General features: G+C 41.9%; 16 protein-coding genes across 18 annotated transcripts; 7 read left to right on the forward strand and 9 right to left on the reverse strand.

Annotated features, from left to right (window-relative positions):
• Window positions 1-359: 359 nt before the first annotated feature.
• coro1ca (coronin, actin binding protein, 1Ca) lies at window positions 360-30284 on the reverse strand. 2 transcript variants are annotated; one of them, XM_079160595.1, is made up of 12 exons: window positions 30160-30248; window positions 22657-22677; window positions 17649-17845; window positions 5968-6090; window positions 4630-4759; window positions 4287-4468; window positions 3801-3920; window positions 3323-3427; window positions 3094-3239; window positions 2809-2866; window positions 2433-2666; window positions 360-1389 (listed from the first exon to the last, which is right to left on the reverse strand). In XM_079160595.1, exons 2-12 carry the CDS (start codon window positions 22670-22672, stop codon window positions 1270-1272), a joined length of 1431 nt encoding a protein of 476 aa, XP_079016721.1. In that variant the 5' UTR covers window positions 22673-22677; window positions 30160-30248; the 3' UTR covers window positions 360-1269. The 2 variants fall into 2 exon arrangements, with proteins under 2 accessions (XP_079016721.1, XP_079016722.1); XM_079160596.1 differs by lacking the exon at window positions 22657-22677 and having other exon boundaries at window positions 30160-30284.
• Window positions 30285-36674: 6390 nt separating this feature from the next.
• On the reverse strand, window positions 36675-52387 carry ssh1a (slingshot protein phosphatase 1a). The gene is made up of 14 exons (XM_079160592.1): window positions 52354-52387; window positions 46964-47064; window positions 44578-44642; window positions 43674-43795; window positions 43303-43371; window positions 43063-43128; window positions 42577-42771; window positions 42350-42443; window positions 41316-41444; window positions 41101-41147; window positions 40845-40991; window positions 40205-40405; window positions 39382-40084; window positions 36675-39268 (listed from the first exon to the last, which is right to left on the reverse strand). The coding sequence occupies exons 2-14, from the start codon at window positions 47043-47045 to the stop codon at window positions 38162-38164; spliced, it is 3027 nt and encodes a 1008-aa protein (XP_079016718.1). The 5' UTR covers window positions 47046-47064; window positions 52354-52387; the 3' UTR covers window positions 36675-38161.
• A 4606-nt stretch (window positions 52388-56993) lies between these two features.
• Window positions 56994-62500, forward strand: LOC306696880 (D-amino-acid oxidase-like). The gene is made up of 11 exons (XM_079160599.1): window positions 56994-57073; window positions 58059-58254; window positions 58343-58457; window positions 58788-58864; window positions 59307-59372; window positions 59933-59987; window positions 60152-60256; window positions 60333-60412; window positions 60662-60779; window positions 61012-61110; window positions 61191-62500. The coding sequence occupies exons 2-11, from the start codon at window positions 58061-58063 to the stop codon at window positions 61314-61316; spliced, it is 1035 nt and encodes a 344-aa protein (XP_079016725.1). The 5' UTR covers window positions 56994-57073; window positions 58059-58060; the 3' UTR covers window positions 61317-62500.
• A 568-nt stretch (window positions 62501-63068) lies between these two features.
• On the reverse strand, window positions 63069-68651 carry svopa (SV2 related protein a; the record flags this gene model as incomplete). The annotated part of the gene is made up of 16 exons (XM_079160715.1): window positions 68614-68651; window positions 67363-67529; window positions 66864-66949; window positions 66667-66765; window positions 66185-66256; window positions 65898-66022; window positions 65743-65806; window positions 65484-65609; window positions 65252-65380; window positions 65085-65158; window positions 64846-64922; window positions 64338-64442; window positions 63778-63889; window positions 63614-63695; window positions 63374-63463; window positions 63069-63281 (listed from the first exon to the last, which is right to left on the reverse strand). Exons 1-16 carry the CDS (start codon window positions 68646-68648, stop codon window positions 63069-63071), a joined length of 1656 nt encoding a protein of 551 aa, XP_079016841.1. The 5' UTR covers window positions 68649-68651.
• Window positions 68652-69373: 722 nt separating this feature from the next.
• On the forward strand, window positions 69374-74962 carry usp30 (ubiquitin specific peptidase 30). Its single transcript, XM_079160594.1, has 13 exons — window positions 69374-69446; window positions 71089-71198; window positions 71276-71449; window positions 71544-71647; window positions 71762-71860; window positions 72141-72186; window positions 72271-72365; window positions 72473-72532; window positions 72610-72696; window positions 72899-72979; window positions 73210-73432; window positions 73521-73620; window positions 73776-74962. The coding sequence occupies exons 1-13, from the start codon at window positions 69376-69378 to the stop codon at window positions 74026-74028; spliced, it is 1503 nt and encodes a 500-aa protein (XP_079016720.1). The 5' UTR covers window positions 69374-69375; the 3' UTR covers window positions 74029-74962.
• Window positions 74963-75321: 359 nt separating this feature from the next.
• Window positions 75322-77656, reverse strand: alkbh2 (alkB homolog 2, alpha-ketoglutarate dependent dioxygenase). The gene is made up of 4 exons (XM_079160603.1): window positions 77530-77656; window positions 76099-76400; window positions 75819-76017; window positions 75322-75737 (listed from the first exon to the last, which is right to left on the reverse strand). Exons 2-4 carry the CDS (start codon window positions 76343-76345, stop codon window positions 75428-75430), a joined length of 756 nt encoding a protein of 251 aa, XP_079016729.1. The 5' UTR covers window positions 76346-76400; window positions 77530-77656; the 3' UTR covers window positions 75322-75427.
• On the forward strand, window positions 77165-79638 carry unga (uracil DNA glycosylase a; the record flags this gene model as incomplete). The annotated part of the gene is made up of 7 exons (XM_079160602.1): window positions 77165-77263; window positions 77568-77768; window positions 77852-77947; window positions 78609-78706; window positions 78796-78884; window positions 78993-79171; window positions 79251-79638. 7 exons carry the CDS (start codon window positions 77165-77167, stop codon window positions 79389-79391), a joined length of 903 nt encoding a protein of 300 aa, XP_079016728.1. The 3' UTR covers window positions 79392-79638.
• An 814-nt stretch (window positions 79639-80452) lies between these two features.
• LOC306696886 (peroxisomal membrane protein 2-like) lies at window positions 80453-82671 on the forward strand. Its single transcript, XM_079160605.1, has 5 exons — window positions 80453-80628; window positions 81043-81165; window positions 81338-81500; window positions 81761-81880; window positions 81986-82671. Exons 1-5 carry the CDS (start codon window positions 80519-80521, stop codon window positions 82052-82054), a joined length of 585 nt encoding a protein of 194 aa, XP_079016731.1. The 5' UTR covers window positions 80453-80518; the 3' UTR covers window positions 82055-82671.
• Window positions 82403-83422, reverse strand: LOC306696892 (polyubiquitin-like). Its single transcript, XM_079160612.1, has 2 exons — window positions 83343-83422; window positions 82403-83231 (listed from the first exon to the last, which is right to left on the reverse strand). Exon 2 carries the CDS (start codon window positions 83217-83219, stop codon window positions 82746-82748), a length of 474 nt encoding a protein of 157 aa, XP_079016738.1. The 5' UTR covers window positions 83220-83231; window positions 83343-83422; the 3' UTR covers window positions 82403-82745.
• A 2924-nt stretch (window positions 83423-86346) lies between these two features.
• Window positions 86347-87461, forward strand: LOC306696893 (peroxisomal membrane protein 2-like). The gene is made up of 4 exons (XM_079160613.1): window positions 86347-86443; window positions 86616-86778; window positions 86958-87077; window positions 87183-87461. Exons 2-4 carry the CDS (start codon window positions 86659-86661, stop codon window positions 87249-87251), a joined length of 309 nt encoding a protein of 102 aa, XP_079016739.1. The 5' UTR covers window positions 86347-86443; window positions 86616-86658; the 3' UTR covers window positions 87252-87461.
• A 187-nt stretch (window positions 87462-87648) lies between these two features.
• Window positions 87649-88600, reverse strand: LOC306696890 (polyubiquitin-like). The gene is made up of 2 exons (XM_079160610.1): window positions 88541-88600; window positions 87649-88426 (listed from the first exon to the last, which is right to left on the reverse strand). The coding sequence occupies exon 2, from the start codon at window positions 88412-88414 to the stop codon at window positions 87941-87943; it is 474 nt and encodes a 157-aa protein (XP_079016736.1). The 5' UTR covers window positions 88415-88426; window positions 88541-88600; the 3' UTR covers window positions 87649-87940.
• Window positions 88601-88732: 132 nt separating this feature from the next.
• On the forward strand, window positions 88733-90803 carry LOC306696980 (peroxisomal membrane protein 2-like; the record flags this gene model as incomplete). Its single annotated transcript, XM_079160717.1, has 5 exons — window positions 88733-88782; window positions 89864-89986; window positions 90159-90321; window positions 90505-90624; window positions 90726-90803. 5 exons carry the CDS (start codon window positions 88733-88735, stop codon window positions 90792-90794), a joined length of 525 nt encoding a protein of 174 aa, XP_079016843.1. The 3' UTR covers window positions 90795-90803.
• Window positions 90804-91185: 382 nt separating this feature from the next.
• On the reverse strand, window positions 91186-92212 carry LOC306696888 (polyubiquitin-like). The gene is made up of 2 exons (XM_079160608.1): window positions 92093-92212; window positions 91186-91981 (listed from the first exon to the last, which is right to left on the reverse strand). The coding sequence occupies exon 2, from the start codon at window positions 91967-91969 to the stop codon at window positions 91484-91486; it is 486 nt and encodes a 161-aa protein (XP_079016734.1). The 5' UTR covers window positions 91970-91981; window positions 92093-92212; the 3' UTR covers window positions 91186-91483.
• A 288-nt stretch (window positions 92213-92500) lies between these two features.
• gatc (glutamyl-tRNA amidotransferase subunit C) lies at window positions 92501-94526 on the reverse strand. 2 transcript variants are annotated; one of them, XM_079160606.1, is made up of 6 exons: window positions 94430-94526; window positions 94183-94336; window positions 94039-94089; window positions 93558-93727; window positions 93292-93395; window positions 92501-92863 (listed from the first exon to the last, which is right to left on the reverse strand). In XM_079160606.1, the coding sequence occupies exons 1-6, from the start codon at window positions 94444-94446 to the stop codon at window positions 92802-92804; spliced, it is 558 nt and encodes a 185-aa protein (XP_079016732.1). In that variant the 5' UTR covers window positions 94447-94526; the 3' UTR covers window positions 92501-92801. The 2 variants fall into 2 exon arrangements, with proteins under 2 accessions (XP_079016732.1, XP_079016733.1); XM_079160607.1 differs by having other exon boundaries at window positions 94183-94514.
• Window positions 94527-100310: 5784 nt separating this feature from the next.
• On the reverse strand, window positions 100311-125676 carry sgsm1a (small G protein signaling modulator 1a; the record flags this gene model as incomplete). Its single annotated transcript, XM_079160718.1, has 26 exons — window positions 100311-100803; window positions 101504-101671; window positions 102039-102135; window positions 102268-102377; window positions 102499-102581; window positions 103644-103768; window positions 103877-105109; window positions 105280-105345; window positions 105772-105954; window positions 106041-106169; window positions 106705-106850; window positions 107008-107072; window positions 107551-107680; window positions 108473-108608; window positions 109073-109236; window positions 109386-109453; window positions 110041-110165; window positions 110524-110661; window positions 111230-111375; window positions 112614-112681; window positions 112770-112922; window positions 113213-113375; window positions 118714-118789; window positions 124833-124876; window positions 124998-125109; window positions 125650-125676. 26 exons carry the CDS (start codon window positions 125674-125676, stop codon window positions 100715-100717), a joined length of 4044 nt encoding a protein of 1347 aa, XP_079016844.1. The 3' UTR covers window positions 100311-100714.
• Window positions 125677-130037: 4361 nt separating this feature from the next.
• Window positions 130038-136353, forward strand: slc6a4b (solute carrier family 6 member 4b; the record flags this gene model as incomplete). Its single annotated transcript, XM_079160719.1, is given in 14 exon segments — window positions 130038-130052; window positions 130056-130299; window positions 131206-131340; window positions 131465-131684; window positions 131832-131970; window positions 132078-132212; window positions 133129-133232; window positions 134334-134461; window positions 134558-134670; window positions 134845-134976; window positions 135139-135238; window positions 135373-135473; window positions 135997-136164; window positions 136273-136353. Coding segments are annotated over 14 exon segments (1815 nt in total).
• Window positions 136354-138642: the final 2289 nt, after the last annotated feature.

Here is a 138642-nt window from a genome sequence, read left to right on the forward strand (position 1 = left end):
AAGTTCCACCACGAACAGTTTCTGTAGCAATCTCCAGTTTTATCACCAGAAGGTTTTAAATAGTCACGTTATGTGATTGATGAGTCATTTCATGTCAATTCCCGTTTCGTTTGTACAGAAGATACAGATCTGAGATGGCATACAACACGAAGGAACAGCGACAGAAAAATAATCCCACTACGCTCGACTAGACACCGAGGACGGTGACCGAACCGCTCACAGAAACAAAGCAGATGTTTTTCATGGGCAGGACATAGATGTCACAATAACAATCAACCGGTGTGACCGTGTCACTACAGTAGAGTGTTCACAGAAAGAAGAACTTTATAGAAGTATCTCCCCTCCCCCCACCCCCCCGACACCAGAAACTGCCAATGAGATTTGTGGAATGTGTTTGTCACTTTCTCCAATAAGCACACAGTGCATGTTGTTAATGAAGCGAGACGGAGAGGAATGCTTGTTTACGTGGACTATTGTCCACAGTCAGAATGGCGGGAAGCGACAGGAATGAGAAGAAATGGCAAAAAGCAGGAGTTAATTTGTGCAGCTTCAACACAGACAGCAAGGATGGTCATTTATGTAATGTCTGGGTGTAGACTGTGGCAGCTAAATGGGTCCCGTTTACGCCTCATTACAGAGTTTGAGATCTTCCTAGTGTAACCATTAATCTTATTCAAATTATTTTAGTTTCATAGTTAATCATTGATGACGTCCATACAGAACCAGTCTACTGCACCGGGTGTCCCTGTTGGCATTTTGACTCGTCCCACAAAGAGAGAGAGAGAGAAATACTGATAAGGAGGTGTAAACAAAATGTCAAATTTGGCAACATAATTTTTGGGGTATAGTAACATGAAACACTGAGACCTACTTAAAAAAAATGTTTGGGAATGCAATGGCAAATGCTGACTATTGATATTGGAATTTTCTTGGTGATATTTCTAAAATGCAAAGGAATACGTAAAACCCTTTTTATACAAGAAGACAAAATAAAATAAAAAAAGACTGCCACACAATAAAAGGAATAGAGTCCTTTGTCACCGAAAAGCAAAGAGCATTTTGTACTAAATTTGCCGCACGTCGTTATTCCACCTGTGTTAAACTGAGGGTCGGGGGCTGGCTAAGAAAAAGTTCAACTGGAATGTTGCTAGGGATCGTTGCTAGGCAGGCTTCAGACGAAACACTGTCATCGAGATAGGCAGTGACTGATCCCGCCCACCCCCCGGCCAATGGAACGTCCTGAATTGTAGCGGGTTGGGTAAAGGGTCCCTAAATGGCAATTTTGGACATTTGCTCTTCAAGTTTGATGATTCGCTTCTCCTGACTGCTGACCAGGTCCTTGAGAGATTTGATTTCTTTCAAGATCTCCTCCAGCTTGGCCTCAGATTTCTGCGGGAGAAACAAGACACGAGTGAGACTTTTTCGTTGCGTTTGTAGTCGTTTCTATCACAACTACAGTCACAACAGTGCACAGAGACACTTCCTGTCTAAAAGCCGCCGGCTACAGTCTCGGACTGTAGATGCCATGTGGCACGGCTGGCACTCTGAGGGTTAACATGCTTTGCCAGCGCTGGAGCCCAGTGGGCTATGATTACAGAGCACACTTGCTGAGAGACACATGGGCTGGGTCCCAGGCGGGCGGCTGTGTTGTGGGTGAGGTGCGGCAGGACGCCCAGCAGTAGGCGTCCAGAGCAGGAACAGTTTGTGGGTCAGAGAGTGGGTTGAACAACATCTACAAAAAACCACCTCATGAAGACAGCCAGCAATCTGCCCTGCTTCGAACACATACAATTTGTCCGCTTAACATTGTGAGTATATATATATATATATATATATATATATATATATATATATATATATATATATACACACACACACACACACAGTAAAAAAACACTACAATGTATGTAAAAACACAAATGTTCACTTAGACTTATTATGCAGTCTAGCGATGAAAAAATAAGTCGATCAATAAAAAAAAAAAAGCAGCATCAATTACATCAATTAATCATTTAAACACTCCCTAGTCCCAGTTTCTCACTAATAGGGGTTTTGCGTCTTTTCTTTGACAGTAAACTGAACATCTTTGGGTTTTATTGGTTGGTTGGACAAAACAAACTGTATCAAGATGTCAACTTGACCTTTGAGGAACATTTTAATTAGTATTTTAATTATATTCAGACATTTTATAGACCAAACGATAATTTGAGAGAAAATAGTTGGCAGATTTTTATGACTATTCAAATCATTTTTAGTTGCAGCTCTAATCCAGTTCACAGTTAACGTCCTCTTCCGATAGTGTGATCCATATCAGAAGAAAAGCTGTTGTTTCATATTGCCCAGCTCTACCGAGTGGAAGATTGACTATCTGATGTAATCCTACGATACATTTATTAGACACTCTGCAGATCTTGGAAAAAGCAAATACTCACAATCGATGGAGTCGGGGAGGCAGACTTGTTGGCAGGGCTCGAGTTCTCTGTGTTCTTGGTGTCCAAAATGTTCTTTTTGACCACCTTGAATTCACGGTTCTTGCCCTGGACGTAGCCGTTCTTGAGGGAGACGAGGATTGGGTCTCCGTTCTTGCCATCAAACCAATCCTCAGCCTCCAGGGCATGGTCGGGTCCAGATGTGTCTGGGTACAAGTCGTCCTGGAACAGGTCCGACTGACGAGGAAAGAGAAAGTCAAATGCTGTGAGGAAAACTCTAAAACCAGCACATTATAAAAACAAGGCCTCGTCTGCCGGTGATTCAACATGCAGATTAGAGGTCTGGCAACAAAAGTGGCCATTTAGGACTTGGACTCACCTTTCTCGGTACAGTCATCACGATAGGCTCACACTTCCTTTCATGCAGTTTATAGAACCTGGCAACATATAAATTAAAAACAATTACCAGCAATTCAATGGATTACCAAACAACAAAAGGCACCGGACGGTGTTTTAGTACAGTTTGCTGTGGACTGCCTTCATGATTATGTCACGATCATGTCCTGCCTCCTAGTGGTGGAGTTAGAAACTCCATATTAGATCTGGTTGACTAAAAACAAAGCTGGTGTTAAGAGATAGTTATTAGCCATCCATCGCAGCTTACCTCGCAATTTCACACTTATTGACATCAAGGCCCCTCTTGGGCATGTAGCCCATGCCCCGCTGGGGCTCCTTGGTGGCAAAGGTGCTCAGGAAGTGAACATACGGAGCCTCGTCTGTGATTTCAAAGTAGCGGATGCTGCTGTCCCCCTGTGAAGAAATAAAGAAGTCTTTTAGTTTTGCATTCAGCGACGTGGAAACTTAACAATAGAGCGCTCACAAAGAAAACTAACCTTCCCACAGAGGTAAACGACGTTGGTGTCTGGGTCATAGAAGGGCAAGAGCACTCCGTTGCTGGTGTCCATCTCATTAACAGTCATGGGCTCCTCCATGTTGTCCTGAGAAAAGCACGACAAATTATACATTTGGTCTGTTGAGGAGACTAACAATACAGAAATGTAGGGCAGAATAAATGGCCTTCAAAAAAACAGGTTTTACTTTTAATAGCTGAGAATAATGTAGCAGATTTCATTGTTAAAAAATGGTGAATGTGGTGTTTATTTGTAAAACTTGTGCGTACCATTTCATTTATACGGTTGACTTAAATGAAAAGCCTGCTCTCTGAACAGTCTAAAGACTGTTAAATCCAGTACTGCAAGTCCTTAAGACAACTCTAAGACCTACAGAACATGATTATAATAACAGTTTGAGACGTGGAGCCCATAATCACTGAACTGATGAAGAGCAGCCAGCATACATGGAGCAGCTTACCGGGTTCCAGAGGGCGAGCTGCCTCTCACTCATGCGACTGAAACCTGTGGTGAGGACGTTGCCGTTAGACAGGAAAATGGCTCTCATGGGTCGAGCGCCCTCGTGTGCCTTCTCCTTCTCCTGTGAAGAGTAGTTTACAGGTCAGCGTAACACGTGTGCGCTCAAGTCACCATCTCCTGAGCAGTTTATCATCATGTCCACTTTAACAAAGCATTTTATTCAGATTAAACTTAATTGCTTTCACTTGTTTGCTATACAGCAATGAACCTATACATTACCCTAATACTATATAATACCCTAACCCTATATAGTGATCATTTGGTGTCACACTTAAAGGAACAAGGTTGCTGAACGCAGGCCTTCCAGCCGAAGCAGTCTCCCTACTTGCAACCCCAGCTTACTGCACCGTGATTTACATTAACCTCTCATATACAATACAACAAAGACAAAATGTCACAACAAATACATCTTTTGAAAACTGCTTACAGCAATCATCATCTCCTTGCGGGGATCGATGACACGGATGGCCTTGTCCTTGCAGGCGGTGCAGATGAGGCTACCGTTGCGGTTCCAGGTCACGTTGTAGATGACATCTGGGTGCATGTCATCCAGGGTGATCATAGCCTCTCCTGTGCCCACGTTCCAGATGACGATCTGGTTGTCACAACCTGACGACAGAGTGGTATGAAAAGGTGAGCAGGAAAGCAGCACATCCAAGTCAAACACAAGATTTATTGCCACTAAGATGCTACGTTACAACGCACAGACTTCTGTTCGAGTCGAATTCCAGCTTGTTTTGTAGATTTAGGGATACAGAGACGGCTCTTACCCGCACTAAGAAGGACGTTGCGTGCCGTTGGGTGCCATGTGATGATGCCGACGCGCTTGGAGTGGCCCTCCAGCACCACCACTGGCTCAGCCATTGAAGTCACAAGGCCATTCTCAGGAATCTGCCAGACCTGCGGGGTCATAGACAGGACAGAGTTCAGGAACACAACAGACAGTGAAGCCGGAGGGACTCCTATTTTTACCCCCGTATCTAAACTCTAAAAGATGTTATTGTGACTCCGTCAACCCCGCCCTACCAATTGTATTACTGTGCACGGGGACGCCACAAAGATGTAGTTACCAAAAGGAACCTGAGGGGGGCAGCAGTGACTAAGAGTTCAACATGATATTTAGATCTAGTGAAAGATGGGACTTAAAGTCAAATACAGAACAAGAATGGTCCTTCTACTAAAAATGGTAAACAAAAGTCTGCTTTACCACTCACCCAACAGGATTCCTGATGATAAATTAATTAACTTAGAGATTTACTGCTGACACATGAAGTGGTATGACAAAACAAATATATAGTTATTGAAGCATCCCTTTGTCTCATTGTTTAGCAATACCTCTGTAGCATTTATTCAACCACCGTTCTTAGCATGTTCATTTAATGATATAAAGGGCTCTGTATGTGCACACGTTTTAAACAGCAGAACTGGTTAACATGCAGTGAGTTGTGCTGATGTACACTATGCACTTCATGTGATGAGACGATTAAAATCCATTCTTTTTTGTAAAAATATATATTTATAGTTGATGTAGCCACGTCCACATCATGGTGCGTGTCAGTCTGCAGTGAGAGCGCCTACTTCCACCTGATCCAAACATCAACAAGAGCCCGTTTAGGCTGCGAGTTTTCCCTTCAAAGATCACATGCTATGAAAAGAGGAACCATTGATAGCTTCTCTGTTCATTTCATGGCTTCTGCACACATGAACTAAATATGGCCTTGATTCAGAGAGGGTTTAACAGGAAGTTAGGACTTTCAGGTGAGGAAGTAGTAGCAGCAAACACAAACAGGCAGCACACTGATCTCACTTCACTGCCCAAATAAGGACATATGGAGGAAAGTACAACTGCAGTCTCAAAAAAGTCGGTGACCTCAGCTCAATAAACAGCTAAATCATTCTCCAGCTCTGATTACTGCAACACATATTTGAGTCTAATCTAATCCAGAGGGTGAGGTCTGCACCCATCCCTGAGTTACAACAGCCTGGCCTTTTGCAATAAAAGCACGTAGTCGCTCGACACTTATCAGCTCAATAAGGTGTGCGTGTGTGTTGCATTTACCCCAATTAACAGGTCTGGGTTCAGGTGGAACGGGTGTGGCAAACCTTACCATCACTGAGCAGTCCTCGGAGCCGCTGGCGATGACGTGATCATTGTGGGGGCACCAGTCAATGTCTAACACCGGGCCTGTGTGACCACACACTGTGGGGTAGGATTTGTCAATGCGTCCCGTCTGTAAAGACAAAAGGTAAACAACACAGAGTAATGAGATTAGCTTTACTCTGATCCTGCTCAGAGAACATTGTCCGTGCTGGAGGAGCGAGCATGTTTTGAAACGGGTCAATTACAGTATAATCCTAAATCACACACACACACACACACACACACACACACACACACACACACACACACACACACACACACACACACACACACACACACACACACACACACACACACACACACACACACACACACACACACACACACACACACACACACACACACACACACACAGGAATGATGTGCGAGTGACGCAGCCTGAGCCGATAATCAGAACTGAGGGAGACACTTCATGTCTGTTAAGGTACGATTCATTTCTCCTTCCATTGAATTTAATACAATCTAGTATTTGAGGATTTGGAAGTCACTTTGAAAGAGTGATGACACGACTGTACTCAAAGAAATCATAACCATCCTCATGAACCTACACAGTTTGATTCTTTTGAAGACAGAACAACTTACACTGGAAATGAGTTTCGGATTTGATTACACAACACGGCACTTTTTGAAGAAGACTAACTGTGTTGACAAATGTTTTTAAGATGCGAGGGGAAATCCCAGTCACACAAAAACGTCTGCCAAGTGCTGTAGACTAGTATTTATTAAACATTTGTAGTCCTTTGACATGGCCCAATAAACCTAACTGCCTGAAGCCAGAATCTTGGTCCGTCACTCCATCTCTCACCCAAAAAAAGGCTTCTTCTTTTTTTAGTGCTGCTTAGAAGCAAACAGATTAGATTTAGCTCCTATTGGACCACCCACAGTAATGAAGGAAAGTTATTCGTCATTATACAGTAGACGTGCCAACAGATGCTGAGTTTTCCGCAGCATCTCCTTACTTTTAAATGGTAGCCCTGTATCAAACACTTAACGGTTCCCTTTACATAACCCGCTGATACAACTAATGGACTGCATGGCTACAAATGCATTCCTGATGCCCACCGACACACGAATAAACATACACACAGACAACCTTCAGTTATACTGGACATCCTCAGCTGGATTTGACCTCTGAACCAGACTAGCCAGCAGACCCAGGTGCTCTCTCTACACTGTGAGGTGATTTGTGTGGTGGACGTGTGAGACACGCCCGAGTCTGTGCTGAACTCAAGTACCGCCGCAGAGCTGAAGAGATGATGTCACTCACTGTGGAAAGAGTCCTGCTGCTGCAACCCTATTTAAAGCATGATGGCTTCCCCAACATAAAAAAAGAGACTCATTCACTGCCCAGAGCTATTCTGACATATTGGGAATTTCCAAAATGATGGCTTGAGAAGAGTGACTAAATCTAAGAATTGTATATTCAATAATGAGTAAGAGGTACAACCAAAACTACATCAAAGTTAAAAGTTTGGGGTCACATGTTATATGGATGTTTCTTCATGTTTTGAACAAAAGGGAACATCTTTTTGTGAATAGGACTTTCTACAACCTAAGAGCATGAAAGACAGTAAAACAAATAATAAAGTCGGCCTCTCAGCCATCCGACAGGGGCAAGCATGCATGCACGGAGTATGCTCAAGGGATTTACACTGGCGGTGCACTCCAAACACATTTGGAGATCACACAGCAAAATGGCATGTCTTTGACATGAGTTATTACAGAGTGTATTGACTGTCCAGATGGCCCTTTTTTAACACTAATCCACTGTTACCTGCATCTGCATGTTATGCAATTGTTTGGGTTTCTTTAGTGGCCTCTTGGAGCAATTCTTTGAAACTATGGTTTTAAAAAAAAGGTACCTCTGAGTCGTGTCGTCTCCCACTGCAACTTAGCTCCTCTAACTGGTGTGGACATCAAACTAACAGATTTGAGAGCACCAGTGAGTAAACTAGTATCTACCTGCAGCACCGTATTCAAAAACTAGAGAGTGCACACTTCAGCCAGTGAGACCGGGACACAAAAGGCTCACACAGGAGAAGTATGCCTTCAGTGCTTTCTAACAGAAAGGGTTTATTTTAACCCAAATCTCAATCTTTAGCTAAACCTAAACCCAAGGAGATGACTGGCAGAAAGCCTTCTCCCATGTGCACAAAAGGCTACTGGTGTGAGTCTCAAAGTCCCAAAGAGAACAAACTCACCCTAAATTGTACATTATGGCCTTTGAAGCCAAATGACGGAACTGCCAGAGAGATGAAAACAGAAAGCAGTAAATAATGGCCATTTAGCCTCTTAGTGCAACTCCCTCTCTTAGTGTCTGCAGCACACTACGATATGCTCAGAATTTCAAAAGAGCAGGAAATAAAGTAACATATCGAGTGATTTTGGTACAAAACAGAGAGAGGAACACAAACCCAGAGACCAGCAGAGGATGGTGGTCTGGGCCTTGGAGGGACAGTCCAGTCCGGGATACGAGTGTCATGTTGCTCTTACACATGTCCCTGCCTCTGCTACAGCAGATACAGCAGCCTGGATGAGAGGGTACTTCAAGCCTGCTGCTGTTACAGTGCACATCCAAAGTGGTTTCGGCTGATATCACCAAGTAACACGATTCATATCTCAGTGGTTCGTTCATATTCAGTGAAACATGCGTGCACGTTTCATGGGTCAGTAGAGTCCTAAACATGGACATAAGCGACTCCAATATATGAAAATATTTGGCCTGTAACCATGCAGTCACCTGACTGACAGAGAGTTGGGCCGTGACACATGCTCCACCTCCCAGGTTTAGCGATCAAAGTCCAGTGTGTGTGAGAATGAACTCCGTGTGTGTAAATCACAAGATCGTGTCTAAACCTCACCCTGACTGTTGAACACACCCTGAAATCTACCCTGAAGCGGAGTGTAGAGAAAGCAGACTTTGACACTGCTGTCAATAGGGATCTATGAGCCACCATCCGGTATCAGATAACGTTACCATTACATTTGAGACCGGTGACCTCCCCTCTGCAGCTGGCTCTGCTTCACTTTCATTTGGTAGACGTGATATCTGTGCATATTCATTTCATCTCACGCCGTAGAGATGTATATTACAGCCGAGCTTACTGGACTTTTCCTGCACATGATGTCCTGAGGACAGTAGGGAACAGGATGTAGAGCAGGAAGGACACAGACTGATGACCAGCACAAACAAATCTGACAAAGAGCGAACTGAAGGCCCGTGCAATCACAGCGATCAAAGTTACTACTTTGCTTTTTTTAAATAACTCTGCAGTAATTACTCTACACTATTTCCACAACATTAAGAGATCCAGAGTGCTGTGGATCATGTTCAGTACAGTTCTGTTCTCCTCCAGCGGGCCTCAGAGCGCCATCTGGTGGGCTTAGGAGGCACAAATGGTTAGATGAATTAAAAATCATAGTTTTGGTAATTTAAGAGGCTAGTTGTTTTTATATCTAAATATGTTTAAGGATTCACACAGATAAAACGGTCAAATTATAATATATCATTTCAATGACCAGATACATTTGCGTATCACCAGGCCAATCATGACACATCATCAGTTGTACACTCTTAACGCTCACGTTCCCTTGAATGCAGCGACACAAGAAGTGTCGAGGACGGGTTTTTGAAATGATATGTGATATGTGAGCATCAATGCTTCTCCTCATTTAATTAGGAAGATGGTCCTCAAGTTTTTTTTTCCTTTTCTTTCACCAAATTACAAAAAAGGTTGAGAACTGCACTCCCTGCACACCCCAAAAAAAAAACCCGCATACATTGTGAGACCATTTGAATAATGTAAAATAGTCCCCACCGATTCCACATCAATTGGTGCAGTACTATATGTTACATTACACAGATGGGTGGATGTTACACTATTCACAAACACTAAGCTCATAAAACAGGATGGTTTATGTTCACTTGGCTCCGATCATGCTGTAAACTAGCAAACAACAGTGTTGTGTAATGCTGCTTATGTTTAAGAGAAGGAGGGCGTAGACTGTGACCGGGCCACGTTTGTAGATTATCACCATTTATTACGAATGTACCGTAAAACTCATTTATCTGAACCTCAGAACTGAGTGCGTGAACTATAACTGATGAAGGGTTAGTTTAACGTTTGAATTTTCTTGCTTGTACATGCAATTAGAAGAATGTTAAAAAAAAAAACATTCATGATCAGCATAAATTCATGTTTTATGTCCGTGCTTGAAGAAACTTGGTTGCCACAGATTAAGACCACCTACGGGAGCGATCAGTGTTTCGACATCAACACTCGGAGAGACTTCTGAGCACATCCCACATGTGAACTCCAGTTCAGACACGCTGCAAAGATTCCTACACCACCTCATATATTAAGCTCAGTTTTCCATCAACACTTTTAAGTCACCTGCATAAACTTTAAAAAAAAACAACTAAAAAAAGAATCCTATACTTAAATATATAGTTTATAAATAATTAGCTTCTATGGTTGACTTGCAGCAATTAACCATGAAGCCCCAGCAACACTCGAGCTACGCTCTGGAGCTCGACCTCCTGATCAACCCGAGCAGCTCGACCAGAGAGCGTTCCTAACATTCCACACCTCGGCCCCAGGCAGCATGGGCATGACTAATGAGAGCAAGAGGGCCGCTAGGGTGTCAAATGTAGCACCCTCTGAGGTGTTAATGGTGTTCGATATACACAATTTGGAATTCCAGAGTATGAAGAGCGAACACAAGTGGATCTTGCTTCGAGTCTGCGTAAACATCCGATAACGTGATACGCAGAATGCATCGAGTCCGATCATTGAAATTGTTCATACCGCCAACAACCCAAAGCTGCACACAAGGTAGCTTGGGACACATACCGCATTGCAGTGAGGGAGCTATACCTGTGGCAACTTGTTGCATTCTCCCTTCGGTCTCTCTGGGAGAGCAGAACTTCGGGCACATTTGCAAGTCTGTATTCGTCTTCAAATGAGGCATTTGTACGAAAACATCCACCAGAGTGTCACGGACCAAAAACACAATGAGAGATCTCTCAGGAGAGGCAGCGAGACGAGATGATGAATCTGACATTCATTAATCAGAAGGGGATAGACGTCTTGTGGCTCGGTCACACAAAACACACGGACATAAACTGCTGGTGGCCAAATGGGAGCTCAATGAAATTAAATGGACAACTTTTAGAATGAACAGAAACGTCTCGAGTCTTTGGTCCTCTCAAAAATCCGACGATAGTTTGGAGCTCTAAAATATTTTCGTTACACCATTCCATTGTACTGGACGATGGTCTGGTAAACAGACATCTCAATTAGGGATTTAGTTTCAAGTTTTATATGCAACTGCCTACTTAAACTAAAAGAAATGATAAAATATAGACGGCACAAGAGATGCGTCAAACTGAAACTTAATTTGATATTACCGACTTATTTTATGTAATGTCGTTCTATGTAACTCAGCGTTTTACTGTTGATGCGAGAGGAACTACAGTTGAGAAGTGATGACCAGGGATTAACTTGTGACTTGTGCTGAATGCATGTTGAACGTGTTCAGCAGAGCGTGTCATAAGAGGTCTATTAGTGTCAGGTCATGACACCCGACAGTAATCCTTCCTACTGCTAAAGAGAGTCTTTTTAAGAGAAAGGAACTTCAACTAATTTAAGAGTTTATACTAGCATTGTTCTCAATATCTTGATGGTATTGAATAGCAGTCACATCCATCCATCATCAGAAGTGACGACCATGACTGTCAACAAGATGTTTGTGTGTTTCCCAGTTGGAGCAATTTGAACCTCAAGCAGAATTCAGGGTCATCTTGTCCGACAGATTTTTGGCAGCAAACGGTTATTTGACAGCGAACGCAGAAACAGCTACTGCTCGCCGCGCATCTAATTAGAGTGCTGAGAAACATACATTGGTTAAACTAACAGCAAGAGGAAACTGACAAAAAGGCAACTTTAGGTGGTATTAACACTGAGACTAGGAACCTGCTGGCTACAGCGAGGCCAGCAGGCGACCAGCAAGAGGGAGGGGGTGCAGGTTATTAAGGTTTGAATCAACTCTGATTCTCTTTAAAAGAGTCAGTTTATCAAATCCTGGTGTCAATTAGTCACATTATTTGACTAAAAAAAGAAACCAAACTAGTTCAGATGATGAGATTCAATCTGCTTCAAATGTTCATTTTACTTCCTGCTCTGATTAGTCGACATTCCTCCAGTTTCGTAGTCAGACTTCATGTTTGCAATATTTATCCAGACCTTAACTGTTCTATAAACACTGACAGTAACATCACACTTTTACAACACTGCTAAAAAACTAAAATGGGCCCAAAAGAAAATCATCTCCAAGGTAACCAGCCTACGGGTACAGGGAGCGCGTTTAAAGACTCACAACGGAGAAAATGATTTAGTCCAGAAAACCCACCCACACCACCAGAAAAGGGGCTAAACTCAGCAGTGGAATACCTCACATGTCCATAACTACACTACAGACATCTGTATCCTTCCAAAGGAATGTCTGACGCCTAGAAAACAAACAGTCGCATAGCAACAAGCACGGCTGCAGAGAATGAGACTGAACCACACGGCGACAGATACAAAGCTCAACATTGAAAACACGAAAAATGGACGAACGACATCCCTCAAGGCGGTAGAGGACATTCTTTTCATTCAAACAAGAGGCCTGCACACTTCCTCTCCTTGCAGCTCAACATGTGATTCACACATGCACACACTGAAGGGTCTGCATGCTGTCCACTGCTGCTCACTGCTCCATGGAAATTTCCACTTTTACAAGCCTGTGTGTGTGTATGTATGATAGGACAGGAACAATGCAGTGCAGCACACTACAGACTGAAACCTCAGCTATATATAGCTAGAGAGATAAAGTAGAAATACCTATACAGATATGTACTACAGATACACTGGAGTACTGCGTGTCTCTGGTACATGGCTAGTCATAATATTAATTCCAGATAGCATCTAAGACAAGTCCACCGTTTACTACTACTACTACTACTACTACTACTACTATACCGGTTGCTCTGCTGCCAGCTAGGAAGTATTTGGAGCAGCTGACATTTTAAAACGCATCCATTAGTATTCAGTTGCTCCTACAACAGAAGATAATTTACTGGCTAGAGGTTGATGATGACTGATGACACAGGATCAGTGTTTCCAGTACGTCTGGTGATTAGTTCCACGCAAGTCATTTTTAAAATCCAAGACAGAACCTCTAATGACTATCAGGGGAGGGTCATTAACTTCTGTCTCCTCTTTGATGCGACTGCACTGAGTAGACATCCTCCATGGAGGACGGCCATTTGTCCACAGCGTCTCCACATCTTCCTACCGTCTCCCCGGTGCATGCTGTGATACAGCTCAGCACCTGTGGCCCCAAAAATAATCAACTGGAACAACATATGAATGAAAAGATATTTTTTATGAGAACATATAAAAAGGCAGCCATCCCCAAAAGATGCTTTGTGCCAGATTGGTGCATTTGTGTGCAGCGGCAGTTAGTTTGTGAATTAATTGCTCTTGTGCAGTAGACTTTAAATGCATTAAATGACTGAAAATGGCTTTGTACATAACATCTGCCATCATTAAAAACATAGCTAGCATAGCTTTGTCCTAAGGTTTGCAGCTAAAAGCATGTCTGCTTTGTCTTAAAAAGCTACCGGGGCTCACAGCTCTGCATTAATGGATTATAAATGGTATTCAGTATTCCTGCAGTCATACCGATTATCACACTAAAACAATTATTCTAATAATGGCACTCGCATACAGTGAGTGACTCTGTGACAGAGACAACATCTGACTTCAACCCAGTTCTCTAATCTTGGCCGCTCTTCATATTTCGGCCTATCCCAGAATTCACATGTGTGCCGACACTGCACGAAGCAGCCAATGGCAACGCAGGGAGGAAATGGTCTTGGAAGGCTGTCAGGCAGGGAGCAGTGAATGACCATATATGGTAAAATCTGCAGTCAGCAGGACTGAGCGGCAGAGGCAGAGGCAACTGAGCAGTATAGAAACTGACCAAAGTATGGAGAAGGACCCTGGATAGCATGAACACGCAGCGTATTTTTTTGTGAGCAGAGACAAGAGCACAGCTTAGTTAGCAGCCAAACTGGTGCATGTTAGACAACAGAAATAATGCGTCATGGTGCACACACCCAGGGATTACCAGCAGCAAAGGTTGAGCACTGGATGAATGGAGCATTGAGGGATTGAATCTAAATCAAAACACACACACACACACACACACACACACACACACACGACATCTGATCATCCTGTTGTGAACAGAGGCAGCATTTGAAGCACTAACGTGAGACATGCCTTCAGCGTTGAGCAATGCTCTCTGTGGTGTTACGGCTGCAGTTTAGGTCAATCTTAAAAAAAGAAACGGACAAAAGAGGAAACGAAAGATGCTAACAACGGACAAAATGACTAACCCACCGTCTGCATGGAAAATAGAGATACCGATGGCTAGAACGGCACAGACGGCGTGGAATTTTAAACAATGGCATGCTTAGATACAGCAAATAAGGGATATGAACCACAGCAACTGTAATGATTTACTGAAACTTCCCTCCTCACGTGGCCAGCAGACAAAGAGGAATTATCAGGAATGTTTCACTGAACACTTGCTAGCTGCTGCTTTCACTCCCACAGCTTCCTTCATATGGAAATCAGGGAATAAATTAGCAGGCATCCTGCTAAGAAAGAGAAAGGAGGAGATTGAAAGCATGAGGCAAGGGAATGACATGTGTTGAGCCGGACATCTGATGCCCTCTCTATAAAATCCCCGTGTTCCGACAGGAGGAAGCAACAATACTCGTGGCTGTGCTGAGTCACGGCGGCCTGCCACAGCAACCTCTCCCTACCGAGTCACACAAAGACATGGCTCCATTGGTTGACGACTCAAAATGAGGCTCAGACCTCAGGTCAGGTCACAAGAGCCACAACATCAACCTCTGAACTCCAAGAGATGCTCTGCGGGTAGGTTTGTCAGAATATAGGCTGAGGGAGTACAATGATTTTTTTTGGGGGGAGGGGGGGGGCTGGGCTCATCATTTCAATAATTCAACCTCCTGACGTTATTGCGTCACTTCAACAAAGACGGTGCACAGTTGCATATGGCTTAATTGTGAAGGGGGAAGGAGCATCATCACACTGCTTCCTCCCCCCCCCCCCCCCAGCACCAAGTGTGGTGGTGACAAAGAGCTGCGCTGGGAGAAAGCGTGGGACAAAGGCCCCGAGCAGCTGGCTGCCCACAGAGACCGGGAGCAACGCAGTCTGGGCAGATGGGTTAGCCGGACAGATGCACCCTCACATGAGGGAGGGTGGGGTGTTTCAGGGAATGGGTGCCCTTGAAACTAAAATGAAATGAGACCCGGGTGATTCAAACTGCACGTGTACTTCAAATCAGACAGAGTTTCATCCGCAAAGCAGAGCCGTGTGTCTGACGAAAGCTACCAAAGTAAGACATTCGTACAGTCGGCGCAACAACAAAAGCATACCGATACACAGATAAATTAGTTTAACCATAATACTCCTTGTTTATTTATCAGAAGTTATCTTTGGTGCTCAGAGCAACGCTGTTTTGCTGATCCGCTGCAGTGGTCGAGTCAAAGAACAAGACTCGACCCACTTTTGAGACCTGCTTTGCCAGCTGAGAATACCACGGTGATAAATGCCAAAAATAGATGTTAAGAAAAATAATAAATTAAAAAAAAGGGAATGCTTGTTGTTCCCATGTCCCAACAACTGACTTTCTCTTTATATGTTAGGCTATAAAGCTGGTTTGATAGCAATACATACTGGTCACACAGTCCAAAGATTGACATACAGATCATACTATTATTCTTAAATAAAATGGTATTCCCCTTTCAGCTCCAGTGTCTCAATGCAGGGCCTGTTGAAGTGAGGAAAACACAATATCTGAAGGATCAGTCGGTGCCACAGCTGCCAGATTGTATGTGGTGAGATCTAAAAAAAAAAAAAATCAAGAGACGTTTTTTAATCTCTCACTTGAGGAAATTGCCTGAGGTTTGCGCTGCACATAAAAACATCAGTCTCACACAACTTTTAGTGAAAGTAGACTTTGTTCAGTAGATGCACCATTACTGTACCGGGACGTGACATGCAGAGGGCAGATCATTCAAAACAGAGAGGAGGGCGGGAGGAGTGTGAAACTGGTCGAGCCTGTGCCCCCCCCCCCCCCCGCCCCCCCCCCCCCCCCCGCCCCCCGCCCCCCAGTACAAGCTTTGTATTGACTGACGTGCTGAGAGGTGTAAGCTGTGTGATGACAGGCCTAAGGATCCGGTCCCCTATGCCAGAGCCTTCTCAGATGACATGGCAGTCCACTGGTGCACACTAATTACAGGCCCAGGTTAGATCCGTCAACAATATCGCAGTACTTATGTCACTCACTATGTCAGGATCTGCCACTCGGCCATTGCTCGGAGCTGCCAAACAGAAAACAACAACAACCGGCAGTTCACCACTATGGCACCCAAGGGCTCTCTGGGGGACATGCCGGAGTCCCCCGTTGGATTCAGTCGGCTCTCAATTGCACCTTAATTAGACTAACTATGACAGCAGGGTTAAAACAAAAGCGTGCGATGCATTCACCCAACTAACTTGTTTACAGCTAAACACGCTTCAAATGCCGTGTTGCCCAACCCAAAAGTAAATCAAGATGGAGTTGAGCGACTCCTTATATGGAGGCAAGGATCAGGAGACTGTTCGCTCCGGGGCTTTTGAGAAGTTTCTGTTGTACACATGAGGGTGTGTGTGAAACATTAATCCCAAGGTACACTGACACTAACAGTCAACAGTCCTGCTTCTAAGAGGTGAAGCATTCAATACTAATTATTATTTACTGTACATAAAGCATGTGGAATGGGCCATTACTCTCAGTAAATAAAGAGAGAAATCAAGATCTCTTTCACTCTGCCGTTTAAGTTTTTTTTATGTTTACATTCACTTCAGTCCAAATATGATCCCAGAGAGAACGGCTTTCCTTCCCATTACATCATCACTGACGTGAAGGCAATTCCATTTCACCCCCAATCTAAAAATATCCAGACATAATTTTATCCACTTAAATCATCTGTAACAAAAACATGGCATGCATAACTGCACTCCCTTTAAAAAGGTTAGCGTTACACTGTTTTAATGCGTCATTTTCCCAGAATAAAGATGAGACATGACCAAATTAAACCAGTTCTTTCAAAATGCAAAAAGTTTTTAGGGTGTTGGTAAAAAACAAATAAACATAAAAACACGCCAATATGCAGAGATTGTAGGTGAAGAGCGTAATCTCAAAAAGTTATTCAACATAAATGTTCATTTCACCCTACAAACATTAGGTTTCATATAGAGGAGTCACCATACTGACAATTGTATCACTTAGAAAAACACAAGAGTAATACAAACTGCCTAAAAACACTGTTTAACAAATGGACTGTTAGGTACTCACCGTGTGCTACTGATGTAGCATAAAGAAGTCGTATATGCAAACATGCTCACACATATGGTTTATCTCCATCTAGCGGTCTTAGAGGCCCGACAATGCAGTGCTGACCCAATGTGGCATTAAATACTCGTACATGGTGCAATAGAAGCTTACCTTTTGAAGAGGAAGAACGAGGAAAGCGCCTCCGCCACTGGCCTCGATAATTAAGGCAACAAACTTGGGGTTGACTGCACAGAAGGAGCTGTCCCATGTGACCCGTGACACCCGGATATCATCGTAGCATTGGTCAGTTTTTAGCGCCTGGCCAAAGACGTGACGGAATTTGCTCTGCCGTACAACTCGTTTCATATCTGTGCAAAGAGCAGAGAGGATGATTTAACATATGCTCGTCATCGGTTTAAGATAACAGGTATCTAAAGGAACAGCAATATGAACAAATATATACATATAGACTACTTGAAAGACTTGAGAACACAGACATCCCATCCACAAACTGCAGCAAAGCTTTTAGATCCTATGAGAGTCTTTTTCCACGACACATGTTCGACTCTCTCACCGAGGGGGTTTTGTAACAAACCATGGCTACTTGCTACATTGCGGTGCAGACAGCTTGAAAGAAGAGTATTAGCAACACATGTTGTAGCTCGTGAATATGAATTTGACATCCGATCCACTAAAAGCGGGATGATGATGTGTGAGTATGATGTTCAGGTTCATCCTAACACTCTTTAAGGAAAGTCTTGCTACTCCGATAGACATTTCTACATGTTGCTTCACTACTCTAAATTCCTCTGTTGGGTAAGAATAGGGGAATACGATGATCCCCAAACACTCACTTTTATCTAATATCCCCCGTGTGGGTTCTCCTCACCCCTGTGATCACACAGCATGCATGTAGAGTTCCTTCAATCATAAATTAAAAGAAGCAATACACCACAGTTCACCAACATTTTTTATTATCGTTATGCCGGTGACACAATGCCACGGCGAGACACAGGACCCGAGGACGCTTCATAATAGGGTGCCTTTAAAGAATAGATGCCACCGTGTCCAGAAGTTAACCTGGAACTGACACGTCTCGACAACGGATTTGTGGATCTACTCCATAATGCCGCAGATTAACAGACTGCTGGAGACCAGGTGATGTAGCAGGACGGGCCCGCTGCCCTGCCGAGGTGGACCGAGAGGAAGAGTCGGCATTAGAACCCTCCAGTGACAGAACTACACGGACCAGGGACAGTGGCAGCAGAATGTTCGGTGAAGCTTCGGCTGAGGACGTCACACTGCCAGAAGCTTCAGTGGGGAGACATTCTGGATACAGGCCGGTTACGCCAGCACCGTCTGGGTGGTCCAGGGCTTCATCTGGATCTGTCGGGTGGAGTGACATTCCACCCATGACGAACATGGATGGCCGTGGACGTGTTGAATCCCACAGCACGGGATGGTGGCGTTCATAGCTCAGATCTTCCTGGCCTCTGCGGCCGCCGTGTCAGAAACACCATCTTCCAAACTATCACAGCGAGCCTACAATATCTTCCTTGAGGTTGGTAACTTTTGTTAAAGCGTGCGAGCAACAGGTCATGTTGATAGCATAAAAACAGTTGTGATGTTATCTGTATTCCCTGTTGGCTAGGTTTGCTCCAATGCTAGCATATGAATAATTAACAAAACAAACATGCTTGATGATATTTCAGAGGACTCTTGTGCCAAATATTAAACATCTGAAATACTCAAATGCTTTATATGTGGCACACTTACAAAGAGCTACTTCCAAAGAAAAATAGGACATACCCAATACAAACAGAAACATGCTTGGTAGCTGGTTCAGCTAAAACCTTCCCCAAGACAAGAATCTGCTGGCAGACAAGAGAGCTTTGGAAAACAAGCCCATTCAAAAGCTGCAAGTCTTCGTGCTGTGCTTAAAATAACAGACCACTTCCAAAGATAATGGAAAGCTGGCCAGTTTCAGATAAACTAAGGTCAAAACAGAGGTTCAATCCAACCTACAACCTGAAGAAAGATGAAAGCTCTTAAGTGGTCTTTGTTTTGTGAAGCTCCTCAAATCCTTTTTTTTTTTTTTTTTTTTTGGACACAGCACATGGTAACAGTTTGCCAGCCTGAATCACCAACATGATAAAAGCACAGCACAGGATGTGGGATATATTTTGGACGTGGTTTTCCATTGTGTGTTTGTGTGAGAGAGAGCGAGAGCGAGAGCGAGAGAGAAAAGCTTGTATGGCAAGTTTCTGACAGGACAAGGATAACAACACAACCAGGAAGTTCTTCCTGTAGAGATGTGGGAGTGTCCCAACAGGCTTTCTGTAAAACACGTCAGTCGTTACAACCGTTTATTTTTGATGTCTCCAAACACAGACAGTGAGCTAAAAAGGACTATTTTCTTTTTCCAGTTGAGGACACTCGAGCGTTCGGCTAAATCTTCTCTAAATTGAGGATTTTCCAGTTCTCTTTGAGTTACGTAAGATTCTCTAAATCCTCTAAACGTATCTGGATCAGAAGGGCATTCGTCTAGGAAACTGAATTTGATTACTCCGTGAGAGCTTGATGCACACCAAGAGCAACGGACTGACATCCAACTATACACGGTCTCCAGACATTTTGGGAGATACATTATAGTTAAAAAATCTTTTTTTGAAAGGCAAGAAATTGATTCTCTCACAAAAGTTAACTTAGTTATTCCCTAATTTTACAGCATGTCATCGGCATTCGTCACTGCTGAGAAAACCTGACATGATCAGTTACGATTCAAGTCAAAAATGGGAACAGAAAAGTTGCTCTTCCTTACAGTACAGTAGTAGTCTGGGGCAACATTCAACAAGGAGGAGTGAAGCTTGTTTGCTTAGCTTCGGAGCTACAGATTTGTCATAATCGTGGTGGAATAGAAGCTCCGTGTGAACAGACACCTAAATCACAGACCTGTCGAGTGGCAGATTTAGCAACACGCTCCAGTGTCAAATTCCAGCAGAAACAGCTGCTGCTTTAGAAGATGTCTAGGTTTTTACTCTGTTGATTGGCCATGACCGTTGTATTTAAAACAGTAATATAATATGTGCATGGTCATTTTTATGCAACTGTTGTTATTAGCATTTATTAGCATCTGCTATTAACAATCCAGCCCGCAATAGTCATACAATCAAACTGCCGTCATGAGTTATTGTTGTTGATGCATCACTGAATGCAAATTCTTGATAAAGTCATAGCCTCAGGGCCCACGGTACTTTAATGTGGCCCTGCCCGTCACACTTCTTCTCATGATTTAGTTAAGCAATTATGGGAATAAAATAAACTCTTTAAAGAAAAGATATTGGAGGAAATATTACATGAGATTGGAAGAAAGTTTAATCTCTCCTACATGTTGTCCACTGCTGTGGTCGGCGCTCGAGCTAGTCCCTACTGGTTGACTAATGGTACCAGATGTTCTCCTGGGTGGAGTTATTGCACTTTCCTAAAAAAGGAGTGAAAAAGGTGGGAGCAAAGCAATAACTGATGAGGCCATTGCCAATTTAATGGTCAGAAGAAAGAAAGGTAATCTAGTATGATCATTTCTCCTCTCAAGTATGTTGTGACTGCATTATTGTTTGAGCTTAACAATTATTGAGAAGTCATAACTCCATGAGACTAAAATGTGGCAATGGCCCAGTCTATATGATTAATATGGTAATTGCCTAGTGTGCCCATCATCAATACTGACCTCTGGGTATCCACCACGGGTTTGATCCCCTTAATATTAATGATAATATATCAGTTTGCATTACTGAAGAAATGTCCAATGACTGCTCTCTCAGGCATCCTGCTGCTTTCTATGCTTTTCTGCAACCGGTCACGGTGAATTAAACTTCCAGCAACAAGAGACACAGCTGTGTCAGAGATTTACATTTTTTTTCTTTAAATAGAGCAAAAATGAACTTCATGCCATGGGGCAATAGCCTGGCTGTTTGGTTGGCTGCAATCTGTCTCCAAGACATGTTTAGCAACATCAGGGGAATCCCACCACAGGAAAAGAAACAATACGAGAGGAAGAAATACAAACTCATGTCTTAAAAGATTGCTTATAATGTCAAATTTCAAACAACTGTTAAACTTAATTCCTCACTTTGCAGAACCAGACCAAAGCTTAGGTTTCTCTAAAGAGTTCAGTCTGGAAAACATCCATTGGCAACGGACTGTGCTTGGCAGCTGGAAGCTCGACCAATTGGCAAACTATGGGAAGATGATGATGAGAACAAGCAGAGCTTTATTTGGAGTTTTTACAGAGCACGGACACGGTGCCTCTCAACTACTGAACCTTGTGGAGAAATACTTAAGCGTTCTAGATATAAAACCATGACTGCATGGCCCATTTCTTATCGAAATGAAAACAGATTTTTTGGCACACTATTGAAATATTTCAAAACAGCCACCATGTAGGTAAAACCCAATGGTAATATATCAAGTCTGGTGCAGTGCAGCTTCATGATGATGTTGCTAAGGTGAGTTCCTGTTTGTTGGATAAAGGCTGACCCAATCATATAGTCTTATCTCATCTTATTGATGACACACCCAACCCACATGAAAGCTATGGAGCTTTGAAAACAGAACAAGCTGTGAAACTATCCGGCTGCTCTTGGCTCTGTTCATTTGCAGCAGAATAGTACATTGTTTTATGCAGGAGAGCTTTATAAGATGTGCCATTTTAGCGCCACAATAGTGTGACTAGCCTTGACTAAACAATCAGTGCATTCTTGAGGTTAGTCTGGGCCTCCACAAAGATCCCCAGTCACACTATGATTTAGCTCTACAAACAGCAGGAACTGCTCAACTTCATATGTTACCGTTACAATCAACCACAAACCAGGACTAGTTCTGTCCCAATAGGCCCAAGATGATCACTAAATGTGAGTTATGATACGGTCACAGATAAAAAAAAAAAAAAAAAAAGCATTAATAAGTCCTGTGCAAGATCGCCAAAACTGACAGTTTGGATATAAAACCTTTATAAAAAGAGAAGGTTGGGCTATTTCGGTGTACACGCTGTAGGTCAGAGCACACTGGGTTGGGTCGCAGCTGACTATGCAACACTGGGTCTCTGTGAGTAAGCCTTGTTGTGTATCCTGACGATCCTTTTCAGGAAGAAATCACCATTTCTGAGTCACTGGATGCTCACCGTGGTTAGCAGCCATTCCAACTGATACATGTGGTAAGACAGAAAAGGAAAAAAAAAAAAAAAAAGCATTAAAATTCAATTTGCAGGGTAATCATATATTTGTATACAGTTGGGGGATTTACCATATTTCAAATAATACATTTATGTCAGGAGCACAGGGCTGGGAGATGTAGCCTAAAATATAAAATTTCGGGTTTTTCACGACGAACAGCGCTATTTGTTGTGTGGGAGTGTGTGTGCTGTCCCGGGTGCTGAAAGCTAGCGGAGTACATCGAAAGACAGTCTCAACAAAGACAGGTATTTCATTTTTTCGTTTTTAGGCCGACATATGAGCAAATTAGTTTTTACAGGTTATCGCTGTAATTTATTTGATGCGATTATTGCACATTTTGTAGCCGTCGTCGTTTCAATAAAAAAGGAAAAGTCCTTGAAGTCCGATGTTTGTCCTCATCTCATCAGACACCAACTACAGTGAGCCGTCCTGTACCCTTCGGTGAAGCAAGAAGAGAAGCACACAGTGACCAGAGAGGCTATTCATTCTGCTAAACACTAGCAGAGGCCTTATCCAAACGGCAAACTTCCTGTTAGACTCCTGTGGCTACCACAGAAAGACCAGGAACTAATAGTGACACAGTCATTCTCAACACTAATTACATATATATACACTGACCACTAGAAGACCGTTTCCCTCATCCAGTGGACCACACAGTAATGAATAACTTAAAATATTATCTTTCAAAATAAAAAACGACAAACTCGTAGAAAAATTAAAGTCAACTCTGAATCCTGTAAATCAATTATTCAATATTCAGCTTTTACGACCCCGCCCCCTTTCCAAACATTAACGTCATAATGACCCCGGCTGACATTTGCGTGCAACAATGTCAACAGGGGCCGTGTTGAGGCAGTAAAATGCCGGCACCGGCCCGACAGCCTCGGACAGAGACACACCTTAGGGGAATGCTACACTACTCAGTGTCACTCTCCTGAGATTTACAGCTCACTGGTCCAGCCGTAATTCAAGCAAAAAAAAAAACCCGCAACAATCTGTTGGGCCAATCAGATGAAAAGGAGAGCGATGTACCTTATTGCCTCCTGAGCCAGCAGAGCTGACCCTGATGTGCGGAGACAAGAGGAGGACCCCGCAGCCTGAGGAAATGACCAACAGGAAGAGGCACCAGTGTGACACACTTTTCAGCATCCTTCTCTGCATTCCTGAACTCCATTTATATCTGACAATTCTGTTCAGGCAGTGCGGGTCTTATGAACGATTGAGTGCTATACTTCACTTTCATTGGTTATTCAGACCGAACTTAGATACTAAGACTACAAACACAATTTATGTGGTTGTCCTTCTCCTTGTAACGTGTGTCAGTAGAATGAAATAATAGACAATCCTACAGTTAGGAGACAGTGAGGAGGATATGGTGCGAAAAGGAAGAATTTAGAGCATTCATGCTCGCCGTTGAGCTCACCGTGTTCGGCCATGAAATGGTCTTCCTCTTATCTCTACCTCACAGTCACAGTACAGACGGCTGCCTTCCCTTACACCAATTTGAAATCGCTTTGCTCCGACATGAGAATGCAAAACAGCGACAAAAATAATAATCTCAGTGAGGGCTCATGTTTGGTCAGTGTGCCAGAATGCATTACTGGAAGAACAAACACCTTTTCACTCACTTTACCCAGGATACAGCTCAGTAAGTGAACACTGAACTGAACCGAAAGCTATTAGTGTCATCTATAATGGTTATTTGTATAGAAACACACAATTACAATGAATAGAAAATGAAAGATTGTATATTTTCTTGGCATTGGTAGTTTTAATACTGTGTTATAAGTGGCTTAGAGCTACTGTTAGGTAGTTAAAGGTCATTATTCCCATACTAATATACATTTTATATTGCTGTGATAACATCTCCTTCAAACAACTATTTATTCAAGTTTCTCGCAAAAAAACCCACTATATTTTACAATTTACAACACATCATGACACCCGTTATAAGCTGGACTGTGCTTGGGAGCTACTCTGAGCAGCATGCATGGGAACGAATGACAATACAATAAGTGTCTGATTAAGTTACTTGTTCCAAAGATTTTAAAGTATTTCCTCCTACTCTACCTTGTGCCAGAAACCAGGATTATGAAAATGAAAGATAATGGCTGATTCTGAGTGAACCATGTTGGTCAATACAAACTGTACAGATATATATATATATATATATATATATATATATATATATATATATATATATATATATATATATATCTTTTCCCCAACTTGTTTGTGGGGTTGAAAACGGCCCTTGATGCACTGTGTTTTATAGTGCACTTGGTGAGTGAGATGTGACATAACGTGAAAATCCCAGCCACAAATCAGGATGAGCTGATGTAGGAAAGAGAGGGGCAGGAGAATTAGAGCAAGAGCAGCATTATGACGAAGCCTTAAGAGTCTCCACAGCACAGTTATTTTAGAAAACTACTGTATACGGTGTATGTGGACAAAAGTATTTCCAATTACATTCCATACGTTTCTATCATCAAACGTGCCATGTGGACATATTTCTGAGCTGATTCCTCCTGAGGTTGTTGCCCTGAATGCGTTTTGCTGTATGTAGTGTTGACAGAAAATAAACCTGTTTCTAACAACAGGTTGGACTTGCCAGTAAAGACCCACGAGTCCTCCCACCGCCTTAAAGGTTAAGCCACAGGCAATGACACTTACAACCTGAAATTAAGTGAAAAACAAACAAAAAAAGCTTTATGAACCTTGGTAATTGACTAAAACCACAGATTTTCAGAGTTACTGTTCAACTAATTGATCATTTCACACTAGAAAATATAAAAAACAACATAGCAGCTGTTGCTTGTGCAATACCACTTGAAACTACAACATGAAGCCTGTTTTGAAGAGTATTCTGTGCTCGTCTGTTGTTCATTTGTCAAGTTCATCACAACATTTGTCTCATCTTGAGCCATTAATTAGTCCAAAGCCGAGGTCACTGGCACGCAGAAAGCCCTCAGCAAATCAAACCAGGGCTCAACCATGTTCCTCAACAAGTCTTATCTGCTACATGTTCAGTTTTGCAATGCCTTTGTTGGTTGGTGCTTTTCATCATTGTTGTTAATGCCGACCTCCCCGCTATGTGGCTTCTAGCGTCATCTTGGTAGCCACAGAACGGGTCACTGCAAGGCAGGCGCCAACAAAGGGAAGGCTAATATGCCGACAACACAGGGTGGATACTGCCTGTGAGTACATCTACAGTATTTAAAGTTTAACAGCGAGTAATAGTCAGTTCTTTCCCACACTTTGCTACCCATGCCACCACTACACACACACACACTCTCTCACACCAGTGATGTCGCCTCACTGCTCCCCATACACTGGCTGCCTTTTGCCTTTTGTCACCAAGACCGCATGAGACGCCACCTAAATCCCCTTCCTGTAACCAAGGCCACGGACCACCATTGTAATCAGATTCCAGCTACATTCCACTGCTCTTTGCAACAATGAGATAAGGTGCTGCCTTTTCACCTTTCTCCCACCCCGAGTGACCACGCAGCCTGTGCTCTGCTCAGTTCGAGTACAACTGGAACAAATTACGCACCAGTGTTTCAAGGAATGTTCCTGTATTCTTTATAGGAAATGAGATTTGCAGACACGGGAGCAATGTGGCTCAAAGTCCAACACAACGCTAGATAACACATAGACAGAACCAATTACCAGGTCCAATCAAACTTCTCTGACGAGGTAACGGTTACATACATGTACTAATAGCATAGCGTGTCAGACATTTACAGATGAAAGGATTTCAACACCAGAAGTCAAATGATGAGGTTTTGCAAACTTCTCATTCCAAAAAAGGGAAAAGACGACTCCTTAGATTTTAGACATAGCCAACACAAGTGTGATGCTAAGCATACTTTAGATTTTACCTCACTTCCTGCTGCATTTCTGTGCTGCGAGACTTAAAAAAGGTCTGTAACATGAGACGGGCATTTAGATTGCCTCTCAACGGCTCTCAACATGGCGACGCCTGAGCCGGGGGCCCGTAGCTAACGGTGCTAACAACGGCAACAGTACAAACTATGGCAAACATGCCGACAGAGCTAACAGTGTTTAGCTGAGGGGGAACCGGAAGGGGGGGGTCTACGCTTCCGTGCAGAATAGCCAGTGGGGCACGCTCACATGCACTAAAAACATGCGTAAAGAGACTCACTCCTAAACTTCTTATCCTAAAAGTCAAGGTTTAAAAAAAAAGACCACTTTTAAGTCCAATAAAATGACTCACAGGAAACACTCTAGTTTGGTGAGTGTTTGTGTGTAGGATTACTTTAGTATCTACAACCTGAACATTTACGCTACCTAAGCTTTCACTTCTTTCCTATCAGGTGATCAACACAACAAGAAGACAAACGCAGAACTCCTAAATAGTACAGCTTGAGAGTACATAGCATGTCCCTTCTTCCTCTTCCTGATCATCCTCTTCCCCCTCCCCCAGTGAGCAATGCACAAAACCACTGCTCCATTTCAACAGATGTTGTCAGCTGTGGTGGGAAAGACCAGTGGAAGAAATGGTATTAGTCCGTGTGTGTGTGTGTGTTTATGTGCAATTGCTAAACTGCAAAGCCTTACAAAGCTGGAGGAGGCTTGTCGAGGACATGGCATCAGCAATTCCTCTTTGATTCCAAGCAAACTTATTTCTAAAAACTCTATAACATAGATACAAGAGGGGAAGAAATCGTACTTTACCCTGTGTGTAAAACAAACACACAAACATCTGACAAGCCCAGATAGACAACTATTTAGACTTCTATTTGAATACTTAATCATGGCTTATTAAAGAGTGATCGTATTCTTAAACATTTCTAGTTCATACAACATCTACTGTCCGAGGGCCATGCGTTTGTTTTTAACCAAATATGAATCAGCGCCATGTGATCCGCTTCATCTTCACTCTGGTCCAAACAAATACACACACACTACTGTGCTGAGCAGGTGGTTAGATAATGAGATGTTTCCTCTCACCTGTACTCAGAAATAACTACCGGTCATCTCGTGTGGAAAAAAGAAACTGCAGCAAGGTAAACCCATGATGTAAATCAATAATCACTCCAAGAGTTTCTGGCAGAAAGTCCTGTTTAAAGAGTGGACTGAGATAACATCTTGGACAGACAGGACTGGACACAAACGGAGGTATTTCTGACACGTTGAAGGAATGCACCGTTTGAGTCCAACCGAGACGAAGATGCCAAACTGTTGACCAAATATTTAACTTTTTTTCCACCCGATTATTTCAGTCGCGCGACACAAGATCTAATTGTAACGGGGGAGATATCAAGCTGCTGCTGAACTAGTTCTATCTGAAGTACACATTCCTTAAAAGGAAGCACAAGCCTGAACCTGTACTTCTCAACTATGTCAGTACAATGATGAACAAGGACTGGACTTAGCCCGACCTCCAACAACACCGACGAAACAGATGTAATGAATACGTTGGATACTAAACTGTATGATCTTTCCTGACCTGAAAACAATTCAAAATGGTTAAAACTGCACTTGTGATTTCACCACAGCCCACATCAGCGCTCCTTGATGCAGCTGATCACGTCTTGTGCTTATTTCCCTCTGCTTCCTGACCCACTTCCTCTCTAGCTCTGGTAAAGACAGCCAGGCTACACACCAAAAAAGACCTTGTACTTGCAGCACAACCAGCAGAGGCTGGAATGGTTAACATGCCCAAACACAGCTGTAGCACTGTTGACTGTTCACCCTGGGGGTCACCCTCGGCAGCCTTCACCTGCTCCGCATCCCACACAGAGTCTTTTTGCGAGGGAAACTCCTGCAACCCCAAAGCTGATTACACACGAGATCCAAGTAACCTGGTTCAAAACCGGGGCCCAAACATAATAACCATGTTGCTCTTTAGGCACACTAGCACACAGTCGTTACTAATCAAACTACCGTATTGTCATGAACGAGCAAATGAGCCGATGGTGGCGTGCAGAAGGGGGGGGGGGGGGTCACACAGAGGACTGTTTGGGTCATCACTCTCTCCAGGTTCTAACTGATCAAATGTGAGGGTATGCCGCCTGTATGATTATACGATTGTTGGGATGATGGCTGAACAAATCCTTACAATAATCTTTTATTTCACTTATAATAGACTATAAGGTGAATCAATCAATAATTTAAATAATCTTAAGTGGCTGCCCTACTTATGACACATTACATTTCCCTGTCAAAACAATGTGCAAACCCTATCTGATCACATCATATTTGGTCCAGTTGTGGAAACTAGAGCAGACTAATCAGGCAATACTGGAGAACAAGCAACACTGCTAGCAGGCTACATAATGTACCATCTTTACTTTAACACTAAACAAACCCCTCGTTGTGCTGCACGAGGACTCAAATTAAAAACACCTGTCAACATAACACTGATGGACTCAGCAATACACTCAGTTATGGATACATCTGCCCGCATTGACTTTAACGGTTCACGTTGATTATAACAGGTTGAGGCAGAGATTCTCCATATTTTCATACTCCACAATTCTGCACGTGCTATTGCCCAACATGCAAAGCTGGTGGAGGACACGCTGATTATTCACTTGGGTTACATTTATAGTTGCTAGCATGAAAGCAGCGACCGCACGAGCCTTCCCCCCCCCCCCCCATTCATGCTATACACCAGTGTGTTAGTGGGTCAAATCTGAACCCGGCGTCTGCATGAATATGCATATTGGATTTAAACTGTAAAGTTCAGGTTGACAAAACATAATCGTCTCTATGGATTGAAGAGTTAATTCTTGGACATTTGAATGGGTTAAGGCTATTGTTCCATTAACAGAGCCAATATTACCAGTCAGGGTGCCAGGGGCCAGGGCGCGGTTGTGTGCTGCACCTTCTTGTATGTGGATCTATTATCGTGTGCGTGTGTGTGTGTGTGTGTGTGTGGATCTATCATTGCTGCACCTTCGTGGACGTGGATCTGTCGTGTCTGTGGATCTGTCGTTGCTGCACCTTCGTGTCTGTGGATCTATCGTGTCTGTGGATCTGTCGTTGCTGCACCTTCGTGTCTGTGGATCTATCGTTCCGGGGATAAGTTTTCCTGCCGCACCACGGTTAGCCACCCCACCCTGCATAATAACGTGCAACAGCACATTTCATGTCGCGAGTTATCCACCAAAACCCACCACCACAACAAAAACAACTGTTTGAAACCATCAATCGCTTTGGTTATTGGTTAGAAACTTTTTTGGCAATGTCACAGTTAACCGCCGTGGAAGGCTAGTGCTAGGTGAAAAAAAAAAAAAAAACACACAGTTCCACAGACTATCCCCAATTCATTTTAGCTCGCGCATGCACTTTCGGCTGTAGCTTGAAAAACGAAGACCGATTGCAACCAATTTAAGGAGGGGGTGAGGGTGGGTGGGGGGGGTGGGGGGGTCAACAACCAAACAGAGTCTAATAAACAATCCACACAATCTGTAACCTACCTTCTGAGAGGAAAATGAAAGTATTCCTGAAAGCCGAATGATATCACAGTCCTCCGCGTATCCCACTTGAGTCCTCCCTCTGCCGGAGCCGCTGCTGTGCTGACACCGCTCTGTGTGCTCTTTGCCCACTCCGACGCTAGTCCCGCCCCCTCGTTTGGCTTGTCGAGGCTTGTGTGGAGCAGTGGCCTTTGACGGACAGCTCCAACATCCAATCAGAGCGACTTTTTTGGATAACAGGGGAGCAGAACTCACGCCTCCTTTCTTCAGGTTCCCAGATACCGAAAATCACCGTCAATTGTGTGTTTATGGCGGCTCCATGGCTATTTAATCTCATGTGATACTGTTGTGACACTCCTATTATCTTATTTTTGTCTATTTACCATCTTTTTTTTATCATTTTACCTATTATTATTGTATTATGATTATTATAAAGTAATTCCTTGATCCTCTTAGATTTGTTTTTATGAACGCTGCTGCTTATTACCATTAATACAAACTATAATATCCAGTTTGTGACACGCAGTGAAACAATAGAACATGCTTGTACAAGATTACTGTTCTAGATGTAATTTCATAACATAAAATGTATTCCAATTCTCCTGAAGAACACAATGTACCACAAGTATAAAACAGCACCACAAGATGGCGTTATTTTACACATTCAGAGTGATGCAGAGCTTTGACATCCCACCTTTTTTGTCTTCGCCCTCTTCCTGCCTTGTACATAATAATAAACTATATTTGTACAGCATTTTTGAAACGAGGTTACAAAGGGCTGATCCAAGTGTTTGTGGTGAAGCTGGCAGCCCAAATAATAATGGTTGATGGATCAGTAGAACAGACTTCATAGGTAAATTGTGTGTCTGATTAATTTACCTGCTATCCTGTTATCTCATATGTTCTATTCATTTGATATATATATATATATATATATATATATATATATATATATATATATATTGCCGCAACACACATTGTACTCTTACCTCTTCTCACTGATGGTTTCCTCTCGATTGCCTTGTCTGGGGATTTCTGAGCTGAGTCGAAAGCCGCCTTCATCTGTGCCACCTTCACAGACTGGCCCTGCTCATCAGACTTGACTTCAGCTGTCTTTGGCCAGTCCTGGTGCTGAAGCTTTTCATGAAGTTGAATGTTCTCCTTTATAAGTTCTGAAACAGGCCTAGGTTTGGGAGTGCTTTGGGATGTATCTGTCATTGAGACGCTGTCATCGTCCCCTTTGCCAAGTTGTTCATCAGCTTGGTCTGGCGCCATATTTTCTGTGTTAAGTGTCACGCTCTGATCCTGCTTCATGACCTGGTGGCTTTCCTCGGAGATAACTGTGCCGGCTGCAACCAAAACTGAGCCAGCATCCACAGCTGGTGCAGCAATGTCCACAGTAGAGTCCTTCACCTTCTTCCTCCCCACCAATTGAGCAACGGAGCATGTAGAGCCAGATGACTGCTGACCAGTTTTGGGCTCACTGTCACACTTTATTTGTAGAGGTGGTCTCACGGTTGTGGTGCCTTTCTTCTCGCCAGCAAGTAAATAGCATGAATCTGCAATTTGTCCGTCACTGTTTGTGGGTGGAGGTTTCACATCAGACACTGATAAAGATGCAGAGTCCTCAGCGATCACATCGCTCACTTCACATGACATTCTCTCATGAGAAACAGCTGATTGTAAGTTGTCTGAAGAGAGGTTGTTCAAGGGGCCCATGTTCAGCTTTATCTCCATATCCTCAGTGACTGAAGCATCTGTTGAGCTGATGTTCTCCCCTGCACTCTGACAATCAGCTTTGGAACAATGGGATTTTGTGAGTGAGCTCGCACTTGTAGTATTCCAACTCTCTCCGTGCTGCAAACAATCTGAGGTCATACTGTCAGAAGCAGCTGTGTGTCTCATGTCTACGTCCTTAATGTGATGATCTTTGGTTGCACAGTTTCCTTGAGGCGTTTTTTCATTCAACCCCTTTGTGCCACATGTTGACAAAGGTGTATTTACACCTGACTGGTCGATTTTAGCGGCGGATAGCTCTGTTGCTGCACAGTCAAGGATCCTCTTTGCAGTAATGGTGCCCTTGACGTTTGTGTCAACCTCTTCTATAATCAAAAGAGCTGGGGTTGTCTCCTTCCTATCTCTCTTCAGTAACTTCTCCAAAATAGAACTGGGTTCAGAGGCTGGATTTGACGCTGAACATGAGTCTATCTTTTCATTTTTGGTTGTTTCAGTTGTGTCCACTGGTAGATAAGGCCTCACTGACTCCCTTTGATCATCGGGGTCAGTGACCTTTGGCTTTTTTGAAGAGTAGTCATTCCAAACTGGCTTCACCTCACATATTTCCTCTCTTGTTTCATTCTCTGTTCTCTCCTTCGGAGGTCTACGGTGAATGGTATCACTCACGTCTAATAGAGACTCTCTCTGTAGACTGTTTTTCAAAGGATGTTGGGGTTGAGCTGTAGGCGGTTCCTTCCTCTCACTGAAGTGGCCCACTGTTCCTGTACAGAGTTTAATATCTTCAACTTCAGCCATGATGGTGCCACGCTGATCTTGTTGAACAGACAGTAACAACTCACTTCCTGCGTGAGCTCCACACCTGCTCATCTCCACCATCATCACTGAGTCCTCTGCTGCGTTTTCAAGTGAGGATGCATCCTCTGAGGTAACAGCAGGGCCAGACTTCTTATATGAAACTCCAGCTGAGAAGTTTTCATCCTGGATCTCCTCATGTTGGAAGCTTCCCTCATCCTGATACTCCATTTTGATCCTTGGGGGTGTATAAAGCTCCTCCTCTGTCTTCTCCTCCGCACTCTTGATTTGATTGAACAGCTCGTGTGCTCCAGCTCTTTCCTCAATCTTCGCACTGCTCTTTTGGTTCTCGTCCGTCTTCTGTGGAACCAGTGGAGCGGTCCTGCCTCCTTCTCCTCCTCCATCTCCTCCTCCTCCCTCCTTTCCTGCAGCCCCTCCCTGTCTCACCTCCCTTGCAGCAAAAGGACTAACCCACAAATTAATGTGCTTCTCACTAGAAGGTGTTGTTGGCTCCTGGCCGGGGCTCCCGTCCAGATCCTGAGCGTCTGGCTCCGCTGAATTTTCACTGGTGTTGCCGGCCTGCTCCTCACAGGCGCTTCCTCCCTCCATGACATCACCTGTATGTCTGCCTGCTGCTACAGAGTCAGGGCTCGGCCTCGTCTCCTCCGACCCTTCATCGAGGGCCTGTTCTCCTCCTTGTAGTTTATCCTGGTTCTGTCCCATACTTGTCTGTGGAGAAAGACATGGTGTTAACCAAAAGACCAATCCTCCTAAATCATGCCCCGTGTTGGGAACGCCAGCACAGAAGTGAAGTTTCTACTCATATTTCCTCTTTGTATAATACACTAAAAAAAGCTGCTGAAACAGAAGAGTAAGAGGAATGAGCTGCCACCTGGAATTAACATCACTGTCTACACATTAGAAAGGGTTCCAGTCTTGGGAAGAGACCATGTAGAAAACAACTCGTAGTCTATTTTTCATGGAAGTGTTGAATTAGATCATCTTATGACTTTAGCTGATAGTATATCCTCTGTTGGGTAATTCATGCACTTGCGATGTCCACAGTGGCTCAAGTCAGTCACAAGATTTTGCAGCAATCTCTCTTGTGAATTTGATTCCTTTGCTTTGGACTGGTAAGTGATTCAGCAGTGTCAATATTTAAGATATAAAGGCTTCGTCGCTCGTCGTTCGTCTGTGATGGAGGCTTTGTGATTATCCGCATCACAGCAGATAGGGACAACAGGAACACTGAGTCGGAGCAATTGATTAATCATTCTTAGTTAGTATTGAAGGTTCACAGAGTCTTATGACAGTCCGTCAGTAAATCTTTACAACACATGGTGCTTTGTAAAAGTCAGCTTGTTATGTCACACTTTTTGTTGACAGAAAGTTCTGCTGATTTGGCTTCAATTAACTGAAGTCAGTCAGTCCAGTTTTTTTCTTTATGTCCCCGCATGTACGAGGTAAACATGTTAACATTTCAAAAACTGTGTTCACGCAAGTATTCCATTCACTGTGCTGATGACTGCAGGTATTGCTCTTGTATTAGTAGAAGCAGTAGGAGGTGGAATGAGAGCAGCTGTAAAGCCAAACACAAGGCCAAACCTAAATCACCATGTTGGAGCACCCAACTTTTCCATGAGATTGTCTCATTGTGTAATTGTTTAAATACGCTTTTTACCCACTAAACTGCAGCAGTAAGCAGAGAAACTGGTGCTGCACAATGAACAATGATCTGAACCATGAGTCTGTTTCCTGTCTGCGGCCTCATGCTCTGTGTGACAACATATGACTGCTGTTGTCTTATCATCTGACAGGCCTGCACACTGGCCAGACACATGGCTAAAGGAGCTAACGTTATCACCCTACAATGGTGGCACAGCTGTGTGAGAAGACACAAACATGTTGTTTTTCATGGCGGTGATATCGAGAGAGCAGAAATACTAAATAATACAAGTTACAGAACTCATCAGCTAAATTCAGTTGAATTTGCAATCATTGAATATTAACCACATACTCCTTCCCTTAAAACAGTCCATCCTTGTGAACAACTGCTCTGTTATCCTGCCTCAACCCCCTTGAATGCCCAGAGCGGATCAGTTGATAACCATGTGCAACATACTCAGACATAAAGGAATTTAAAACAAACAAAGTAAGAAGTTATCGCAAGTTTCAGTATCTTGAAAAGAGACAACTTATAATTTCTTCCGAGCTTCGATTAGTCCAACAAGCTGGACACGGGCCTCATCACAGGTCACTACTCTTACAATAAAGATTCATATGATATTGATCTCATCATGTGTTGCGGCCGCCACTTACCAGTTAGACGTCGTAGCCGAGTTGTTTGCTCTCTCTCAGGACCGACAGAGTGCTCTTTGTTGGTTGTTTGGAGATGTTCAGTCCTCCCTCATATGCACAAGCAATGGGAGCCTTATATGACATCCATGTGACATCACAGCACATTTGACTAATACAATCAGGGGAAACTCAAACTTGTAGCTTTACTTTTCGCTGCCTTGAGAAACCTTGAAGAAGTTGTCTTTAATATCTCAATCTCGTTGTTTTGCTTGTGGGATTCAGGTACATGGAGAATGTGTTTTAAGTTTGATCCTGAGTTGAGATTTTAATACATAGGTGTTAACTGTTTTACCTTGTAGCCAAGTAGAAGACAGGAGAATGAAACGTGGTGATTTAGTCAATGACCAGTGCAGATTCTGACACCATGAGACAATATAAGGAATGTCCTATTCTTTTGTTTCCTGTGTCTCTTACCCAACACTGTTTGCATGCTGGTGTCGAGGTCTGCACAGTTCATGTTGCTCCACTCCAGCAACCTAATAAAGATAAGTAGGAGATGGTAAAAAGATGCTTGCTTCTCGGATACATGGTGGGTAATGATAGCCAACACGGGTACGTCCAGGAGTGAAGGAAATTAGCTGAATAATAGCTCAGACTTTACTATTTTGTTGTTCTTGGTCTCTATAGTGACGTCCAAAACAGGATACGTCCTCAGATAATAAAACAAAAGTGGAGGTACGTCAGCCAAGAATTCCCCAGCAGCAGGGAAAGAGGGGCCGGCACAGAGACTGTGGACTGAAGGCTGCTGTGTTGACAGACAAGCAGCCTGCAGTCCTCGTGTTTGAAAAGTGTTACAGGTCACTCTCAGACGCGTCTAGACAAAAGGTCTTCTGTCTCTAATTTAAGATCCTCGTTAATTAAAAACAGACTCCGAAGGCCTTTTTTGGCACACTATTAATGAGTTTTACGAAGCCTTTTATTTAGTCCATCTGTCATTTAAATGTTTTACAAGTTTACAGTAGCCACACATATTAGTTTTCCATTTCACATTTTTGGAAATATTAGGTTTCTGGCAAGTTTACAAAAAAACAGGAGCGTAAATGCAGCCTCCGTTCACACAAACAATATAAAGTAACATCTTTGCTGCCTCGATGCCCCACAGCATGCTTTACTTTACACAGGGCCTTCCATTCATTATACAGACACGCACGTCCCTTAGGACTGGAGAAGAGAGTGTGTAACTTAAGTAATTCACTGAAGTCATGCAAACAGTGACGGGAAGTCAAATGTTATATAAGTAGGCTGTTAGAATATGACTCTCCTGCCAAAGCATACAGATGAGGGCACGATGATGTAATTTCAGGACACACACACACACACACACACACACACACACACACACACACACACACACACACACACACACACACACACACACACACACACACACACACACACACACACACACACACACACACACACACACACACACACACGAGGTCGAGTCACTGTACAGATATTTAGTTATGCTCGGGATAGTTTTCCCATTCAGGAAGGTCTTAAACAAAACATCCATAACATGCAGGGCGATACAGTATATACTTTTCTTTCATTCATGTCATATAACCTATACAATTGGTTTTGAATGAATGGTGTTAATGAGAAAAGAAAACACAGATGCATAGTTTATTAATGTAAAAGAAATGTTTATTTCCATAATTAACAAATACAGTACATTATTTTGACCAACATAAAAAGTGCAATATGCATTCAAACTACAGCATTGTACAGTACAAAAGTTACTGCATACTTAAATATAAAAAGAAAAAGGTTACAAAACTGAAGTAACCGATCGTGATCGTCGAGTCCGGGTCACAAAAGCTTTCAGACTCACTGATGATCTGAGCATAAAAACTTAACAGCTATGAGCCCGACGACTACACCGAGTCTCTTTCAATTCTCCCAGAAGGTGCAAAAAGATGTGTGTGTGTGTGTATGTGTGTGTGTGTGAGTGTGAGAGTGTGAGATATGTGTATGGTTCACATATTTTGTTACAGCTTCAATGGTGTTTTCAATTTGTCGAGACAGCCAAAGAACTTTGGTCTTACACATTTCAAAAAGCACAAATGAGTTGAACATGTTGGCAATCCTCAAGGGTGAGCGAATTTAAGGTAACGGAAGTTTTGGATGTAAAATGTTTCATGTTCCTATTTTGTCAGAAATATTCAGATAACTTTAGCCTCACATACATAATGTGATTTGACTGCTATACATCTTCAGTTTCTGTCACACTGGGCGATTTCAAGCCATGCAACACGACTCCTCACTCTGCTCTCCCAACAACATTGTAGGGAATGATGAGGTCAATAACATTACTCTGATGTTATTTTGGAAGATAGCTTGCTTGTGTCCACTCGATATAAAAAAAAAAAAGCAGTGCAAAGGAACAACAAACTCAGAAATGTTTGTTGAAAACAGTGAGCGTGACTCTGGCAAAACAAAGTCACAACCTTCTCTCTTCACTTTGATCCCATTCACTCACAGACTCACATAGTCACACAGTAATGCATTATCTCACACCTCACAACTGATTTACTCACTTTAATTCGACATCAGCGAATGAACTGAGTTTAAACTCTAGCCCGAGAAAGAGCTCCATGAATGCAACATGAGGTAACCATTCATCTTGAAACCCTCGAGCATCTAAAACATTAAGTGTGCGGTAAACAACTCTACATTTATTAACACTTTGCTTTCTGTCAACGTAGGCTACCACTTTGTATGAGACAGGTAAAAATAATCTTAGTGCCAATGGATACCATCATTTGGTAAATATCCGGTACTAACAGCTGTGAAGGTAAAGGTTATAGAGCGTCTTGTACCGTCTCCTCCTGCAGTCCAACACACAGCTCTGTGCCTCTGGTCTCATAGGTAAGGCACTTGTTTGTCCATGAATCAAACAAAGTTAGAGGTGAACTGATGGCTTTACACACTTTGTCAGATACAGCAATATGATTTTCATCACTGTGAACAGCAGTTTGAGAAACAATGTGGCAAAGGAGAGTGTACACTATAACAACAGTTGGCATTGTTTTCATTAGTTTCCTTTGACTATCCAGCAACACGGGGGGGACCGACGAGGGGATGGGTGGAGTGTATACATCCTCTGTTTGATATGTCAGCTTCTGGGCTCACCTGGTAGTGCTCTCTCTGGAGTGTGCAGGTCCTTAAAGGGCCGGGTCGCAGCAGAGGTGGCGGGGGATTCCCACTCCAGGCCCGGCTCTGGGGACAGCGAGAGGAGCAGCAGTGTCCCTGCGTCTGAGGAACAGGCCGAACACAGGTCCTCCGAGGAGAAGTTGAGGCTGCCCAACTTGGCCAGCGAGTTGGACCGCTTCAGCCTCGAGGGCACAGTCAGGCCTGCCAGACGCATGCGGGTCTCGATCTCCTGCGCCCTCTGACGCACGAGGCCGGGTTTCCCCCTCACGCTGCGCAGACTGTCACTGCTGGAGCTGCGTGTCAGTGTGGAGCCGTGAGGCGAAGAGGTGGGCGTGAGCAGCCCAGACCCCACCACCCCCAACAAGGCTTCATTGGTCAGTGGCACAACCAGTGGCTCCAACCACACTTGGCGTGGTGTAGAAGATTTAGGGAAGTCTCCGGTGAAGCTGGAGCACTTCTCTTCCTCCTCTGTGTGAAAAGGGCTGTTTTCGGAACTTTGGCATGCGTGCAAAGGCTTCACGGAGACCAAGCCCTCCTGGGACAAACCTGAAAGTCGCTCTAGTCTCTCTGCACGCCGGCGGACCAGTCCGGATATCTGCAGCTGCAGCAGGGGTTCTTGTTGTTGGCCGACGCAGCAAGCCACGGCGAGCTTCTCTTCCTCCGAGTCCATTCTCATCAGCTCAGGGAGAGCCACTGAGGCGGCAGCTGCGGATGTAATTTTCTGACTCGTAGTCTTGACTTCCAATAAACCACCATCGTTCTTCTGCTCCGGGAAGTGCAGCGAGTCTCCTGGCTGCTCCTCTCTGTCAGGTAGGGCTGTGGGCGAGAAATCAGCACAGTTGGCACAGTCACACAGAGGGCCACAGGGGCCCAGCAGTACCACTGGAGATGTGGGGCCTTCAGAAGAGGTTTGGGGCAGTGGGAACGAAGCACTTGGAACTTCAGGAGGACTGGGGTTAAGGCAAAGCTTGGAAACCAGGGGTGGAATGTCTTCTTTCAGTTTGGACTTAGAATCCCAGCAGGACAGCGTAGAAGCATCAACTGGAGGAGGAAGGGGGGAAGCTTTTTCCTAAATAACGACAGGAAGAAAAATTAATGTCTAAGGGAATTGTTTGTTTTTTTCTGGATCAGAAACAGCATTTTCCTTCTAAGATGTAGGTTAATCGTATAAATCAAACTTACATTGAGGTTACGTGGAGTGCTCAAATGGTTGTTATTGTTGGAGTTTTCATTGAGGGTTGCCAGGTCCATCCCGTTACCCTCTGTATCCCCTTCTACCTCCACATCTTGCTTTTCCTCTCCTCCGCCTCCTTCCCCACCCCCGCCATCATCTGGTTGCATGAGCACCTCCATCTCTGCCTCCTCCTTTTGCACCTCCTCCTCATCCTCCTCCTCCACTGTGCTGAACTCCAGCCTCAAACGCAGCTCCTCCAGGGGCTCAGGCCCCCGAGAGCTCGCCTGGGCAGCGGCCCCCTCTGCTGAAGGTCCACATTGGGGGAGCGGCGGGCCTTCACGCCCGTCACAGGCCTCATCATCCAGCAGAGCGTCGCGCTCCACATCGTCGATTTCTATAAAGACCTTTTCCATCCCGACAAGGGGAGGGCCACGCACAGGCGTCGACGGTTCGCTGTCCAGTGCCGAGTCAGACAGTCGGCGGAAATAGTAGTTGTTGTAGGCGGGGTCGACCTCCAGTGCAACAGCCCTGCGCGGAGAGGGACATGCAGCCCCCTTATCAGACAGCGCCTCCTCACAGCAGGGAGACATGCCGGGCTCTGGAGTCAGGTGGCCGCCCTCCTCTCCTCCACAACACTGAGCCGAGCCCTGCTGCCCCTCTGCCATCTCACAGTCTGCGTCTGGATGCCAAAGCTTGTTGTGACGCTGTTTACTGGAAATATACAAATAATTAAAAATAGGTCCACTGAAAGAAGACAACTAGAAATCAACACTGTACATATGTACATGTACACTTGCACACACGTACACACACATATATAAAGGGCTGTACCTAGCATCCAAGATGCCCTCGTACTCGGCCAGCTGCCTCATGAAGCCTGCGTTGGGTCGTGTGATGCTCCTCTTTTGCTTGACAAAGTTGTAAGCCTTCTCTAGCGACCAGCCGAACTCCTTCATGGCGTACGCGATGACCGTGGAGGCAGACCGACTGACACCCATCTTGCAGTGAACGAGACACTTGGAGCGGTTCTTTCTGTGGTGGAGAATTTAAAAAAAATATATTAAAAAAATAAAATAAATCTCAACTCAAGGTCCATGAAATAGCTCTAGGAATTCGGACCTTGAGTGTCAAACTACTGCTTCCAAGGTCTAGAATCAACTTTCATGCTCAATAAAAACAGTTAAAACATTATCCATAATATATTAGCTTGACAATAAATTTAAAAAAAAAGGTACAAATATAAAAAATACAATAAATTTAAGTAAATGAAATATGAGGAAATATTTGAGTCACTCAATCTGTCGGATAAATCACAATTCTTTTTGCAAATAGAGGTAGAAAAGTAATCTGATCCCTCAAATACAGTAAATGTGTGAACAGACATTCGGATCATTTGACCATTGAAGATGAGATATCTTTATCAACTGATACATATATGAGCAACATGTTTTCTGTTCCACTCAGGACTCACTTTGCTTTAACAATGAAGTTGTACGTCTCATTCCAGTGAGCCAGCAGGTCAGTGGCGTCTTCATCGTAGACGCGGATGTTGTGATAGCTGAATGTGCCTGGAAAGAAGTTGTCTATCTCCCTGGTAACGTTGAGGATGTAGCTCACCCTGGGGAGGAAAGACCATGTTAACTCATCAACAACATTCTTTCTCGCTCAAATCATCATGAAAATGTGTTTTTTCTGCTTATCTTAGCTCCAATATATAAAATAAATACCCTGACTCTTGCAGCTCCTCCAAATTAGATGCATTCCATTCCGATCCCTACAAACAAATGAAGGAAAGAGCTGTTGGACCGAGTACGTTTTCAAACCTTTGTAAGTTTGTCCAAAAACAATCGACCTTTGGGAGGGAAAGGGAATCTTTTTTACAGGAAAGAACAGATGTCACAGATACTCTGGTGAATGTAAGAGACGGTATCAGTTGTCCCACCAGGTAGACGTGGTCAAAGATTAGCGTGGCTTTGTCCATCTGGCCCAGGATCAGCAGCATCTCATTGTCGATGAACTCTTTGTACTCCTGCAGGTTACAGTTCATGTGTTGTTCCAACTCTGTACGGATCTGAGAAGAGAGTTTTACAGTACATGTTGATTCATGTGTTGTTGTAACTTCATCATAATCCCGAGGATAACGTTACTTTAAATGATGTCCCTAAAAACTTTACATGTGTTTATGTTATGTAATTGAAGGATGGATGGAATATCAATGAAACACATCAGTTTGGGTGGGTAATCATTTTAAAGTATTTAAATATATCATAACCAATTTAAAATTAGGCAGGGGAAGATATCAAAATGTCATGTCATGATTATCCTTGCCAAAATAATTGGGATCTAAATATGCTTCAAATTCCTAAAATTGCACAAAAACATACTAGAATAACTTCTCCTTACATTTTGTTTTGATTGCAGACAAATAGGACGGACATTTCATGGTAATGAACTACCTTTCAGGGATTAGTGTAAAACAAACAATCTGAAATAAGGTAATCATAAATCACAAGGTCCCCCTACATCAATAAAGGATAAATAAAAATCATGATAATTCCAGTATTTTATAATCAGGCTCTATCTTTCACTTCTTTACCATGATAGCAAGCCAGACTTGTCTTTTAAAGTCACTCATGTGAGAATATTCATAACTATCCCACTAACGGAAATTCACTACAATCAACCTATTTTTCATCCCGATCCGATTCCCAGTCGGTAGAATCCTAGATCGTATAGTGTAAGTCATTCTAAAACTAGTCTTCCCTCCAGAGTAACTTCCATAAAAGTCACTTCCCAGGGTTGAATACTAGTAAGAGAACTGAGTTGTGTACTGAGTTGTGTCTCGATCTTTAGAGAGCAAAATGTAAACAAAGCAGTGGTTTATTTTAGTGTGCGTGTGTACTACTACTACTACTACTACTACTACTACTACTACTACAACTACTACTACTACTACTACTACTACTGTATATTTACCTGTTTGCAGGTGACATTCTCGAGGTCCTGGCACGTCATGAGGCTTCTGAGTTTGGCTTTAATAAGGCACCCTGTCCTCTCTCTCTCTGAAGGCCTACCGAAGATTAAGTCACATTGAAAGCTCAGCACTCACACAATTCCGGTTGTGTGCAATGTCAACAACAGGTGTAGGTGCGATTGACCAAGTCCTAACATAAAGAACACAATTGAAGTTTTTGTCAACTGACTTGTCCACAAACATGGTGGGCGAGTCAGGCCGTGTGGTCTCCAAGTCCTTCATGGCGTTCCACTCGTTGATGGAGCTCTGGTCTGAAGCGATGCAGCTCTCATAGTAGCCCATCCAGGTGAGAGCCATGCCTCCAGGGAAGTAGTTATACCTGCGCGACACCTCGCATGCTTTGTGCAGCACCTGCAGGGCTGACCTAGATTGATTTTGGAAAGATAAAAGGTCATCCGTCTAGATGATTAAAGTCAAAGTCAAATTTTGCGATGCATTTTTAAAATAATCACATTACTAGCAGTCTTAATAATGTTAAAGCTTCTCTGCAGATGCGTCTTCATGTCAGCAGGGGGCAGAATAAATCAGCGCCGCCTCAAGCTGCCTCACTGCAGCAGAGCGGCACATGTGTACATCGGGAGATTTATTGTGGCGTGTCATGAAGCCGAATTTCTTTCGACAGCCGCTGTGGCGCCAGAGGTTGTTTATTACTCACCACATAGCCTGCACTGACACGGGTTTGAAGACATGAGTCCGACTCGCCGTGTTCACAGTAAAGCCCCTGAGGAGGAAAACGCAAACAGATGGTCATTCCCCCGAGCACAGTGTAGCTCTGAGTGTGCCATGCTCATACAAAGTGTCAGGTGTAGCTGCAGCGTTGGCTAAAGAGGGGAAACATCACTGGGTTAAATGCTGCAGCCGTACAGCAGGGGTCACACTGTCAGAGACAACTCACCCGTCTCCATCCAGATGGATCTTTGTGTCACTCCACAGAGGTAGCGCCATGCCGATCGAACAGCTTTTGCTGGCAGAGGAGAGAGTATATAAATCATGTCTGATTTACTGGAAACAAGCAAATATTTTCTCACTTTGCTCACTGGGAAAAGGAAACACAAACTACTGTAATATTGTCTGACTCTACAGTGCATGTATAACAGCTCCAGTTTGAGGCAGAGAGCTGTGGGTGTTTGATCACATTCATAAATGTAGATTTGTTCCTACATCATGTCTACTAGAAACACAAAGCAGATGAAGATACCAGTTCAGAAATGGAGCTCTGGTAGCGTTTAACAGACGACCCCACACAGAAAAAGGGTTTGCTCTAACCAGTCTTTGGTGGTAAAGTCGATTCCCAGTAGGATGTTCTCCTCTGTGTCTTGTCGCCCACTGGTGTACACCACCACCATGTACCGCACGTGCTCTGACCATGCACTCTCCAGCCGCACCGCCTGGACAGGGTACAGAGGTTTTACTTTAGATTCAAAGCCAGAACTTTTTTGGAGCAAAATACAATCAATTACTGTGGTTAGTCTGAAATGCTTTAACTTAAGCATCAACTCAATTTAAAAACAAGACCGTCACACTTAAAAACGTGTGGGTGGAGCCGTACATGTTCAAATAAAGTTTTTTTGCTTTTCATGCCTCGTTTGCACAGGAGTTAAAACTTTGATTGTACGCAAACAGCAAAAGCCCTAGAGAGGCAAAATGTTAAAACGCACTGACCCTTCTGCTAAAATCTGCGCCGAACAAAGTGTCTCAGCTGGATGTGCAAAGAAAAATGGAGTACAAATTGGATGTAATTGGGTAACTGAGTCCCCAGGAGACGGAGAACACAGAACTGGTTGAACATAAAATGAAATAAGTCAGCTTCACACTAACGCACGCACACACACACACACACACACACACACACACACACACACACACACACACACACACACACACACACACACACACACACACACACACACACACACACACACACACACACACACACACACACACACACACACACACACACCATGGAAAGATTTGGTAATGCTCTCATGAGTGTGTTCAAACCTCCTCTCATGACCTAATAATTACACTGAACAAATAAGCATCTCAAGTGCACAATTAAATGCATTCTGAAGGGTTTCCTGTGCCAGGTTTGTTAGTCACTTTCCTATATGCGTGTGTGTGTGTGTGTGTGTGTGTGTGTGCATGTTTTGATGCTACTGTTGTCGCTCACCAGTTTGATTCTGTCCTCCGAGCGAAGAATGTTTATCATCACCTGCAAGTGTTGAGGTAAGTCGCCTGTTGAAGAAGGTCAGAAAGAGAAATGAATCTCGACGAGCAGAGGCTGCTTGATGTCAGTGATTATAAATCTGCCTCGTCATACATACTGATACAACACTGATATTCATGAAAACATAGTGCATGCAAATCATTTTAGGCATTGCATTGTTAAGTGAAGGTATGTGAAGTTAGACTGCTGCCGAGTGTTTAACACTATAAAGCCATTATCCTGGGGACAATAACGTATTACATGTTTTTTTATCACATGTCATGTTTCCAATGAAGAGTCATGATTTAACAATAGATTTTCCATCTTCGCATGAGCAAATCTATTAGCACAAAACCACAAGTCAAGAGCTTGTCTTTGTTCATTTGACATCGCTCAGTGCTCCCTGTGACAGGTCTGCATGCGAGACGTGTCGATGAAGCTGGATAATGAAACAGGGTGTGGAGCTCGGCCAACAGCAATGCAAAGCAGCAGCTGATGCAGAGCCAACTATGTTGAAATATGTCACAACCGGTAGACAAATCAGTTGATCCTGACTGGTTTGAATAGACAGCCAATGGCAGTAAAACAGAGTGCCTGACCGTGCTCGGTCACGTAGTCATCGCATCTCATATCACAGATCTCTTCAGTAAAATCACAGTTAAAGCATGTTTAAAGGGACATTACTGTACAGGAGCCTCTACATGCCTTTGATCACTTCCTCTCATATCTGAGTCATTGTCTGAACATAGAAATCTGTTTCTGTTTTGTTTGGATAAAGGTTTGGAACGTATCTACATTTAATGTCCGATATACAAATAAATCTTTCTGAAGTCTAATAGTGAGCACCAACTTGTTTTACATTTAGCCCGATGATTATTGACCTTTAAATAGATTACCGTGACAATAAGTAAGTAAATAGATTAAAACATATCTATAATTAGAGCATATGCACATAGAAACAGTAACAAGGGAACTGCAATTGTCCAGAATTGTGCTTTAAGATTAAAGTTACTGTGAGGAACATAACTTATTATGAAACAGTCTCATTGTAATGCTGATGCATCTATATGACCTACATAAGTAAACAAGACATCAGCAAGAAAATAGGCTATTTCTCTAAAGGTAATCTTAATGCTCGTCATCGGTGCTACCGGGTTGCAGGTTCACCAGAAGCTCCTTCAGCTCAGACTCCAGCAGCGACCAGCACACTGCAAACAGACCCAGACGTGGCTTTGCTGCCGCTGGAGGGAAGGAAGGCCCGGGAGAACCAGAGCCAAGACTGCACAGGGCCGACTGTCTGGCCCCATGTGCAGTAAAATGAGAGGTTTTCTAAAAAGGGACTCTGGTGCTCTGAAACACGGCCACTTTTGTCTACATGGACAGCCAAAAACAACACAAAACTAAAAGTTCCTCACAGTAGCTATAAATATAAAAAACATTCAAAGACTCTGCATCATAATGGTCAACGTGTTGCCACTCATAAAGCAACTACTGTGGTACAATCAATTAAAAGCAGCAGATAGTTGCAAAACAAACCACTAAAGGGTGTTTTTGATTGATCCAATTGGATGCTGCAGGATTCGAGAGCACACAGAAACAAAAATATATCTGCAGACAATTATGTATTATGCGTCCAGTTCGACTGACATTCAGGTTTGAGATAAGCTACATCTACTACCTGTAACAGTTTCGTCTGGATTAGTGGGCTGACTTGAATGTAAAAGAAGACGGATATTTCAGATACATCCACAGATTCAGTCTCCTCTTTACAACGAAGGGTCACAGCTCTGGTCAGCAACGTATCAAAGATCCGTAGTGTCCCGTTTATTCCCACATAACTGGCACCGATGGTAGGATACCAGTTCACAGAGCAGGAACACCTTTAACAATCACTTTGCAAAAGTCACCTCACTATCCGCTTCTTTTCTGAGGGGCAGAGTTGCTGGGAAACCATTTCCCCAACCAAATGTTTTTTGTTTAAATGTGGACAAAGCTGCCAACCACGGCCATGACATGCCAAATCACTTGGCAGCATCTTGGCTGTTGGCCGATGCGGACTTCCCATCATGCCAGTAGACTTTCAGGTAAGGCTGATGTCTTCAAAGCAATACATGTGTCTTTCAATAGTGACAGCCTTTGATTGATGACACAGACCAGTTCATTGTGCAGTCCAACTTGTCATGTGACCTTAACCTTCAACCAATAAAATGGTGCAGTCTATCACCAGGTTAAAGTCGATGCAGTAGTCGGCTCCCAACCAGCCATCCCAGTAAAATCAAGACCCTCATAGAAAGGACACTGTAAGTAACTTTCTCCACAGTAAACACCAAACTCAACTCGTTTTTCTCACCTGCATGTTTGGTGTGAGGATGTGCTTTCTGGCCCTGGGGACTGCTCCCCTGCTGCAGGAAGAGAGCAGCACCCTTCACCATGAAGAAGCTCTCACTCAGGCTGCAAAACAAACGGGAGAGAGGAGTTACAGGCACTGAAACATAGACGCTATACATCAGACACCACGCCGCAGAGCGACAGCTCAGCACAATCGTTCCAGCGTGTTCATTGGACGGCGAGGCTGAGTAGTGGGACACGAGACAAATGAGATATTCAGTTTTAACAGGACCGCTCAATTCAGCAGACGCAGCCAGCGAGTTGAGCATAAATCATGGCGGCGGCCTGCTGCCGGTGAATTACCTCAACAGCTCAGTGGAAAAGCCCAGCTGCCACGTTACAGAAGCAGACCTCAGGTCTGCAGCAGCCGTGAATCAAGCTTTGATCCTGAATGCTTATCTGTCTTTTTTTTTCTGCTGCAAAGGGCTGCACTCAGATTTGACTCGTCAGGCCTCTGCTGGCTTGCTGTACACAGAGCTAAATAATTGACCCAACTGCAGTTGTTTGTGATGATAAACTTTCACGATTGTTGAAGAACGGCAATTACCAGTTCACACCTGCCTGTAAAAACCCTGAGTCTTTCAGGTTAGGCTATCGGAGCTGTCAACAGATGACATAAGCAGGGAACTGCAATAAAAAGAAGTGAGGCGAGTGAGAAAATTCCATTTCAATGAAAAACAATGTGAGCACATTCATCTACCTGGCAGCAGGGTGGAGCACATGCACCGTGTAGTTAGTGTGTGTGTGTGTGTGTGTGTGTGTGTGTGTGTGTGTGTGTGTGTGTGTGTGTGTGTGTGTGTGTGTGTGTGTGTGTGTGTGTGTGTGTGTGTGTGTGTGTGTGTGTGTGTGTGTGTGTGTGTGTGTGCAGTCTGGCAAACCAGGACATCATTAGCAAAGCACGGGACTGAGGAGTGACAGGAACAAAACAAGAAAGATAGACCAATCTCTAAATACAGCTGTTATGAAATCAATGTAATGATATAGTGTCAGGATTACTAGTTAGTGTCAGCTTTAAAGAGCTATACTATAATCTAATATTGTATTTACTGATGATAGCGTAAGATTGATAAGTCAGAAAAGCCTGTTTTGCATCCCACTAATACCAAGTGGGAAAATACTGGTATCATCTTCAAAAGCATAACCTACATAAGTGCATATCCTGGAAAAAATGTTAAACTTGTTATATGGACACATCCCCTGCATTGACCAAAGTCCTAAACCTTTCACCAGCACATGTTTATATGCAGCTCTGAAGCGGTTCCCTCACTCGGCTCTCTCTGATAAGACTTTCAAAAGCCACATCCAGAAGCAGGCCGGGGCCAAACAGATGATTTCGTGGGAACAATGGACTTCGTTTTTGTGCACCTCGCAATAAATTCCCTCCGCCCCCAGCAACACCACAGAAAAAAAGTTCCACAGTGACAAAGCACGGGGGTGGACATGTCTCAACGAGAGCTTTTGTCTCACTTTGGTGGATTTCTGTTTCAGCCTCTGTTCCCTGTTTTGAGATTTATGAGTCTGTCAGGAGGGTCCACTGTCAGGGAGTGATGGATAATATGAGGCAGGACGAGGGCTACAGCCTCATTACTCCGTACAAATCCCTGCTGCTCATTTTCTACTATTTCAACTAGTAACCCAAGTCCTCAGGTTAACCTGCGATACCAGAAAAAAAACGTTTAAACGGTGCACTCTCACGTCTTTACGTGTAAGTGAAGAGCTATCCTATACTTTACTGGCTGTACTCAGACGTCCTAATTAAAACAGCCTCAGCTCTGCTGTCTCTTGCCCAGCGGCATCCTGCTATCAGCGCTCTCCACAAACACTACGGCTAAAAATACATCTGGTATCAAAGCAAACAAAGACTATGACACAAAAAAAAGCTTCCAGATCGCCTCAAAGATTCCACACGATTATAACCTACGGTGTCTGTGCCTCCTTCACGGACAGAAAGACAGAGAGGAACAGTTATGAAGAAGAACAGACCAATACAGGGATTCAGAGCTGCTATCTTAACATTCTAACTTATTGGACATGTTCAGTGACTGATTCAGCTGAAGGGCAAAATATTTTAAATTCCAATCTGTTAAAAACCATCAACAACAGTAAGTCTTGAACCATCAGAGAAGGGACTTGTTCCCACGGGTTCAAAGCCCCATTTCAGCAGATAAATGAACTCACATGCGCTTTATTTCACTCTGGGTCAACACAGCGTTTTCCACAAAATACGGGAGCATCTTCATCACGGCCTCCTGAATGGGTTCTACAACCAGGTGCATCCTGTTGACCGGTAGGAAACCCACGCCTCTCCTCCGGGAGCTACTTCCTCTTCATCTGCCTCCAGAAACGGTGAAGGGGCAAAGCAAGGTTTCAGGTTTTTGGCCCGTCGCATCTGAGTGACAGACTGACAGGCTGCACTCATCTGTGCCGCTCAGTGAAGAAGAGCCGTCTGTTCGGATGCCACTCCTCCTGTTTCCTTCTCCTCCCTCATCTGAGAGTCTCCGTGTGTTTGGGTGCGATTCAGACTCCTGCCTGGAGGAACGCACTGCAGTCTCCACCCGCTGCTCCGGGCACACATAACTGTGCCTTCAGTCTGTTTTTATCCGTCACTCTTTTACAGTTCACTGTAGATTACACATTCACACCGCAAGAAAGAAGACCAAGAGTGACTGGCATGATGAGCTCTCGTACACTTTACTTAATAGACACAAAAGGCAACCACATGCTTTCTTTTGCTTTTCAACACATGAGCAAAAAAAAAAAAAAGACTCTTTAGCCGAAGCAAAACATGTCACTTCCAGTAGTTTGTGTTGCTGTCCAACAAAAAAAAAAAGTCTCTCCAAAAGCAAGACCAGTTATTCAATTGGAGGAAGACAAAAAAACAGATGGAGCAATTTTGGCCGAAACGTCCTCAGGAGATGTCTCCATGTGCATGCCACTTTAAGGGTCAACAGAATCCAAGGTAGTGCCTCCAGGGAGCGTAACACACGGGCCAAGCATTGGTGGAAAGGGCAGTGAGAACTGGCAATCTCCCAAACTCCCAAATCTCATTATACCCAGGCTTATAAGGGAGGGCTTATCTTTTCGCTCACCTTAAAGTGGCCAGCACTGACTGTCACTCTCTCGAGATGCACCACAAACAACAATGTGTTGGACTATTAGAGACTATTAGGAAGGCTGGTATCCTTTATGTCTAATGCATCTGCAACAGCAACTTTCCTTCTCACTAAGCATTCAAACCTCCACACACACACACACACACACACACAATGAGGTGGCATGACTCGGTTAATCTGGGAGGATTTGCTGACAGACGTTGACAATAGCTCTGCGACACAGATAAGAAGATAGCTCTCCTATTGTTCTCGACGACAGGACAACGTCTATAACACCTGGTCGCCAGCAGACGCTGCGCTCTACGAGCTGATGTGCGTTCAGTCGTGTTCCAGGTGGGAAAACGTATCCACCTCAGTGTGTCAGGTGCATGTAGATGGGAACCTCCTCTGCACATGAGGTCAAGCGTTAGAAGCAGCGGGCAGGAATGATGGCGCTTCACAGAGTTACACGACCAGATGAACACTCTAAGCCACGGCTCTGAACCACCGGGTGCATTTGTATGTGAGGGAGGTGCGCTGGATAACAACCGAGGACTCGCTACAAAAAGGCTCCTCGGAGGCAGTAACCACACTAGTTTATTTATGGTCTCAGAGTGGTTTGCACACACCTCCTGTTGGAGCTGCCAGTTGCATAATGCTGCCATTCTCTCACTTACATCACGGAGCGAGAGAGGGAGGAAACAGACGAACCTCCTCGGGTGTCAGTGGAGACACGGAAGGGCCCCGAGCAGGAAGCAAATGACGTCATTGTGTCCCCGAGGAAAGACCAACCTACAATAAAGACCCAGAGACGACGCTTCTGCTGCAGCTTCTCCTATCCACACATACTGTACACTCAAATCCAGAGGCAGTATTTTGACTCATTATGGCAATAAATCACTACCAGTCTTGACAAGCGTGCTCTTTGAGTGAGAAAGTGTTGCGGTGAGTTTAAATGTGTCACGCTAATAATTCTACGTGTTACCCTACATGCTGAATCCCTCCATCTACTCACAAACACACACATGTTTCACCGATTGGACATATTGCCCAACTCTGCTGTGTACACGATGGAAAGATTAAATCATTCCTTGGTTCAGAGCCACCGACACCTGCACGATGTTGATGTTGGCCTCCATGAACCCCTTCGGCTTGTCATCGTTATCAAGGCCAGTTGGGAACAGCAAGTGCAAACACTCCTACTTGGCAGTCGAGCGGCTGTCCGTCAACAGATGGAGCTATTTATCTTTTGAACGAGATCAGCACACCCTGATCTAAAGAGTCAACTAACAAGACAACTTAATCTGCCAGAATATGATAAAACATGAATTTACTGGCAATTTCATTGCATAACGTGGCTTACCAGTCCCTCAAGCAATGCTGAGGCAAGACGGGACTCGCGTCATGCATAGATCATTCTCACACACACACATGCATTGCTTGGGGACAAAGGCTGTTGCATAACTGAAAAGAAATTCAACTCTTGGAATGACGCATTTTCCCTTTTCATCCACTTCACAATTATTCAAGTGACTTTTTGGCCAATAAAGCAACAACAAAAGCAAACCACAAACTGGATATTCACAGACATACTTTGTCATCATTGTCAAGTCGATATTATATGAGGCACCGAAAGACATGGAGGCTCTTACAAAAGCTAGTGTCTCTTCAGTTAACAACTTCACTGCAGTGGGCTCACAATAGCTCTAGTGGGTGTCACTGGCTTAATCTAAGTACATGCATTATGAACGCTTATTGGAAGATAACAATAAGAAAGAAACCTTTAAGTCTGCAAAAAACTAAAACAACACAACTCAAAAACATTGCTTCGTGATCATCATAGGATTACAAAGCCAAAATGGTCTGTTCTTTCTTTTTGAAAAAGATGTCATAACACTGAAACTGCCCCAGAGAGAGAGACAGAAAACTGACAAAACCGTACATACTAGGGCTTTAACTGTTTACATCATCAATTTGTTTCTACCAAAATGTCTGCCACCAAAGTCTAAATATGACATAATGCAACATTTCATCTTTTGTTCAACACAGACAGACAGACAGACAGACAGGTGTTTTACTACACTGATGCTTAGTTGTCCTCCTCTGTTGATGCCAGCTAGTCTGCCGCCACTCAGGATTTCACCAAGTGACTCAAAGACAGATGCAGTCAATCAGTCAACAACACCTGCGTATAAAGTCTGACTTGCTTAGCCGCGTACCATGCAACAGAAGGGCCAAACTAAACGGAGAGTAAACTTACCTCTGATTTATTCGCCGTTCATCTTCACTCCCAAAATCCTGCAATACAGATAAGGGAAAGGATAAATACCACATCCAACCTATTTTGGCATTATTAACAAACAGTTCAAGATCGACATTTAAACAGAAGCTTTGATAAATGAAATTGACATGATAACCCACAACTGAAATGCTAAACATACTACTCGTATAATCACAATGACACTAAATAACAATGATGCTATACGCGTTATGGCAGATACCAACACTCTTGTTATTAAATGATCAGAGAAAGCTGTGGAATTGTGTTATATCAGTGACATATTACCCACCCTCAGACAAGTGAACAGCCCTATGTAGTGAAAATAGGCTCACTAATGTTTATCAAACAGTGAGTGTAGCACAGAAGACTACAGTTTGACTTCAGCATCAAAGAGAGCAGAGGAGTCTGGCAGTACACTCCCGTACTTCTGTTCTCATACTGCAAGCAAATACCAGTGAAGTCACTGCAAATGCAGGTGTGTGTGTGTGTGTGTGTGTGTGTGTGTGTGTGTGTGTGTGTGTGTGTGTGTGTGTGTGTTGTAGGCATTTAACAGCATCCACGCCACCTGGAGGAGCTTGCAAAACGCAGAGGGAGCAGACATGACTTGAAAAGGTCCTCAACTTAAGAAATGAGCTAATACGGCTGCACAGAGGAAAGCACAGTCTACGACAAATTACATGCCGAGCATATAACGGGGGCAAGGCAGCTGACCAGCCTGCACACACTTGGGCAAACAAAGTCAAAAGCATTGCTTGCCAGAACCGGTGATTGTTGAAAAGACTAACCAAGACTGTTTTAGTGAGTTATATTTTTGTTGAAGTGTGTTGATCCAACAGCTGATCTCCCCATTGAAACTAGAACCTTTCGAATATATATCGGCAATCATCAGCCCAGATCAAAATTAACATATTTAAATAACCTCATGCATTCACTGCCTCAGACAGTAAAGCCCCCCCCCCCCCCCCCCCCCCCCCAACCGCTCCACCCCCAGGAGTAGATGACATCATAGCTGCAGCAGCTTCCTGCCAGCTTCATCCATCACACCTCACCACGCTGCTGGACAGCAAGATGCTGAGGTACGGTACAGAGAACCCAGTCAAACCTACAGACTCCTTTAAAACGAGCAATCTATTTGCAATAAGTAACAGCTAGCTATGTATGACATTTACCATGTTGAGTGGCTGTTGTTTTTAACATTCTGTGAAAAATAAAGTTGTCATCTCCAGCTCAAACACAGACGGTTGTAAATAAACCCAGCTATGTCATGTCTGGCTCGGTCATGCAGCGCAGAGCAAGGGGCTGGTGGTTAGCGCCCTCCTCTGGCAGTGAAGAGAACATACGTGTACTTGAAAGTAAGGAAGTTATATTTGAATGATGATAGTTTAGAGGAAGGACAATCCCTTTTTCTTGCTGTGAGTTCCCAGAAGACTAATAGCTCGAGCTGTGACTCTCTACTGTGATAGAGAAGTAGAAGAAAACCTTAAAGTTTAGTCTTTTTCCCCTATATGTCTGTTTACCAGACTGTAAATCTCATTTACTGGACACACCAACAGGACCGCACAGTGGAGATTGCCATACATATTCAGTGTAGTTGACTGCTAAAGAGAGTATAGCTCAATCAAGCCAGATTTAAATACACATATAGACTGAAATATAACAATCCCAGATGTAATATGAGTGTGAATGTAGCTGTGTGTGGACTGCAGCAGCTCGGAGAGTGGCCTGTCACCGTGGTGCTGATGGTGTGCCACACAGACTGTGATATAACGTTAAATACAGCAACGTTGAAGAGAATGTCAGCCACTCACATCACCAACGGCTAACTTCAGCTACAGCTTATATCATTCATAAGGCACTTGTCACACTCAGCTAGCTAGCTCTTTACAATTAACGTCACATTTAACAGGTGTGAGGATTTAAAAAAACATTTTTTATCGTATTTTTTAAATGTCAAGTCCACCCTCCGTATTGGCAAAGTGGTGAACGAAAATATGTGATAATCAGGAGCTAACGAAGACGTTTTCTTGCTACCGTTAGCGAGAGACCGAGCTAGCTCAGCACGTTAAACTAACGGTGCTAATGTAGCTTCAGTCAGCGGGCCTTCCTCAGACATCATCTCACACATCCTCAGACTCTCCACCAACACCACACCGGTGCATCGCTCTCGTTCACCCAGGACCAGACTGACCTCCCCAGCGGTAGTGGTTGCTGTGCTGGCGGTGGATGCGGCGCTCGGTGTCGGGGACCGCTGCAGAGTAACCAACGCCATGGCTGGAAGCTGTGGATGCACCGGCCGGCCGCTGGGCCTGGTGAGCTGCTAGCTGCGGAGCTAACGAGACATACAGCTAATGGACGGACGGATGGATGGAGCGAGAGGAGCCGTATCCTACAGGCTGGGCTGTCTGGGCAGGAAGTGCTGCCTTCAAGGCCCTGACCATCCTCAAGGCACTTTAAACTATATAGTAATAAAATGATAATACTCAACAAAACAACAATGCAAGTCCATTCCAAAAGACTTAAAGACAATTTAGACAAGATATAAAATGAACACAAAAAAATGAAAAAGTACCCCCAAATTTGATTTAACAGAAGGCAGTGACAAACAGAAAAGTAATACTAATTATAACAGTAATAATTCAATTTAATTTAATAATAATTAATAATGATGATGCTGATTATTATTGTTATTATAACTCTAAAGTGTAACTGTTGCATGTGTCCCCCAGGAAATCTGTGTTTTCTCTCTGGGTGCTGTATGTGATAGCAATCAAACTTGTACTTGTACTTGTAGTACTGGAGGCAGTGATAGTAAAGTCATATATCATTGGAGGCAGTCCTATAAGCACTAGCATTGTAAGTGTACTGATATAGAGGTTAATTGTCCATTATAACATGCATCATTCATGTTACTGACTCCGTGTTGTGCTACTTTAAAGCTTGTGTGATAAGCTTTAATGACGGACTTATGAGAGGAGCCAGCATGAACATTGGACAGCACTAGATCAAGATCAAGGATTCATTAATGATATCAGTAAGACCTGTGTGGTTGTGGTTTGTAAGCGTTTCATATATGTGGGGAAAATGAGGAATGATCGTTGTGGCCCTTTTCATGGCCATATTGATAAGTCTTAACATAATAAGACAGGTAATATTATTAATAATTACTGTTATCACTTACTGTTTTTTCCTTGTCTGACCAAGTAACTAAGTATATGCTTTAAACCAGTGGTTCTCAATCTTTTTTCAGTGATGTAACCCCTGTGAAATATTTTTTTCAGCCAAGTACCCATTAACCAGCGCAAAGCATTTTTGGTTGAAAAAAAGATCATCAGTGTCTGATTTATTAAACTGTCAACACTGAAGATTGCATTGTTTATTTTAGGAGTCGGCAACCTTCACTATCCAAAGAGCCATTTTGCTCGATTTTCCACCAAATAAAATTCGTCTGGTGCCGCAAAAGCTATTTGATGTCACAGTTTATAAAGTTTTATATATAGTTATATTATATATACAAAAACTATAGTTTGTTGTATTTATGAAATTATAGAACAAGAATAAAGACACTTGTTGACATTTTATTGCTATTTTACCTGTTACAACAATATCAAACTCTGATGAAGAGGAGAGTTTGCTGCAGCAGTTGAGGAATCGCTCTTTTTCGCTCATCTCCAGTTTGATACTTTCCAGCAAATGCTGTGTGCTTGTTCTGGAAGCGTCTTTCAACATTACATTTGTTGTTTGCAAATTTCTCGCCACATATCAAGCATACAGGTAAGCCAGCATCGTTCGCAGTGAAAGCAAATGAATACTCCACACAGAGTTAAACTCTCTATTTTCCTCAGTGACTTTTCTGTTTGGGATTTATCCATTGATAGTTTACCGAGTACCGGGGTCTGCAGATCATGATTATCTTCCGTTCGGGAAAATTGATGGCGTCTTTAGATGCAAGTTGCGGATCGCGTAACGCGGCCGTTTTTTAATATATTACTATTTTGCTCGACAGAGTTCGAATCCAGGTTGATGCGATCTTTCCATAAATATATTTTCTTCAATGTATTTCTTCATACGTGGCTGTGATGTAGTGCTCACTTATACAATCGTAATCCCCGCAATATATATGAGATGTGGCTTTTAGATCTCCAGCAATATGTTTGTGAATGTGTGACGAATCTGGCAACAGATGCAGAAAACAGTTGCTGCTGTTACGCGAACACAACACACGCACGGAAGGGAAACCAGTAGGACCGGCACCCACTGCATGCCCAGTGTACGTGAATAGTCACGTGATATTTATTAAATAACTATTTTTCAAGGATTTTTGAATGGATACTAATTTTAAATCTATTTAAAAAAAATCTCATGTACCCCCTGGAGTGCCTTCACGTACCCCCAGGGGTACGCGTACCCCCATTTGAGAACCACTGCTTTAAACAATGTGCATGGCCCACATGAGAACTCACGGAAAACAACATGTGAACACATGCATGTCCTCGAACAAATAGTATAAAAGAGGCACTGAGACGTGACTTTATGGCTGAGCTTTGAAATTGCAATATAATCGATATACTAGGTGCCGATAAGCTGCTGGCCCCGCCCCCCGCTCACGTGACAGCGGGCACACAGGGTGAGTGAAGTCCTGAGTTGTTACTTTGACCAACTTCAACAACTCCTGCAGTGGTGACCGAGGACTTGACTGAAGGTAAAGCAACACGTTTTGGAAATCATACAGCTTCGGTTTTGAGTGGATCATCTGTAATATCTGCATTCGACATGTTTATATTATGCAACATTTAAACAACTCTCTTTCCACGTCAGCGATTTGCTCTGAAATGCTGCTTCGTTATATAAATATTTATCCGACATGTTGTTCGCTCAGTTACATAATATTCTACTGTCCTATTATTAGCTGTATAGTTTTTTAAGTTTTACTCAGTTGAAGTCCTAACTCTGTTACCTAATAGAGTTGTCTAACAGATTGTAACAGTGGGAAATATGTTTCATCATATATATTGTATTGTATTATAATGCAATACAACTCAATAGCGATCAAGATTGTCTTCCTAGAAGATGTTGGCCTGTTAAATCCTATATCCTATATCCTATAGCAGACAGTGGTTTAATGTTGAAAGACGCTTCCAGAACAAGCACACAGCATTTGCTGGAAAGTATCACACTGGAGATGAGCGAAAAAGAGCGATTCCTCAACTGCTGCAGCAAACTCTCCTCTTCATCAGAGTTTGATATTGTTGTAACAGGTAAAATAGCAATAAAATGTCAACAAGTGTCTTTATTCTTGTTCTATAATTTCATAAATACAACAAACTATAGTTTTTGTATATATAATATAACTATATATATAACTTTATAAACTGTGACATCAAATAGCTTTTGCGGCTCCAGACAAATTTTATTTGGTGGAAAATAGAACAAAATGGCTCTTTGGATAGTGAAGGTTGCCGACCCCTGAACTAAACAATGCAATCTTCAGTGTTGACAGTTTAATAAAATCAGACACTGATGATCTTTTTTTCAACCAAAAATGCTTTGCACTGGTTAATGGGTACTTGGCTGAAAAAATATTTCACAGGGGTTACATCACTGAAAAAAGGTTGAGAACCACTGTCCTATAGGATGCATATGAGTGAGTCTCATATATAAATGTGTTGTGTCTCATGTTAATCCAGACATGAGGGTGGCAGTGATTGGAGCTGGAGTCATCGGCCTGTCAACAGCGCAGAGCATCTACGAGCAGTATCACTCCATCATTCGTCCTCTGACCATTGAGGTGTATGCGGACACTTTCACTCCACTGACCACTAGTGATGGAGCTGCTGGCTTCTGGCAGCCGTATCTCTACGATATGGGCAACGTCCAGGAGACGTGAGTGTATTCTCCTTATCTCTCTTTTGATTCTCCACTATATCTGTAAAATAAATGGCCAACATTTTTTTTTGTCCTCACTTTTTAGAAAATGGAATAAAGAGACATTTGACTACTTGCTAAGCTGCCTCAGTTCACCAGAGTCCATACAAATGGGTATATTCCTTCAGTCTGGCTACAACCTCTGCACTGAACCAACCCCGGTGAGTAATGCATTGTTCTTGAAGTCAATCTGGCCTCAAAGATAAGATATGACCTTGTTTCAGAAGCCTTACTAAGAGGAAAGACATTGTGCAATTAGATAAAATGTAACCTCATATAACTAGCTCATAAATGTATTACATGCCGGTGCAATATCTACCATGAACACAGTTCATTCGTGTTCAGCCTGACTTTGGTCAGTCACACAAAGACGGATGCCTGCAGTGATTGGAAAACAATAAGAGAGAGGCCTCCGCAAGGATTGGGATTCTCCATTGTGACAGCAAACTAATACAGCCAGGACACGTTTAGGACATCGTTTTTGTTTGCAGGATCCCTCATTTAAAGATATTGTCCTGGGCTTCAGACAGCTCACAGAACGAGAGCTGAAGCTGTTCCCCGGATACAAGTAGGTTTCCTGCTGAAACTGCCTTGAAAACAAAATGCCTTGAAAACAAAACACTGAACATAAAGCAGGGCTGCATAGAGTTAGTTATCTGTTTCCATGTCATGCCAAACATTTTACCCTTCCCACATGTGATTGCAATACACTGGCGTATAACAAACATCAAGAGAACAAACAGCAAGACACCTTTTAATGACACGTACACAAAACCAAAAGGAAAATTCTTAACATTTTGTATACACCTGCAACATTTCAGGAAATAAATGCTTAAAAGAAAGAAAGAAACTGTTAAATGCTCATTTATTTTCAGTCCAAGCACATCAGTGATGTTTAGAAAATGTCTTTGTGTTTATCATACTAAACACAATATTGCATGGTTCCCAATAAAAGATAACATTGTTTATGGATAGATGATCTGACTCTGACTTTCTTCTAATATGTCCAGTCATGGGTGGTTCAACACTGCTCTCATGGTGGAAGGTAAATCATACTTACCTTGGCTGATGGATTGGTGAGTCAAGACCTGAGTTGACCTTATAGGCGTAGCTGTAGCTGTTTGAAACACAATTTACTACGCAGTAATAAGATAAAAAGCAGCACCTTATCGCTTGTTCTACTTCCCCTCACGGGTCAATGAAATGATACTTAAGTGTTCAACACGTCGTCTCTGTCCATCTAAAACTGTTAACTATTTAGTGTGCTAACCATTTTGTAGGGTTGTCTAATATGTATACTAGTAAACTAAAATGATCCCACAGTGCAAAGTAAAAAGCAGTGTACAATCAGTGGTCACTGAGAGAAAACTACTTCCATGTATTGTGCAGGCCGTGGAACTAAAGCAGATTTAGACAGCTGCAGCATGTGAATGTGAATGTTTCTATCTAACAAACTGCCCTCAACACACAATTCCCTATATGCTGTGTAGATGTAAATGGCCACCAGATGTTGTTGAGAATAACTGGTTCAGTTTAATCTTGTCTAGTTTTAGTTTTACAGGAGAGTAAAAAGTGTATTTTTCAGGAGTCGTTTTCAAGTGCTCATAATAAACATCTGGTTTTGTGTTATTCTCAGGTTGCAAAGAAGGGGTGTGACATTTCATCAGAGGAAAATAGAGTCCTTCAAGGAGGTTAGTGAAGGTTTTTCAATATTATAGTTGCATAGTTTATTCTATATTAATTAAAATGTTAGGATTGCTTTTTATCTGTTATATCATAATCGCCAGGCTGTTCTCCAAACAGATGTTATTTCTTGTCGTATTTGTTATCTCTTATCGTGCCTCCCTGTATTTAGCTGGCAGACACTGGGGCAGACGTGGTAATAAACTGCACTGGGGTGAGATCAGGTGAACTTCAGCCGGACCCTGAGCTGAAACCAGGACGTGGTCAGATAGTAAAGGTGAGAATGATTATATAACCAGCTATGAAAGCACCATGGGAACAGTGTTTTTACCTGGTTATTCTTTGTTTTTCAGGTGGATGCTCCGTGGCTGAAGCATTGGATTCTTACCCACGATTTTAAAGGAATCTACAATTCACCATACATCATTCCAGGGTAGATCTGGTGACACATACCACTCACAATTCAGATACACATAATTTAGGAGCAAACGTCTCCTGTAAAGTTTGTAGTGACGGACAGCAGTGCTGTGGATTTACAGTATCATACACATATTGCATCTTGCCAGCAAAGGTTGAAGGGGCTATGCTGTATTGACCACAGTGTTGTTTTCTGTCAGTAGATTTTGAATGAGATTACAGTGTTTTTTGTAGTCAGGAAGACAAAGTTTTTCTGTGTCTGCAGGAGTCGCCTCGTGACAGTCGGAGGGATTTTCCAGATAGGAAACTGGAGTGAGCAGAACAACTACACTGACCATAAAGCAATCTGGGAACGCGCTTGCCAGCTGGAGCCTAGTCTCAGGGTGAGATTAAGTATTTGTCTAAGAGCCCATATAAAGACTGTTTGTGTCAACTGTAATAAATGATTTACAATGAGTCTTCTGCAGTGCTTAAGTATTTAACATTTTGCATTTGATGTTTTTTAGAATACTTATAGTGTAATTCTGTCCTCAAGCATGTTGGTGACAACAACTTGAGTCTTCAGCAAAGTTTCAGGCTAGAGAAAGATTCATGTCTTGTTGTTGCTAACTTCAGCATGCCAAGAAAGTAGAGGACTGGTCCGGCCTCAGACCTGTTCGCAACAAAGTCCGACTGGAGAGGGAGACCATACAGTCTGGTGCAACTACAGTAGAGGTAAACTTTAACAGCCCAGCAGTACTTTAAAAAGGATTTTTCAGTCATTCAACTTCTAAAATATCGTGGCTCTCATTCAGGTGATACACAACTACGGCCATGGAGGTTTTGGTCTCACCATTCACCGAGGCTGCGCCCAGGAGGCAGCGAGGCTCTTCGGTCAGATCGTGGAACAAAAGGGCAAAGGTCCAAAAGCTCGATTGTAAATTTGTGGTGATTGGTGCACTTCTTTTTTAAATTTCAATGTCAGTGCCTTGTATCAAATACTGCACAAACTGCTCTTGTTTGTAACTAACATTCAGAGCAAACATATATTGGGTTGATTACATCACTTTAAAACAATGCAATGTTTGTAACTTGTATGTAACTTGAAAGAGGAGACACTACTCACGTCCATTATTAATTAACAGATGGCTCATTCACAAGGAACAAAATAATAGTTTGATTTGTAGGAGGTTTTGGTACAAGTGTACAAATCTTTGAAAATGTTCTCAGTAAATGAAGAAAAAGTAGACAAACTTCCTGATAATGATTATAATTTATATAATCACCTGATATAATCCCACTGTTTAGTAATAAATAACAACATGAATCTACTGCTCGTTTTGAAAGATTATTTACGATAATATCATACACATTTACATCCAGTGCATTCACAATAATCTGTGCAGACAGACACTTAATGCAGCCCTATATATCAAACACTGGCAGGTAAAGAGTCGGCTTACCGAACCTGAATTGTTGAATCTCTCTTTTTTTTTTTTTTAACAAAACTTTGCTCAGTCAGTCACTCAGGCTGGGCAAAGTCTGTCTCCACATCACCTTTGTTACAAACAAAAGCAAAGACAACAACTAAACCAGGTATTGATACATTATTTACAAGACGAGAAAGACAGAATGGAACATCCTGCTAAGGGGTCGTGTATATGTACGTGTAGGTCAATGTGTGCACAGCCTCAAAGTCTGGTAGAGTAGAGATCCTAACACCAAATACTTGTGTTAATGTCATTTTAAAAAAAAATCATTTAACACTTGCTAACTAGGTTGAGTCTGCTTTGAGTTTACTAATACGTCAACGTTAATGTACATAATGTTGTCTTCAAATGCAGCCCAGCATCTGTGGACTCGTTCCACTTGTGCTATAATTATGAAATATTGTCGGCTGTATGATTATTACGCTCTGATGAAGGCTTCGGCAGATTTGTCATGTTGTGAATAAAACTGCTTCATAATTATCCTCGTTTTTTTTTAGCAGATAACATTTATCATCCATGTTTAAATGTGAAATAATACTAACACAGGGTTTAACACAGTGTGCAGTACTCTGTGCAGTCTGTCCTTTCACTGCCTTAACACACGGGAATCTTCAATAAAGTGTGTTTTTTTCAACAGCAAAGTTGTGTGCACAAGATGGTGCTCTTTCTTATTTGCGTATTTATGTCCACAAAGACTCAGCTTTTTCAAAGGGTTAAGAGAAGTTCTCTCGAACACAAACTGAATCGGTAGTTTTAAGGCTCTTTGAAAAGAATCTTTGAGGCTAACACTTAAACCCACTTTATTCTCCTTTTCTTCTTTTGCATTAGAAAAGAAGGATAAAAATACTTTGCTTCAAGTATTTGAATTCTCACTTGACCATAAATGTTTCACATGTTGCTCACCATATATTTTCTCAATCTTGCACTTGTGAAGGTCATTTGTTCTTTTGTTCTTTCCAGTTGACCCACGGGCAGTTATTCAGTGGCAAAACTGTGACAGCAATGGTGGTTGAAGACGATATAATATGATAAATAATAGTGTGCTGCCTGGCTCTCTGAAGCCACTGTGGTGCCTAAACTGAAGTCATAGGATGGGACTGGAGATGGACACCGAAGCTGGATACGCTTTTTTTTTTTTGCCTCTCCTCGCGTCTTTTCCTCACTGTGGTCACCAATCTCAGTTGTACTCCTGCCGACATGTCCTCAGCCCTGGGAAACAGAGTCGGTGGGGAGGATTCCCTCTGAGTTTTGGGAGGGGGCCCGGCCCACCATCTCCTGGCCCCACTCGCGGTGACTGGACTCCTGCATGCCCCGGCCTGTTGTCTCAATTGGCAGTGCACAAGAGGCAAAGGCGGCAAGGAGGCAGCAGCAGCAGTACACGGAAAGAGCCAGGTAAACAGATGACTCCAACATCACCTGCAGGATTAAACCCAGGGTCCCAAAAACAAATGAGCAACCTACTTGGGTTGGGATGTGTTAAAATGACAAAACTTACAGAGGGGTGTTACCTGTGCTACAAAAGGTGTAATGAGGGCACCGACTCTGGCCATTCCACTGCTCATTCCCAGACCTAAAGCCCTGGTCGCTGTTGGGTACACCTGCAGATGTTCAGAGAACAATGAGTAGGCTGCCCTGATGTTCCATTTACCCAGCTATTGATTGGATCTGAGCGCTACTAGTCACTGTATCAATTTTACTCAAAACAAGCAAAAAAACAAACAGCTGGCAGCTCTGGTTAGATATCGTACCTCTGGTGTGTACACATAAGCAGCCTGGAATCCTCCTGCGATAAAAGCTCTGGCGACGAATATCAACACTGTCATGGGTACTCTGCAACAGAGAAACCCGTTACGCTGGATAAATGGTGGACCCACAATGTCGTGTTTAACATTCTCCTCAGTATCCACCTCACCTGCCAACGCAGCCATAGAGTGGGATGATGCACATAGAGAAGACGAAGAAACACAACGCCATGGTCTTCCTCCTCCCCAATCGATCAATAGCCCACAGTGTCACCAGCAGTCCTGTGTGACAATGCAAAATTCAATGTTTGTAGAATATAATATGCTGACTTGCTCTTATTTTACAGTAATTATACATATAACGCGTTCACTTATTATTACCATGACATTTTGACACGTCATCGCAGGAAAAGCAGAGGTGTAGTAGCTAATAATGTTAATGACGGCTCCATTCTCTTTAGGTAAGCCAGTAGTTTTGTCAGTTAGCCGGCATGACAGCAGGGCCCTGGCACACCTAAATGGAATGGGGCCATCATTAATGTTATTATTAACTCCTTGCCAAAGTGTCCTCCATGAGAACACTCTATTAACATTATTATGACGATGATTTACTTGTAGGTTATGGTAAATATAAAGTAATTATCGTACAGTGGAAAAACATGTCGCTGTAACTAGAATAATTTTGCAAAAAATAAAATAAAATCAGTGAAGACAATTAACTTATGTGTACCTGGGAATTCAGATAAGGTGGTCCACAACAGGTCTTTGTAGTCGTCAGAGTTCAGATATTTACACTCCAAGTTGCATCGCAGCTCCCTCTTGTTACCTTTGGACACTAGAGGGAGATATAAAACAGCAGAAACCGGGATAGTAACACACCCAGCACAGGCTTTGATCTGTGATTTTGCAAAAACATACTGTACAAATGTGGAGATCTTTTTCATGGCAGACATTTAGGCCGGGCATAGTAGGAAAAAAGCACAGGTGTAACTAATGACATTAACGATGTCTCTGTTCCTTCACGTGTTACAGTAGCCTCCGTTCTGAATGCTATCTCTTACACCTGTGCTGTTCCTGCTAGCACATGTAAAATGTCTGATATGCCATATACCGCTCTCCTGGTTCAACAAGCAAGTCACTGAACTACAAAGTCTCTCTTGTCAGTATAGCAAATTAAACTGTGTGTGCGTGTCCTTGAATGTGTGAAGACATCTGTCGGTGTTGGAGCAGTGACTCACTTCCACATGCACTTTCCTCCTGAAACAGCTCTGTGGTGAGCAGCACCAGCCCATAATAAGAGAAGGCATTTGCGAACCTGAGGAGAGAAACAAACAGGAGGAATCAATGATGTGAGAATCTTCAAATACAATATTGATTAATATGTCTCTGCACTTGGAGAACATTTAATTGTGGAGAGTAAGAACAAAAAGGAAATCAGTGAGTGTGAGTGGGTGGTATTATCATTCACTCCATTTACCAAATAAACCACAGCAGAACTGTGGTCCAGCGAAAGTCTGATGAAAATAAATCTTGAATCTTTCCTCGTTCCTCCTAATTAAAAGAACAGACAAAACAAACATAATAGGGAGCATATACATTAATAACATTCAGTGAATTTCATATTTTGCAGAAATTGTCTCTCACCTGTCTGGCAGCAATAAGTTTTCCCAGTGGCATGGGTACTCCGTTCTCTGTAGCGATGCGCTTCAATGTGGCCAGAGCTTTGTCCTGGTTCCCTGTCAGCACGTCGTATCGAGCACTCTCTGGAAGCCACTGTTCCCACACCACCAAAAAAGAGACGTGTCATTTGATTAAGCTGTCATTTGTTCTGCTTACATATTGCACAACGTCTCAAGACCGATAACACCATACTCACAAAACACAGGAGGGAGAAGATGAAGAGAGGAATGGTGGAAAGGCCGAGCAGCCAACGCCAGCCTAGAGTGGGCATCACCAGGATGGCCAGGAGGACCTCAAACACAGTGCCCAGTGCCCAAAATATCTACAAGGCAAAGTCAAAATAATGTAAAATCCTCTGTAAAATGTCAGAGCTGTGCAGTTATGGTTTTATGTTTTGCCATGTCCGCACCATTAACACTATGGCTAGATGGATGATTGATAAGGGCAGTTCATACCTCAATCAGCAGGATGCACGTAGCTCTGGACTTCATAGGCAGAAACTCAGAATACAGTGTCACCCTTATAAGGAGGCACATTTCACAGTTAATCCAAACTCACATCATTAATTATTAACGCTTGGTTTTTAGAGAGATGAATGAGGGAAACTCACGACTGTGGGGCTCCGCCGATGCCAAAGCCCACCAGTGCACGGAGGACGAGGATCCAACCATAAACAGGTGCAAATGCACTCAGCACGCCATAGAACATAGTCCACAGCACACTCAGCTTGAGACCCTGCGTGTGCACACAACCAAAACTTAGCTGCTGGATACATTATGGTGATCTGATAAGGCTCTTCATTCAGAAAAGCTGAACTTGCCTCTAAAGTAGATCAAATGTGTCTTAACAAAATATATATCATCACACTTGTACAACAGCGGCTTTATTAGAACTTACTGTCTTTCTGCCGTATTTGTCAGCTATGTTTCCCCAAATAGAAGAGCTGACCATCATCCCAATAAACACTGCCTGCAACAATAAAAAAATAAATGTTTAATTGGATTGCAGCAGTTTAAATGTGCACATGACTATAGTTTCACAAGACATCTGATATAATGCACATCCTGTCATGCATGTTGTTAAAGTGTAGACAGGACTGCAGCTTTTTGTTTCAGTGTGAGCCACTACATTTTACATAGGTTTTTTATATGATTATCTTCTCATGAAAATTGCATTAATTACATCTCAATTAAAAATGTCCACCATGTAAGGCCTGTCTATGCAACCCACGCAGTATTTAATGGCGTTAGACACCCGACTGTTTTCCACATGGTTGTCACTGCTCAAAACAAACAATCCCGAAGCACTTTACCAATAACTATCAGGACAGTCATACAGCACTGCAAGGAAGAGCACTTTACAGACATTAGAGCCATTACCGATGTAAGCAGGGCCACCTCGAGGGTGGGCAGCCTCCATTCACAGTGAAGCTGCGGGGCTAAGATGCTGAGGATCATCATCTCCATAGCATCAGCCATCTGAGCAAACAGAAAACAACTCAGAGACACATTCTATAGCATGCACACACATACACGGTATCGGAAATGGTGTATTTTCCGCAAAGAGCAGTTCTCACCCAGGACAGCCCAGTGAGGATGGAGAGTTTCAACTGAAATGTCCCAAAGCCGATGGCCTCTACGGCATCTTCTACCATGAATGTGTCTGAGGGAAAGAGAAAATATTCAAAGCGGTATTCAAGAATTTAGTAGACGCAAACCTTCTCTGAACAGTGAAGAGCAACTACAAGGAACTAAAGTTGTACGGGTGAGGTTGAGACCACTGAGTGTCGATATTTACCGATGTTGTTTCTTACAAACAAAGTTAGACCTGTGCAACGTATCAGCCTAAATGATCCAACAAGGGCGAAAGCTTAAAAGAGCACATATGCTTCTGCCATTTTTTGGAGAAACTGTTCTTTCATACAAGATATTACTTTTGAGATTGAAGTTTAGTCCTGACGTTGGACACGGATATAAGAAGATGTAACTTGGCTGAGATCCTGCTACTTTGTGGAGGTGAGTAGGAGATTATCATGAAAGACAGGGTGTGTAAAATAAAGCCCCGTCATACTGTACCATCAGTTGGATTGGCAAACTCCCGAGGAACTGGAGCTCCGTCTGCAAGACTGCAAGACTGCACAGACTCCAGTTCAGTATGCTCTGCAATCCTGATAACCTGTTCTCTATTCTCGCCATCATCCTCGGAGCGTGTGCTCTCGCCTGTGCGACGGAATCGGATGATACTGCAAAAACAAACAAAAAAACAATTAGAATAAGTGTTTTAAAAGCCCAGGAGGATTAACTTCTCCACATTGTGTCTGGTCAGGGGAGTTTCAGAGGACTAGTTCCAGTACAAAAATCTTTTTCTGGCTGTGATTTTTGTGAATGGGTGTTAATATCGTCCTATGGGGGAACCATGTAAGGACAAGGGACAGCCCCGCAAACTGCACTTTACTGCTTGGCGAGCTTAGAAAGCCTAAATACCCAGAGATATGACTGTTGTCTACAGATGGATGGTATAATCTTCTCCCACATGTAGATAATAATGGTTCATTAAGACTGAAACACCAGAAGAGAACTCTGAGAGTGCCAGTGATGTCTTAATCACTGTAATTACATAGACTTGCAATGGGAAGTATTAGTGATGCAGATGAGTCTATCAGATGTCCAGAAATGTAACTGTAAAAAAAAAAACTACAAAAATATGTCTTTTCTTTGACGAGCATACTAATTAATTTAGAAATGGTGCGCATTATTACTTTTAAAGTAATTCTTGTAAGAAGACTGGGCTGTATATATTGTTATTTTACTGTATGTCTTTGATAAATGTCCCTCATGACGGCCAGGCTATGGACTGGAATGAGGCAACCTTTAGATTAATGTATGTACAGCAGAGGTTGAAATAAATCACGCTAGGTACTGAGTCATGACAGCAAACACAGTTACAAGTTCAGACAGAAAACTGAATCAGCTTAGAAATCACAGCAAACCTGCTTTCAAACCTATAAATAAATACAACCAAAATAGTCTCCTTGGGAAAATGCAATAGCTTTCGATTGTAAACAAACTGTGTCTGATGCTAAGTTGTTTTTATTATTCCCTTAATGTATGAGCAATTCCAGGTATTAGCCTGAGGGATGTTGTTAATGAATGACTGACGCTTTTAAGGAATGTCAAGCTCTTTGTGGTCCAGAGAGCTAACCAAGCGGAGGCTGCACGAAGCGAGGCTGTCAGAGGACGACGCGTCGGTCGAACGTGTTGTCACGGCTGACAATGGACTGAATAAAACAAAATAGGCGGTGATGTGCAGATTGCAAGTTTACTCACGGCAGCTGTCTCAGTTGGAACAGATCATCGTCCATTTTGGTGTTTACTGGCTGGCGCTCCGTTTGGGTCTCATCGCCGTTTACATTATCACGACGTACAGCGATTTCAGCACCGAGGAGAGCTACCTGCTCCGAGTATCCGCCGGCAGCCAATGAGAAGCCGCCCTGCGCGAGTCACAGCCTATGGTCACAGCACGAGACACACAGAGAGGGGGAGTGGATTGGACGAGCGCAGGAGGATGGGACACTATATGAATGTATAATTGCTGTGGTCCTCCACATGACTTATCAACACTCACATGGACTTGATAAATCCTAAAGCAGCATTATGCCAAGCTGGGCCCAGATGATGAGAATAATCATAAGGAAGATGAGATGTATAATGTAAGCTTAATACAAAAATAGACCAGACAATAAATAATAAACGTAAACAACATGATCTATACGGTTTAATTCGGATGGGATCTAAGCAACTGTGACTTAAAATCTACATGATCTGAATATTATCTTAGAACATGTATAATTGCTGTGATGATTTCTTTAAAAAAAATGTTTTTGGAACAATTCATGTTAATTTTTAATTCAACTTTGTCACATATTCAATTGACAAGGCTGTAGCTGTGAATAATTCACATGACTTCATAAATGTGCGCAACAAACATTTTGGTGGTCGGAATGTAAACTGTGAACACATCGGTACGCTCTCCACTTGGTCCGTCCTGCAACATGCCAGCAAAGACGGGAGTTCCGCAATGAAAGCAGGATGTTGTGGTGCCGACCAGAAAGCTCCGATAAGCTTGTTGGGGAGTTCCTTGGCACTGGACCCATAGTCAGGTAAAACCTCTCCGCTGGCAAAAGCCAAGTTACGGTTATTTATAGTGCACGGGGTCAGGGGTAAAGTGGGTCATGACGCCGTACGGTGGACCCAAAGTGTAACGTGCGCAGACAGGAGGACAAACGGACACTGAGTCCGGTTTAACGTTACAGTTAACGCTACAAAACTCGATAACGCAGATTCAGAGCAGTGAGAAATGTTGCCTGTGTTTCAAGATAATAGGAAATTTATCAAATGAGGCGACACAGTGCGCCGAGGGCAGCCTAACCTCAGTGTTGTCGGTAAGTTAGCCTGCACGCTAACGCTAGCTAGCTCTTATAATGAATGCGTGTAGGTGCTGTTCGCGGGTTCGTGGTTAACGTTACACATTGATGAAGTGCGGGTGGTTAGTATCGTTACTTGCTAGATAATGTCGCGCAGAGGCTTCAAAATAATGTAACTAACAAAATAAATGTCAAACTTAAGTACTGTGATGCTCGCAGACGAGGCTAAGTTAGAAGAGGCTTTGCTTGATCTGAAGTCGCGTCATGTCTGGTTTTACCACAGATAAACGGCTCAAAGGTCAATGGATCACATTATTAATGCATTTAGTTTGCATTACGTTACGTATTGTTCTGCCTGTGTCTTAAGGGGAGAGAGTATGCAATCATGATAGACAGAAAAAGACAACGTAATGATAAGTGTTCCCTAAAAGCCCCAAACCTGTGAACAACCCTCCTACTACAGTATATACTTCGTCTGTTGATGAAATCAGAACGCGAGATAACAATACAAAGCTACAAAACACATTGTATACTCAGTAGCCAGTGTTTTAGGTACATTGAGCTTGAAACTAATGTGGCCTAATGCAACAGCCCTGCAACAAACCGTACTATTATTAAGCTTACAATGTTCAGTTGTTGTAGAAACTGTTTCAGAGAGATGTTGACTGGTGGTGTTGTGCCGTTGAATTGTACTGCATTACATTGAGGTGTGTTGCTGACATTTTGTCTACAGCATTTATACCCATGAGGGTAGAATCAAATCTTAGTATAACAAATTCAACATCACCCCAAACTTCGGCCTTCTAAATGACCTTAACGTTGCATCAACACCTCTCAGAGTTGAGTGAAGGCAGTAGGTGTGAAAGAGTTTTTTAAAGTATTGATTTTGGCTAACTGGACCCTAAAAGTTTAACTTGAAGGCCAGGTCTGATGTTACACAAACTAGACTCTGCTGTATTTAGCTATATTTTGTCAAATTACTTTTTTGTTGAGTACCAGGGATTTTGCTCCAGACCTTGACCATCTTAGTACACATGTTCTGTTTGAGAGTCGGGGAAGCATTCCGACATATAAAAGAAAGAATTTTCTCAATGAAAGATCTATGAAACGTCAACAGAAGGAATTTGTCTTTGACATGAACCGTAGCAATCTTCCTGACCAAAAAAGATGCTGCAGGCTTCTTTTTTTCTTCTTTTAAATAAACAGAAACACATATCAGTATTGTTATTGTATTGTAATCAACACAAGTGATGTATGAAAGCGCGTATTTACCGACCACCATCATGTCTCCTCCTGTTTTTACCCAGAGTGTGTTTTTTCACTCCTCTCCCTTCAAAATCATCCGTTGTGCTTCATTAACATGCGGTTGTCTTTTCAGAAACAAGATGATAAAACACTGGGGTGTCATTGGTGGAATAGCTGCTGCGATTGCAGCTGGAGTATACGTGTTGTGGGGCCCAATTACAGAGAGAAAGAAGAAAAAGAGAGGTAAGAATCACTACGACAGTGTGATGCACACAATGTATGTAAAGCAGTAACTTACAATGACTCCTGTTTTCTTCCAGGCATGGTTCCTGGTTTGTTGAATCTCGGCAACACCTGCTTCCTGAACTCGTTGCTTCAGGGTTTGGCAGCATGTCCGTCCTTCATCAGGTGGCTGGAGAGGTTTTCAGGTTCCCCGATGATCCAGTCATGCAAGGACAACCAGCTGTCCACGACCCTGCTACAGCTTCTCAATGGTATATAACACTGTGATAAGTCACTTGATTGCAGTGGCGATGCAGCGTTGATTCATATTTTTAAAAAGGACGATGTCTGTTTCTGCACTGGTAGCTCTGTCCAGTGATCAGCCTGCGGAGGAAGATGTACTCGATGCCGGGTGCCTCCTGGATGTTCTCAGACTCTACCGGTGGCACATCAGTTCATTTGAGGAGCAGGTCAGTTAATAATCCTGTGAAGTGGTATTTTGTGTTTGTTTCTATAATGCTTGCTGCGGTGTAGAATTGAAGTCGTCAGAGTTGTCTTGACTGTGTTGGTTTCTCCGCTCTCAGGATGCGCATGAACTTTTTCATGTCCTCACATCTTCTCTGGAGGAGGAGCGGGATCGTCAACCCAAAGTCGCTCCCTTGTTTGACATGCAATCCCTCGAGGCAAGTTACCAACTCCCCAGTTACATTGTTTCTCAAACCGCTCACACATATGTCTTGCATGCCGACACCTTCAGTATGCTCTGCAGTTCAGGTCAGCGCTTTGGAGCACATGTGCAATCTGGAGGGAAGTTTTTGCACCATTTTTAATCCAAACTCTGCTCACTACACCTTTTTAAAGTCAAGTCAATTTCAGCATGGGAACTTCAGCTAGTGTTGTTGAAGTGTCAACAATTACGAATATGTTACTGTACTCACAGTTATTTTGTTTGTTTTATACCAGAGCATCCCTGATCAAGTTGAGAAAGCTATGACCTGCCGAAGTCGAGGTAAGGAGACAAAGAAACGATGTTGCCTAGATTATCAAAGCACAGAGGATTGTACTTCATCTGTATTCATTTTTCATTTCGCAGCCCCTCTTCATCCTATACCAAGTCCTTGGAAGTCTCAGCATCCTTTCCATGGTCGTTTAACAAGCAATATGTCATGCAAGCGCTGCGAACAGCAAGTGAGTTTGTATGTTGTTGTTTTTTTGGACAGGAAAGTGATGAGCATGTGCTATTTGGCTTAGTATATTTTTGAGGTGATTTTAACTTCTGCTTTGCTTTTGTTTAGAGTCCGGTGCGGTATGACTCATTTGAGAGCCTCTCCCTGTCCATCCCTTTACCTCAGTGGGTAAGCAAAACTGTCACGAACATGTGCATATTCAAATGTATTATACTATCCCTTCTTAATGTACATTGTTTCCTCAGGGGAGACCTATCTCTCTAGACCAGTGTCTTCAGCATTTTATCTCCTCTGAAACCATCAAAGAAGTGGAGTGTGAAAACTGCACCAAGGTACGTTCACTGCAGTATCATCTTTTATTAGATGTGTAAGTCACCAAAACCAATAGACGGGAAACCCTTCTGACAGAACTATCATCAAGTTACTGACATTCACATTCATGCGACTTCAAATATTTGACACCAGAAAGGCGTTCATGTTTTATTACAAAGATAATATTTTGTTTCATTTCTGTTTGGGATCATTTCACCTCAGCTTCAACAAGGGAACACCGTAAACGGGCAAGTTCTGGAAAGCCAGAGGACGACATTCATTAAACAGCTCAAACTGGGAAAGGTAAGCATCACTTGTTATGTCACTATTAGCAGATTATTCATTTCCCAAGATGTTAATCACTACGTAGACAATAGGTACTCTGCTAAAGCTGGTTTGTGTCTAATTTAGGGAGAGAAACGTAACGGTAACATTTTAGGTAGATCAAAACTTCCCCTTATTTCTTGATGACACGTTATAAAATGTTATGTACTGTGTTGTTCTTTCACTGTCTAGTATTTTCCTCCTTCTAGCTCCCCCAGTGCCTCTGCATCCATTTACAAAGACTGACGTGGTCCAGTGAAGGAACCCCCCTCAAAAGACAGGAGCATGTGCAGTTCACAGAGCATCTATCGATGGACCGCTACAAACACTATGCTTCCACGAACAGAAGTCAGCGAATCAAATGTGCTCCGAACCCGATCAAGGCAGAAAATTCAGATGATTCTGTGGAAAAGCCGTCTGCTAACGGCACCGGTATGTGTCGTAAACCCCGTGATATCATTCCTGGGTCACGTTCAGTTTGTTTTTTGTCGTCGTACATTTGTTTCATTTTGTTTTCCAGAAGCAGAGCACCGGTACAACAACAACAAACCTTTTTCCAACGGAACATGTTCGTCTGTATTTCTTCAGTCTCCTGGTGTGAACCTCACGTATGACTACAGGTAAACTTCATGTCACGGTGCAACAATACAAGGTCAAGCTATTTATATTATATATGTTTTGGTGGTAATCCGAGCCGTTCAGAGTTTAGAAACATGCGTTTTTGTCCTTTATTTGGCACCACCTGTACATCTAATCCTAGCGTCTTTCCTTCCAGTCCTACCGAGTACTTGTTCCAGCTCACGGCTGTGCTGGTTCACCACGGTGACATGCACTCGGGACATTTCGTCACGTACCGCCGCAGCCCTCCCTCACCTCGCACCTCTTCGCCCATCAGCTCCCAGTGGCTTTGGGTGTCAGACGACTCGGTACGAAAAGCCAGCCAGCACGAGGTGCTGTCTTCCAACGCCTACCTGCTCTTCTACGAGAGAGTCCGAAGACTGAACCTGGCTCTGCACTCGGAGGAGTGACCCGAAGCTCAGCAGCCCGACTGTCTTCTGCCTTTTCCAGTCAAACTGTCACAGCTGTACGTGTTGCAACACGGTTACCAACAGGTGGATTCGGACTTTGTGACAATGAGAAAATCCATCCTCGAGTTTCTGTAAAGAGAAGTCTGCGTCACAGCAACGTGTTGGAGGTCATTGAACGATGTATTAAACCCACTTTGCCTGCTGCTCTGATCCAGAGTAGAAGACTCTCGATCCCAAAGATTATGGACCTGCAAGTGTAACAATTTCTGTCATGCGACAATTTGGCTTCTATGGGACAAAAAAAAACAGGAACACTTAACACTACAGTGTGCGCTCTAGCCCTGCAATACATTGTTCATGTGTGAATCCTGATAAGTTTACTAAACTCTGTGGCATTTTCATGATGCTGTAGACGCAATATACTTTAAAGTGTTCCTGTTATTTTGTCCACTGCCTGTACATTACAGACATACACAGAAGTAGCCGATTAGGAATTCTTGGCGATGTTACACGTTATGAAGTCAAGTGGGTAGACTTGTCCCGACCTCTGGTATTGTCTCATCTAATTTGCCGAATCATTAGCAGCAGTGTATGTGAAACTATTGGAATTAATGTTTCAAGAGGCCAATAGTCCTCACGCTGTCGTGATTTGCAGAGTTGAGGTTAAAGTGCCATGTTATATTTAATACTCAAGATTGTTTTAACACATGAAGCCGTGTGTGCGACAACTGATACGATGCATCAGAGCCATTTGGAATGGTGTTGATGTTAAAACAGTTCAACCGATTATTAACGATGATCAGCTCTCAGTCAATAAAGCCACGGTGTGACTGCAGGTTTTTGGGCGAGTTCTTCTGAATATTTTGAATTCTGTGTCGCTGCCATCGCTCCCACCAAACCAACTAAGTCAAATTGAGGAATGGCCGGGTGCAAAACCCATTAATGTTTGCGATTTGCACTAATGTATAATCATGTGAGATTGTGTGTATTTTTTGTGCAATCTGTAAAGGTGATTGTTTTCAGGTAATAAAAAAATAAAGCTAGCTAGAGTAATTATTTGGTACTTTTAAAACAATAGTGACAGCAGACATGCTTAAGATCAAACACAAACTTCCTAAAGTGTTCTTGACCCAAACACTGAATCTCTAAGACGCTGAAGCATGCAGCCTTTACTGAGGGGTTTCAGACAAAACATTGTAGAGATAGAAGGTACATTATTTTCCATAATAAGTACTATACATAATTTAAAGGAGTAAATGCTCCTGATTTTCAGCGATACATAAATACATTTGTGATATTTACCCATGTGCCCAGGGACACTAACAGGTTTTGGCCCCCACAGTCAAAAGGCTTCTTGGGGACACTGGCCCCAAAGGCCTGGGTGATGATGCCCGCTTGGTCATTTCTTTCTGTCCAGTAGGATGCGTCTGAAGGTGAGGTTGATGCGAGGCAGGGAGATCTTCTTGCGGACAGGGAGGCTGTGGTACCAGAAAGTGTTGGTCGGTGAGTTCATGAGGAGCAAGCTTCCGTGAGCGAGCTCCAGCTTCACGGGGTCCATCTGTCGCCGACTACGTTTCCCCCGAGCGTCTCTGTGCCGAAAGATGAAGTCTCGTGCCGCTCCCAGAGAGACGGAGGCGATGGGGCAGAGGGGGTCCAGCTCCTTCTCGTCATCGCGATGCTCCCCCATGTGATCCTGCCCATCTTTGTACCTGGTGGAGAGAAGACCACTTTCAGCAAGGAGACGAGTCTCAAACTGTGATCTTCAAACTTGGACTCAGGAATTTCCTCACCTGTTAACCAGAACAAAGTTAAATGTTTGTCCAGTCGTTTTCGTGACAACGTCCCGAATATGTTCCAAGGTTGGAGTCCACGGGCAGGCTAAACGCGTCACTCCAGAATAAGTGTAGGTCAGACCTGCATCTCCATATGTGGCCTGCTGTCTCGGGATACCGTGCACCTTTCCAAACACCTTTACCTTTGCTTCTTCCCCTGCAACAAAAACAGCCACGATCAATCAACAGCTCTGCCACTTCCGGTCATAACTTTACAGAAGAAGGTTTGATGTTGTACCTGTTGAGTACACCACCTCCTCCTCCAGCTGTTTAAAAATGTGGTCTGCTTCCTCTTTGGAGAGCAGCAGAGCATAGTCACAGTCTAGTCCCTCCGACTCTATTTTCTGCCAGGGAATAGGATGAGAGAACTCGTCTTCCTCATCGTCCTCCCGCTGCTTCATCCTCTCATCACTCTCCAGTTTGATCCTCTTCTGTGGACGTCTGGCATTGTTATTGCTGGAGAGTTTATTCACAAACTTTTCCATTGTAACCGGTCATCTGTGGGACTCTGGGGACCTTGATTTTAGGGTTTTTAAAGACCTGGATGATGCAAAAACAATGGAACATTAACCCTGATTTTGTAAATAAATGTGAAAATAATAAATGTGTGGATCTGCAGTGAGTGGACAGGATTATTATTGTTACGCCATATTCGAATGTAAATAAAAGGCAGGGCTGCAACTAAAAGTATTACACAATTAAACGCTTTGCTGATAAAATGTATAAAATAGTGAAAATGCCAAAGCCCAAGGTATTAGATATTAAAACAGTTAAACATTCATATATATTCAATATCATATAAAAACAAGTAAAAGTAGCAACTCCTCGTATTTAAGAACATTTAAGAAACGAAATAGATTTTGGGGCATTTTTGCCTGAAAAATGCCCAAACTGTATTTGTTATCAAAATAGTCGACGATTCATTTCTGTTCAATGACTTCTCAATCGACCAATTTATTTTAGCTCTACAAAACGGTGTGACAACAGTAAATAAGTTGACATTATCCTTTTACACAATACAGTGTCACATAATAAAGAATAACGTTGATAAAACGTATATTTCTGTTAAATACTCGGTAGCTTAGCTGTAGTAAACACCACCGTTAGCAACAGTTGGTCTTGAACAGCGCTCAGCTCATTAGCATGTCTGTGTCGTCATTTCTTTTTTGGCGCGAATACTTCAATACCAGTAGAGAGTTTGTGTTTTCTGAGGGGACCACTGCGCGCCTATAGTTCCACTAATACCTTAATAACTTAACATAATTAATTCACAGCTGCTTGCCGCCAAGGTGTTTTTCAACAAAATGATTGGACAAAAAACTATTAACTCATTTTTTTCGCCTGTGTCGAAGAAGAGAATTTCTAAGGACATAAATGAAGCCGAGGAGGATGCCAAAGACCCGGTGAGCGTCACCTCTACTTCAGTCTGTCCGCTAACATTAAACACGTGTCTAGCGTGTACTGTTAAAACATAACGTTATTGGTATTAAAACACTTACAGTGTACTTGTAGTCCTATTTAAGACACGTGCAGCGTAATCCAAGCTGCGTTCAAGAGCACTGCTGTGTTCTTGGTCGTTGTCAAAAGTGGAGCAAAATAGCTTCCGCAGCACGAAAAATGTTTGCACTTTACTGTCGAGGGTTTCTAAACCGGTCTGCGCGATTCTCACCCGCTGTGTATTTCGTTGAAAACGCTTCAATTGTGCAGAAGAAGCTGAAGTCCGTGGCGGTGGAGCCGGAGCCGTCCAGCCCGGCTCCTGATCCTCTCTCCTCGGACCAGCTGGACAGGATCGCCCGCAACAAGAAAGCAGCGCTGGAGAAACTCGCCTCTGCTCAAACACCTCCGGGCTTTGGGGAAAGCTGGAAGGAGGGACTGTCGGAGGAATTTGGAAAACCCTACTTTAAACGAGTGAGAGAGAGACAGAGAGAGTCGTCACGCTGTGTGTCTCTGCGGTTATGAGCTGTTTAAATAACTCCATGTCTCTGCCACAGTTGATGCATTTTGTCTGCGAAGAGAGGAAACGCTACACCGTGTACCCACCTGCTGAACACGTCTTCACCTGGACTCAGACGTGTGACATCCGAGATGTGAGTGTATCTGCGGTGACCTGAGACACTGTCTGACGCCACAGTGTACAGCATTTAATGTTGACATAAACAGACACACAGACGTTGCAAAGTGCTGTATCACAATAAAGAGAATCATTTAAAGAGACAGAGACCGCGGACATTATATGAAATGTGTACATGCCACAAAATATATAGTTATGAAATCAAGAAGTGCCTTTTATGGTGCTTTAAAAAGAATTGAGACTTTATGGGAGTTCCAGAGTCGATCAATAACACAATCAAGAGAAGCCTTGACTTTGAAGCAGCCAGAGGCTTCCTGCAGTGAGGACACAAGTCCTTCGTTGTGTGTTGGGCTCAAACATAATCTTAAAATGTCTTAATTAAGTGGGCCAGTTAAGTTTGTGTAATTGTGCATGACGGTACCGGGGCCAATAAAAATAACTCGTGTTTTGTCTCAGTTAGGTTGTAGAAGACTGCGAGACATCCTGTCTCTTATCACACTTAAGAGCAGCTATTGTGACATACGTTGACAAACATATTTCAGAGCCTCCCACGTGCTAAACAGACAGCAAGCCGCCTACACACCCCAGCAGGCGCTGAGGACTTCACATGCAAATTAAATTTGCAAATGAAAAATCAAAGTTTGTGTGTGTGATTTGTCTAATCCCTCTATTTCCAGGTCAAAGTGGTGATTCTTGGCCAGGATCCATATCACGGTCCTAACCAAGCCCATGGATTGTGCTTTAGCGTCAAAAGACCAGTGCGTCCTCCGCCCAGGTGAAAACCTTCTCAGTACCTCTGCCTGTGAGCAACTAGAAATCGTCCTTTTGACATATTTCTCACACCCGTGATCCTTTTCCATCTAGTTTGGAGAACATGTACAAAGAACTGGTGTCGGACATTGAAGGCTTTCAGCACCCAGGACACGGAGATCTGACTGGATGGTCCAAACAAGGTATTTAAAAAAACAACAATAAGCATTTTACTCAAACTTGCACAGCAAGAGATCTGTTTGGTCTTGACCTCACCTGCCGCCTTCTTCGCCCGTCACCTCGCCCATCAGGTGTGTTGTTGCTCAACGCTGTGTTGACTGTCCGAGCGCACCAGGCCAACTCCCACAAAGACAGAGGCTGGGAGACGTTCACTGACGCCGTGGTGCAGTGGCTCAGCAACAACCTGGAAGGCCTCGTCTTCATGCTTTGGGGATCTTATGCTCAGAAGAAGGGAGCTGCTATTAACAGGGTGGGTCTACTCTGTTGTTTTTAACCAAAGCCTTTTATAACCTTCATGCATCTAACTTTCTGTTCTCTCGGTTCTGTAGAAGCGCCACCACGTCCTGCAGACTGTGCATCCTTCTCCCTTGTCTTCTCATAGGGGATTTTTTGGATGCAAGCATTTCTCAAAGGCCAACGAGCTGCTAAAGAAATCCGGAAAGTCTCCCGTAAACTGGAAGGAACTTTAGGATGTTATTCATGTTTTCTTACATGTATGTTGGTGACCTACAGACCAAAACACACCCTAAGCTTTCAAAATGTCCTCTTTTTACGAAACCGTATGTGCCGAGATTTCTTTGAGTTCATGTTGGCAGTTTAAACTGTGTTGTGCTATACACTGAATCTTTCTTAAACGCCTTTTCTAAAACTGTTTGTTCAGCATTGTAAATATTTTTTTGTTTTTTTACTTTTTATTGAAAAATTGGTTGTATTAAAGTGGTTCCAAAAGCTTGTTTCACATTCATGTCTCATTGTTCCACTGCTGAGTTTCAGGACCACTTTGTCATCTTTTACGTGTAAAAAAAAAAAAAAAAACTTGTTTAAATGCACAAGGCTAAGAAAGCAAAGAAGTCGGCAGGAGGTAGAATTGACGTAGAGAGAAATACTAAAAGATGTGTTTATTGTTAGTTTGTCTTTCTCGTAGCCTTTCACACAGTTTTACTGGGAAAGATGGCTGCATTATTTTAGGCTCGCAGGGACCTAGTAGTTAAAGTTTCAGTTTTATTTGACATAAACTGGTTAACATCGGGTCAATTACAAATGTTTTTGACGAGAACGGGTCAGCTCAGCAATAAAACACTAGTCACAAATAAGGTAAAATGACAGGTCTGGTAGAAAGACAATAAGGAAAAGTGATGGCATAAGACATAGTGCTATATATATATATATTTATGTAAAAATGCTAGCTCACTGTTGCGCCTAAATGAACTGAAGTGATTATTAATGTTATTAGTTTCAATATTCCAGTGCAGCTCCTGCTTTAACAAGTAAACATGTCTGCCATGAAAAAGTTCAGTAACTGTTAGAAGTCAGTGTGTTGTGCGATCAGGAGGGCCAGAATAACAGAAATAGTAAGACAAAAGCGCATATACCTTCACATATGTGAGCACGCGTGCAGGTCTGCAGTTTAAAACTAGACAGAAACCGTAATATTCAACTGATCATCTTTGTCGGCTGTTGTTGACGTCGTCTTGAAGGCGTGGCTCCGTCAGTGACGCGGTGCTGTTTGCAGGAAGAAGCTGCTGCTTTTCAACTCCGCTGCTGTCAGTGCTGTGAGTCTCGTGGTGGTAATGTTTGTACAGTTAAACAACTGACAATGCCTGTGGAGAGCCTGCCTGTGCGGAATGCGTCCGTTTCTATCCGTTTACTGCAACAATATCTGGTTCTTCTGAAGAAATATCCCATCCTTACTAAGTCTGTGACGAGGTCTGTAGCTCTGGTTGTTCACTGACTGTAACTGGTCAACAGTGTTATTCATTCTGGTGCCTGGTGCCTGTTTTGTGTTGTGTTTCTTCTGTTTGACGGTCTGAAATGACGTGTTCCAATGTACTAAAGCACTGGCTAAGAGAAAACGCATTTTATTAACTTACTGTTTGCAACATATCGCCATTTGTTATCAGCTCTTACTGTATTGTTGACTTCAAAGTTTGTCCAAGGGGCCACTTTGTTTGCACTGACCACTGGCTGCCCTTCTGTGGGCTTTAGCCAATCAGCATCATGCACATAAAACCTCCCCTAACAACTTAATGACACGTGTTTGATTTGATTGGACTACCTGATCATGAATCTACCTGTTGCATATTAATGGTTGTGTTCGTTGTGTGTCCTTGATATTTACAGTGGCATCCTCTCAGCTTTGGGAAATCTTCTGTCTCAGATTTTGGAAGCCAAAAGAAAGGCCAACAATGGAGCCCTGGTCCATCAGATTGACCCAGCTGGAGCTGCACGCTATGCCATTTATGGGTGAGACTAAATACAGAAACATAATTGAGGGTTGACTTGCTCGTCATGGCTCATGTACAGCAAGTAAATGATTGTAATGGCATGATCCTGTTAGACTAGAGCGTCAGACATTATAATATACATAAAATACATACATTTTGTAGTCATATTATTCCCTGGTTGTCTATTTCAGGTTGGTTATTACAGGACCGGTGAGCCATTACTTTTACCAGCTGATGGAAGTGTGGATGCCCAGCACAGACCCGCTCTGCATTGTAAAGCGTCTGCTACTGGATCGGCTTGTTTTTGCCCCCGGCTTTCTGCTCATTTTCTACTTTGTTATGAACATCCTGGAGGTAGGTCATCTTAGAAACTCTCCCTCCTCATCTCATTGAAGGGACACTCCAGCAAATTGATAATGCACTGGCAGAAAGTTATGTGATAGCAAGATATATATATATATATATATATATATATATATATATATATATATATATATATATATATATATATATATATATATATATATATATATATATAAAAAATAAAGATGTATTAAATTGTGCAGCAAAGGATGAATAAAAGTAAATATATGATCATTCCAATCTATATTCAGGCTAAAGGGTGGAAAGACTTTGAGAAGAAGATGAGAGGAAGTTACTGGACTGCTTTAAAGATGAATTGGAAAGTGTGGACTCCCTTCCAGTTCATCAATATCAACTTTGTGCCTGTTCAGGTATGCATTCCACTGGCGTCCTGTCACTGAACAAATGATGAGTCACATAGTGGCACTACTTAATGGTAATCTTCGTCTCTTCCTGTGTCTGTTTTTTGCTTACAGTTCAGAGTGCTGTTTGCCAACTCGGTGGCCTTATTTTGGTACGCCTACCTTGCATCTGTGAGGAAATGAAGCTTCGCGAGAGTTCCTGACTGAAAATGAATCTGGAGGAAACTGCTTCTTCCCTGTGGCTTCAGCATTTGTTCTGTTTACTCTACTACTGTTTATATACTATAATTCTCACATAGAATTAAGTAATTAATTTGAGTTCAAGCCATTCTACCATGCTCCTATGATTGTTATGTTTGTAATTACAGAGCATAATACATTTCTTTTTTATGAAGCACTGACAAAGACTTATAAGATGTAATAATAAACACTGAATTATATGACTGAGAAAGTCTCTTAATAGCTGTAATAATGTTCATTTTAAAACAGTGTTTCAGTGGGACTTTCTGGTTGTGGTCTGTACAGGGTTCAGCTCCACCCCTGAGCAGAGGAAACAGTAGGCCTGCAGGAAATGTGAGGAGACATGCAAATTTACATTTGAAAAGTTTTATTTGTTTTTAACAGTGTCCAGTTAACACAATGCAACGTTGTGTGTATAACTTATTTGTACTGCCAAAGCCTGTTGCTTAAGCCTAAACACGTTTTTAAGATGTTATGGAATCTAGCAGAATACACAGAGGAATGTGTTGATTTTTCCAAATGAAAATGAAAATACAAATAAATAATGAATAAAAAAGGCATTTAAAGCTATATGATTAATTTAAAGCTAGTAAAGGAATGTTCAGAAAATCATCTATATGAACCAGAAGTGTCCTCAGCCTCCTCTCAGGCGTAAAGTCATGTAGATGGTGCTCATCGCTTTGACGTTGTAGTGCGAGAGTTTACACCCGGGCTCCGTCATCTCTCGGCCCTCGTGGATGAGCCTCTGCTGGTTCTCTGGGATATTCTCTCTGCGTTTGACCTGGCTCTTGAAGTGGCCCACAGTCTCGTCGGGTGTGATTTCATAGGTGCTCGTCTGCCCCTTTTCGTTTTTGAGTAACACCTGCACAGGCGCAGGCTGGGTCACCAGCAGGGACACGCTGGCACCGGGACCAACACCGTAGTGGCTGACGGGACTCGAGTCGTCGCTGAGGGGAGTGTTCACGCCGTTTATGAAGACCAGCTTCTGCGTCTCAGAGGGAACAGAGAGTTCCTGCTGGATCCGTGTCTTCAGAGAGCCCACTGTGTCCTGTGGGTGCACACTCATTTTATGGGAAGTCCCATCCAGCATAATGATGTTTATATCCATGATGAAAGAGTCCTGAAACACAATTCAATACATTATTGAAAAAAGTCAAGTTGAAAAAAATAACTATTTCCACTGAAGTATCACGGTGTGTTTCTATCGTTGTTGACAAAGACAGATTCTTACCTTGTGATCACTTTAGTAAATTCTTCTGCAGCTTCAGGTCTTCAGACGGTGAGAGGAAAACAAGCGATGCTCCAGCTGTGCCCACAGTTTATATACAGTCTGCCTCAGCTGATCGACTCCCTCCCCTTTACTTAAGATTCGTTTTCCCTTCACTGACTCAATAACTTTCGGTTTCTATTCTCCCATTAGCACTCCGCTGTTAGAGGCGCTGCATCTTGATCATAACAAAGCCTTCTGGTATGTTTATGCATTTACGAGGTCAAACCAGGACCGTCATGTTGAAATAAAGGCAAGGCCATTTCTGATGATACCAGACATACACGTCATAGTCTACGTCGTATGATATAACATTTTCTTTGGAAACAAAACAGAAAGTGAGAGAACAGTAGGATTTTTTTTTAAATTAAAGTTAAACACTAGATTACAGAGGTAATCAACAGGGGGTCCGCGACCTTTAGGCGGTCCGCGGAGGTACTGCAGGGTGGTCGTGAAATTATTATTATTTTTTCCACAAATTTCAATGTCTTTAAACACACACTAACATGAATCCAACATATTGTAGCAAGTTGATAAATGGAGGCAGAAGATGTTATATTTCAGTCAGAAATGCACACATTCAGCGACACATATGAGCTCTCTCAAGCTGGGCACCGTTCACTCACAGCACGAGACTAGCCTGGACCTGTCCCTCCAAGGCTCCTGCACACAAACAGGAGGACCCCCCCCCCCCCCCCCCCCCCCCCCCCCCCCACACACACACACACACACACCCGCCCCTATTGCTGCTGTGCCAATCACAAGGCCTCATGTTACATGCTGGCTCTGTCAGGTTCCCCATGATTGACCTAGAGCCTATTCAGTCCCCAGCTGATTAAGATCCCAGATACAAGGACTCATGCTGCAATATTATTTGAAAAGAAGATACCGCTGTAAAAAAAAATGAAAAAACAACGACATTTACTTCACCCACAAATCCTTGTGCAATGATTTTTGCAAGATATTCTTGGCTAAAACACTGCAGCTCCTATCCACAACAGCCAACTACTGAGGCCAGTATATTATTGTGCCAAGTGTTTGGACATTGTTATGAGCGCAAATGGATCGTGTTGTAAGTCGACCAAAAAACATGAATCTGTCCATTCTTTTAATAGTTCAGTATTATATGCAAGATAACAGGTATGTTTATGCATGGCAGTGGCACTAATAGGCCATCACTCATTTTTCGTTTCCACATTTATGTTTAAAATAAAAATGTCCATTTGAATAGCTTGTATTCATGATTATCATGCAATTGACAGACAATGTTGATATTGGCATTGGCATCAGTTGACAAGGTATGTTTATGAATGGCAGTGGCTCGGCCACCCTGTACCTTCACATGTTTAAAATAAAATCATGAATATATGAACCTGTGTATTATTTGAATAGCTTAGTATTGAATGCACAAGAACAAGGTATGTTTATACATGGTACTAGGCCCAGTTTAATACAAAACACAATTGTATACAATATATATAGTAGGGGGTCCCTGCTCCATCTCTCTATCAGTTTGGGGGTCCTTGGCCTGAAAAACGTTGAAGACCCCTGCACTAGAATGAAAACAGGACACACTATCAAGATCATAATGTAAATCCCAAATTAAAACAACGTACTGCCATTGCAGTGAATCCACTCATATCACAGGTTGCCAACACACTGCTCACTCACACTTCACATACAATTCTACTGAAACAAAAACAGCATCTATCAATACTGCAACCGTCAAATGAAACTGAAAAAGAACAAATCTAAATGCACGTCCAGGCTTTTATTTTACACACCAAATGAGAACAAATGAGTAATACACGTCATAATTCTGAGTATTTCAGCATGGCGGCCCTCTCCTCCCTCTTTGGTAGAGGGATATTTCCTGCGATGAGAAAAATAAACAGTAGTTAAGGATCTTCACATTTGCAAACAATAACAGGATGAAAAAGTTACAGCATAATTAATTTGAGATTCGATTCACCTTTGTCTATGCAGAGTAATGGTGAGAGTCTATAATAGTGTCGATATGAAAACACTAAGATATGTACAGTATGAGCACTTATGAACATGAACAGGAGTTGCAGAATTATAAAGTGCAGGTATAAGACAGCAGTATAGAAATGAATAAACTAAAGGTGAGATATACAGTGAGGACTATAGTATACATATTTATGGTAAGTGTATGTGTGTAAGTCATTAGGCAGTGAGGCTCTATTACATTTTTTTATTATAGTTTTATTTATTGATCATCTCAATAATCGTAAAATCAACACTAATGTTTCAAAATAAATGTATTCAGGTTGTTTCGTTACCTGGTGGTGCCACAAAATATTCTTCAACAACAACTTCATGGCATTTATTTGATTTGATTGGACTACCTGATCATGAATCTACCTGTTGCATATTAATGGTTGTGTTCGTTGTGTGTCCTTGATATTTTCAGTGGCAGTTGTGATGGAAGATTTCTATGTTAATTGGGAGAAGAGAGTGTCATTCACAAATCAATAAAGTCTTCCAAAGATTCAAAGTTGTCTTGTTCTGTTGATTCGCTTGCAAGGAGAGACTGCATCTGAGCCACAACAGTCAGTGTCTGTGATGGAATCGCCGAAAAAGAACAAGACACCACATTCTTTTATACGTACAGAGATAAATCATACATAGGGAGGTGATGTTTTGGACACAGGCTGTCTTATCTGGGTTTATCCGGTTCATGCAGCTGGCCTTCCTCAGTTTCGATACTTTGAAGGTGAGAAGGATATTTCAAACACAAGTTCCTTATTACTGCATAGTTTCAACTTTCTTTACTTCATATCAAGTAAAAAGAATGAGCATAGACTGTTCTTCACAGTCAATTGTTTTGCTACTCCTCCATTAGCTGTCTCCTTGATAGATGATACGTAAGTTTCGGGTTCAAGGCAAGGACACATAGTCGTAAAATATATTTTACCATTACACATCCTCTCAGCTTTGGGAAATCTTCTGTCTCAGACTTTGGAAGCCAAAAGAAAGGCCAACAATGGAGCCCTGGTCCATCAGATTGACCCAGCTGGAGCTGCACGCTATGCCATTTATGGGTGAGACTAAATACAGAAACAGAATTGAGGGTTGACTTGCTCGTCATGGTTCACGTACAGCAAGTAAATGATTGTAACGGCATGTTCCTGTTAGACTAGAGCGTCAGACATTATAATATACATAAAATACATACATTTTGTAGTCATATTATTCCCTGGTTGTCTATTTCAGGTTGGTTATTACAGGACCGGTGAGCCATTACTTTTACCAGCTGATGGAAGTGTGGATGCCCAGCACAGACCCGCTCTGCATTGTAAAGCGTCTGCTACTGGATCGGCTTGTTTTTGCCCCCGGCTTTCTGCTCATTTTCTACTTTGTTATGAACATCCTGGAGGTAGGTCATCTTAGAAACTCTCCCTCCTCATCTCATTGAAGGGACACTCCAGCAATTTGATAATGCACTGGCAGAAAGTTATGTGATAGCAAGAGACATATATACAAATAAAGATTTATCAAATTGTGCAGCAAAGGATGAATAAAAGTACATATATAATCATTCCAATCTATATTCAGGCTAAAGGTTGGAGAGACTTTGAGAAGAAGATGAGAGGAAGTTACTGGACTGCTTTAAAGATGAACTGGAAAGTATGGACTCCCTTCCAGTTCATCAATATCAACTTTGTGCCTGTTCAGGTATGCATTCCACTGGCGTCCTGTCACTGAACAAATGATGAGTCACATAGTGACACTACTTAATGGTAATCCCCGTCTCTTCCTGTGTCTGTTTTTTGCTTACAGTTCAGAGTGCTGTTTGCCAACTCGGTGGCCTTATTTTGGTACGCCTACCTTGCATCTGTGAGGAAATGAAGCTCCGTGAGATTTCCTGACTGAAAATGAATCTGGAGGAAACTGCTTCTTCCCTGTGGCTTCAGCATTTGTTCTGTTTACTCTACTACTGTTTATATACTATAATTCTCACATAGAATTAAGTAATTAATTTGAGTTCAAGCCATTCTACCATGCTCCTATGATTGTTATGTTTGTAATTACAGAGCATAATACATTTCTTTTTTATGGAGCACTGACAAAGTCTTATAAGATGTAATAATAAACACTGAATTATATGACTGAGAAAGTCTCTTAATAGCTGTAATAATGTTCATTTTAAAACAGTGTTTCAGTGGGACTTTCTGGTTGTGGTCTGTACAGGGTTCAGCTCCACCCCTGAGCAGAGGAAACGGTAGGCCTGCAGGAAATGTGAGGAGACGTGCAAATTGACATTTGAAAAGTTTTATTTGTTTTTAACAGTGTCCAGTTAACATAATGCAGCATTGTGTGTAGAACTTATTTGTACTGCCAAAGCCTGTTGCTTAAGCCTAAACACGTTGTTTCAAGATGTTATGGGATCTAGCAGAATACACAGAGGAATGTGTTGATTTTTCCAAATGAAAATACAAATAAATTAAAAATTAAAACAATTAATTTAAAGCTATACGATTCATTTAAATCGAGTCAAGGAATGTTCAGAAAATCATCTATATGAACCAGAAGTGTCCTCAGCCTCCTCTCAGGCGGAGATTCAGGTCGATGGTGCTCCCCGCTTGGACGTCGTAGTCCGAGAGTTTATACCCGGAGTCCGTCATCTCTCGGCCCTTGTGGTTGAGCCTCTGCTGGTTCTCTGGGATCTTCTCTCTGCACTGGACCCGGCTCTTGAAGTGGCCCACCGTCTCGTCGGGTGTGATGTCATAGGTGCTGAGCTTCTCCTTTTCGTTTCTGAAGAACACCTGCACGGTCGCAGGCTGGGTCACCAGCAGGGACACGCTGGCACCGGGACCAACACTGTAGTGGCTGACGGGCCTCGAGTCGTCGCTGAGGGGAGTGTTCACGCCGTTTATGAAGACCAGCTTCTGCTTTTCAGAGGGAACAGAGAGTTCCTGCTGGATCCGTGTCTTCAGAGAGCCCACTGTGTCCTGTGGGTGCACACTCATTTTATGGGAATTCCCATTCAGCATAATGATGTTTATATCCATGATGAAAGAGTCCTGAAACACAATTCAATACATTATTGAAATAAGTCAAGGAGATAAAAAAAACTATTTCCACTTAATAAGTACTACGGTGTGTTTCTATCAGCGTTGACAAAGACAGATTCTTACCTTGTGATCACTTTAATAAATTCTTCTGCAGCTTCAGGTCTTCAGTCGGTGAGAGGAAAACAAGCATGCTCTGAAGCAGCTGTGCCCATTGTTTATATACAGTCTGCCACAGCTGATCCAACTCCCTCCCCTTTATTTAAGATTCATTTTCCCTTCACTGACTCAATAACTTTCGGTTTCTATTCTCCAAACATGACTCTGCTGTTAGAGGCGCTGCATCTTGTTCATGACAAATCCTTCTGGTATGTTCACGAGGTCAAATCAGCACCGCCCGGTTAAAATAAAGGGAAGATCATTTCTGATGATACCTGACAAACACGTCATAGTCTATTTTAAGACACAAATATCACATGATATCACATTTTGGAAACAAAACAAAGTGAGAGAACAGAAGGAATTAAGTATTGTTTTATTTATTTTTTAATTAAAGTTAAACAACAATAGTATGAAAACAGGACACACTATCAAGATCATAATGTAAATCCCAAATTAAAACAACGTACTGCCATTGCAGTGAATCCACTCATATCACAGGTTGCCAACACACTGCTCACTCACACTTCACATACAATTATACTGAAACAAAAACAGCATCTATCAATACTGCAACCGTCAAATGAAACTGAAAAAGAACAAATCTAAATGCACGTCCAGGCTTTTATTTTACACATCAAGTGAGAACAAATGAGTAATACACGTCATAATTCTGAGTATTTCAGCATGGCGGCCCTCTCCTCCCTCTTTGGTAGAGGGATATTTCCTGCGATGAGAAAAATAAACAGTAGTTAAGGATCTTCACATTTACAAACAATAACAGGATGAAAAAGTTACAGCAGAATTAATTTGAGATTCGATTCACCTTTGTCTATGCAGAGTAATGGTGAGAGTATAAATAGAATAAGTAGTGTAGATATGAAAACACTAAGATATGTACAGTATCAGCACTTATGAACATGAACATGAGTTGCAGAATTATTAAGTGCAGGTATAAGACAGCAGTATACAAATGAATGAACTAAAGGTGAGATATACAGTGAGGACTGTAGTATAAATATTTATGATATGTGTGTAAGTCATTAGGCAGTGAGGCTCTATTACATTTTTTTATTATAGTTTTATTTATTGATCATCTCAATAATCGTAAAATCAACACTAATGTTTCAAAATAAATGTATTCAGGTTGTTTCCTTACCTGGTGGTGCCACAAAATATTCTTCAACAACAACTTAATGACACGTGTTTGATTTGATTGGACTACCTTATCATGAATCTACCTGTTGCATATTAATGGTTGTGTTCGTTGTGTGTCCTTGATATTTCCAGTGGCATCCTCTCAGCTTTGGGAAATCTTCTGTCTCAGATTTTGGAAGCCAAAAGAAAGGCCAACAATGGAGCCCTGGTCCATCAGATTGACCCAGCTGGAGCTGCACGCTATGCCATTTATGGGTGAGACTAAATACAGAAACATAATTGAGGGTTGACTTGCTCGTCATGGCTCATGTACAGCAAGTAAATGATTGTAATGGCATGATCCTGTTAGACTAGAGTGTCAGACATTATAATATACATAAAATACATACATTTTGTAGTAATATTATTCGCTTGTTGTCTATTTCAGGTTGGTTATTACAGGACCGGTGAGCCATTACTTTTACCAGCTGATGGAAGTGTGGATGCCCAGCACAGACCCGCTCTGCATTGTAAAGCGTCTGCTACTGGATCGGCTTGTTTTTGCCCCCGGCTTTCTGCTCATTTTCTACTTTGTTATGAACATCCTGGAGGTAGGTCATCTTAGAAACTCTCCCTCCTCATCTCATTGAAGGGACACTCCAACAATTTGATAATGCACTGGCAGAAAGTTATGTGATAGCAAGAGACATATATATACAAAAATAAAGATTTATCAAATTGTGCAGCAAAGGATGAATAAAAGTAAATATATAATCATTCCAATCTATATTCAGGCTAAAGGTTGGAGAGACTTTGAGAAGAAGATGAGAGGAAGTTACTGGACTGCTTTAAAGATGAACTGGAAAGTATGGACTCCCTTCCAGTTCATCAATATCAACTTTGTGCCTGTTCAGGTATGCATTCCACTGGCGTCCTGTCACTGAACAAATGATGAGTCACATAGTGACGCTACTTAATGGTAATCCCCGTCTCTTCCTGTGTCTGTTTTTTACAGTTCAGAGTGCTGTTTGCCAACTCGGTGGCCTTATTTTGGTACGCCTACCTTGCATCTGTGAGGAAATGAAACTCGGTGAGATTTGCTGACTGAAAATGAATCTGGAGGAAACTGCTTCTTCCCTGTGGCTTCAGCATTTGTTCTGTTTACTCTACTACTGTTTATATACTATAATTCTCACATAGAATTAAGTAATTAATTTGAGTTCAAGCCATTCTACCATGCTCCTATGATTGTTATGTTTGTAATTACAGAGCATAATACATTTCTTTTTTATGGAGCACTGACAAAGTCTTATAAGATGTAATAATAAACACTGAATTATATGACTGAGAAAGTCTCTTAATAGCTGTAATAATGTTCATTTTAAAACAGTGTTTCAGTGGGACTTTCTGGTTGTGGTCTGTACAGGGTTCAGCTCCACCCCTGAGCAGAGGAAACGGTAGGCCTGCAGGAAATGTGAGGAGACGTGCAAATTGACATTTGAAAAGTTTTATTTGTTTTTAACAGTGTCCAGTTAACACAATGCAACGTTGTGTGTATAACTTATTTGTACTGCCAAAGCCTGTTGCTTAAGCCTAAACACGTTGTTTCAAGATGTTATGGGATCTAGCAGAATACACAGAGGAATGTGTTGATTTTTCCAAATGAAAATACAAATAAATTAAAAATTAAAACAATTAATTTAAAGCTATACGATTCATTTAAATCGAGTCAAGGAATGTTCAGAAAATCATCTATATGAACCAGAAGTGTCCTCAGCCTCCTCTCAGGCGGAGATTCAGGTCGATGGTGCTCCTCGCTTGGACGTCGTAGTCCGAGAGTTTACACGTAGGCTCCGTCATCTCTCGGCCCTGGTGGATGAGCCTCTGCTGGTTCTCTGGGATCTTCTCTCTGCACTGGACCCGGCTCTTGAAGTGGCCCACCGTCTCGTCGGGTGTGATGTCATAGGTGCTGATCTTCCCCTTTTCGTTTCTGAGGAACACCTGCACGGTCGCAGGCTGGGGCGCAGGCTGGGTCACCAGCAGGGACACGCTGGCACCGGGACCAACACCGTAGTGGCTGACGGGCGTCGAGTCGTCGCTGAGGGGAGTGTTCACGCCGTTTATGAAGACCAGCTTCTGCGTCTCAGAGGGAACAGAGAGTTCCTGCTGGATCCGTGTCTTCAGAGAGCCCACTGTCTCCTGTCGGTGCACACTCATTTTATGGGAAGTCCCATTCAGCATAATGATGTTTATATCCATGATGAAAGAGTCCTGAAACACAATTCAATACATTATTGAAAAAAGTCAAGGAGAAAAAAAAAACTATTTCCACTGAAGTACCACGGTGTGTTTCTATCAGCGTTGACAAAGACAGATTCTTACCTTGTGATCACTTTAATAAATTCTTCTGCAGCTTCAGGTCTTCAGTCGGTGAGAGGAAAACAAGCGATGCTCTGAAGCAGCTGTGCCCAGTTTATATACAGTCTGCCTCAGCTGATCCAACTCCCTCCCCTTTACTTAAGATTCGTTTTCCCTTCACTGACTCGATAACTTTCGGTTGCTATTCTCCAAACATGACTCTGCTGTTACGCGCGCTGCATCGTTTTGATCACAACACAGCCTTGTGGTAAGTTTATGCATTTACGAGGTCAAATCAGCACCGCCCGGTTTAGAGAAAGGGAAGATCATTTCTGATGATACCTGACAAACACGTCATAGTCTATTTTAAAAATATCACATGAACTCACATTTTCTTTGGAAACAAAACAGAAAGTGAGAGAACAGTAGGAATTAAGTATTGTTTTATTTATTTTTTAATTAAAGTTAAACAACAATAGTATGAAAACAGGACACACTATCAAGATCATAATGTAAATCCCAAATTAAAACAACGTACTGCCATTGCAGTGAATCCACTCATATCACAGGTTGCCAACACACTGCTCACTCACACTTCACATACAATTCTACTGAAACAAAAACAGCATCTATCAATACTGCAACCGTCAAATGAAACTGAAAAAGAACAAATCTAAATGCACGTCCAGGCTTTGATTTTACACACCAAGTGAGAACAAATGAGTAATACACGTCATAATTCTGAGTGTTTCAGCATGGCGGCCCTCTCCTCCCTCTTTGGTAGAGGGATATTTCCTGCGATAAGAAAAATAAACAGTAGTTAAGGATCTTCACATTTACAAACAATAACAGGATGAAAAAGTTACTGCATGATTAATTTGAGATTCGATTCACCTTTGTCTATGCAGAGTAATGGTCAGAGTATAAATAGAATAAGTAGTGTAGATATGAAAACACTAAGATATGTACAGTATCAGCACTTATGAACATGAACAGGAGTTACAGAATTATAAAGTGCAGGTATAAGACAGCAGTATACAAATGAATAAACTAAAGGTGAGATATACAGTGAGGACTGTAGTATAAATATTTATATGTGTGTAAGTTATTAGGCAGTGAGGCTCTATTACCTTTTTTATTATAGTTTTATTTATTGATCATCTCAATAATTGTAAAATCAACACTAATGTTTCAAAATAAATGTATTCAGGTTGTTTCGTTACCTGGTGGTGCCACAAAATATTCTTCAACTGTGTTTTTGGAGAGATGAAGCAGTTCTTCAGCGCAGTCTCCTTCCATCACAACATCGTCCCTCAGTTTTAATGCCCTGAATGTGCATGGACATAATCACATTAATACAACAGGCTTCACAAGAGTTTAAATTGAGCTACAGTTGTTGCTCATTTGTTATATGCTATTTGGTTCTAACTGTGATTAATTAGGCCCACGTGCAAAATACAGTGTTTTACATTAACTGTCTGTACCACACCTGTCCTCCAGAACTGAATCCATTGGTTCAACACCTGACGTGTCAAGAACATGAAGCTGATCTGCAAATCGTATGGCTTTCTCCAAACAAGCCAGTCCCTGTTTGGTGCGGAAATCAACCAAGGCCAGTCGCTCCAGTTTGTCCACCAGGTCAGCAGGGATATGGGCAGGCTGTAAAATCAAAATGTGTTGCTTAGAAATGTATGTGGGACAGTCTCTTTTCACTGTTGCTAAATTACGAATGTCTTTATCTGTAAGTATCCATTGAATAAAGTTATTACATCCATTAATAACATCTAATCAGCAAACACTGTCATCATTTATGCCCCATAATTTGACCTTTGGTCTTTGATAATCTCCAACAGAGAAAAAAAAATATTCCAACCAGTATTTTAATTGCTGACATGAATTTCAAGGCGTTATTAGGTCACCAAGCCGAGGACTGTATAGTGTTCACATTCAGCCAGTCATGAGGATATTACCGGGGGAAGCTGGTCCTCTGGTATTAGTTCCCATGTAGCCACCGCTGGTACCTAATAGAGGACACACAACAAGCCTGACACTCAATGTTCTGCTTTGGCTGCAGAATAAACGATTCATATAATAGTCATTGACCTTTAATTTACCTTGGAGTGATGATTCCTCAACAGACGCGTCACATGTGTGACGTGGCTCTGGATCTCCACGTTTGTTATTGAGTGTCTATCGTTTGTTAACAGGTTAAATGAAGGCCGAGGGATTTTCATTGACAAGCCACGACATGTGCATTTAGCAGCGAGACTAAACAAGGACATTTTGAGGACAGTTAGGTAACCAGCTGCGCCCGAATTTCATAAAAAAGTCTGTCACATGTTTTAGTATTTAATAACTCACCAGGAGGATGAATGCATGGGTCTAAACCACAGACTGTGTACAGGGCTAGAGTAGCATAAATATAGCTAACGACTAGCCTCAGCTAGCCCGGGAGGTAAAACCAATGGGTAAAGCGAGAGGTTTTAACTTCTACTTCCGTCTCCGCCCATAGCTCAACAGTAATCGTCATAGTAGGAAATTCATTAACAACATCGTACTTCTAGCATGCAGAGCGCCCGGATAGCTCAGTCGGTAGAGCATCAGACTTTTAATCTGAGGGTCCAGGGTTCAAGTCCCTGTTCGGGCGTAAGTAGTTTTTCAAATCTGACAATAAGTGTAGCGAAATCACATCTTCTAAAATCCATTTTTCTCCAAAATTCTCCATCTTTTCGCAACCTATCAGCTTTGAGTATCAGTATATTGTCGAAGCTGCCAATTACAGGTTGAGACTTGCTCCCACTCCTCCGCCTGAGGGCGCAGACACTTCTTTGTTGAAGTTGGCTATGGATCGGGAATTATTTGAGATAACAAGGTAAGATGCCAAAACGATTTGATTTGCTTAGCCGAGCTAGGTAAGTATAGCGGTAGCTAGCTAAGACACATTTATTGCAGAGAAGAGACGACAATAACAATTATCATTCATTTTCATTTAGTTTTCTGTATTGTAGTTAGCTCACTGTTTCTAAACGGGCGTCTGTTATGACAGTCACAGTAAGCCCCTCTTTTGTTAATTTTTATTTTCATTTATCACATAATAAATAATATTTGACATGTTGTAAACGATTGGTAATCACCTACAAATTAATCCCCAACGTCATGGGTTTGCGAAGCCCAGTTTGGCACTCCATGTAGCTCGTGAGTCGAACTAATTCTTGGTTGTGAAAGCCAATCACCGTTCAGTCTGTAACCACAAATCAACCAGGAAGTGTCCGCTGTGGCCAATCGGCGCTCGTATCGCAACCAAGAATCAACCACGAATTAACCAATCGGCGTCTTCGAGCTCACGATGAATGACGAGAACGGACGAAGACGATTATTTTCGTATCTCCGACATTTGGAAAATTCTTACGGAGGATGAAGAGAACGGCCGTCGGATTCTTTTCGTCTTATCAACATTTGTTGTAAGTAAGTCAATCCTTTATAGCTATTATCAATACAAATTAATTGAGATATATTGATATCTGAATGAATGACCCGCTCGCTAACTTTTACTAGCGATGAAACGCGTCCTAACGTACATCACTCCTTCCCCTTCTTTTTCACATCTGTGGGGCTTCCTATAGTGCCTGGAGTCTCACAAGTGAGGTTTTTCAACTCCCCCAACCCCAGTTTACCTTCGGCTATGCCACCTTCATAGTTTTTCCTGTTATGATGTGAGGGTTCCAGGACAGAGGATGTCGTATGTGTACAGATTGCAAAGCCCTCTGAGGCAAATTTGTAATTTGTGATTTTGGGCTGTACAAAAATAAATTTAATTGAATACCTTAAGTCCTTATGTTTCTTGTTATTGTTGTTTTTCTATAATAACAAATATAAAACTTGATAAGTTGATAACTTCTTCATCATCTTCTTTCTATTTATAATTATTATTATGTTGTTATTACAACAACTTCACTCAAAATATTACAACTTTGAATATTTACCCAAGAGAGGATTATCTGAACTCTTAACTATGTTGATAAATAATAATAATCCTCCTATTTGTCACATTCTTTGTTTGCTTCATCATCACATAAGGTCCTTAGTTTGGGCAGTAATTAAGTACAATTTTGAGGTACTTGTTCTTTACTTGTGCATTTAATGTTCCTTTATACTTCTAGTCCACTGCACCTCAAAGGCAAATATTGTACTTTTTACTCCACTACATTTTTTGATATATTTTGTTACTTTGAAGATTCAGATAGATAATATAATCAACTTTCCACCAATGCTTTAACATAGTAACAACTGCTATGGTTATTTTAGTTGCTGACGTACATATTTCTAGATGATCACAACGAGTCAAAAGAGGCACGAGCAGGATTCGATACCACGGAATTAGGGCGCATTTCGGGTTATTCGTGGTCTGTTATGTAGATCAATACGCTATACCTTTGTCCTTGTAACCCGTGAGTCGAACTAATTCTTGGTTGTGAAAGCCAATCGCCGTTCAGTCTGTAACAACAAATCAACCAGGAAGTGTCCGCTGTGGCCAAATGGCGCTCGTATCGCAACCAAGAATCAACCACGAATCAACCACGAATTGACCAATCGGCGTCTTCGAGCTGACATTATTACTGCTTAAAGGTACAATGTGTGTAGCATTATGTGGGATATGTTAGTAGAAATATAATATATTATATTCATAACTATGTTTTCATTAGTGTATTATTATTATTATTTTCATTCGCTTTTATGTTGACACGAAGATATGCTCAGATATGCTTGTGAAAATGCAATGTGTTGAAAGTGTTATTATGTTACGGATGAGCGAGGTAAACTCAGCGGCCACGTCACCACAGTCTTGGAAATGAGTGAGCGGAGCGGTATTCAGCTGCTTGCAATCTGTTTATTAATATTTGTTGTTTTATGTTATCCCAAGTTCAGCAGGTAGTGATTCCCTCTTTTATGTCTTTGAATGTTGATACATCGCATAAACAAAATAATCCCCGATATCATTGACTTTCGAAGCCCGGATAGCTCAGTCGGTAGAGCATCAGACTTTTAATCTGAGGGTCTAGGGTTCAAGTCCCTATTCGGGCGGATATTTTTTGTTTTACTTTTCAGACTGAAGATACTGTGGCAAGGCAAGGCAAGTATATTTGTATAGCACATTTCAACAGCAAGGTAATTAAAAATGCTTCACATAAAACCATTAAAAACATCAAAACATAAGGCAAAAGAAAAGGAGATTTAAAAACAGTTAACAACATTGATTGACACATTAAAAACAGTCATTAAAACATTAAATAGCTAAAAATAGAATAGAAGTTGCAGTGCAGTGTAAGAAATAGAATACAGTAGTAAAATGCAGAAATGCAGGAAATTGATTAATATCCTTGAATCTGGTTCAATTAAAGGCAGCAGCAAACAGAAAAGTCTTCAAACTTGATTTAAAGGAGCTGAGGGTCTCAGCAGACCTGCAGCTTTCTGCAGAGTACAACAAACTATAGCAAAATGAATGACCCTTTGTTATATTCGTTTCTTCTCTGAAATAAAAAGGTTTTAGCTAGCTAACCACCTAGCTGTCCAAATATAATTAGTTTGGCGGCATTTGACCGTGTTATCTAGCGAGTTAAATTCCAACTCCATGGACAGCAGACCTACCTCTGCTCCAGGTGATGTGAACTCAACCTGTCATTGGCCGCTCTGTCAAAACTGGAGAAGCTCAACAGTGATTGGTTGTAAAGACATGGAGAATTTTGGAAAAGAGCCATTGTGATTGGCTGTCAATTTTGCATAAAATGATAGAAATGTAAGTTGTGATTTGTCCATGCACAATCCTACCTGTTTAAATGTGCATGTCTATGCGTGCGACAGTAAGCGTTGTCTTGTGTTTGTTAGGAGGATATTAGTTTATACACCTGCATTAACTCCTAAAACAATAGCAATGCTACAAGTCCCTTTGAGTGAAACAATTGGATATAATATAAAACCTATAATAAAATAAATAATAATAATAAAACCAATAATACACAAGGAAATCTATTTTTTTTAAAAAAACAATTAAATTGCCCTTTAAGCATCTTTTGAAACATTTCATAGATGAACATTATTTTGTCAAGTGGGAAAAGCTGCCCCATAATTGATAATTAACCTCTGCTAGTAAGTAATTTAGGATGAAGATTTGAAGATTGACCAGTTGAGTAAGAATGAACCTGTGAATTGGCTTTAAAGTAAGTCATAAATAGTAACAAACAATATAATAATAATAATAATTCCAAGGAATTTTGTAGCTGACACTTGAGGCATCTCAACAGACTACATTTTATTTTGATTAATGTTAGATAAAGCCTGAGAGTATGATTTGTTTTGCCACTGAAAACAATAACATTATATATTAATAATTCTTTTATATTCAAAAGATTTTTAACCATTTGTATGTACTATGATGAAAACCATATTTATGCAACTTTTCTAATAAAATATTATGGTTAACTGTATCACAGGCTTTTATAAAATACTGCAAGAGTGCAGAGATAACTTTGTCAACAAGGTGAAGTAAATCTGGTCCTTAAATCAATATCTACGTTTTCATTCACATCCCGTACATTTAATTATTTTATACTAAAGGGTTAAGAGGTTCTAACTAATGCTAATATACTTTTTGTTATTTATTTCCGTATTTATGTATTTCAGAATGTATTCATTACTTCTATATTATATTTATTTATGTATTTATTAATGCATTTACTTATTGATACTTTTCGTCCTCCATAGATGATATGAAAAAATACATCAGCAGAGTTATTCCAATTCATCTTGCGGGGCCCATGAATGTAGTTGTTTAGATATTTACACTTTGACCAAAAGGGGAGACGAGACGAACCAAACGACATTTCCATCTCTGGTCATCTCCTGATGTTTAACGCTCCTCTACTTACCTCACACGTTTGTGATTCTCTCACCTCAGTTTGATTGAATTGAGTAAAATGCACAATACACGATGTTTGGAAAAAGAATGATGATTCCATTTTTATTGTTTTATTATAAAAACATATACCATTTAATATATACTATATATGAACTCTTAGTATATCATTTGACTGTTTTACAATACACATTTAGAACTGGCCACAAAATAAAAATATCAGCTTCACAAACAAAGCAGCATCTGAATGAGAAAACGAATGAAAAAATAAAATAAATACTTGCTAAATAAATGTTACAATATACTTAAAAAATAGGTTGTCTGACAGCAGTAAGCATCCACAGAAACACCAATATTAAAAGCAATTCATCTCACCACATTCACTAAACAATACTTGAAGACCAACCGAGTGACGTTTTAGGCTATGAACGACGAGCACGGATGTCGGTAACTCAGGGCCAACAATAGTATTCATTTAGGGGTTAAAAGCATATATAATAAAGGTCCTCACGAGCCCCAAATCTGCCAAAACATCAATACAGTTTCCCTCATAACGTCATCTGTACCTTTCATTCTCATCTCTCTGTCTAAGTCACTCTCACATTAAAGAATCTCATCAACGTGGCGCCAAAAAACTTTTCATTTGGTCACTGACTAACTGTTTTCACCGTCTCATCTGATCTGCCAAATTCATAGTCACATTCAAGCTGAAATTAACATTTAATTCAACAAAAAGGCGCCAGACAATACAAGACAAGGTGAGTAAACTGCACAATTTACTAAATATCTAGAGGTTCACTGGATAAGGAAACATAACATAAGTCAAATCAGGTTTAAATCTCCGCACAGACACCCGTAGGTCCCTTAAATATTAGGTTAGGATTTTACATATTATAAACCTCATAAGTCAAACACATCTATCTCTCAGTACAGTACAATTCACACATAACAAATAAAGACAATATTTGGCAGACGAGGCAGTTCAATTAAAACATTTTAAACTAAATCACTGACATGGTGCTAAACCCTAAATTATTCTTAATGTTGTTTGTGAAACAGAAATGGAGTTTAAGTTTCATTTTGGAATACAAGCCAGAGTTCTGTCATCAGTAGAAACTCATTTAGTTTTGGGGTGTTGCATTTAAGCAAAATGAAAAGTTAAATTCTTCATTAAGCGATAGGAATAAGGGGATAACTTTCTGATATATTTAAAGTATAATCTTGTCGACTTGACCATTGAAATAATTATTATAAACTATCATCGCAATGTATTCTTTGCATAAATATAGTCTCTGGTGAAATTCTGACATAGAATTTGGTTTGAAATGTGCAACTAAGACCATTATTATATCAAAACGTTAAGTGCACTCGGATTAAGATTGACACATAAGGAATTTCTGGCAGATGTATTTAGAAAATAAAGAAAAGCTTTTTCAGATCATTTTTTTTTTCACTTTAACATACTGACAAATATGAAGCATAATATTCTCATACATCTGTTGACAACACAAACAACATTGTGGATACAGTGAATAAGGCTCATAGCAGCAAACTGTGGTTGAAAAGGCTTTGTATAGTATGTGTGTGTGTGTGTGTATGTGTGCGTGCGTGCGTGCGTGCGTGCGTGTGTGTGTGTGTGAGAGAGAGAGAGCATGTGTGCTCAGATGTATTTGAATCTTGTGCTGCTACAGCCGGTCACACTTTACTTGGAAGGAAGAAGAAGACAAAGAGCACAATCACTTGTTCTCTATAAGAATTTGCACCTTGCACACCAGATCTCTGGCCATGGTCAAAATCTTCTTTATGTTGTGGTGCTCGGCCATTTCTGAAAGACAAAAAAACACAAATGGCCGATATTATTTCCTAAAATGTCTGGAGAACATCTGAACAGACGTGTAACAGCTAGTAGCTTGTATATCATTTTATCGTAGGTTGCTATTTGACATTCAATAACTCTAGACTTTAGTATAGCTCTTCCATACATTTGTTGTAAGCCTGGATCCAGACCTATGACTGTTTCCTTTCATGTTACAAATTTGTATTCAAATAGGTCTGGTCTTGTGCTCACTGACGGCTGTTTCCCTGGTTGGAAACACAACCAACCCAATCAGAGCTTCTTCCTTTGGCAAAGCTCAATCAGGACTTCATCTTGGTTCCATTATCATGCTTTTAATGCTGGACGACTTGCAAAAGACATATTTTAAAAAGAATGTGGAATAAAATTGGTGCAGCAGAAGGCAACTTACAGTATTCTGACTTTTAGTTCCTAGTTTAAGTCAAGCTCTTCCAATGCTGGTTTCTACAATTCCCATAATGTAACTTGACAGCTTGTCTTTGTTGCATTCCATACATAGAAAATGTTCACATTCACAGAAGACATTGCACAACTGTTTTGACAGGCCGAACTGAATTACTCGTGACCAGTAATACTGATTTGTAATGTCTAATATCAGTCGAGGGCACCTTTAACAGGGATGAAGAGATATTTATATGAACAACGTCAGCTGTAAAGTGACATATTTTACCATTGAAGAACTTAATGATGTCAGTAAAGTCCATGTTGTTCTCCAAGATTATGTCCCTGTAGATCTCCACCAGCGCCAGGGCAATGAAGAGGACAAAGTGACTGGAAGAGACACACTTGGCTGCCCAGATCGTTTCCCACACTGCAAACACGTCATCGTACACCAACTCTGGAACACAAATCACATAAAGAAACGGGAGTCGATCTAAATCGGTGTTTGAGGGCTCGGATGGGAGTCAGAGTTTGCAGGAAGAGGAGTTATCGGCAGAGAGAGATAAGATTGGAAGCAAGTGTTTGCAGGGAGGTTATACTGAGATACCCAGGTGACAAAACAAGCCATTTGAGGAGTCTGAATAACTATAAAAACTATCTATGCAGCTGTCTTCAAAAGACTTTCCAAGTCTTGATAATAACTAAATGTCTTGTTACCGAGCTGCCAAGTGGCTCGCGTTTTATCCACCAACGGGGCTTAAAGAGGAGTGAGTCAGCTACTCCTCTAATTGGCAAAACTCTTTTGCACCAAGCCGTCACTTTACCTCGCTTGAAATCTAGGAGAAACCAGCGGTAGCAGAAGTAGAAGTGGGTGTAGTCTCCGTTCTGGTGCATTAGCTCAAACAGCTCAGAATCCAGGATCTACAGAGCGAGGGGATCAGAGGAGACACACAAAGAGACTGGTTTTGGAGGAAAAGGTTTGTTGGTAATGAATGGATTTAGTGATGCCTGACTGCTACAGTATCTGTAAAGGCTTTACTAGTACTGTGTTACCTGGATTAGAGAGCGCATGTTGGCAAAGTGAGTATCCATAGCTCCTCCGTGTGGAAAGTTTTGATTCATTCTCTTCATGAGCTCAGTGAAACAGCTGAAGGCCATGGCCTCTGAAAAAAAAGGAAACGGAGCGAGAAAGTGAGTGGGCAAACTGTCCTCTGTTGTTCCATCAATATAACTATAAAAATACACCAAATGTCAGAAAAGAGAAGTGATTCGGTGTTGACTCACCATCATCCAGAATGACTAGAAGTGGAGCCAGCAGATCACACATGCCCTGTACGTAACCGATGTCAAGGTGCCTCCAGATATAGCTGTAAATATGCAACCAAGAGCAGTGAACTAAAGTGTCTTCAGCTGTTTTTATCTGCCACTCATACGCTGAGTCATACGCTGAGTGATACGCTGCTCAGGAGTTAGAAGTATTTTCACATTTTTCATCAATGCTGTTAAACATTCTTTTTTCACAATAAAATTCAAGTACTCCTAAAGTGCAAAATGAGTAGGCTTCTCGAAGGAGTAAATATGGTGTTTTAGAGCTACTCATTTTTTCCTGAGTGGCCCTTCACTTCTATTACTGTTAAAAGGTAAGTCAGGCATTGTATTTATATTTTTTCTTACCATCAGCAAATCTTATGAAAAGACCCAAACCAACAATGTGTTATTCTGTCTCTCATTACTTTCTGACTCCCCTAGCCTGTCTGTGGCACTCAGCCCCAAGCCCATCTGTTCCTACTGAAGGCCTACATCTTTAAAAACAGGTCACACATATAGTTTCAAATGTAAAAAATAGAAAAGGCTTTGTATTTTCCCTTAACAGCCATGCTCTGTAAATTTAGCGAATGTTCCTCCTTGATGGGGATTCATTTCAGCTGTGAATTGACACACATGTGGTGCTCTACTGAGTACTTACAGCAGGAAGGTGTGTTGGGGATGGACTCAAAATGTCACGCAGTGTGACAGTGTGCTCATCATTGTGTCTTTAACTATTTTCGTAAAACAACGGAGGTCTGGAGTACAGAGCAATACGCCCTATCAAGCTTTAGCTACACAGAAAATACTTGTGATTAGGATCAGTTCGTTGTCAGTTTTGGCCTTATCATAATTTGCTGACAGGAAGAAAATAAAATATTTTGCCATTCTTATCCTTTAAAGTTGTATTTATGGAGCACTTATAAGAATAAGACAAGCAGTGAACGGTTATGATTTAGTGGTATGAAGATGGGGATGGGGGGATTTTTGTAATCCAAACAATCATTACAACATTTACATTCAAACCATGAACCCTGAAAGTTAGATACGCCATTTATATGAAGATGGGTAAAATGATCATGTTGACACTCTTTATTGCATCCCTGATGCTGTCAGTGTTTTACCTGCACATGATGTTGCGCAGTTTCTCCAGGTTGGCAGGAGTGAAGTACCAATAGTTTCGGTCACAGCGCTGGACATCCTTTTCAATGCGGTGCAGATTTAATGTATACAAGTCCAAAAGCTCTTGCTGAAACAAACACACAATACATAAATGAAGAGATAAATCAAGCTCATAATAGTGTTGTATTGCCCTAGCATAAATTCATTTAAACACTCAAAAAATACGTGTGCATACAGAGAAGGTACTCCCAGCAGATTCTTGAGAGGTGGCTTCATTCTTGGTGTCTCCAGACTCGGCCAGAGAGTCAAAGTTGGGGTACAGGCTCTCCATCTCTGGCTCCAAACACAGGATGGGCTTTGTGCTGTCTGCACTGCGCTTTACCTGCTCGTCCTCCTGCCTGAGCTCTATGTGGGGGGCTGAGTCCTCAGAGAAAGACGTTGCTTTACAGCGTCCCTTTCTGCTCAAAGGCATCATGGAAACTTTGGCTATTGGGATCTCCTCCATCTCTATGGCTGAGGGAGACTCATCAGATTCAGTCATAACCTGAGCTTCATCTGTCTGGGAGGCAAAGTAGGCCTCTCTTGGTCTCGAGACCCCGGTGTCGGCTGAGAAAACTAGGTTCTTCTCCACCCCAGGAGTCTTGTGATCAATGGACATATTTTCTCTCCAATCTGCCAATAAAACCTCTTGTGGTTTACTTGACTTTGATCCGTCCGTTTCATTCGTCTTTTCTACATTTGTTTCTGCAGATTTCTCACGCTTTGAAGTTTCTTCAATACTCACTTCTACTGCTTTTTTAAGACTTTGCTCAACAAGTTCTCCTTTTGATCCTGTAGCAGCTGCTGACACCATCACAGTATCCTCATCAGGCACTTCTTTTTCTGTTTCCCCTGACTCTACAGATGTAAGTGCATCTTTATTTTCACACTTGGGCCCCTCTGTTTGAATGGCTCCAGACTCCTCAACAGTTTCTTGTGTTTTGGGTTGCAGACTTGTGTCTTTGTTGGCTTTCACCAGCTCCTCAGGCTTGGTATTTTCTGCAGATTTGGTCACATCAGGTGCTTTCTCCTCCTCCTCGTTGTTCTTCCCTTTACCTCTCACCTGGCTGTCCATCTCATCTGTCGGACATTCACTTTCTACCCCTGCAGATTTGACTGGGCTCTGTGGTGCCTGAGGAACAGCTGCAGATCTCGGGATTGTATCAGGTACAGCGCTGTCCTCTGTGCTGAGTGAGCCGTCCGACAGGCCGGAAGTGACTGAGAAGTTGCGGGAGGAGGGATGTCCGGAGTCAGGAGAGTTTATCCCGTTCTGCAGAGCTCCATTGGGTATCTTTGGCACCTGTTTGGCCTCCTCGCTCTTGGGCTCCGTCTCGATCTGATCAACCTCCTCAACGGACTCAAACACCTGAAAGAACAAGCCAAAGGGAAGCAGGCTACTCCAGGGGAAGGGATGGGAGGATGTGAAGAACTAGCAAGGGAGAGAATGCAGGGATAAGGAGTATTGGTTGAGATCACATGCATTACTTTAGGATCAGGATATTAGAAGTCTAAAAAGTCTTAACAGAAGAGTCATTCAGTTTGCATGAAAGACCATTTTTAAAAGGCCATGCAGGCTGTAATATGGTGAGTATTTGATACCTGTGTGCTGCTGCTGGAGTCACTCTGCAGGCGAGCCAGACTCTGTCTGTCTGAGCTCTGGGGGGACTGGGTAATAAAAGATATTCAGACCAATATATTATTATATTAAAATATGTTTTACTGATATGCATCTTTGTTGTCATTGGCTCATGACATGTGCTGTGCTCACAATAAAGGTATACTCTGGTGAGTATTGGAATTGAGTGCAGTTGCAGGAAAAAATAATGGTTAAAAGTTCCAGGCGTGGGCCAATCCCAAAACTGTTCGATTCTACCTTCTCCCATGATGCAACCAATATTCCCTTTAGACCTTCTCAGCTTGATAATTGTCTTTTATCATGCAGATTTTTTATAGAATAGAAAGCTACGAGCTACGGAGAGCTGCCCAACAGTTATGCAACTGTACTGCTGTAACTAGTAAACACACCTTTACTTATAAAATTGGACACATTTATTTCCTAACTGTGAATATAAGTGAGCATTACTGCGTCACCTCATTGCTGACAGTGGAGCTGTGGTGGATCATCTTCTGACTGGAGATGTCCATGCTCGCTCCTGAGGAGCACTTTGCTAATGCAGCAGCATGCTGCTCCTTCTCCCGCTGGCGGACAATCTCCTCACAGCCGAGCCACTCACGCATGGTCTGTTGATAGCACACTTGGACCTGTTCGTCCACCTGGGGTGAGGGGTGAGCGATCAAGGGTCAGTGGCTCAGCTTGAAAATACTTTGAACGCAAAGTCATAATCGCGCAAACTACAAACCTCTTTCCTCTCAGCTTCCGACATTCCAAACTGGTAATGACCCAGCAGAAAAGGCCACACCTCTTTACGCAGCGAGGCGTCCACGCCACCAAAGTAGACCAGACGAAGCAGCTCCTTCTCATCGTATGCCTGAAGTCAAAAGATAAAAATACTTTCAACATTTTGTTATCAATCTTTGGATTTGCCCCTTCATTAAAAGTACAATTATCACTATTTGCAAGTTTAAAACATTCAATAGTGCTTCAGAACAACAGCATTACCAACATGGAAGCCTCATGGTAGCTTTTACTGTGAATGCAGGTAATGACCAATGCAGGAGAGGTTGGTAGATGGTGTGACATGCACTGGTGCATCTGTGTGTGTGATTATACAGTATGTATGTGTAAAATCCTTTTTTTATGTTCAGTTCAAACCCTCCATGGCATTAGGTAAATGTAACTGACGTCCAAATAAATGTGGACTTTTAAGACTGACAGGGCCATTAGTCACGCTTCATGCACACTGCTGTGAGACTAATGGTGAGAGCCACATGATCAGCAGAGGATGAATATGGATGAGACAGAAGCCCGGGAGTGGACATGCATGTGTGTGTATGTGCACACAGCATACTGTCTGCAGCAATGTGAGGTTTGGGTTGCAGTGCTGTGACACCAGCGATGCTTACTGTGCAGTCCTGGAGGAAGGTCTGCCACACATCCGTGGTGAGCCCTTTGTAGGCATCGCACGGCACCTCGGGCGCCACAATGGTGTGATTGACGAGAGCAGAGAGGTGTGTACGCACAGTGGACAGGTGACGGCAGTATGCCAACCCTGGTTGACAATACAGTTCATTACTGAATGGCTCTGCAGATGGTAGTGATAATTGAAATGAGGATATTACGTACTACCTCCAACACATTTTCCAAGTGAATGTGAATAGATGCTAATATTTAAGGATTTTCAGGGTAAATATTAAGGAATCACTTACAGCCATAAAACGCCCGAGAGATGATCTGATTCTTCATGTTGTCGCACAGCAGCTTCAGAGGAGCCCTGCAGGAAGATACAGCACAGAGCCTTATGTTGAGGATTCACTTTTCTCTTCTCTTTCCTTAAAGGACAATCATCAAACGTGAGAAGTTACTCATATTGTACTGAGATACTGTGTCTAATGTAGAGTTTATTACAGTGTTGGGTCTAACCTTTTATCATTCAAATGATTACCTGACATATAGAACAAATTGGCCCGGAGGCTTGCCTTTGTTTCATAGCCTTCAACCATCTTATCAGCCTCGCTTGTCACCTCATTTTCCAAACACATTCTCATGTCAGAGAGGTAAATGTCAGATAATTGTCTTCCTGGGTAATTGCAAAGTTATTGTATCTTTGCTCCTTTCTCAGTTTTGTCTCTATTGTTGAGGATTTCTGGTCGGCACTGAGGGATGTCAGGTTTGTTCCTTTGTGTCTTCGGCAGTTTCTCTGTCACAATGCAGCACAACTCAGTCTAGCTTGAAGCGTGCTTATGTCTAACCTCTCATGGTTGCACCCCTTGGGCGTCGCCCCATCAGAGAAGCTCCCCTGAGAACAAGAGGAACACGAGGACTTCCTGAGAGTGGGATGCCACATTGTAGCTCCCTGATCCATCAAGTCTGGAGGAGTCACTGCAACATGCACGCACACACAAACAATCACTGTCACTTAAAAAGCATTATGCTACAGAGGCTTTCAACAACAATTACATTTGCACTTAGAAGATTTAAACACAACTGGAAACGCTTTGCATAAGCAGAATTATGCTCATCAATTGTGATCTGCTGAAAACACTTCAGAGTACAATTAGTTTGTGCTTGATTCCTGTTGGAGCAAAGATAAAGCATGAAAACAAAAACATTCATGCAATCTGGAATAGATGCACAATTTGAAAGCATGAAGCTGTCATATTCTATTACAACATTATAGAGAGATAGAGCAATTGAGCGATACGCCATAAGCCATATTCGATCAATCAGTTATCCACCTATTGGCTGTTAAAAGGTTACTGCGCTGTAATGCAGTAAAAAGGGGTGACACAAGGCGGCAGGGAGTGGGAGGGGCTTTAATAACAATGCACATCAATAAACTTTGCCAGAGGCGCAGGACAGGTCAGGAGGATTTCAGATGCAGAGAGTTAAAGCAAGCTGACAGACGAGCCGAGGTGTGACAGCATTACAGCCGCGTCCTGTGAGTGAGGGGGATTCTCCAGGACAGCTGCAGGACCTCTTGGGTACAACCAGGATCCCTGTTTTGGAGGATGACTGTCCACTCAGTTGAAGGGAGAGGGAGGAAGTCAGATGGGGATGATGGGTTACAGTTACTGTAACAAACAACGAGTAGCATTTTCATAAAAATACAACAATTTGGAGAGGCTCGTGGGTGCTGCTCGTATTTATTTGCTTCTCTGGAAGGAATCTCACCAAACTCTGACTGGCTGTTTGGAAAGAGGATGCGGAAGACATAGTCTGTGGCCTCGTCCTCCTCCTTATCCGAGACCGAGTCTGAGGATCCAGATCCCTGAGGAACCCTGTTACGCAGCTTGGGAAACACCTTCCCCTGCAATGAGAATACAACTGATATTAAACTAATGCCAACAACCAAAATGCTTCAACCATTAGAGCCCAGCTAAACCATCCATGTGAATTAAAGATGTTGAGTGTCTGCGTGCTTCAGCTTATTAATAGTGTTTGAGCATGCGTGGGTGGTTTTTATTATTCTGTTTAGCAGCACATACAATGCTACTCACAGTCCAATCAAAAACATCCATTCAAGAAGACACTTTTATTGTGTGGTGATGCAGAGGGAACATTAAGCCACACATTCATTAGTATCACTCCAACCAATATCACAACAACGCAGTGCATCTATTTCTAAATGTGTTTTTTTAGGGATTTATTGATCAGATTGGGGTGATTTTGCATTTTAGTGCTCTTTTTCTTGAAGAATGGCTGATATGTGTAATTTATGTTCCGGATGTGAAGCCAGGGAGCGACCCCAAAGAAAAAACCTCTAATGCTGACCTTTCCCCTCTGGGACCAGAGTGGAGGGTCCAGCTGGCCGTGGGGAAGCAGGCCGTTCTCCAGGCAGGAGAGGAACTGGAGCAAGTGGCCTCCTCTGGGGAAGCGAAGTGGAGGTCTCTGTATCCCATCCTGACTGACCAGCACCACCGTCCCCCCACTGTCAACTGCAGGAGATAGTTTCTTGGTTTACTTATTCATGATGCCATTTTATTAGACAGCTGTGTTTAATTGCAGACAGTTATAACAAAAAGAAAAGGCAGAAATGACACGCAAATACAGAGTCAGAATGCTGTAAAGGTTTGTGAGGACCCACCTTGTTGATGACAGTGTAAGTAAACTATCTCCCCCAGAGGGATGGTCATGGCATAATCCCAGTATACGCTGAAAAACATTAATCAAATACATAGTCAATAAAATAACGCCCCAGACTAGTCTTAGCACACCGCGTGGATCACCAGCTAACAGTGAAAAGCAAATCGACAGGGAATATCAATCGAAGTTAAAATCTCAAGGACAATTAATTTTATGGTAAATAAAAAGAGTAGTCGGGAGAGTGCGCACAGACGAGCAGGAGCAGAGTGGACTAATGCAATAATCAATATTTTTGGTGAGACGAACCATGCACAGGCACAGGAACATAACACAGTTTGCGGGTTTGAGAGATGTCTGACTGCGCCTCAGTCAATAAACCATCTGCTGGCTGCTGGAGTGCTCAAAATAAGCCTCATCAGATCAGCAGCATTGACTCTGCATACTGAGCCCCCGAGCCACCCACAAACACACTGCATTATTCAGTAATACCCGAGTGTTACACAAACAGCTGATAAAAGACGTTAAGATAAACGACGAGTGTATACACGTTAGATATTCTTATATGAGAAGGATTGCTAATATCATCAAACACAGGCTTTGTAGACAGACACAATCGCCATAATCGTGATCCATTTTGAAGCTGGATAGTTTTGCACCTGTGTTCGTAGTCCAAGTCTGCAACAGAGCCGTTCATGAGCTGGTTGGGTGTCCACTTCAGGGTCATGAGGTCAGCATTCTGGTGCAGAGAGAGGTAACCTGGGATAGCCTCCATGTCGTCCCTCTGAGGCAACCGCGAGGATGAAGAAAATGCTAAGTACGGCAGTCATGTGCATGTATTTACATTTTACAGTTTCGTCTTATTAACCTGGGTGCATGTCAGGGTCTTATATAGTGTTCTGAAATGTATGGGATGACAATACAATATGCAAACTAGCATTTTGTTCATGGCTTTAACTTGCAAATAAATATTCCTCTGGTGTTAATGACACTTTTTAGCTGTGAGACAGAGGACAGAACTATTGTCAGTCTGTTTATAAAACGTTGTTGCGGCAGCGTGGAGAAATAAATTGATATATATATATTTCTGGGGTTGTCATAGCTATACAGCTATGAGTGAAAAAGAGGCATCAGACAGTTACCGGTTGCACGAGCACATTGTTTTTGCCAAACAGTAGGGTCACTCTGCTGTTTTGATGCAGCGACTCCACATATTCACGAGCTGATGGCGAGGGGGAAGGGCGTTCATCCATGCTGCTGCTGGAGTGCCGCTTCTGGATCTGCACAACACAGACCAAAAGAAAATATCACATCAGACAACAAACATCGTAAACTGGTTCTAAACTGATGACTATCTTTGCAGAATTAATTACAGCTGGCCAGTCACAGTACAGCCATTTTCAATGAATAACATTTCGTTTTCACATGACTCAAGATAATAGAAATATGAGATTCATTCATGTGCACCAATGCATGCATCCTCCCTTGTTCCTGATGCCAATGACTTGTATGCTTTTGTTTGGAATATACACAGATACAAATACACAGGACCAAGCAACTGGAAAGAGCATTGTGGTGCTGTGAGATAGATGACTTGACCTGGTTCACTGGCAACCTGAACATTTAACAAGTATGAAGGTCTCAGATACACTCTGTTCTTTCTCCTGGGTCACGCTACTTCACTTTATGCACTAATCTTAGCAGGTCCTCTTTAATCAGATGGGATCTCAGAAGCAAATGAAACGGATCACACTAAAACTCTGCCAGCTAGACATGTGTGATGAACTAAAACGAGCCTGGCACTAATTCTGCATGTTCGTCTACTGTATTACCAGTTTTAATACTCACACACAGTGCAGGCCTCTTAGTGGGAGAATCCTGTCTGCAGTGGCCACCATGGATACGATGTCTTTGCACCAACTCGTCAGCAGACGGGTCCGTCCAGAAGTGGTCGGCTGTCTTCATCTTTGTGTACTCCAAAGCACAAGGTCCAACTGTCGAGTGACGGTGAACAGTTACAGAGAGCAGACACTAAGATTTCACTAACCAGTGATCAGCACCGGATTATCCTAAACATCAATGAGCACACTCGATAGAGTAAGAGAAGGGGTACATTTTCATACTAAAAAGATACAGTTGATTTTTCAGTCATGTATTGTAACAAGCCTCAGATGAGCTCCCTTTTGACCCACCATAAAAGGTACAAAGAATATTATGATAGTTCAGAGCAGCAGCTCCCAACCCGTTTGGCTTGCAACCCTTTAAATAAGTTTGATCTATTTGTGACCCAGCGTTACAAGTTGCATAAGTTGAGAGGTAATGGCTAGTTCAAACAGAGAATGTTTTTTTTCAGGGAGTTGAAGATGCAAGATAATCCACAAATTCACACGCAAATGGTGAAACTAAAAAAAGAATATATAAATAAACCGAATTTTGCGTGGCAGAAATATGTTTCCTTTCCTGTCTTGTTAATCAACTCACGAGCAGTCGAATTATCTTGTAACTCTCTTGGTCGGGAATCACTGCATTAGGGTACAAACGTATACCAGCCTGATCTGGAAGGTACAGGGCAAATTCATCAAATTGGCCACATTCAGCACCAAAAGCAATGCTTCTGGCTCGGCCTCAAAAAACTGTGCCAGTGTTCACTGGTGGGAAGCTGGTGAGGGATCAGGTCCCTGTTGCAGCAGGACAGACCTCTACTAGTTAGCCTATCAGCACTTCTTGCTCGAGTCTAAAAACTCCTGTGGTCAAGTCTGCATTTGACCACAGGACGCCGTCCTCCGCAAATATACAAACAGATGGACGTAGCTCCCTTACCCAAGGAGAATGTTTTTTTAAGTTTGTACTAGAATATTATGAGAAAGCAGCTATTTATAGCGACATTACTGCAATAATTACATAAAGAGATTTAATTTAATATATTTGATTCCATCACCATAGCAATATATCGACACAGGTTTGTTTTTTTGCCGGAGGACTGTTTGTTTGTTCTTCTGATGCCGTTCAGAGGGTTTGGTCCGTCTGGAGTCTGCCTGATTCCATGTGAATGAAGCATTAGTACAAATGAAAACAATTGAAAAAAGGGTACCACAATGTCCCTGTATAGGATACTGGTCCAGGAACAAGCTTTCGTACTGAAATTAAAACATGAGCCCAAACAGAGTGTGGCACATAATGCAAGATGACAACATTAAAAGACACAAATGCTTACAATGTCACGCATAATTACCTAACAAAGAGGCAAGGATCGGTCCGTCCACAGGGTCCATTAGAACAGCCTCTTTCTCGTAGTATTTGCTGTAAGACAAACGTGAAAGGGGGGTTTTGAGGGGACATAGAGTTCTTGTAACAGAAACAGACGTTTCATTGACCCTTCTCGACGTACCTGCTGTTCTCCACCAGGTAGAGGACAATCTTGTCCAACACCTTCTCAAATAGAGCCGTCCGGATCCACAGGTTCTTGACTCCCTGCGGGGTGAGACCGGGCAGTCGGGGCATCTTGCGAAGGCTGTCCTGACTTTGCAAGCTTTGACTTCGTCTGCAGGAGGAGGTGATTCACAAGTTTCAATATAAACAATACAAGTATAACATGGTTTAGAATTCCATTGAGTAAAACTGCATCTGCTTGACGCTAATGGCATCAGTGATTCATGATTCATAAAAGCTCAAATGCATGAATTATTTAGAGGCTTTTCATAGCAAAAAATATCCCTTCAAGTAAGCAGACAGCCATTTGTTTTCAGTGCTTTCGCTCACACCGCGCTTTGATGTGAGCTTTGAAGTCTACTGTGATGTGTGACAACGAGCCAGGGCGTGTGCGTCTCTCACTTTGTCTCGATGATCTGCTCGAGCGCCTGGGCCTTCCTACACAGCTCCTCAGCTGGGACGAAGCTCTTTCCCACCTTCATGAAGAGTGCTGCTATCTTGTTGCTACGCAGAAAGCCGGCTGCTCGCCGTCTCAGCCCATGCAGAACACATGCCTCCACTGCAGCTGTGTGGACACAAACATATGATTAAACAACAACAAAAAAGATATACTCTTTACCAAAGTGCACTTTTCTAATATTATATGCAGGAAGAGCATATCAATAAAGGACAGCAGACACCTTGGTCTCTCCTTTGAGCTCCGTTTTAGTCTCCACCAACTGCTGGTTGACCAAATTGACCAATTGTTAACATAAACATATTAAAGTACAGCTTTAATTTGGAACACTTAAAATCACTTAAAATTTGATTTAAAAAAATGCAATTTTGGGATATTAGCGCTTGATATGTTGTGACACAAATACTAATTGGTGTCAATAAATTATCCAGAAGTTTTGTGGTACAAAATATTTGGCAGACATGTCATGTCACACATCCACTTCAATTAAATGACCTTTATTTTGCCGGGATAATCAACTCGGTGTCTACGCACTTTCCAGGGAATCCTGGGCACAAAAGCAACAACGCTCAACAATTCAGATGTCAAGTGAGTTTATCTGCAATTCTGCACAGTGACTATCTTCTGTATTTATGTGTTTAATATGGTGTTTATATAAAGCCTGCATACATATCGGTTGACACTGTGCATTTAAATATGAAATTAAGCTTGTGGCAACTGGTGAAAATGTGTGTTGTGTTTGTGCTCAATACATAATCAAACCCTTCTGCTACATGTTCAGGAGACGTGTTTTTTCAGGGTTAAAGGCTGCATATTTCTTAAATGGATTTTCTGTACGGAGAAAAGAAACATTTGAACAAATTCAGGTTCTCACATAATCATCTTTGCATGAACTATGTTCGTCCAATAAGCTGGAATGGACACACAAGGCGATGACACGATGACACACGTGCACAAAGGCAGACAGCCCTCTTCCCTCTCATGGCTACGTGGCAGCACCTGGAGCTGTGTTGACATTTGAGTTGTCTTTCAGGACTAATCCTGTGGCTCTGTTCACATGGGGTCAGGGGGAAGGCTGGTGTTGCCATGGGAACCCCTGTTGATGGAGCCGTGGAGCTCTGGGAGAGACGAGCGGAGGGGGGGGGATGCTCATCAGCATCACGATCTCTCTCTGTCTCCATCATCCTCACTCCTTCAAACACAGCCTCCATCCCGCCCTTTATCATATCGCTCAGTACATCGGTCACTTTCTCTGTCACTGCTGTTACCTCCATCTCTGTTAACAACTTCTACACGGACAATACAAGTGTCATCACAACTTTCACTTTTCTTTTTATCAAAATATGTCAATTTCTGCTTTCTTCACTCTCTCTTCCTTCATTTTGCTCCTTGTCTGTGCTGTTTTCCGCTCCACATCATTATAAGAGCAAGAAGCTAAATGTCAGCACAAAGGGTAACGTTAAAAGGTCTCCAAATATAGTTCATCTCATTGTTTTTGTTAATTAGTCTCAGATGGCAAAAGAGCAAAAAAAAAAGCAACTCCTAAAAGGTTTAACATGTTTAAGAGCTACTGTCTATCTACCAAGCTATACAGAAAACTCCCATGAGTCAAAAAGAAGTGTTCAGTATGAGACACAAGGCAGGGAGATAGAACAGGTATTCTGTCAAATGAAATGTGTGATCCGACCCAAACTCCTACAACAATAATCACAAACGGCAGTGACAAGAAAATGAGATCATGTGTGTTGGATCAGTCCTTTGTGTGGTCCTCCACAGTAAAAACAGCTGACATGGTAAATTGCCTCTAACCATCCTGTATCTGTGGCAACTGAGTGCATTAAAAGACTCTCAGACAGTGACAGAGAGCAACACTTCACTCACTGCAGCCAAAGGAACAAACAGTCTTAACATCGACAATGCTGAAATGAAAAGTCAATAAGTGGATTCATAGAAACATTATCTCATGTTGCTTTTGGTCAATTTATAATTTGCGTTCTTTATCTGATATAATTTAAAATACATTAAAAAAAACAACACAATTAGTGATCACAGCTTCTGATTTGTTTCATAGACAGAATGATTAATCAGTTGATTGCTGATTAATAAAGAGCCACTAGCTGCAGATCGAAATATGTGACGCTTCACCACCAATATACATGATACTATATGTAATAATATTTGCTTTTCTATCATCCAATTGAGCAATATACGACATCCAGAGCATTAATAAACAGCAAACAACTATTTGCTCTAGATATAGTGGATTAATGGCTATCTGGGCAGAGAATGAAGATGCTCTCCCTCTGTGTGTGTTGTTATCTGAGCTTCTCCTTGCTTTGTTGACACAACCAGCCAGCCGCGCATGCTTTTTAGGGCATATTAGTGCATGTGAGCGTGCCCCACTGGCTCGAGTGTGCCGCCTGCGCTGCTCTCATGCGGCGGTTACAGATTATAAAGCCGTCCCGACGACAGCGTCATCGCTGAAGCATAGCGCCCACCATCATGTTCCCCCTCAGGTAAACACTGTTAGCTCTGTCAGCTTGTTTGCCTAGTTTGCACTGTTAGCACAGAATATACAAAACAGAATTGAACTGGTATGACATTTATGATAAATGGTTATATTTGATATTATGAATGAGTCAAATGCTGCTTTAAAAACATTACCATCACTGGTCTAAATTGCAACTATAGTGAGATGAATTTCAACTGATTAGGCTGCCAGTCTAACTTTAGACACAACTTTGCTCCCTTTGTTTACAAAGTTGGTCAAATTGTCATTAAATACAATACACTGTATGGTGGTCTTCAGCTTTGCTATGCCACTTTTCCTTGCTTCATAACTCAAGTCAACGGTGGCTTTCTGACACACATTCTCTCCACAGCGTCTGCATTTCAGAGTCTGCCTGGGCACCTCATCAAAGTAGCCATGATGATGGAGGCTAATTGCTCCCCGGTGAGCTGGCCGAGCTCCTCTCCCATCCTCCACTCCCTCTCATCTCTAAACAGACCGCAGCTGAAAGAGGACGTATAGTAGCAAGACTCACTGTCTATAAGGATCACAGGAGGAGTCAGGAGGAGGCGGAAACTGGCTGACAACAAAATAGAAAGATGAGAGGGTCATCCTTAACTCATTTTTGTCCACTGGGACGTATGATAGTAGTAGAAGAAAGACAGGCCTCAGACTGACCAGCAGCTATTACAGGCTGTTAGATGATACAAAGGATAATGTCCACACCGCAGGCCAAGAATAATGACACGCAGACTTTAAAGCACTAATAAAAAAAACACATACAGCACATACAGTGGCCCCAATACTGATTGATGTAAAAAAATAAAGCCACTTGTGTTGCAATTTACGTATGTCCAAAATGTAATCACAAGACATTTATGTGAAATTATCAAAATGATCATGAAAAAAACCCCATGTTTGGTGACGTCACATTGACCTTTGACCTCCAAAGTATGATCAATTCATCCTTGAGTGGAGTGGAGTGGAGGTTTGTGCCAAATTTGACGAAATTCCCTCCAGGCGTTCCTGAGATATCACGTTCAATGCATCGCACGGACGGACGGATGGCGAACTCGAAAACATAATGTCTCGGTGACGACTGCCGCCGCCATGGGGACATAAAAAACACTTTAATCAAAATCTGTGGTGTGTGACAAATTATTTTCATTACCGTCCAAGGGAAAGTAAAACCATAAAAAGAGATTTGGGCTAATCTGATAACTGGGTGGGAAAGATATCCAACATAATTTGCTGATTTAATATATATATTTGAAGTGTACTGTAAATTATTTTCACATTATGAAAGGAGCTATTTGTGTGTGTGTGTGTGTGTGTCTGTGTGTCTGTGTGTCTTCATCTGACAACAGCGGGTAAAACTGTGTCTTATACTAATACAGATTTTTGTTTCTCACTATTTGTTACTCAATATAGTGGTTTCGCCCATCGCCATGAAACAACGATATAGAGCAGACAGGTCTACAGAGATACAACTCTGTGTGTTCGTTGGTGCAGCTCTTCGCACATATTTACCCATACGATGAAGACAACTTATTCAAACTATTTTCCTCCATGGTAATAAGGGAATGTTTCATTACTGTTCACTTGTTTATACCATGAATACAATTTCCTACAGTTTCATGGTCTTCCGAGAGTCTCATCACACGAGTTAAGAAGTACTTGTCAAGTCTTAGTCTGCACGCATGGCTTCCAGCTGGTAAAAATATCAAATTTTCTGCAAGCTGAAAGTAATTTTATTCCCACTGAAATCCCAAAATATATCTTGTTATGGATCACAGCTCTGGACTGAGCCAGACATCTGACTAGTGTGAGCGCCTGCATGTGGGCAGCGTGTTTCTCACAGGATTCATGCTGCACTCTGTTAGTGCCATTTGGAGGCAAGAACAACAACATTTGGTGGAATACTGAACTTTAAATGTCCTTTATTTCTATACCACACTGATTATGTGATTGCTGAAGATGTGGGACTTTACGTCACTGGGCCGACTGTCTGTTTTTAATGAAGCAGGTGAAATCTCAACTTCCTTCTCGAGATGTAATGAGGCAAATATGTTCATTTTGTTGGACAGAGACCTCTATTATAGGAAAACCAATCCAATAATAAGGACTTCATTTGGTTCTGTTACAACACATTTTGCTTTCTGTTACGCCCACTGACTTTCCTCTGGCCTCTTATTGGAAGAGAGCTCTGTGGTTCAGGTCTTCCACGCCCCTTTAAGTGGCCGGAGCACTCACACCTGAGATTCATCAGTGCGTCAGTGGAGCTGCATGTAAACCCCCAGAACCAGCGCTCTTGCCCTTTTTTCTTGGCCTTCGAGCTGTTTGTTGGTTGCTGTCATGAGCATTGCTTCTGCTGAACTTCTGTTTTGTTAGCTCCTTGGTACAGCTCTGTTGTAGTTATCCTCTCTCCTGGCTGGCTAGTTGGTAGGATGATTATTTCAATTTTTGCAATGGTTTTGCATAAACTAGTTATGTTACTCGCTGTGTCCCCCTAGACACATTATGTAGTCCGTAACACTTTCCCACACATGGCAGGGTTATTGCTGTCTACTAGGAGAACTGGAACGTTAAGTAAAACCTCCAACTTCACATTTGAATCTGAGTGAATTTGTGATTAACGTTGTATTCTTAAAATGACTGCAGAGTGGAATTATAAGAAATATAATATATATAGAAATGTAAAGTTAAAGACAGTGTAGAGGAATAAAACCAACAGTAGTAATGGCAACCTACAAACATATGGATGGTGATGGATTCAAGACTACAATATAAAGGTGACACAAGTAACTAAAATCGACAATATCAGGAATGATTGGAATAAAAAAATACTCCGGCTACTCAGTGTGGCAGAATTATTAAAGCTGAAGAAGTTATAAAGGAGCAAAAGCTTTGATTCAGTCATGTTTGTTGGTTACTCACCACAGAAGGACACGATATGGCTGCTGTCTTCGTGAACAAATTTCCTGGTGACGGCTTCCTCCATAATCTGCTTCACCTGTCAATGACATGCCAGATGCTGGATGACTCATTAATTAACACAAGTGATGGACACAGTCAGTGAGGGGCGAGAATATGCTTCAGAGAATGAGAATTTATAGAAATGTATATAACAAAATAGGGTAAGATGATGAAATGAGGGGGCTCAGGGGTGAACTGGGGTTGAAAAGTAAAGAGGAAGAAAAACACTGAGTGGGAACAATGCATGTGAAATTGGTGGATGAGTCACTAGCTTTCATCCCAAGGACCTCTACTGGGAAATGGGGGTGGGAGAATAAAGGGAAGGGGAGGGGCGTTCATCCATCACAGACTCCCATTTCTGAACAGTTTGTAATCCTCAGTGGGAGCAATTGATTCTGTTACGTCAAAGGCTAATGACATCCTATTCATTCAAACCCAACTTCTTTAAAAAAATTGGAGGTCACACACACACAGTGCTCACAAGGTAACTCATTAGCTCATTAGTTAGGTTTTATTGTCACGGCAAAGTGCCCCTCTCCCCGTTGGCCTGACATGAGCTACAGACCAATAGTTAAGAGGACTGATAAATCAATCCCTCTGGTGGCTATGGAGACGTCTCCCTGTGTGGGCAACGCTCTGCAATCTGCATGGGGAATAGCAACCTCCGGACACGGCCACGCAGATAGCTGTAATTTCCTGTTGAAATGAGTCTGTCCACAACAACCCTATTACACTGCCAAGTTCACCCTCTACACAAACACAGACACACACACACAGCTATTCCCTCCAGTGGCTGACGCTCCCTCTGCTCTATTTTATCTTTCTTTCCAATCTGCACATTGATTCAATTCTTCGGTGGTGTGAAGAAATCGTTTTCTCGCAGTTCAGTGGTCAAGAAGCAGCCAGCTGTCTTAATATCAGTTTTCACGATTTGATATTTACAGCTTGATCATAAAACTTTCCAGGATATAAAGTTCTGTCTTCAGGTTTTTTTCAACTACGGCTCAAATTTATAGAGCAATACTCTTAATATCTAGTTTACTTGCTGTAGACGGAAGGATTATAATGCCTGTAACAGTGGTGGAAGATGTACTGTGATGTTTTACTCAAAGGTCCAGTGTGTAGGATTTCATGGCACCTAACGGTGAGGTTGCAGATTGAATCCAGCTGATTAACCTTCGCTCACCCCTCCCTTTAAAAGAATGACGGTGGCCTGAAGGTAACGTAAAATAGTGGAAGGCTCTCTCTAGACCCAGTGTTTGGTTTGTCCGTTCTGGGCGACAGTAGAAACATGGCAGTGCGACATGGCTGTTTCTGAGCTGACAAATACACCACGATTCTTAGCTTCAGGTGATTACACACCAACATATGAATATTATATTTAATTTCTGCAAATAGATCCCCTAAAATCATACACACTGGACCTAAAAGCAGTATATTGCCCTACTTGTAAGTCTGAAATTGAGAGAAGCACAGAACAACTTGTTTTTTCGTGATGGTGCTTGAAAAAAATCTGCCCACTGATCACTGATTGCACCCTCACTGTTAATGCAAGATGACTAATCTCCAAATATGATATATATACACTGTATATATAAACATTCACTAATTAGACAGCAGTCATTATGCAGTCAGTGTCAGTCTGATGTGATGTACACCCGCTCCACTCACGATCACACTTATATAAAGCCCACACACACACACACACACACACACACACACACACACACACACACACACACACACACACACACACACACACACACACACACACACACACACACACACACTTACACACACGGGACTATAGGCCCTAATTTTCTTTATGAGTGCATCTGACATACAGGAAGCTGATTGATTTGCTGCCAACTTGAAGGCGCAGACTCCTTGTGTTTTCTCATCTCTTTCATCTGGGCTACAGATCAGGCCTCTAAGGAATTCATTGGTGAAGTGTCGAGGCTCAGACAACCTGCAGGTTTCTATGGAGACGGCACATGTCTCACCGTGGATCGCTTTCGCCTAAGAAGATGCATCAACAACATTCATTCATCGCTGAAATAAACAAAAAAGACGTATTGCAGCTCCCTGACTACAGTAACTAAAAATATCCAGATGTACTGTGTGTTCATTTGGCATCAGTGAAGCACAAATCTACACAGAATTTAACATTTAGTAGCCATAGCTACTAAAATGGCACCACAAAATATATATTCACAAGAATTTACAGATAAAACAATGTGCGTGATGTGACAACCACCATTAAATGCCTCTTTTACAGCGGCAAAGCCTGATGAATCTGCTGTGAACTAACTACTGTTGCCTGAGGGCCTCAGCCAGAGTGATAAAAGATCTTCAGAGTATTCCAATTAGCTGAAGCAACAGCAGAGCCAAGAAATAAGTCAGAGAGAAAGCCCCATCCATTAACATCCACCCCTCATTATTCATCATCTCTTTGGCCACTGACGAATGAAGGGGAAAAATCATCATTGGTTATGCATGTTAATCCATGCAGGAAGCTCCACTTCTGGAGATTTAGAGTTGAATCTGAACTATATTATTTGAATAACAATTTAATAATGGATACGCACATAGATCAACCTCAAGGCAGTGATTCCATCACAAAAATCATTGCAACCACAATAGCACCTGGAGTAATCGACAAGACAATCGCTCCCCACAAGGTCCATTCAGTAGCTGTTCTGGACCTTTCAATCATATAACATGATCTTCATCCGATGGGAGTTGGCATGGAAGTGTAGATGTTCAATTTGCATGTTTTTCTCTATACTTTCATCTAGACTTCTTGCCCATGTTGGCTCAACCTTGCAGTGAGATTGTTTTGTCACCTTCCTAAGTTCCAGAGTGAACTTTCCGTCTCAAACTGAAATAATTTGAATATGACACACACACAGCATCCCTCGAGGTAGAGGTGGATCAGTTTGATCATAATGATGCATAAACTCGCTCGGTAATCCTATCTCATCCATATCAAAACCTGATTATGAAGACACTCACCTAGAACGCTCACAAACTGTATAATAGTCTCAGTGTAATCAGTTTCTATGACAACAATAATATTTGATGATTTTCCTGCAGCGTGTTCCTGCATTATGAAGCAACCCTGTTTTAATGTTTTCTATCAACGTGTTACCAGGAATCAGAAAATCTCTTTCAAACAGAAAACACAGCACAAGACTGGTGGGTTATTTTACACCCCACTGCCTGAAACCTTGTCCTGAGTAACCACACAGCAGAGTAAATGGTGCAGATCTGTGTGGCCTGCTCTTCTAATAGTCAGTCTCTCTCTCTCTCTCTCTCTCTCTCTCTCTCTCTCTCTCTCTCTCTCTCTCTCTCTCTCTCTCTCTCTCTCTCTCTCTCTCTCTCTCTCTCTCTCTCCTTTAGCAAACACAGGTGTGTGTTTGTGTGAACGAGGAGCATGATTCAGAGGTACGATCAGAGCAGCACAAAGAGACTGAGAGGTGCTCTGTATCAAAGCTAAGGCAAATAGGAGATCTCATTCAAACCAGTGTGTGCCAGAAGGTAAGTCCGCTGCTACAGACGTCCTGCAATCTCTGGATAATGGCCCACATCCAGGTATATCTCAGCAGACTGGTGGCACACAACCAGCTGGACAAGGAGAGTGTGAGAACACATAGCATAGAGACGCCATATGGTATAACCCACACAGAGTAATAATAACTATAAACTGAAGGGAAAACGGTACAAACAACATCTATCTTCCATTAAAGGGGAATAACTCATAACCGATTCACACATTTGAATTCTTTGTTAACCCATCTAGATTAACGCTGATTTTCATGAAGTGCTATCTGTGAATAAAGTGAGCTATCGTACTGTGTTGTTCCATCTACAGACTCCATCAGGTTGCATTTGTGGTAAACAGTGCACTGTAAGTGAATCCCAGTAAGGCAATATCAGCACACAGGAGGCAGGATTAATTATGAGAAGGGTCTGGTCTCCACTGATAAGACTGCAAACAGAGCTCAGAGGAAAACAAATCAGACCAAAGTCTCCTCATTCCTCCTTTCACAAGATCCAGGAGGAGATTTTATCGTTGTTTACTTTGCAGAAATAAAGTCTTGTAATTTATGAAGCAATGTGAGATGAAACTAATGAAACAAATCCATCAACTGTTAACAAACGGATGTTAAACAAAGTGCCCCTCAAGTATAAACCCGGCCAGGAAAAGGAAATGAGTAGCTTAACATTCTTTAAAAAAAATACTGTGAATGTTCCACTACTTCAGCTTTTAAGTGTACAAAACAAACAGCAGTACAATAGTTTAGGTGGTGCTGGAAAGCTCCCTGGGTTAGGTGAGGTGACAGTGATTTTGCAAAAACCTTCCCTGAACAAACAAAGGTAAACAAAAACCTCAACAAAGTAAACACAAGTTCAAAGTTAATTAATTATGACAAAAGTGATTACTAAGTGGAAATTTAATGCACCACTACCTACATTAAAACAGGTTTCACTACGCAGACTAGTTATTAGTAACTGGCAGGTGTGACTGTTGGGTAGCTAAGGTTACCTGAACCAACAGGCAAACAGCTAACAATGGGTTGCTAATGTTCAGTATACAAGATCAGCAGTTTATTAAGAGTAAAATAAGTATGGTCCACACATTGGACGTGACACTGGATCAAAATGCTGTTAAATAATGATGTAAATATTTATAGAATTGCATTTTGCAAAGTCGATTTCTGACCCACTTGCCCAACAAGGCAATTGGGGAAAAAAACATTATCGTTGAACCCTGAATGGTGCAATATTAAGATTTAGTAAATGTCACTAGTGTGACACTAGCTAGTTGAAATAACTTATGAAGAACAAATGGATTTATGAATATCCGGTGCAACCCAAGACCTGTGGCCTAAATGCAGTGGTTAACCAAGAATGTTACACAGAAATAACTTGTGAATATTTTAATGTGTTTGACAGCTACAATACAAAAGTACTGGACTTCAATCCTTCATATCAGATGAAGGCTGTAGGGTAGGTTTACTAGAATAACAGTAAGCACCCTCAGCAGGCCTTATGTGATCATATTAAGCCGTAATAATCAGGTCCAGAAAAGGATCATATATATGGTGTGAATCTTAAGCAGTTTTCTTTAGATAAAACAAAGAAAACAGATGTCAGAAATAGTAAACAAATCATTATTCTTCTTCATCCAAATGGATGTTCATGCAATTTCAGCGTTGCGTCTCAGCCTCAGCACTATTTGCTCCCATGTAACAGGCTTCACATGTCAGAGATCTTCATGCTCCATATGTCCTCTCTCCAAAGGTTGGGACCTCAAATCTACAGCAAAAGACTGCGGTAAGCTTTCTGAAAATTCACAAAGATGAAGATATCTAAGAAGAAATGTCATTCATGGTTTGAATGTCAGACAGACTAAATGGTAGCGACGTCTCATTTGATCTCTGCTGAACTCTGATCTTCTGTTTTACTGCGGTAACCTCAAATGATGATGGGTGACATGAAGTGCTGAAGACCAGATGACTAGATCACCAGAGATGCTTCCATATTTCTCTCTCTCACACACACACACACACACACACACACACACACACACACACACACACACACACACACACACACACACTCACACACACACACACACACACACACACACACACACTGTGTCTGACTGTAACAACCAAATGGCTCGGCAGAAGGCTGATGGTTTGCTCTGCCATAAACACCACAAACACAATCTGTTTCCTTCATGCTGCTTCTCCACCCGTATAATTACTGAGCTGCAACACCCACACCCAAAACAGGGAGGAAGATATATAAAGAATAAAAAGATAAATACTTGAAGACTACTATTGGTAATCTGCTATTTGATATGGGCTTGTTTTCTAATCTTTTCAAAGAGGTTGAGATTCAGAAGAGCATCCAAGCCATTTGCCATCATCAGGAATAGACGGATCGTTTAGTACAAGTGTCACCAAAAGGCTTATTTATATCAGCGCGCGGGGCGAAACTGTCCAGCTTCATAAAAACTAACATGTTTGTTTTTCCGATGCGATAAGTGCTGAGTTGAAAACACCCACCTCCTTCTTGACGGTGCGCAGCAGCCTCTGTCGGGTCTCTGCCTCTAAAACACAGCACAAACAGTCCCACACAGGACATATTTACAATCTGTAACAACTTCACTTAGTCTGCAAACTCAAAACAGCGCAAACACAATTTTAGAAATATTATTTTGTTGCCCCCACCTGCCATGATTGTTGCCATGGATCCTGTCTCCTGTCTGCAAGCGGCAGCGCTCTCATCAGCTGAGTGCTGCTCGTACACTGCGACCACAGCTGCGCCTCCTCTAACACGCCTCTTAAAGACACACGCAGGGCCTCCATTGGGTGTAGAACAGGCGTAATTACAGATTTTTAACGTTTGCTTTAGCACGATTTAAAAAACTGGAACAATTATATCAAGACACACGACACACAATTCACACAACCACACACGCACAAATAGCGAAACACCACAGATCTTATGCAAAATGAAACATTTAAATCTAATTAATGATTTATAAACGACTCATACGATGTGATCGTCTTTGAACCAGTTACACAATCTTAACTCAATATTAACCACTTTTAACATGTCCGCCTCCTTTTGATATTGTACATGAATATATTAAACTGATATCTATTTCTCTCCACATTGTAAAATCAATCAATCCATCAAATCATGTCCAAATGTTGCACTGATTATCAGAACAGATCATATTCTAAATACAATATAGTACATCAAAAGAAAAAGCATGGATCATAGTGTTTTGTTTTCTAATTGCTAATATAATGTATTATATAACAGGCCTCTTGCTTGTTTTGTTGTCTTCCATTGTTGTTGTAAACATGAACTCACCTGTAGTCTATTTTTTGGAGCTATCATCCTGATTCATGAGTTGATAACAGGTGTTTGGCCCGGGGGACATGTGTATTAGCCAATTGGTCAATGAGTGTGGCATTTTGAATGCCAGTGTTTTGAAATGGCAAACAAGTTGGTTGCAAAGCAGAAATTGTGTTTTTAGAGACTTGAGCTGAGGTTTTGCTCTCTGGGAGTCAGTCTTGATAATTGTTCTTTATATGTTATTTAAGTGTGTTAGCAATTTAAAAAAAAACTGAAAAGCAAAGACGGATCAGATTTCCGGCATTAAAATCTGAGAATAATCTTCATTGGATATAGTTTCCCACATTAAGAATTGGGTAGGTACATCTTTCAAATTAAACGTCAATATAAGTTTCCCTGAATGACACAAAATACTGTGATCTTTTTTTCACGCAAAGACATTCAAAGTAAATAGATAAATAAGTGACCTAAACTAAAACAAACATGGACATGGAGTACATGGTCTCTTGTTGTATATTTTCCTGACATGGGAACATTTGAGCTTCATGCCATCTTGTGGTCAAGACAAGGAAAGACAAAATCTTATAACGAAACAATTGTATCTCTAATTCATACAGATCTTTTCTAAATTGTAATTTATTGTGTCAAATCATTCAACACTTACATGATTCAGCATCTAAGATATGCCACCAATGGAATGCACTGCATTTTAAAGCAGATATGCTCCCAAGCACCTGTTGCTGGATACACTCGCCTGGAGTTCAAAGCTTGGGGCAGACCAGGTTGAATTTATGGATTAACATTCACAGCAGGTATAAACAAAACCCTTTAAATCTGTTTTTGAACTTGTAGAAAACAAACCTATTATGCTTCTACATTTTAATTGACACTAATTTACATTTGATAATTTACTTCAACATTTTTGTTCAAGAAAAACGTGTAAATGTGCCAAGAAATTCTACAAAGGCATTTAATCCTTATGATATGATTGATTCTATTATTACAAGGTATCGGTTACACACAAGTTATATCACATATTTTCCAGAAGATGGCGACTGTGCCATTGTTGACACCCAAGACTCAAAAAAGACCAGCTACAGTATTTCCTTATGGACTTCAGCTTTTCAGCTTTAATCTACATAAGAATCAGTGTTTCCATACAGCAACATTTTTCACATTTCAGTGTGTATTGTATGAGTGAGAAGATGTTCAGGAAAACCACCATCTGAGTCAAAATATGAGCAGAAAGGTTTGATCGGCGTCAGTGCACCAGAGTGTGGAGTTTCTTTGGGCCACGAGTCCAGTTCTGCCTGCAGGACTGAGCTGTCAGGTAGATCAGGTGGTGAAAGGATGGAGGGATAACACAGAGTGACAGACTGAGAGGAGCTGGGCTGGACCCCCCCCCCCCCCCCCCCAAAGCCCCCCTCATAGTTTCAGAACAAACAAAATCCAGATGTTCCTTATTCTTGTGATTGAACATGTCAAGATGTAATGCCTTGTCCTAAACCCCGAGTCCTGAATTGTGCACGATAATACTTGACCAAACAGCAATTACTAGACTTTTCAGACATCCAGGAGTTGTTATGTAAAATATTGATTTAAGATAGGGAGCGGCAGTTTATGTGTCTGAGAGGAAGGAGCCATCCCTGCTTCATTGCGACGACTGCTCTAATTTACACACAAGCATCCTCTTCAACACAGGATTCCCTCGCTGGGATGACTCAGGCCTTGCAGTGCTTTAGATAATGTGAGGTAATAGCATGTCTTGTTAAATGTCATACCAGGACTTCTGCCTGAGTAAACAACACACAAGAGCTCCTCTCCAGTTTGCCGTCGCTTACTTGTCAATGGGAGAACAACAGCGTTTATTGACAGTAAAGGGAGGAATCTGCAGGAACATAGATTCAAACTATGTGAATTGATGTTGTCACTTTTCAGCAGATCAGATCAGTAACCAGTGAAGAGGAAAGAGGAAAGTTACATTTATTAAGTTGTATGTGCTCTGGATACAATACACATGAGAGAAATGTACAATGAGGCCAACAGAAAACAATTCAAAACAAAATCAAATTCAACATTTCAGGAATGACAGTGCTGCCGTGTCCATGGGTCTGTCGGCAGAGACGCCAACATGCACATGTGTGATTAGACTCGACGTGCTCTAACAGGCACCAGGGCGTGCAGTAGAGGCTCCTGTCAGTCTGATGTTCTTCTGCCCATATGTGGCCATGCAGATTGACAGGATTGTATATTAGAGAAGGCCAGTGCTATATGGTTTGTTGTTATGTTGTTATGCTTTTGACCCTCAGGGGCCACCACACCTCGGCTGAGCAACCGCAGCCTTTTCCCCCCGGCTGATTGTTTACGCTTCCCCATCCTCGCTCTGGCAATGAAAAGACATGTTGAATCTGGAGGAATCTGAGCTCTATCCATCTATCCATCTATCCATCTATCTATCTATCCATCTATCTATCTATCTATCCATCTATCTATCTATCCATCTATCCATCTATCCATCTCTTTCTCTCTCTCTCTCTCTCTCTCTCTATCTATCTATCTATCCATCTATCTATCCATCTATCTATCTATCTATCCAGCCATCCATCTATCCAGCTCTCTCTCTCTCTCTCTCTCTCTCTCTCTCTCTCTCTCTCTCTCTCTCTCTCTATCTATCTATCTATCTATCCAGCCATCCATTCTGCAGGCTGGGCTTTTGCATCTCCATCGATCCACATTATAGCAGAAAATGATTGAATTAACTACATTTTGCCATGTACTAGCTGCAGGTAAATGTTAACACCAGCTCAGACAGTTTGGCTGCCATTTGGCTTTTATCGTAAGTGACAATTTTATGATGGCGCTGGATCCTCCTGTCTTTGTGTCATATCCATTTCCCAAAGTAACTTCATTTGATGCACTCTCTCTCCTGCGTGACTGCTGGTCTCTGAATATCCAGTTTGCAGCCTTTTCAAAGTGCTCAGTGCTAAAAGCTGTGGATTTGATTACAAAGTCTTGTTATTAGGTTTTTCCTAATGAGTGCAGTTAAGCTGCTGTGTTTCTCTTCTGCTGTATTCCCTATTAACATGGGATCAGGAAGCCAAGATGGCTCAAGGTGCTATTTAAAGCTCTCTGTATCAAACTTTTGGAAGTTCAAGTGGACTGCCTGCTTTTTGGTTTGAACAGGACCTTGATCTACTAGTATTTTTGTATCTATAGTTTTTTCTAAATTTGCTTTGTCTCACTTTTTGAGAATGAGAAGTTCAAATCTCTGAACAACTAGTTCATTGTTACAACAGATTTCAATGTCTCTATCATTCAAGCAAATTGCTGAGTTGATTCTCATAGAAGTTGTCATACTCTTCATAACTTCTTTTGTCATTTGAGCCATCACATGCAATTCAATTATCAATTCTGTCAGGTCAAACATGTATATTCTATAAATATCTATGACAATTTGTTGGTTTTCATTAAACTTCTGTAGTTTTTATTCTTTTATTGTTCCAGGGGTTGTTTGTTTGTTTTTTGTTTGGCATGGATGGCATTCAGCTGCACAAAACTGACATCATTGTACAGTCAGTGTAAGAAACATTTCCAGGGTCGATGGTGAAAAAGACTCACACAATGACAAAACAACTGTTCATCTTGGTGGTATTGACCAATAGAAACAATAACTAGGTTTTGGATGAGTTACCTTTTGCAGACATGCCATAAAAACAGTAGTGAGAATGTTAAGACTATTTCACTAAATGAGCCAAAGGTATAGAGAAAAACTGTATTATGTTTTATCACAAGTTAACTGAAAATCCATCTGAGCATTTAAAAGTTGAACAGAACATTGGTCACTGTTTTTCATATATTGTTGGAATATCATAATTGACTACAAACATGTCATTTACCAGTTAAAAGGCCCTGCAACGTCATAAACAATGATAAATTCAAAGCCTCTTGTTAAATACTGGAAAGTCCAATTCAATAATCTGGTGCATGCTGTGCATGTATGTGAGTTGCAACAATAAAGTTTATTTTAGCACAAGGTGACCATGGTGAACTCTGCCTGTCACATCAATGCCATTGAAAGATAACCATCCTTATAACATCAACATCAGCATTAATTGTCCCTGTTGCTGTTAAATTCGCTAAACGCACATCGGTTGAGTGGGAAAAGCTGCTCTCCTACAGGTTAACTTACTCAAATCCATCTTATTGATTAGCAATAACACATGGGACCTCTAAGCCAACGTCACCTTTGTTAGTTGTTCAAGTATGTTCAAGGCTGCTGTCAGTAAAGAAACACCTTTCATGATCTGTCTTCACTATAACAGGTACTCCAAGTGTCAGCTGCAGCTCCACCAACTCCTCCCACTCCCCCCTGTCATAATCACAGGAGAGATATCCTGCTCTCTATGGAGCTGCTCCTCTGACTGACTTTTCACAGTCCGATGCCCCGACAGGACTCAGCAGTCATGGCCGGCAGTTTGACCCGCCAAGGCTCCCCTAATCCCGGCTACAACTCTAACAACGCGGCCCCGGTGCCGGTCATCACACAGACGGACTCCAGGGACAAATGGAGCAAAAAAATGGATTTTCTCTTGTCTGTCATTGGTTTTGCGGTGGACCTGGGAAATGTTTGGAGATTTCCGTACGTGTGTTATCAAAACGGTGGCGGTAAGTAGTGTAAACATTTTAAACCATCGCTATTCAGCTTCATTTCATAATTAGGATTTGCGTAACTTGGAATAAACTCAGAATTTGCGCTCAAATTGCCTGAAAACAGGCTGAAGCTGCGCATCTACTGCAGAAACTGTCCGCGGTGCTGAAGAGCGAATCTAAAGCCAAAACATCACTAAAAAGTCCACAAAAAAGTTGTTAGCTACGCTTTTCCCATGAGATAGCCCGTATCTACGTTTCTTTCATCACTATTCAATATTGTTTACAATTGTTTACAATACAGGAGCTTCAAGCTGTTATGCAGAACATTTTTCTAATTTTGGTGAATCCTTTAAAAAAAAATAATAATTCTGCACGGATTGGTTCAGTCGTTGTGTATTTTGTTTGGAAAAGGTTGCGTTTTACTCAATATTTATCATCAGCAACTAGAGTTAAATTACAACAATACAAGTGTATTTATACAACACCTTTCAACAAAATAATTCAATGTACTGCACAGAAGACATAAAAAGGCATTAAGACAAGCCAATGTAAATGATTTTAAAAACGCATAAACCGAAGATTGTGTAGACATTTTATTTTAGAATTTAGTGTGTGAATGTACAGCGAATGTGTCAGAAGTATTTTTGTCATAGCTCTGATATAGGCTCTTGTTCATGGTTGGATCAGACAAAGATTTAGACTATTTTAAATCCCTGTTAGAGCTGAAACATGATGTAAAGAACAATTTACATAGTAGCAATAATCAAATGTAAAAAATTAGGCTAATGAGAAGTCTCATTTTCACATTGTTGTTCATATTTCATTTCTTAATTTGGATTCAAGCCCTCTTAAATCCACTTTCTGTCATGACCTTCATGTAAAAGCCCTCCATGACATGTTCCCTCATGCATCTCTGTGCAGGGGCTTTCCTTATTCCCTACATTTTGATGGCCATCTTTGGTGGTGTGCCGCTCTTTTACATGGAGTTGGCACTGGGACAGTTCCACAGAACCGGAGCCATATCCATATGGAAACACATCTGTCCCATTTTCAAAGGTAAGGTTTCACACATGCGCTGCTTAACAGCAGATATTCAGATAGTTCAGAGAGCCAGTGAATCATTTCGGATACATTTCACAGGTGCGTCTCTCTCCTCTCTCATCTCCCTCTGCTGTTTCAGGTATAGGATATAGCATTTGTATCATCGCCCTGTACGTGTCCTTCTACTACAACACCATCATCGCCTGGGCGCTCTTCTACTTCTACTCCTCTTTCGCCACCATCCTGCCTTGGACAAACTGTGACAATGTGTGGAACACTCCCGACTGCACCAACTATTTTGGCGTTGACAACGTCACCTGGACGAATTCCTCCAGGTCTCCGGCAGAGGAATTTTACACGTAAGTGCATGTAAGTGTGAGTAACAGAGACAACATGTATAAATAGCTTTACAGTAATGCTCTACACAAATATTGTCGGCCAGTGATTTCGTATGGCAAATGTAGTCTTGCATGCTGAAACTGTGAGGATGTGTTTTAATATAACAGGAGGAATGTTCTTGAGATCCACAAGTCATCAGGGCTGAAAAACGTCGGGGGTGTTCGCTGGCAGTTGATGCTCTGCCTCTTTCTCATCTTCACCATCGTATACTTCAGCCTCTGGAAGGGCGTGAAGACTTCAGGGAAGGTAACACATTGTTGTTGCTTCATAATAACATAGAAGATCAATATCTTCCGCATCGCATATCGATGATCTCTGCTTCTCGTCCTGATTTATCTTTTCTTCCACACCAGGTAGTGTGGGTGACCGCCACCTTCCCCTACATTGTGCTGTTCATCCTGCTAATTCGAGGCGCCACTCTGCCAGGAGCCTGGAGAGGAGTGGTGTTTTACCTGAAACCCCAGTGGGGGAAGCTGCTGGAGACCGGTGTGAGTTGAAGAAAGTTGGTCAGTCCCCTGTTTTTTTCAGAAAAGGATACAATTCAGTCATCTCTATCAAGAGAAAACATGGTCAAGCCTCACATGTTTGGTCCCTTGACAATCCTATTTTGTACTCTTAACTTAATATTCTCAACAGATACTTATCTTGTTAAATAATATTTATATGTCAATATTTCTCTCAGAGATTTTTTCCAAGCAGTTCATATTTAAGCTAAACTAAATGTTAATGATGTACACAATTCACTGTGTATAACTTGCTTAACTTTGGGTCCGACCAGATGATGGGACTAAGATGTGTTTCTCCCCTGTCCTGCCAGCAATTAGGACTTCTTCATTTATTCATTTCTACGCTCTAGTCCCTGGAGAATAAGCCAATGTTTTTTTATAGATCTATGAAACATCCCATTTTCCTCTGCTGCTCACTGTGGTTGTTTGCTAAACATGTGTGAGTGCTTTGGTTGGAAGGGAATATGGATGAGACAAAATGAGATGCATAAATAAGCCACAGAGCAGGATAATGAGATGCATAATTGGTTTGGATTTGTTACCTATTAACAAAGGCCTCTCTTTCTGTCTCACTCACCGATATCCAACGCTTCCCTCTTCTTTTTAAAGCCGAACGCGTGCTGCTCTTCAGATCTCCCTGCGTACAGCTGTGTGGCAACTAGATTTGTATATGACTAAATCAACACCTCTTCTGCTTGGTAAATTATACTGAGGGATCAGAACACAGAAATAAAAAGACATTAACCTTATTTGGAAGGTGACATTAAATCACCAAAAGGAAAGACCTGGTTCTAAGAAATACTGTATTTGTATGCTGTTGAATGCCCAAAGAATCCCAGAACGTTAAGTCTCAGATAGTGTAATGTCTCATTCTGTCATTCTTACTGTTTTTTTGTAGGTGTGGGTGGACGCTGCTGCTCAGATATTCTTCTCTCTGGGGCCAGGGTTCGGGGTGCTCCTCGCTCTCTCCAGCTACAACCCTTTCACAAATAACTGCTATCGGTAAGAGCTGAGCTTTAGAGCTACGGCACACTGAGTCATGTGAACCTACATGTGTGGCTTGAGCACCTCCTGTTGAATTTAATGATTGAGTTTAATGCATTTATTGCACAGTATGAGGTCAGAACTCGAAGAGAAGCTGTGGGATTTATTGCTCATGCATTAAATATGATGGTGTGGTCGAGACAATGCTGTCAGAGGAAGGAGTGGTGAATTCTACATGGTGGGTATAAATGCCAAGCTGTACACAGGAGAAGAAATTCAACTGTACAGAATGACTAATAGTATGCGTGGCTGATGTGATTAGTGGAGCAGAGAGGCACGTGAGGAAACAGTAGTAAACACACAGATTTTGACGCCTTTTGACCCATCAAACATATTACAAACACAAAAATATAATGTGTAACTCCTCAGTGCGATAATTATGTTTTTAAATTCTACTGACTTCCAGATCATTATTGGTTTGCCATTTGGTTTTTGAATTTGGTTTTTGATTGAATAAATACATGATGTGTGAATTGTTTTACCATAAAATTGTCTTCTTTTATATAAGAAAAATGCGTTTCAGTTGCAAAGTACCTGACAAACTACCAATTCTGGCTAAAAACATAAGTTTTCTTAAATGTAGAAAATAAGAAATACTTGCAGGAAGTACTTTAGGACCGTGAGTTTCAAAAGATGTTTATTTAGTTATCTTAAATGACTAATTATGTCGAGGCTGCCTGGAGATGGAATATTTTCCTTCATTTAAAGCATTCTGCCCATTGACACTTGGTTATCACTCCAGAGGCTATTCACATTTGACAGACATTTTCCATCGCTAATGAACACACAACATACAGTAGAGCCTCATTGGTTGTTAGATGTCAATGGTTACTAGCCAGGAGTATCCTTATGTGTGGGACACACAACTGAAGAGAAAAGTAGCCCATTAAACGAAGGTCAGAAGGGTCAGCAAAGCATTGAGCAGCTTCCACCTCAGACAGCAATACTTTGTAAAAGTGTCTCTGATAGAAATAGAAAATTAGGTTTAAAGAAGAATTTTATGATTGAAAATTATTATGCCGCGTTTCCCTGAACAGGTTTTCATTTCTTCTTCAACAGTGACGCCATTGTGACCAGTTTGGTGAACTGTCTGACCAGCTTCGTGTCAGGGTTCGTGATCTTCACGGTGCTGGGCTACATGGCAGAGATTAGGAAGGTGGAGGTGGAGGATGTAGCGAAAGACAAAGGTCAGCAAATTATTTTTATATTTAATAATATTTTAAAAAATAACAAATCGAACGCTGACCCTGACCTCTTCGTATTCACTACTTTCATGCTTTCAGGACCAAGTTTACTCTTCATCACTTACCCAGAAGCCATTGCAAACATGATGGGCTCAACTTTTTTTGCAATCATCTTTTTTGTGATGATGATCATGCTGGGACTGGACAGCACGGTACGACCTGTGAACTCTGACGTACATGGTGGTCACTTTATGTGTAACAGAAAACTATTCAGCTGCTGTAGTGATGTTCATTTGAGTAACTGTTATGTCTTTGAATGGCTCATGCAGATTGAAATATCTAGAAACTACAATATAATACAACAACAACGTTCTTGTGTGTTTCAGTTTGGTGGGCTGGAGGCCATCATCACTGCTGTGTTGGACGAATACCCAGAGCATTTTTCTCAAAGACGTGAACTTTTTGTTCTGGGCTTGGTTATTGTCTGCTTTATGGGCTCTCTAAGTACCCTTACTAACGTAAGTTCTTCACAGTTTAACCAATGAGAACAAAATTCAACCCCTCATTACATCAGATAATTACCTTGAATCACATTTGTTGCAAGGTTTAGGTTGTTCTGGACACATTGTAGTGAATTGTGTATGACTTGAGTTATTAGTCAGTGTAAATGTCATTGACAGGGTGGTGCCTACGTGGTAAAGCTGCTGGAGGAATTTGGAGTAGGATGCTCCATTATAGCTGTGGGTTTCCTTGAGGCCATTGCAGTTTCCTGGTTCTACGGTAAACAAGAGATTATTATCAACTGACTGGCATTCAGTCTCTTGTATCTGTGAATGTGAACTGATGACCCTTGATAATCAAATACATTGTTAGCACATGAAAAACAAATATCATGTTTATTTTGTTGCTTTCAGGTATCAAAAGATTTAGCAGTGATATTGAGTCCATGTTGGGCAAATCTCCAGGATTATTCTGGAAGGTGTGCTGGGTTGCCATCAGTCCAGCATTTCTAGCGGTAAGATTTGAAATATTCTGATCCTTCCACCAAGTGGAGCAAAACATCTGCAATGTTAACATGTAGGATAAATAAGAAGCACGGGATACGCAATATTCAACATATAGTCCTTTAATAAGATTGAATAAGTATTATGGGCTGAAGTGGACAAGGACAAAACAAGCTCTGTGTAAGATCTAAAGACTACTGAACCAACGTCCTTTTGCGACCCAACATTTGACCAACCTCTTCTGTATCTTTACGAAATATCCTCCTCAAAACGTTTTCTTCAACAATTACATTGCAAAACATCTAGTTTGATATCCTTCTCTCTTATTTGTATCCATCTCTCTGGTTGTCTTTCTGTTGACATTTTGAATGATTACACTAGCAAGACTTCCTTTATATGTTTATTTTACAATGTATGGAAGTGTGACAGATATATTACCCTTCCTCAATAGAATTTATTATATAAGAATACAAAAGTTATATTTACATATGGAAATTTAAATATGGAAATGTCCTGTATCTCGACTCCTCTCAGTATATCATAGTGAGCTCTCTGCTGAAAACGCCGCCGCTCACGCTGTTCGACTATAAGTACCCCGACTGGAGCATCTCAGTGGGATACATCATTGGCTTCTCATCCTTCATGTGGATCCCCATCTACATGGTCTACAAGCTGGTGTGGACCCCTGGATCTCTCAAACAGGTCAGTGGATGGCGGAGGGAGGAAAAACAAAGTGTGCAAAATGCTGAAAAGATGAACTGTCTGACACATTTAGCTGTAAATGAACTTTTAATGTTTGGTTTTCCACAGAGGTTGGCAGTGTGTCTCAGACCAGAGAGGACCATACCAGACATCCACGCTGAAAGCCTCAACATGGCTACTGTGCCGTAGAATGAAAAACACCGTAACACATGAAAAATAGCCCTTCTTCTAGCTTCTATTCAAACAACAGTTTTAAGTTATTATTTGTGAGCGAACCTGAACATTATCTGACATTGTGACTGTTACCTGCTGATGGTGTCTAACATGTCAACCCTTCACTGCACATGTACACTCTGTAAAATGGTAAATGCTGCTAAAGTTGAAATCCCCAAGAGGAACTGAGGTAGCAATACTCCTACTTTACTGTATGGTCTGTGTGTGTTCAGATCAATAGTCTCACATTATGCCATTTTCAAGTGTTGCATTTGTGCGGTTGTAGGAGTCAGTATCGCGATTACCTAAAGTTAATGGTCTGCTTTTCCCCTCAATCTTTTTCTCACAAGAACAATATGCCAAGGAAACTAAATGTAACTTATATATGTAACATTCATATCATTTCTATTGAATGGGGCTGTTTTCTCTAGTTAAGTTCTATATTTTCTGTTGTTCGTCAAAGCTAGATGAAACACCAGTGTTGCACTTGGAGCAACAGTGAGGTCAACACAGTTTTTTTTGCCACTGGAATAATCATGGCAGCAGTGTTTTGCATCTACTTTCATGTAATTAAGAAAACTTTACTCAGTGGAGAACATGCTCTCAGTATGTCCGCTAATGTGTTTCACACCAAGTGTTACCAGCTCTGCTGTATTGTTTTGTAGCAATTTGAAAAGATATTGTGTGTGGTTTGTGTCGGACTTAAGTCTTAACACTTGTTTTTGCTGGACAGACAGAGGAGAGAGATTAAATGGGACCAAACCTTAATCACGTTGGTCCCCGTAGTTCTTTAATACTGTGCTTCTATAGGATTCCACGCCAGCTGCTGGATATATCTGCTAAAAATGTTCTGTTTTTCCCTACAAGTGTATGTAATGGAGATACCTGAGGCACTCAGACAAAGACCATCAGCTCATTTTCAGAAAAATATCTTTTTGAAACTTAGAATCTAATGCATTGTTTTAGTATTAGCATTATAGGAAATAGAGCCTGTGTCCTACCTGGAGGTACAGTACAATATGTACAGTGAGTGACAACTGTGAGTATATTTTGGTTCTTCATATTCAAAATGAACGTTTTGATCTTTATCTGATGCCTTTATTTAACTCAAAATAGACTGTTTTGCCTTAATCTGCCTAAGTATTACACTGTATGTACAAAAATTGTAAAGGTTGTATTGATATTGTGTCTCTCCAATGTTTTCACTCAAATTGAAGTCTTTTCAAATGTTGTTGTTTTTCTTGCAGACACACAGCATCATATCACTTGTGTCTCAACTTATTTAAAAGCACATTATCCTTTATTTATGTTCAGAGAGTAATGTGATGAGCAAATTTGATGATTGTTGTGTAATTTTAGTCCTTTTCAACCTGGTTTATGTACTAGTCAGATGTGTATAAATAAATTATAGTATTCATTGTATTTCATTGTTGTGTTTCTCTTCATTCCTTGAGGTTAAACATGAATATGAACAAACAAACAAAACATCACACAACATTTAATTGAATTCCACTATCTATATAACAACAAGAACTGCATTTTTTTGTATTGGAAACATGTAGCAGACCACATGAGAAATGTGTTCTTGTAAATCTCCATATGGTGATCTTCCTGTCTTTGTAATGGCTGTCGGCTGGTGCTGCTCACCTCTATTAGATATTCTAATTAACAATCTAATTTGCAACATCCAGAATCCATCAACATACAAGGAAACAGAGCAGCCTCTACCTTCAAACACACACACACACGCGATCACATCAGATCTTTACTCATTCAACTCATTTTTATTCCTAAACCAGCCCCGATCACATCAAGGACAACAGGTATGAACGTATACGAGAGTAGAAAGTGGTTTGCAACATTCGATTCCCCAAAGAGCTGCTGGTTGATGGACGTGCAGATCAAAGCCCTTTTGTGTCACTGACTGCCATTGAAGTAGAGAACAGGCAAGCACACGAGACACATAAAAGAGACACTGCTAAATAGACGGTTCCTTCTCAACCAGACATTAACAGCTCAACAAACCGCATTTTAAGGGAAAAATGACCGATACTGTATATGATGCAGTGCATCCAACCCGGCAAAACACAGTGCAGTAGCTATAGTACAGGGGAGATAAAAAGAGGAATTACAGGTTTTATACAGTTCAGTCTGTATACTGATGCATTCATAACTGCCAAGAGAACATCATATATCATATATATATATATATATATGAATTGTAATAGAAGAAGATGATTACTACTATATAATTACTATGCAACT

The sequence above is a fragment of the Pholis gunnellus genome (genome assembly GCF_910591455.1).
Source record: "Pholis gunnellus genome assembly, chromosome: 6".
Classification (NCBI taxonomy): Eukaryota; Metazoa; Chordata; class Actinopteri; order Perciformes; family Pholidae; genus Pholis; species Pholis gunnellus.

Excerpts from the sequence above, each read along its gene's own strand:
- usp30 (XM_079160594.1), top strand. The coding sequence starts at position 69,376 with ATGTTGTGGTGCCGACCAGAAAGCTCCGATAAGCTTGTTGGGGAGTTC. Across the intron at positions 71,450-71,543 it reads CCTGCTACAGCTTCTCAATG|CTCTGTCCAGTGATCAGCCT; the intron begins GTATATAACACT and ends CTGCACTGGTAG. Across the intron at positions 71,648-71,761 it reads TCAGTTCATTTGAGGAGCAG|GATGCGCATGAACTTTTTCA; the intron begins GTCAGTTAATAA and ends CTCCGCTCTCAG.
- LOC306696888 (XM_079160608.1), bottom strand. The coding sequence starts at position 91,969 with ATGGATATAAACATCATTATGCTGAATGGGACTTCCCATAAAATGAGT.
- LOC306696893 (XM_079160613.1), top strand. The coding sequence starts at position 86,659 with ATGGAAGTGTGGATGCCCAGCACAGACCCGCTCTGCATTGTAAAGCGT. Across the intron at positions 86,779-86,957 it reads TTGTTATGAACATCCTGGAG|GCTAAAGGTTGGAGAGACTT; the intron begins GTAGGTCATCTT and ends ATCTATATTCAG. Across the intron at positions 87,078-87,182 it reads TCAACTTTGTGCCTGTTCAG|TTCAGAGTGCTGTTTGCCAA; the intron begins GTATGCATTCCA and ends TTTTGCTTACAG.
- alkbh2 (XM_079160603.1), bottom strand. The coding sequence starts at position 76,345 with ATGGAAAAGTTTGTGAATAAACTCTCCAGCAATAACAATGCCAGACGT. Across the intron at positions 76,018-76,098 it reads GGAGGTGGTGTACTCAACAG|GGGAAGAAGCAAAGGTAAAG; the intron begins GTACAACATCAA and ends TTTTTGTTGCAG. Across the intron at positions 75,738-75,818 it reads AACTTTGTTCTGGTTAACAG|GTACAAAGATGGGCAGGATC; the intron begins GTGAGGAAATTC and ends TCTCTCCACCAG.
- LOC306696892 (XM_079160612.1), bottom strand. The coding sequence starts at position 83,219 with ATGGATATAAACATCATTATGCTGGATGGGACTTCCCATAAAATGAGT.
- gatc (XM_079160606.1), bottom strand. Across the intron at positions 93,728-94,038 it reads CAGAGGACCAGCTTCCCCCG|CCTGCCCATATCCCTGCTGA; the intron begins GTAATATCCTCA and ends TTGATTTTACAG. Across the intron at positions 93,396-93,557 it reads GATTCAGTTCTGGAGGACAG|GGCATTAAAACTGAGGGACG; the intron begins GTGTGGTACAGA and ends ATGCACATTCAG.
- LOC306696890 (XM_079160610.1), bottom strand. The coding sequence starts at position 88,414 with ATGGATATAAACATCATTATGCTGAATGGGAATTCCCATAAAATGAGT.
- LOC306696886 (XM_079160605.1), top strand. The coding sequence starts at position 80,519 with ATGCCTGTGGAGAGCCTGCCTGTGCGGAATGCGTCCGTTTCTATCCGT. Across the intron at positions 81,166-81,337 it reads GCACGCTATGCCATTTATGG|GTTGGTTATTACAGGACCGG; the intron begins GTGAGACTAAAT and ends TGTCTATTTCAG. Across the intron at positions 81,501-81,760 it reads TTGTTATGAACATCCTGGAG|GCTAAAGGGTGGAAAGACTT; the intron begins GTAGGTCATCTT and ends ATCTATATTCAG.
- ssh1a (XM_079160592.1), bottom strand. The coding sequence starts at position 47,045 with ATGGTGAAGGGTGCTGCTCTCTTCCTGCAGCAGGGGAGCAGTCCCCAG. Across the intron at positions 40,992-41,100 it reads GAGGAGCTGCAAGAGTCAGG|GGTGAGCTACATCCTCAACG; the intron begins GTATTTATTTTA and ends TTTCCTCCCCAG. Across the intron at positions 40,406-40,844 it reads AACTTCATTGTTAAAGCAAA|AAAGAACCGCTCCAAGTGTC; the intron begins GTGAGTCCTGAG and ends TCTCCACCACAG.
- coro1ca (XM_079160595.1), bottom strand. Across the intron at positions 4,760-5,967 it reads CCGAGGACTGCTCAGTGATG|GTCTGGCAGATTCCTGAGAA; the intron begins GTAAGGTTTGCC and ends ATGACCCCGCAG. Across the intron at positions 3,240-3,322 it reads TCGTTTACCTCTGTGGGAAG|GGGGACAGCAGCATCCGCTA; the intron begins GTTAGTTTTCTT and ends ATTTCTTCACAG.
- LOC306696880 (XM_079160599.1), top strand. The coding sequence starts at position 58,061 with ATGAGGGTGGCAGTGATTGGAGCTGGAGTCATCGGCCTGTCAACAGCG. Across the intron at positions 59,988-60,151 it reads AAATAGAGTCCTTCAAGGAG|CTGGCAGACACTGGGGCAGA; the intron begins GTTAGTGAAGGT and ends CCCTGTATTTAG. Across the intron at positions 60,257-60,332 it reads GACGTGGTCAGATAGTAAAG|GTGGATGCTCCGTGGCTGAA; the intron begins GTGAGAATGATT and ends TTTGTTTTTCAG.